This window comes from Mercenaria mercenaria, chromosome 8 (genome assembly GCF_021730395.1).
Source record: "Mercenaria mercenaria strain notata chromosome 8, MADL_Memer_1, whole genome shotgun sequence".
NCBI classification, from domain to species: Eukaryota; Metazoa; Mollusca; class Bivalvia; order Venerida; family Veneridae; genus Mercenaria; species Mercenaria mercenaria.
Window position 1 is genome coordinate 6,626,550 of NC_069368.1, and position 134,868 is coordinate 6,761,417.

At 35.2% G+C, this 134,868-nt stretch overlaps 3 protein-coding genes across 8 annotated transcripts; 1 reads left to right on the forward strand and 2 right to left on the reverse strand.

Annotated features, from left to right (window-relative positions):
* Window positions 1–2,730: 2,730 nt before the first annotated feature.
* LOC123565531 (zinc finger protein 862-like) lies at window positions 2,731–7,389 on the reverse strand. The gene is made up of 3 exons (XM_045359398.2): window positions 7,293–7,389; window positions 5,843–5,925; window positions 2,731–4,317 (listed from the first exon to the last, which is right to left on the reverse strand). Exons 1-3 carry the CDS (start codon window positions 7,387–7,389, stop codon window positions 2,731–2,733), a joined length of 1,767 nt encoding a protein of 588 aa, XP_045215333.2.
* A 3,511-nt stretch (window positions 7,390–10,900) lies between these two features.
* Window positions 10,901–36,117, forward strand: LOC123523130 (galactose-1-phosphate uridylyltransferase-like). 2 transcript variants are annotated; one of them, XM_045300781.2, is made up of 9 exons: window positions 10,902–11,007; window positions 19,639–19,808; window positions 20,213–20,288; window positions 25,715–25,893; window positions 28,770–28,949; window positions 29,695–29,827; window positions 30,666–30,749; window positions 31,623–31,777; window positions 33,174–36,117. In XM_045300781.2, the coding sequence occupies exons 1-9, from the start codon at window positions 10,989–10,991 to the stop codon at window positions 33,240–33,242; spliced, it is 1,065 nt and encodes a 354-aa protein (XP_045156716.2). In that variant the 5' UTR covers window positions 10,902–10,988; the 3' UTR covers window positions 33,243–36,117. The 2 variants fall into 2 exon arrangements, with proteins under 2 accessions (XP_045156717.2, XP_045156716.2); XM_045300782.2 differs by lacking the exon at window positions 28,770–28,949 and having other exon boundaries at window positions 10,901–11,007.
* Window positions 36,118–39,178: 3,061 nt separating this feature from the next.
* On the reverse strand, window positions 39,179–120,641 carry LOC123565530 (centlein-like). 5 transcript variants are annotated; one of them, XM_053549304.1, is made up of 37 exons: window positions 120,595–120,641; window positions 117,905–117,964; window positions 112,079–112,149; window positions 111,208–111,296; window positions 104,795–104,923; window positions 104,272–104,356; window positions 102,565–102,681; window positions 85,816–85,897; window positions 84,416–84,519; window positions 83,036–83,092; window positions 81,270–81,477; window positions 79,207–79,259; window positions 77,938–78,021; window positions 72,033–72,137; window positions 71,367–71,455; window positions 70,857–71,127; window positions 70,460–70,581; window positions 69,862–69,987; window positions 69,253–69,353; window positions 68,504–68,589; window positions 66,068–66,156; window positions 56,765–56,851; window positions 52,955–53,111; window positions 52,708–52,766; window positions 49,699–49,813; window positions 49,452–49,563; window positions 48,659–48,810; window positions 48,038–48,169; window positions 46,623–46,754; window positions 45,743–45,840; window positions 44,973–45,081; window positions 44,010–44,069; window positions 43,039–43,134; window positions 42,118–42,303; window positions 41,543–41,737; window positions 41,097–41,171; window positions 39,179–40,922 (listed from the first exon to the last, which is right to left on the reverse strand). In XM_053549304.1, exons 2-37 carry the CDS (start codon window positions 117,921–117,923, stop codon window positions 40,803–40,805), a joined length of 3,972 nt encoding a protein of 1,323 aa, XP_053405279.1. In that variant the 5' UTR covers window positions 117,924–117,964; window positions 120,595–120,641; the 3' UTR covers window positions 39,179–40,802. The 5 variants fall into 5 exon arrangements, with proteins under 5 accessions (XP_053405279.1, XP_053405280.1, XP_053405281.1 ...); XM_053549305.1 differs by having other exon boundaries at window positions 120,537–120,601; XM_053549306.1 differs by lacking the exon at window positions 120,595–120,641 and adding an exon at window positions 120,324–120,342.
* Between the last annotated feature and the right edge of the window lie 14,227 nt (window positions 120,642–134,868).

The window sequence follows — 134,868 nt, forward strand, 5'->3', positions numbered from 1 at the left end:
GGATACAATAGTAGAAAGTAACTATTAGTCACTTTACATTGTTCACAGTTCTTAACATATGAAGCAATCTTTTCAGTTCAGCAACAATATTTCAACAGCAGGTCAGGTTAATCTTTTATTTTATGTTAATATGTTTTAATTTCAGATTGACCAGTCTGCAGTGCCACAAAGTTTCTACCGAAAGGAAGTGGTTACTGATGAGGGACGTCGACACCTCATATTCGCCAGCAATGAACAGCTTACCCTTCTGAAGCAAGCAGCTAAATGGTATCTGGACGGAACCTTTTAGGTACATTATTTTCACTTATTAATCATACAAGCATTTTATGTCATTTTATAACAGAAACTTAAATTACACCAATGTGCATACAAAATGATGTGCAGTTAAAAGGTACCTTTAAGTTAAGTACATTATTTTCACTTATAAATCATAAAAGCATTTTATGTCATTTCATGACAGAAATTTAAATTAGACAAATATACATACAAAATGCTGCATAGCCATTTCATTCATATTTAAATGTACTCCGTTTTAACCTATTTCTACAGGTAGTGAGACCTCAATTTGTGTTGCTGTTCTCAAAAAAAAACAAGGAAGAATATCCAACAGGGAAAGCCACGTTCAAAAAACGCAGCCTCCCCAAAGACACACACGAACAACTCTCGCACACCACACACAAAAATGAACACAAAAGGACACAAATCCATGCGTTTGTGCGGAAGGGTGAGTGCAGCAAGCAGATTCCATTGCTGTATGTCTTCATGTCTGGTAAACGAGACAACGACTACTACAGTCTTTGAGGTATAGTTGCATGATAAATATACACTGATTTTAGGTACAGACAATTAAAACATTGTAATGTTCATTTTCATACATTTGTTTGTGTGGTACCTGTAAACTGATAATAGATGTAAACTCGATCAAGAAAATGTGTGTCATCTATTAATGTAAATCACCGTAATATGAATATGTATTGTATGTATTTTCTTTTAGGCCATCCAGCGGGGAGTAAAGCTCTGCGCAAGTCCATCTTCCCCATCCGGGGCTGCTTCTTCCACTGGGCTCAGCCAATTTGGCGCCATGTCAGCGTACGTTACAATAGTGTCCATTTCTGTCCTTAAAGGAATTTGATTGATTTATGTCAAAACATTAAACGGGAAAAACGGATAAAATCATTCCTGTTCTAGTCATTGTTAAAAGGTAACTGTTCTTTACATATAGGGAACTTGTGAATAAAAATGATTTAGACGTAATTTAATCATGTACTTTACAGGATCTGGGACTCGCTACAGAATATACAGAACACGCTGAAACGTACTGTTACATACGGAAGTTGATGTGCTTACCGTTTCTTCCACCTGAGCACAATGTGCCGACATTCAATATGATGGTTGACTTGAACTCTGCTGATCATGTAACGCCGCTACTAGACTACATCGAAGCTACTTGGATACAGTCCACTACCTAGGTTTGGACAGAGTGTTAGGACAAACAACGATGTCGAGGGTAAGTTATACTATATTGAATAATATTTTATGAAATCTGTATCAGCAATTAATGGTGATCAGTGCATAGGTTCCATAACTCAGCTTTTTTGCAAATTTATGTCCCTCTTTTCAAAAAAAGAAAGAAAAAGAATCTCTCATTAACAACTAATTGGAATGAATTGAAACTTCACACACTTGTTCACTCTGATGATCTGACTTACATTGTACAGGCTCTTGTTTTGCATTTTTACAAAATTATGCCCATTGTTTGACTTATGCTCATTCAATTGACAAGGCTGTTGAATAGCCGGGCGATGCTGTCCATTGCTTGAAGACTGGAAATTTGTTTTGGACTAAAATGAATATTTAGCAGCCATTCTTATAGACTTACCTAAAGCGTTTGAATTTCCCCATGATATTTTGCTACATAAGTTGTCATGTTATTGGGTAACTGATAAAATAGAAAAAATGGAAACTCCACAGCTCAACACGACAAAAACGAAAATGTTGCAGGCTCGGTTTGATTGAGCCTGTTCATGGACGGCAGTGGAAATGCATGCTACCGTCAACGCCCTCTAGCCCCGGATTGAGCAGAACTCAACATTCACACATGCTAAATGAACAAAAAAAAAAAACAATTTAGAGACACCCGCTGATGTGTTCATACGGCGGTGCACATGGAACCTTCAATGATACACAAGCGTGTAATTCCATGAAAAGCGGCGTATGGTCCCCAAATAAAATAATGGGTTTGCCCTAAACCAGGGGTCACACTGGCCTTAAATTTCTCTGAGCCACTGCTTTTTTGCCAAGCGCCTAAAATCGTACGCGGCGCGACAAGCTTTTTAACAGCAACTGTTATCTTCCATGCCATGGACTATGCAGTTAATACACTGTGTGTATGTATACAAGGATGCAAGTGTTTATACCTTTAAGAGAATATTATTAACTTTAAAATATAATTCCATGACAGAATCAGAGAGAAACATCTGTCATGAAATTATATTTCAAATTAATACTATGCTGAAAAAGGCATACAAACTTAACATGTTAAAAATATATGAAGCAAAAACAAACATTTATTAAGTTATATCTTTTAATGAGACATGTATTCATGTATTGATTCATGATCATAATATAAAGATGATTCCATCAACTTATTCATTTTCATAGTCTTTAATCTTTACTGTTTTGTAAACACTGTTTAAAACGTATGTATTTGTCTTTGATTCTTACACAATGTCACTTTAAAATCCTTCTTTGTTTCTTAGATCCCCACAAGTTGAATGCTCTTTTGTAGTCAAATTTACTGATTTCTGGTCCATCTACACTTAAAATCATTAGATTTTCCAGATTGTCTTCACAAATCTTACTTCTCAGGGAAGTTTTAATTAAGTTTTGCTTACTAAATCCTCTTTCACAGTCTGCTGTGGATACAGGTAGTGCCAAAAACCTCTCCGCTACTTCAGCTGAAGCAGGGAACACTGATTTGTTTTTGATTGCTAAATTTGCACAAGAGTGTGTGTCAGTCACAGATCTGTTCCCACTGTCATGGGTAGCCCTTGCGAATTGAACAAAAGCTGATAATTCAGACTTGGAACCCTCAATACCTACAGAGCCTAAGTAGTCACTGATTGTTTCTAAATCATTGGAAAGACCTGTGGCCTTGAGCAAGGGATTGAACATGTTGCTCATTGATGTGAGAATAGCCCCATCAGCATTATCAGAAAACCTATCATTTAAGCTTTTGACCATTCTGTCAACAAACTGATCACACACATTGACAGATTCTGTTCTTTGTTTTTCACTGTCCCTAATTGTATGACCTTCAAACTCAAAGGTAAAGAGACCATCAGAGTCAAGGGTTGGCTCTGCAGGGGCGACCTTAAGAAAACCTTGTAACCTTTCCCCAGACTTAGAGTCACGAAGATCCTCAAGCATGCTAATGGGAGAGGTAAGTAAGGGTGAAACCTCAGAATACTGCAAGTCCTTTTTCTGGTACATTTTGGAGAGGATGGCCAGAGGCTTGAGGACATCACAAAGGAAGTGGGCAACATACAAGAACTTGTATGTAGTGATAGGCTTGTAGAGACTCAAGGCCTTCCCAGAGTTCTCTTCAAGGAACACAGAAATGAGACTTGGGTAATTTGTGACCAGGGCATCTACAGACCCTTCAAAACTTAACCAACGGGTATGAAACACTTCCTGAAACCTTTTGGCTTGACCTTGAAGGATAGACTGAATAGCAGAAAGACTTGACATGTTTTTGGGGGAGTATTTGAAGTATTTGTAAATAGAATTCAAAATCTCCTGGAACTTGACCAAATAGGGAATGGTGTCTGCACCAGTACTGCAACTAAGAGCCAAGCGATGGGCAATGCAGTGGGTGGCTAGAACCCCAGGAACATGATTTTTTAACCTTGTGACAACCCCAGATTTATTCCCAACCATAACAGCTGCCCCATCAGTACTGACTCCACACAAATTTGAAATGTCAATCCCCTTTTTGCCCAACATTTCCAAAACCTTACCAAAAATACTCTCAGAATTTGCCCTATTTAATTGGTTAATGCCTAAAAAGTAGGTATGTGGCTCTACTGTCCCAAAATCATTGGTTTCTAACACTCTAATATAGCTTATCAAATTTTGATGCACAGAAACATCCATGCTTTCATCAAACATCAAACTGAATATCCCCGATTGTTTCACCTTAACAAGTAAATCTTCCCTCAGTACATCAGCTAGACAGTCTTGGAACTCGCCAATGCTGGTGTTGTGCTCGTAGGTGGTATGACTATCAACTTTCAAGTCACTCAATTGTGATACACCCTGAAAATAAGTAATAATAATAATTATAAAAGGCTAAACGAGAAAACAATGGGCAGAACTAAACAAACTGGAATTTAGAAACTGTTAAAATCGTATTTATCAAACTGAAAGCAACAAATTAAAATAGGTCTAACTGTAAGTACTTGGGCAGATTTACATAAGGGTGTTCCTCAAGGCTCTATCTTAGGACACCTGTTGTTTATAATGTATTTATAAATGATATATTCTGTTTTATTTAGAGAGGCACATTTTTACAACTATGCAGACTATAACGCGCTGTCTGTCCACTCATCTGAGTTTGATGAACTAGTAAAAGTTCTCCTCAAGATGAAAGCAAAATTCTCATTGACTGGTTTCATTTTAATTGCATGCAAGTCAACCCTGACGAATTTCAGGCCATTGATGTTTGCAAGAAAATTATCAGCAATTCTCCTGTTCATTAATTTAGGAAACACGCACATTTCTTGTGATGAAGTTGTCAATTATTGACTGCAAGCTGGAGTTTGACTTTCATATAGTAATATATGTAAAAAGGCTGCACAGCAAGTAACGGTTTTAAAAATAATTGGATGTAATCTAAGTAAACTAAATAGGCTTACCATATTCTACACTTTTGTATTGTCAAATTTTTACTTTTATTCACTAGCTTGGTATTTTTGCTCCGAAACTAATACCAAGAAAATGGAAAAGCTTCAAGAGCGAGCTCTAAGATTTGTGTACAATGATTATTCTTCCTCATCTGCAGTTTTACTTGAAAAAGCAAACTTACTTACATTATATGTACGCAGAATGCGAACCATGGCCTTATAAACTTTTTGGATAGTTCATAATACTGCACCACCCGTCTTGTCTGATCTTGTTGTTAAAAATCTACAGGTATTAATTTTAGGTATTCAAATTTATTACAGGTGCCAGCTGTTAGTACAACTTCTTATGGTTAGAACTAATTCACGTATGCTGCGCCAGTACTGTGGAATTAGCTTCCAGAACACTCCAGGGCAGGGCTGACAAAATGCCGGCAGTATTTGACACGACGGTGGCATTTGTTTGTATTTACCGGCATTTACTTGTATTTACCGGCATTTACTGACATATACAGAGGGCCTAAATACTATTCCCTTACCCACTCATCAATATTAGATATCATTGTATTTTTAGGTTATGGTGTAAGTAGGTGATACCAACAGGTGTATTTAATCGTTTGGTTGTTGTGTAGTAAGTGACACTTTGATCATCAATACATGTATGGACACCAACAAAAGACTTGACACAAGCACTGCAATGAAAACTATTGAACAAGCCGAAACAGAATGTAACTGCAAAGTAATTGCTGTAGTGACTGATAATGAAAAAATGGATATCATGAGGAACAATATCAGAGAATCAAGACCAGATATTTTCACCAATGGTTGTTTAGCTCATTGGCTTGATTTATTAGGCCAGGATGTGACTTCTTCCCAAGTTATCATTCAAATTGTTGAAATAAACATATATTTAAGACATCACCATCTTCCTGGTGCCCTACTTGTGCAAATTGACGGATCTGTTTAACTACAACTGCCAGGAGACTCTCGTTGGAATAGACATTTGCAGTGCGTGGAAACATTTCTGAAGAACAGACCTTTTATGCATTTATCTACTAGTATTGCACAGATGTCATGATGAACGTATCCGAACTCATTCATAACATGGACTTATTAAATGAGGCAAAATACCTTGTGCAATAGTTGAGCCCAATATCATAAATATCACAAACACTGGACAGCTCACAGGGAGAATTAACTTCTATAGCTGATGCCTGCGAACAGCGGCTGAACCTTACTCAGTCGGCTGACCTGGAGCCACATAAAAACTCTGTTGCAAAGAGATTTTCACAAGTATTGACAATCGCCCATTTCCTGGCAAACATCTTCCATCCTAAATACTGAGAGAAAAAACTGAGTCCAGATCATGTTATCAAAGCCCAGGACTAGTTGCTGAATATCACCCCAGAATGAATGCCAGAGTTGTTAAAATTCATGACAGACAGTGTTGAACTTCCTAGAGCTTTACTGCATGAAGCTACGATTAACAATACCAAGTCAGCAGTGTGGTGGATGTCTGTTGAAACGTGTCAGACAATGAAATTAGAACTATGTGAATTTGCCTGAAAACTTCTTGCAATGCCAGCAAGTTCAGGTGGCATAGAATGTGTATTCTCAAACTTTGGAATGATTCAAACTAAAGTGAGAAATAGACTTGGTGTAGACAATGCAGCAAAACTTGTGTTTTACTACAGAATGCTTAAAGACCCACCACAACCTAGTGACCTACTTTTTCCTCCCACATGAACTTCGTGCAAATCATTCTGATAATACTGGAATAATATAGCTATTCTAGAAGATGACAGGTGGACAATTTAGGCCCTCTCTGAATTAATGTGTTTTCACAATTTCATCTGCAAACTTATTCAGTCATTTTGTTTTCAGTATAGTTTTGTAAACATCTTACACTGTAGAAACAAAGTGCGATCTAAACTCACCTTAATGCATCAAGTACTGTGCATACTACTACATTAATTTACTAATATATTTAGACATTAAACACATTGTCTTGGCCTTATATATGTCACTGATAATTTGTAACTAGATACTTGTTATTTCTCATTTTCTTCATGCAAAGCATGTATAATTACCATCATGGAAATACAAAAGAATACAGTTATTATGTGGTGCATCTTTAAGACAAAGGGAAAGTAGTGGTGACTTATTGAATGTGATTATTAATTGTATGACTTTGAGTAATCACCATGTCTAGTATTGTTTAAATATTTGTAAATATGTTCTACTTTCTCATGATTTTCTGTGAAATAAACTTAGTTTCCATTATATTTGATTGCTTTTTAAGTAGATGCCGGTATTTGTCGCTTATGCTAATTTTAGTGGTATTTGTCATGCTGGTATTTAGCGGTATACATAAATGCCACCGGTAAATACCTGCCGGCAAATACTTAGCGAACCATGCTTCAGGACCTGTTTCAGCTTCAACCAATTCAGAAGCCTGATACCTACTTGGAGTGATGGCAGAGTGCATTGCTTGTAAACCAGACTGAGTGAGCTCCTACAGCACTGGTGGGGCCTACATAAAGTTCAGCTATGTATGTATTTGTATTCGCTGTTCATTTTGTTTCTTCTTGCATGTTGCTTTTTCCTACCTATGTTACTTTTTTGTGTTTTCAAGCCTGCTGCTATGAAGCTCAGTAGTATTGTAAATTATTTCCATGTTGTGATGCTTGTGTCTACCATTCTATGTTTGTATTAACTATAGACTGCCCTAGTTTTGCTTTGCTTTCTACTCAGTTACTTGTGATTCTTTATGCATTTGTGCTATGTGCTTGTGTTTCTATAAATTGTGACACTTAAAAAATTGTGCTGTTTATGATGACATAGTAAAATTCCTTTATTTTCACTTGCAGTCAATGAATTTTCTTCTTGTTTTTGCTTTTATTGCACCTGCTTATGTATTTTGTTTGCTTTTGTATTTTTGTGTTGCAAACTATGATATCGGCCAATATATTGCAAACATGACCCCATGCGTCTTCCTGTTCAACAAATACAACCAGTTACACTAACTGTAATACTTTTATGTAACAATCTTTTTATTACAGTTTTCTGTGATTTATCCCCATCCCCACTTTAAGTGACATCTTAGATAGGCACTTGTCATAGTTTTTAAATACGTTTTTAAATGTTTTAATTGCTATTTTACTTCAATAGTCCCTTTCTTAACATTGATAACATTATTATTTCAGTTTTTAATACACTTGATTTAGTAAATACTATATGGCTGTTAGTAACACTTTTTAATAGGATTATGCCCCTTGGTATGTAGTTTCAAAAAATGTATAATTCATAAAAGGGCGTAACTAACATTTACGACCTTCTTATTCTTATTCTGGGGCGTCGATATCTCTTCCCATTTTGCTAAATATAATATTCTTTATGATTTACAGCATGGCTTCAGGGAACGTCGCTCCTATGGGAACATGCTACTATAGCTTGTTGATGACATTGGAAAAAAACCTCACGGAAGGCCGTCAAACTGATCTAGAAATTATATTTTAGGATGAATATTCAATAATCTAAATCCAAAATTACTATATGAACTGCAAGAACATGGCATCAGCAACACTACTTTATTATGGAGTAAATCCTTTCTTATAGGTCGCACACAGTCAGTTATTCTTGAAGGTGAAAAATCAGCTGAAGTAGCTGTTACATCTGGAGTGCTACAGGGGTCTGTACTAAGCCCATTAATATCTTTATTATATATAAATGACCTCCTCGAAGCCCTCAAATCCCATATTCGTTTATTTGCAGATAACTCTGTTGTTTACCTTACTATTCATAGCCCTCAAGATTCCCAAGAAGACCTAATAAAGCTTTAAGAAATGGAAAGAAAAGTGGGAAATGAAGCTCAACCCAAGTAAATGCACTTAAATGTCTTAAACTCTTCTAGAGATAAGGAAAAAAGTTCAATTTATACTTCATGGACAAAAAAGAAACAGTTCAGGATGCAAACTACCTAGGCCTTGACATCCCTGATAATCTCTCTTGGAACAAACACATAAATGAAACTCTAACAAAACTCTTGGTTTTCTTCGCGGATACATCATCACAAAAATCAAGACCAAGCAACTTGCCTATAAGACTCTTATAAGACCGCAATTGGAATATTCTTCATCTGTCTGGTCCACTTGCACCCAGTATAATATTGATAAAGTTGAAAAAGTCCAATGCAGAGCCGTCTGCTGGCTTAAAAAATAATTATTCATATCACGACAGTGTACCCTGTATGAGAAACGAACTTGGGTGTACAGGAACCAGGCTAGGAGATAGACAAACTGAGACAAGATTAATTACTTTTTTGCAGAGTTGATGTCCAATTGCCTTCATACCTTGGGCGCCCCATACCGTGGGCGCCCGATGAAAACGGCTCGCCATATGCATTCCCCATCATATAGACAGGTCCAGGGAAAGCAATAGGTAGGCTAGCCACCACCCAGATTTTTCCTGAAAATTTTCGTACAACCGAAAAAACAAGAACGTTTTTTTTTCTGAGAAAAACATGTTTTTTTGTTATTTTTTTGGGGGGGGGGGGGGCAAACAATATGCTGTCCCTACACCCCACCTCCCCCGCTGCTACGCCTATGTGAAAAGACACTCGTGCAATTATCCACTGCGCAAGTTTGTGTATTCACGAATGTTTTGTAATTTAATGCAATGTAGACTACCGGTAAAAACATGCATCTCCGATTGATTAAATATTCTTGATGAAATTCTCAGATGATTACTTAATTCGTCTTATCAGCGTCAAAAACCAAGGTTTTCAAAGGTGCACGTGCGTGTTGGCATACAGACACTAAATAAATAGAAAAAGGGCGCGAAAAATGGTCGCATAATCGCTGATTCAAATAGTCCTCAGATTTTTGCTCTGTAGAGCTATTTTCCTTATTTATTTATTTATTTATTTATTTTTGCTAAAATCACTTGACAGATCTATGCTTGACATGTAGGTAGCATTTTCATAATGAAATAATAACAGGACAGAATATGTCATGGAACCTTAGATCATACACCACCTCTACAATTTGGGAGTCTTATTATTTACCTGATTTTGCAGTTTGTGTGTTTGACATAAAATATTCTTCTTGCATCAAACATGACCCCAACTTTTCTTTTGATTTTTATTCAGCACTGACAATATTCTTCAAGAAAATGTAAGTTACAGACATTTAAAATGGGTCCGGATGTGTGCTGCGGCCATTGGAAATATGTCAACAATTTTATATAGAATAAAGAACAGCTATTTAGTGTGTTGATGAAATAGAAAAGGTACAAAGAGCTGCAGCCAGATATGTTATGAATGACTACTCATACCAAAGCAGCGTAACATCAATGCTTGAAACTCTTAAATGGCAGACATTAGAACAAAGAAGAATATATGCATCTTTAATTATGTTGTATAAAATATCACACAACCTCGTCTCTGTAGATCATAACAACCTAACAACATATAGAAATTTAAACTTTATCATTCCATCTTCAAGAACACAATATCATATGAACTCCTTCTTTCCCCGCACAATCAGATACTGGAACACCTTACCTTATAACATCAAGGACAGTGTGAACCTTCAGTGCTTCACATCTGACCTAGATTAATTCGTATATGTACTAATGTCATCATCCTGTTTTTTTTTGTTTTTTTTTATTTTTTTAACAAGCTGTATATATTACTGCTCTCTCTTTTAACAACATGAATATCATGTATCATGTAACATAGCAACATGCTTTTTAACTACTGCCCCGACCTCCCAGTTATGATCAGATATTGATTGTTGGGAGTATCTCTGTAGATGTAGATGTAACCCACAGGTGCCCGTCCAGTCTTGGTGCCCATATGGGTGCCGCCCCCTAAAATACGTAAAAAAAAACACTGTTTTGATCCGAAAACTAATTTTTTTTTCCTTTATACTGTTATATTGTTTTTTTTCTTAACTTTTTATTAGGGGGGCGGCACCCATATTGACACCAAGACTGGACAAGCACCTGTGTTGTAACCCGGACACAACAACAACAACAATAAAAAATCATGATCAGTCGGACGCCTGACAACAACAACAAATCAACATGTCATTTGACCCTCAAGGTAGATATTAATGTATTTTCATCTAAACTTAGATTGAATTAATTTTGCCATGATCTAGTTAGAATTGAGCAAAAGGGATCTTTCACATGATCTCTTGAAAACGGATGTTTACTGTGAGGAATTTGTAAAACTGCACGAAGACATTGTGTCATAGTGGTCGGATAATGAAGACATCTACATCTATCTACATCTACATCTTTCACCCAACCGTCGATTTCCGACTATCACTGGGCGGCGCTGTCAGAGAAACAGTTGTTAAAGAACTGATATGTTACAATGTTAAAAGAATAAAAGCTAAAAAAGACAGTATGCTACAGTTAAAATGGGACAGAGGCAACAGAATTACATACTGACCACCGCCAGCCTGTCTCTAAAGATACTGAGACTGGGGCTAGATTTAACATGAGTTGGTAGGGAGTTCCAGAGTCGGATGGTCCTAGGGAAGTAGGAGTTAGAAAAGTACTGAGTGTGAGACATGGGGATTAAGTAATTTAGGTTTCTAGTTGGAATAAGATGAGATTGGTCGACTGCAACTGTCTGGGTCCTTATTTTATAAAACATTACTAATGAATTGTGTAACCTTCTATATTGGAGTGTATTCCATTCTAAGGTTTTCAGCATTTGTGTAACACTACTGGTGTAACTGTAGTCATACATGACGTACCTAGCAGCTGACCTTTGGACATTTTCGACTTTGCTAGTGAGGGTTTTTTGCCAAGGATGCCAGACGCTTGAACAGTATTCAAGTTGAGGGCGGACATAGGTGTTATAGGCAGCAATTTTGACCTTTTTATTATCAGTTTTGACATTTCGTTGTATGAAGCGAAGAGTGGAAGTTGCTTTGGAAGTGATACTGTCAATGTGTTTGGACCAGTTTAGATCTTTGGAAATGGTTATGCCTAAGTATTTAGCTGCCTCACAAGTTTTTAACTCTATGTTGTGAAGTTTGTAGGGGTAGACTACAGGATTTTTCTTTCTAAAAATTCTAAGGACTTCACACTTGTCCGGGTTGAACTCCATGGACCATGTCTTCTCCCAGGTTTCTAAGCTAATCAGGTCTTGTTGCAGAGATATACTATCTGAAATGGAGTTGATGGTAAGGTATATTATGGTGTCATCTGCAAACATTCTTGCGTTACATTTGACGGAATCTGGTAAGTCATTGATATATACCAGGAAGAGACATGGCCCAAGAACAGACCCCTGGGGAACTCCAGACAGTACAGGAAGTTCACTGGAAAAATGACCATCAACAGCGACTTTCTGGGAGCGGTTGGACAGGAAAGATTTGACCCATTTGGTAATTTGTGGGTTGACACCAAGGCTTTGTAGTTTATAAATTAGTCTAATGTGATCGACCTTGTCAAACGCCTTGGAGAAGTCCATGACAATAACATCTGTTTGTTGACCCTGTTCAGTGTTATTGTAAAGTTCCTGAGTGAAATTAATGAGCTGAGTCTCACAACTGTGACCTGATCTAAAGCCGTGCTGGAACTGGCTAAGTAGCTTATGCTTGTCAAAATAGGTCATAAGATTGGAAACAACAATGTGTTCAAGGAGTTTGGAAGCAATGCAAGTTAGGGAAATTGGGCGATAGTTACTAGGTTTAGACTTGGGACCTTTTTTAAATACGGGGGCTACGGTGGCTTTTTTCCAATCACTGGGTACTAGGCCAGATTCGAGAGATAACCTGTATATATGGGCAAGTACAGGAGCAATTTCATGGTGGAGTTCTTTTAGGATGCGTGGGGATAATTCATCAGGTCCTGAGGCTTTATGTGGGGATAGGCCATAGAGCAGTTTTTCCACACCTTCAGTGGTGACCTGGATCTTATTCATCATGGAGACTGGGGATGAGAGGACGTTGGAACATATATGCTTCAGACTAAGGGGCTGGGGAGGGGAAAAGACAGATTCAAATTGTTTGTTTAAGATAGTAGCCTTTTGGATGGGGTCTGTGTAGGTAAGACCATCTGATTTAAGGGGGGCAATGCCGACATTTTCTTTTTTGTTGTGCTTGATGAAGCTGTAAAACTTTTTGTTTTTACCAGGTTGTGAGTCATGGTCAAATATGACACTTTCCATATATGACCAGTATTGGGCTCTTATTTGCTTCTGGATAGAAGACTTAAGGGATTTGAATCTTTGTTGGCGGGCTGAGGAGGGAGATTTGTGTAGTTTCTGGTACAGTTTATCACGCTTATGTATAAGCCTGATAATTCTCGGGGTTAACCATGGCAAGTCGGCACGGGGTTTAGACATTTTAGATGGAATGTGTTTGACTGGGATTCATTAAGGCAGTCCTTGAATGAATTCCACGCTACTTCAGGGTCTGAATGGTTTTCGGTGAGAAAGCTAGCACCAAAAGCCTTCATGTCAGATTTTAGCCCTTCCCAATTAGCCTTCGTGTAGAGTTTTATAGGGCGTCTAGGTTGGGTTGGGCGGCCCCTATTAAGATTCAATTCATGAAATATAATATCATGATCCGAGGTGGCTAGACTCGGTAGGGATTTAACCAAGTGAACATGGGATGGATGGTTTGTAAAGAAGAGATCAAGGGTGTTGGATAACCTAGTTGGGATCTTAACTATTTGTTCAAGATTATAATGGGAATATCTTTCAATAAATTCTTCATAAAAGGATCTGTTTTTACAAGTTTGTTTAGGGGACTCTTTTGACCAGTCAATGTCGGGGAGATTGAAGTCTCCAAGTAGCCATACTATACTGCCCTTGGGTATTTTACTAAGGGATAACCAGAGTTGGGATAGGGAGTCGGCATCTAATTCTTGGGGTTTATAGTAGGCTCCGACAAAGATATCTTTAAGGCCAGTGATGGTAATTTTGGCCCAGGTTATGTTACATGAAGTCTTGAGGTCTGGTTGTTCTTGGCTGATCAGTGAGTTAGATATAGCTATCATCACTCCTCCACCTTGACCTTCACTCCTGTCATCCCTATATACCTTATAATTAAGATTATCAGGAAATATTTCGGAAGAACTGATGTCTGGCTTAAGCCATGTTTCTGTAAGGCAAATAACATCTGGTTTAATTTGGTCAATAACTAGGTGTAATTCAGGGATTTTGTTTTTGACAGAACGACAATTAATGTTAAGGACTGTGAGACGTTCAGATGTTTTTAGTTTAGGTTTGGGAGTAACCTTTTTCTTTTTAGGGATTGGGGTAGATGAGGCCTTTGGGGTTTCTGGAGGCTCATGGAGGAAAGAAGAGCTATTTAAGCTGAAACTTACTTTACTGTGGTCGTGACTTAGAGGGGAATAGTAAGAAGTGTCACTGAGAGTATCTAGGGATTCAGTCAGTGAACTTGAGTGGTTTAGAGAGCCGCACTGTTGACAGTACCAGCTGAACTTTGAGTCTGAGAGTTTGTCGTAAGTATGACTGCCAATGCCTTCGCAGTCTGTGTGAAACCAAGTTTCGCAGTTGTCACACAGGATGCCTTTTTGTGACCAGGACACATTTTGGGAACATATCCCGCACGGGTACTGGGTAGGACAGGAAGCGCCTGGCGGGCCTGGGTTTGGTTCAATGTCTGGGGTCTGACATGCCAGAAGACAAAAAAGAAATAATAAGGATGTCTTACTAGCACTGGGTTTCTCTTTGTGCTTTCTAGATGGTATTACTGTTTTGAGGACGTTGGCAACTGAGATACCAACAATACTGGATTTTGGAGGGAAATGGTCGCACAGTAAATTACTCTGATTTGCTGAGCAGGGAAAAATATGATGTGCAACTATAAAGATGAAAAGGCATAACAATGTCAGCCTTAGTTCCATCCTTGCTGGATTAGTATGATTCTAGACCAACCAGTAACTCTTTGTCCGAATTGTGTAATTATCCGAAAATTGTATAGTTGCAGTACGAGTCAAAAACATCCAATAAGCTGGGAAGATAATAAGAATTATCTACACAGCTGGTTAGCTAATAAGTATCTTACCACCACCAGTTATACAAATTAAGGGTATTGTAAGAAAGTTTTAAGTAAATTATTATTTTGTGTATAGTTTACGAAAAAGTTGTGAACTGTTCTCGACGCATGCGCAGAATCCCATTGCAATGAATTGTATAGTGACGTGTCAAATATTACCTTTTTGTTGCTTGTTTGTCTTTGAAAACATGTTAATAATATTATACAATGAATATCTTTGAAATTTTTTGAAATTTAACAAGAGTTCTGTCACTACAGTCTTCTAGTCCAAATAATAGGATGTTTCGGGACAGTGTGATAACTTTTGACTGTCGCTGTCCCGTCACGTCCAATTCATGATTTTAACATGTCCAAAACATTGTGGAATGATACTAATTTCACTTGGGTATTGATTATATTTTACTCGGACTTTATCATAGACTCCCTGTGTAAAATCTCAAACTTTTAACTAAAATAAAGGTATTAAATCAATATGATATTTTGATGAAACCTCAAAGTTTTGATTGTTTGTAGCATCATCTGGAGCATGTGCAGTGAAAAATCTTAATTTGATTTCTACAATAGTATGATATTAATTGCTAAAGTCACTATATGTTCATTGTAAACATACTTCGTCATACCCAAGTGGAAACTGGCAGGTACTCGAAAATGCAGCTCTCTGATTGGTCAATTAGAACCCCTAATGTACTGTGATGTCATGATAAAGTTATGAATCTTATTATGCATATTTCTGTTAGGCAATCCATTGGGAACATTTTCTGGTACATGTATAAAGTATTTGTAATGATTACGTCTTTGGTAATGAATTTATTTATGTTGGCATTAAAGCATAAACTTTAAACTTGCTTCACTGACATTTTAAGAATGTATCATCATCATCATCTTCTTCAGTAATTGCCTCCCTCCAAATGGAGTATATTCACAATTGGATAAAACTATATTACACATATATTTTGTGTTTTGTTTCTGCAGTTTAGTGTCACCGGCAGTCTGCTGTGTATTGAAACCAGTAGCAGGGTAGACATCTCCTGGCACCCGTCACATCATATTTTTGAAGATTTAAGTCTCTTATCTGAAATTATGAGTTATATTCAACCTATTTGAAGTTTCTACATGAATATTAATGTCTAATGAATTAGAGCAAGTACTGTAAGTCTGACCAGTATATTATGACTTTTTTGGATTTTTTAATGTCTTTGCAGGGATATGAGCTAGCTATTTTTATTTAGGGGCCAAGATTGTCAAAAATAAATGTTTAACATTGGGTATATGGGCATTTTCTCCAGCAATTTAGGGGCCCAACCTAGCCCAAAATCTAGGGGTCTTGGGCTACTGGGCCCCTGCTAATTTATATCCCTACTTTGTTTTCCTAAAATTAAAATGCATACAGGTAAGGCTTAGAGGGATGACAACGATAAAATATCAGATCATAAAGTACGGTAAGTCATCCCGATAAGCAAAGTAAGTAAGGCTAGTAGTTATAGTGTTGATCGGAGAGATTTAGAAGGGTGTGGTGCCCCGCCCTGTTTTTCTTGCACCCTCCTGCCCTGAAGCCCGCCTTATTCCACTGATCACGCCCCAAAACTGTGATTGATCGACAAGCAATTTAACATTTCAATCCGCCATTTATTGCTACTGCTAGTGAATAAACACACAGTTGTGTTATGTAATCAAGGCTGTGTGTGTCTGTGTGTATTGATCCACTGTGTACTACATTAAACAGGTGGGAGGTTCATGAGTCAATTATGTATGTGCGGTGAGCGGTGTGTTATGTGTTTTCAAAATTGATTGGGATAATTGTTGTTTTTTTCACAGAAAAAAAGCGACCAATTGTAAAAAAAAAAGTCGGGAAAAATTTTAATTACAGATTGTTTTTGTCATGTTGGCAAGCACCTGGCTATACAGTTTCAATATACAAATTGTCATGTACACATCTTATCACATGTAAAAATAAACAACTGATAATTAACTGTTTTGATCATGCCCGGAGGCAAAATCGATAATATTATAGTCTGGAATGTAATCACAGACAGTGTTACAAAGTATCAGCTAACTTTACTGCCAATTGTCAAATTGTACTTTCGTTTTCATGCACAGCATATTTTTTTTGCAAACCACATTTCATTTTCATCAGAAATACATTGGGGTTCAAATACTTGTGTATACAAACAAATTTTTTTATTGCATGTAATAAAATTTGGCATTAATAAAAACGAATTTCAAATCGGCTGGCAGAAAATTATTGACGAATCTGTTCAGTTGAAACTAAGTAAAACGGACGCTGGTAGAACATGTTGAACCATTACTATTGTCTTTTGCCATATGTAGCAAGTAGCAGCTTGGCTATTTCATTCAAAGCACTTGCAAAAAATACGAAATTACAACCGCTATGCACGAAAATCGGCAAAAATCGGCAAAAATCGTACCCGAAACTGTAGGGTATTCCGGATGACACATTCAGATAAGTCAATTCACAGTGTCAGAGAAGGTAGAAAGCTGCAGTTATTTGATTAAATAAATTTTAACTCGAATATTCTTTCATGTGCATATTCAACTAAAACATGAAACACAATATTATTGATGGGTTTAAAAGATATATAGAATGTGTAAGGACATTGTGTCAAAATCAAATTGATTGTTATTGTTTCCTCACAAAACGGCTATGTTTCAATAAAACCTAATTAATGCAAAAAAAATTCACAATACATGTTTTCTTATATCCCCAATTTCAGAAAATATTATGTAATGATTCTTCATTGATTTCTTATTGAGGTATTAACTTAAGCTCCTTAGATAGATAAATATTTTTTACATTTTCACAAGCTGTTTCATATCATTCCTATAATTTACCATCTCATTTGACTTAAATGCTTACTGCGATATACCGCTAAAAAGTGTACCCGGCTATAATTCTGCAGAGCGCGGCTAGGGATAACCCTGATAATAAATAAATAAATAAAAATGTATTGTCACTATTGTGTTATATATTGTTTTATATATTTTATCCACTGTGTTTAAAAACAGAGACTAGGTAAAGAGTTACAAGATATCACAAGAATACTCAACTTGAGGGATGCTATTATGTAATTACTGAAGATGGTGCTGATACGTTAGCATGTAAGAACCATTAATCGTACAGAGATTCAGAGATCTCATTCAATTGCCTTTGTTAAGAAAGACGCAATCAGATATTTTCAATAATGTGTTTTAATATAAAAGATTATAAATAAGCATTATTAGAGTGAAATACAATAAAATACAATGGTACATCATCACACAAATACACACAGAATGCCTCTAAATTGCGCGAAATGGCACTCATGATTTCAACATTTCCCTAGCCTCCTGCCCTTTCTCCATCTTGGATACAACACTAAGTTAAGGACTACAATGTAGGAAGGTCAATGACATTAGAAAGAACAGGGGACAAAGTTATTAATATTTTCTACTAGATTAAATTTAAAAAAGGGATTTTTCTGTTAACAAAATATGCATTAAAAGGGGTCAACAGGTCAAATTTATGCTGTAATGTTTCAACAGAAATTTATTATCAGAGATGTAATCTGAACAAATACATTGTAAATGTACCAGAAAACATTCCTGATGAATTTCGTTGGTGATTTCCTAACAGAAATATGCAAAATAAGTTTATACGTGACAGGACAGCGAAAGTCAAAAAGTTATGATGCTGTCCCGAAACGTCCTATTGTTTGGACTAGTTAATAAGCCATCTGAGTCGCTGTTGTGGGAACATCCGGAACCATTTTAAGTTCGGCATTGCAATTTTGTGCAGATGTGCAGTTTGAGGCTGGCAGTTACTGGCTTTTTCTCCAGGTTATTTAGTTTTCTTGGCACAATGACCTTTTCAGTTTTATGATACATGTAGTTCGTAAATTTTTGCTACATTTTTGTCACTGTCACTAATATTTTGGGATTCCAAAGTTCGTAAGGTTCTGTGACAATTTAGTCATTGACACTGATGTTTTTTGGATTCCAGTTGTCCAATTATAGTTACTAATTTCAATTTTAAGGACCAGTCAGAGCCCTTGGCACCCAAATAACATCATTTACCATTCAACGTATATGTCAGAGAATTCCGAAATGATTTACTTTGGAAACACTGTCATACAGCTGTTTGAATTTGTTTTTGCAATAGTCACCAAAGATTCAAGTGAAACTGCATTTGTAACTTCGATTATTTTCAGTGAAGTTTTCTTCTGAATTTTGACATTTGCTGTATATTTTATTGACTTGCCAAAGTATGTAAGTACTTTTTAAGGCTACATGCTGTTCTGAATTTGAACTTGCATTTAGTGAGTGTGCCTATCTAAAATTGCTTAAGAAACAGATGTCTATTGGAAAATATTTTGCTCTCATTAGATGGATTAAATTTTTCTTATAATGACTAAACTGCCAATAAAATTCCCAGTGCAAAAGGTATGAGTCATATTCTCAAATTACTGGGAAAAAAAACCCAACATAATTAATATCATTGTATCTACTGGAATTTAAACCGTGCTATAGTGATCTCAGGAAATTGTTTGCTTTTGTTGTTCTTCTTTTGTCATTTTACATCTGTAAAATTTACTTCATATTCTTTATCTGTGCCTTTGATTAGGAGGCAAATTCATGGCCTAGTTTTATGAATGTAGACGGACAGATCCATATATTAATGTTTTTATATACAGATCATCAGCATTTACGTTACAATCCATTGCGTGATGATTGGGTATTGGTATGCCCTCACAGAATGAAGAGACCCTGGGCAGGTCATGTTGAGAAACCTGAGGAGGAAGATATACCGAGACATGACCTCAAAAACCCTCTGTGTCCTGGAAATACTAGACCAAATGGGAAGGTATCTTACATTCTGTACTTTATTTTACCCATCACCAAGTAATAACTGTTCAAGTTTATAATTCTTTCATACTTCAGTACCATAGAAACTTGTGTATATAATTATTGTGTACCCGTTTGATCCAAAGGACTACCCCTGAATCAGAGGTGTGTATCATACAAAATTTGACCATCAGATTGCATTATGTCAGCCAATATTTCTAGCTCAGAAAGTAAAAAGTCAAGGTTGGCAGCCCTTAAACTAGCAGCGCTTATGCCTATGGCTTGCAATGATCAAGTTTCCCCTTTCAATTTAATTCTACTTCCCCATAAAAAAGAAATGCAAGTTAACGAGGTTTACAGTCTGTATTCTGATTACAGTGTATTGTAGATGTTTGTTTAATTTGATTACCATACTTTTTGCAGGTAAATCCAGACTATGAGAGCACATACCTGTTTACCAATGATTTCCCAGCTCTGTTAGAGGAAGGCCCTGTCCCAGGTAGGTAAAAAAATCAACATATGTTGCTTTATTTTGCATTTTAATAGTTTGCAGCCTTGTATTGTACTATTTTATTGAACTGTCAAATGCAAATTGATTACATGGGCGGTGCATAGAATATTTTAATCTTCAGTTGATTTTCGGTACATTCCATATAGTATACGGAAAGTAACCAGGAATTAAAATGGTTTATATTTAAAGCGTGCATACGCATGTACGCAAGTCACCATAGCTCAGTGGTCATCGTCAATAGCTTGAAACCTGGAGACCTTAAGATCGAAACCGTTCAGAGTCTGTTTCTTTTTTTTTCTTTTCTTTTTTTTCACAAATTTCTAATAACACTTTGTACATGTACATTTTTATGCACTGTTCCCTTCATTGTACTTTCACAAGTATCTTTTTATGTTTTTATCTCATTTTTATGCCCCCGAAGGGAGGCATATAGTTTTTGAACCGTCTGTCGGTCTGTTGGTCTGTCTGCAATTTTCGTGTCCGGTCCATATCTTTGTCATCAATGGATGGATTTTCAAATAACTTGGCATGAATGTGTACCACAGTAAGACGACGTGCAGTGCGCAAGACCCAGGTCGTTGCTCAAAGGTCAAGGTCACACTTAGACGTTAAAGGATAGTGCATTGATGGGCGTGTCGGTCCATATCTTTGTCATCGATGGATGGATTTAATCATTTTCAAATAACTTGGCATGAATGTGTACCACAGTAAGACGACGTGCAGTGCGCAAGACCCAGGTCCGTAGCTCAAAGGTCAAGGTCACACTTAGACGTTAAAGGATAGTGCATTGATGGGCGTGTCCAGTCCATATCTTTGTCATCGATGGATGGATTTTCAAATAACTTGGCATGAATGTGTACCACAATAAGACGACGTGTCACACACAAGACCCCGGTCCGTAGCTCAGAGGTCAAGGTCACACTTAGACGTTAAAGATCATTTTTCATGATAGTGCATTGATGGGCATGTCCAGTCCATATCTTTGTCATTCATGCATGGATTTTAAAATAACTATGCATGAATGTGTGACACAGTAAGACGATGTGTCGCACGCAAGACCCAGCTCCGTAGGTCAAAGGTCCTAAACTCTAACATTGGCCATAACTATTCATTCAAAGTGCCATCGGGGGCATGTGTCATCCTACGGAGACAGCTCTTGTTTTTTAATATCTCATTTTAAATATATGTTTATGTTATTTTTATTCACAGTTCATTTCACTACATTATAAATTTCATACATATAAATTACATCTAGCTAAATTCATCATTCAGTTTTGCTCGCGGTGTCGGTACTGCTGTCATCGGAGTCATATAAATCATATAAACAATTAAAAATGAAAAAGAAAGATGTTCTCCCTAATGGGCTCGAACCAGCGATTTCCAGCATTTGAGTCATGTGCTGTAACCACTGAACCACAGATACGAATGACGAGTACGTGTTTCACTTCCAGTACTAATAATGAAATTTGGACACTTAACCAAAATTTCTTTCCATAAAACATACGGATAGCACCGAAGTTGGGCCGAATATTATAATATCAAATGCACAGAGCATGTTATGTATGCACATTTGACAGGTTAAAAAAATAGCACAATATTGGTTATAATCTGGGACTAATTGCAGGTGATATTAGTAGGGCTGGGTATAACGCATCTTTTCAAAGCCAGCTAAACATTTCTTCAATATTTAAGGGGAATATTCAACATCTGGCAACATTTCTTATTTTATGCTAACTAATGAAATACTGTATTCTATCAGTTAAATATTTTTATATCTCATCACTCACACTGTGAAAATATGAAATCTATATTTTCACATTGTGAGAAATATAGCTCCGATCTACTTGTACATTGTGTATGAATTTTAAATTATTTGCTTAAAACAGGATGAAAATTGTAGTCGCACTTTGTTCATTATAGTATATTGCTCGATTCAAATTATTTTACTTAATGAGAATTTCATAACATTATGCAGCAAAAAATCAAATAAAATGGAACTTTATGTTGTGTGCGTCTTTCTAACGTCACAACACATCTGACGTCGTGTCTGTTAACGCGCGCCTGTTTCCCGCGCTGAGATTAAAATTTGTTGCAAAATGCACATCTCAACGTAATTAAGCATAAAATAAAAAGAAAATTTGTTTGTTTTTCGTAAATATGGAATATATCTCACCTCGAAGTGAAAATTTTTTCACATTTTCACCCGCGCTACATGCTCGTGAAAATATTTGAAATTTTCTCACTTCTCAGTGAAATATATTCCATATTCACTCAAAACAAACAAATACCCTCTATTTATTAGAAAGATTTAAGTGAAACATTAACATTAACGAAAAAAGTATCAAATCTGACTACAAACAAGAAAGATATAGCTATTTAACTATGCACTCAAATGGCAGCCATTTTGGGCACAGAGACATCCTTAGATGGGCAATACCATATATAGAAAATTGGTGAATAACAAGTAAGAGAAACGTATTTTGTGGCCCATAATATAATATGAACCTTAATGTGTCTGTAAAAGTATACCTTAAATTTAAGCTCCATGTTTAATTGTATTTAACATAATTTTGCCATAAATATAATATTTGGTAATGTCCATATAAGGAAATGGCAGCCGTTAAATTAATTGATTGATGATATTTGTCTGCACTGTTCGCTATTCAGTCAGTAAATTTTCAGTTAACACCCCTTTGAATTATAAGTGATACTGCCCAAATTGAATGATGGACCAGTCTATTTTTAGCTCATCTGATTTTTTGAAAAAAAAATGATGAGTTATTGTCATCACTTGATCAGCGTCGGCGTTGCCTGGTTAAGTTTTATGTTTAGGTCAGCTTTTCTCCTAAACCATCAAAGGTATTGCTTTGAAACTTGGAACACTTGTTCACCATCATTAGGTGACCCTGTACACCAAGAAACATAACTCCATCTTGCTTTTTGCAAGAATTATGGCCCCTTTTGGACTTAGAAAATATCAGATTTCTTGGTTAAGTTTTATGTTTAGGTCAGGGTTTTTTCCTAAACTATCAAAGATATTGCTTTGAAACTTGCAACTGTTGTTCACCATCATAAGCTGACCCTGTGCAGCAAGGAACATAACTCCATTCTGCTTTTTGCAAGAATTATGGCCCCTTTTGGACTTAGAAAATCTGATTTCTTGGTTAAGTTTTATGTTTAGGTCAGCTTTTTTCCTAAACTATCCAACATATTGCTTTGAAACTTGCAACACTTGTTCACCATCAATAGCTGACCCTGTACAGCAAGAAATATAACTCCATCCTGCTTTTTGCAAGATTTATGGCCCCTTTTGGACTTAGAAAATATCAGATTTCTTGGTTAAGTTTTATGTTTAGGTTAACTTTTTCTCTTAAACTATCAAAGCTATTGCTTTGAAACTTGCAACACTTGTTCACCATCATAAGCTGACCCTGTGAAGCAAGAAACATAACTCCATCCTGTTTTTTTGCAATAATTATTGCCCCTTTTGGACTTAGAAAATCAGTTTTCTTGGTTGAGTATTATGTTTGTCAGCTTTTCTCATAAGCTATCAAAGCTATTGCTTTAAAACTTGCAACAGTTTTTCACCATCATAAGCAGACGCTGTACATCAAGAAACATAACTCTATCCTGCTTTTTGCAAGAATGATGGCCCTTTTTAGACTTAGAAAATCATTGGTAGGACAATATTTCTATTATACCAAAAAAATCAGATGAGTGTCAGCACCCGCAAGGCGGTGCTCTTGTTTAAATTTAGCAGGGTAAAGGTTAACATGAAATCTTATGCTGCTCCACAACTTGACATATTATTTAATTTCTGTAATGCTTTCTTTAAGGAGGAAGGATACCTTCATATTTGTATGTGCGCATGTCCATCCGGAAGCTAACGTGACAGTTTACGACGACGTTTATGACAAACTAAATGTGTTTGTATATTCATTCTTCTGAAAACAAATCATGAACCTGTCTTCGACCTGATGCTTTATGGTTTAATAATGCAGAAATAATGAATAAATTGCCGCAGAAACGCTTCAAAACAATGTTGCCTTAAAATGATGTCATGACGTTACGTGTCAGTTACCGCGCAAAAGTAATAGCTTTTATCTCGAAAGTACGTGATTCTGTACATTTTCTTTATTTTAACTATTTTCAATTAACCATTATTTGCTGAAATATTTTTATGAGTCTTTTGCTCTAAATAATAATCAATATTTTGCTTCTTTTATGTAGTTATATTGAAATGTTATACGGAATGTAAGAAAATGGATGATGGCAACCGGTGTTATTTGGAATATAGTTGGGTGAAAGGTTACTTTTTATGGCCATTTTTAAATAAAAAGTCTAGCAGTTTGTTTTGTAATACCTATTTTGCAGGTTCCGTTGATAATTTGTTACTTAAATACTAAAATTAAGATCTAAAATTGTTCAGATTTCTGTAGAAAATTGTGGTTTCTTGAATTGAATTGATGTTACCATGGAAACGAAGCCCGTAACCTATGTTTCTAAATGTAAAATTCAAAAGCGTTGACACTGGTCTATTTAAGAAACACAGCTTCGGCTTTTTACTTTCATTTCAACAATATCCATGAGAATAATAGCAGCACGCTGAACGATTTTTCCATGAAAATGGCAGACGACGGGTAAAGCTGTACGTATTCTAAGCTGTGAAATTAGTTTGAATAAATGCAAATAACACGAAAATGTAACTTACGTTAGAAATAATATGTTTTAAAGCTACATCAACTAGAAAGATAATCTTATTCAATATGTTTTTGAAGAAATTGCAACAAAAAGCAAGATATAACCTATTTTAAACATCTCTGTTGCCATGGTTACTTTCAAATTTAAGAAAAATAGGGTACCATGTAAAGTGCTTGGTATTTTGCTGATAATATTACCCAAATATTTCATGTTGGTCATTAACAGAATGGCACTGAAGCCGTCGAAAACACCTATTTTTATACATTGTTGTTTAAAACTGAGAGAAAATGCGTTACCATGGAAACATGAGCCCCACGACATCTACATTTTAAGCTTTTATTAGAAAGCTAACGTGCATACTAGTAAAATGATCAATTATGCAGACTTCTACGGATATCAATGGAACTAAAATACAATGAAAAGTGTTAAATATCTGTATTTTCCTTCTTCTTTCAATATGAAGTACCTTTGGAGGGTTATGTTCTTCAAACCTGGATAAAAATTGAACTTGAAGGGACAGAGACAAACAAAATTGAGATTGTAGCAGTTAAAACTTCATATTACACGAAATACAAAAAAATGCTGCAGTTCAACTAATTTGAATTTACCCTTGTAACAAGGTAACCTACCTCCTTAAATGAACACATTATTTAAGTGTTTGGACTGAATAAGTTAAGATAAAAAGTTCATGCACTTTTTCATTATTTAACCAGATGAAAGTGATGACCCATTATTTCGATGCAGCGAGGCTAAGGGGACGTGCCAGGTGATGTGTTTCCATCCTTGGTCTGATATAACGTTACCAAGAATGTCAGTGTCGGATATACGAGAAGTTGTTGACAAATGGGCAGAAATAAATGTTGATCTTGGAAAAAAATATTCTTGGGTACAGGTAAGGACTTTAAAGTGTACCCATCCACAAGTCTGCATGTTTGAACTACTGTAAAAGCTTTATTTCTTAGTATTTGTAGATAAAAAGAGTGAAATTAAAGAGATTTTAAGTAAGTATTTAGTAACAGAATCTTTAAAAATACTGCGAAATCATTTTATTTTGAGGACAAAAAATTTTGTCATTTGGCCAAAACAGCTGGATTTCAGTTTTTGAACATTAGTATTTAGTTACAGAATTTTTAAAATACTGTGAAATTGTTTTATTTCTTGGACACAGAATTTCATGGTTTTGGCCAAAACAACTATTTTATGGGGATATGGATTCCTGCATTTCAGTTTTTCGAACATTCAGGGAATGGGTATTTTTACTGTTTGTTGAGATTTACCGGGTAATTTCAAAGATTGTCTCAACCACAAAAATAAGCCGCCCCAGGATTATTAATGATCTCGTTGTTTTTGTAATATGTGAAAAGCTGTCAAAGCCTCAGCTTTACTACACAGTATATGAGAACCAAAATGATATACGCTTATCGCTTCTTACCATATTTACTTGCCTGTAAGACGAGGTTTTTCTTCTGAAAAAATCTTACTTACCGTATATTCTCGGCCATAAGTCTACTTCGGCCATAAGTCGAGGGTCTACTTTGGATAAAAATCTTAAGATTTTCGAGTTGCCCCGACCATAAGTCGAGGGTTAGATCGATCTAGATCACCTGGCATCATAAATGCTGAAATTGTCAAGTGTAATGCTGGAAACATTTGGGTTTGGTAGCAAAATTATGCAAGCGATTTTTTATTTTGCAGTTTGTCAACGTTGGGCAAAGTTGTTTTCTTCTTCTCACCATCGTTAATGGACAATTTTTGGAAAGTTAGGGAGGAACAACAATGCCTCTTAACGACTACTATGGCACAAAATAATGTAAAAAAACATTGGTTCCAGCAAATTATCTTTTTTGTTTTCTGTTATATTTCCGCGCACCATCTTTGTGACGTTTCCGCGATAAATTATTTGTGCCGTAATAGTGTTAAAATGTATTGTTAGTTTGAGAGTCAAGGCATACATAAACAAACAAAAATAAAAAACAAAAATAAAAGACTTATTTCTTTATTACATGACATAATAATCGATCATGATTTTTTTTTCAAACCACTATTAAGTGACCAAAATAGTTTTTTAAACAGATAAAATAGACAAACATCTGTTAATTAGCGTACATTAATAAGCGTGAAAAATAACTCAGTCTTAATAAACGATCATGATTTTCTTTTATTTCAACCATTATTAAGTCACCAAAAAATGTGTTTATAACATATAAAATAGACAAATATTTTGTTAATTACCGTACATTAGCGTACATTGAATAAGCACGAAAAAATACAGTCATGTAATTTCATCAATAATAATTACGGATATAATCACACAAGATTTGTTTTCAAACAGTTACCGGTATTCTACGTACGTTTTGCTCAGTCATTAAAATCCTTCGAACTCACTATCGGAATCACTGTCATCTGCCAATAATGAAAGTAGATCGGCCTGTGAAATCTGGGGGTCATAGGGATCAAGACCCTCATTGTCATCTCCTTCGGAAATCTGAACATCATTATGAAAGTTAGCACTTTCACCACTAATAAACTCATCAAACAAAGCATCATCTTGACTTCCGTCCAACGAATTGGATATACCACACTTGAGAAATGATCTGATCACCATTTCATCACTTATACCGTCCCATGCATTTAAATCCACGTGCACACAGTCACTAAGTCCGGCCGCTTTCTGTTTCCATGCTTAGTGAACTCATGCGGTCCATCTACCATCCACTGATTCCATTGGTGACGCATATTTACTTTGAATGGCTTATTTAGTGACACATCAAGCGGCTGTAAAACTGACGTTGTTCCAGCAGGAATCACTGCGGTGCGCGTTTTTTTCTCACTTAAATCCTTGTTGAATGAATGTTGTTTACACCTTGTCAAGACAATGACAGTCTTTCGAAGCGGCGGATTTTCAAAGCAAAGGGGAGTTATACATTTGAAAGCTATAAACAGTTACAATTAATTGATTTGAATTAGCTTTGAATAGCGAGATTGAAGTTTGCTATCGGATCAGTTTGAGTAAACGGTTATTAATTGTTGCCGATTGTGACAATAGGTGGTAGCATTATGTATACCCCTGGTATGTATCAATCGATTAACACACAATAATAATATCTCAATTCAAACCAATAATCGCCTTTGTTACGATCTTTTTAACTTTACAGATCAAATGGCCATTAATTATCAGCAATTAGCGAAACGCCTTGTGTAAGTTTTATTGTTCACAATTCCATCTCGGTAAAAAATAACAATCCTTCATTATTTCAATAAGATTTACGATTTTTCATATTTCTTTCTTCAAAATACTATAAAAAATACTATTAAATTTATACAAAATTAGTTTTGTTTAACTAGGGTAACTACGGAGCGTAACGGCAATTGTAATTTTTAGCCTAAACAATAAGCACGGAGAGCAGTTTCCCTTCACCAAAATGGCGAAAATATCGTACACAAACTTCAGAATGCATTGCGTTCGGTCCCAAAATTTGAAAGAGGATAATGACTGCGTTTAGTTATGCAGCCATAAGTCGACCCTTGAATTCAGAACATATATTCTGACCAAAAATTCTCGACGTATGGCCGGGGATATACGGTAATTTTTGCCTCTTTAATAAACGAGTCAATGTCATTGACATAAAGAATTTGTAAAGAAGTTTGCAAAATACTGCCGATTCCAAAGTAATTAATGGAAACCGTCTTAAAGAAGGATTATCTAATAGATTAGTAATTATGGTAATATATGTATGCGTTACTCTTTCTGTATATTCCTTATAACAGATATTTGAGAACCGAGGGGCAATTATGGGATGTTCTAATCCCCACCCACATTGTCAGGTTTGGGCAAGCTCGTTTCTCCCAAATGAACCATCAGTAAAACACCGAACACAGCGAGACTATTTCAGCAAGTATAAGTCTCCAATGTTGATTGACTACGTCAACAAAGAACTGCAGAAAAAGGTGACTAAACGGTAATCTACCTAGATTTGGATACTTGATTTACTTCAGGGTCTCGGTTGCTGTGTGTTTTTGGTAGCTGTTTTTGAATGGCGTGTCCCTCATCTCTGGGTTTGAGCTGTGCTTGGGTTGTTATGAAAAGGAAGCTATAAAGCTAGCTAGAGAAAGACCGATGGTTCTACTTGGGGCACCCACCTGTGCCTGAAATTATGTCCAGAGAGGCATGTAGGGTCTTGCTGGAAAGTTGATGTACAAAGTAAATTGTCAGTGTGACTTATAACCAAACAAAAATTTTACTGGTATTTATTTACTTATGTTCGTTTAGAAATGCACCTTAACCTTTAGCCTGCTGGTGGCAGGTGATTCTGCCCATGCGACTAGTGCAGACCAAGATCAGGCTGATCATAGTCTGCACTGTCAGCTGTTCAGTTAGTAAGTTTTCAGTGAACACCCCTTTAAATAATAAATGGTACTGCCCAAATCTAATGATGGACTAGTCTTATTTTAGAAATATAGCAGGGTAAAGGTTAAGGATTCATATATGATTGTAGACATTTTGTCTTCAGTTAATCAGCTAAGTACACATTGTTTGGGTAACAAAGCTTCAACTTGTTGGTTGGAATTCGTATGTACTATCTTGGAAGCTTAGTTACAGTAGCAGTTCAAAATAGAATTGTGTAACTTATGTTAATCTTTTATGAATACATCAGAAAATGATGTTCTGATTTTAGCATATTCTTGTCTTCAGGAACGTGTGATCCTAGAGAATGAACATTGGGTATGGCTGGTTCCATACTGGGCAGTGTGGCCGTATGAAACAATGCTGCTTCCAAAATCTCATGTTCTACGTTTAGAGGATCTCACCGAATCTCAAAGAAATGGTTTGTTTCACTGAGCATTATAGGCAATACTCATCTGAGCTTTCTTCCAAAGATTATTTGTTTATCTGAAATGAAATTTGATTTTTAGAAGTAAAATGTATAAATATGTGTTACGTGAGATGTATCTTATATTAATATAAAAAAAATTAGCAGAACTGCATTTGGATATATTTAAACATGACATTGAGGATAAAAGTCAGTGGAATAATTCTGTAAGGATAAAGCCTGAATGAATTATTGGGAGTGTCTAAAAACTGTCTCCTTTATTGTATAAACAGTTCATTTTAAATTCTATATTGACCATCTCACTGACTGCCCTACATGAGTAACTGCCTCAGAAGCCTAGTGCCGAATTCGAGTGCAGAAGGTCAAGGGTTCACTCCCTGGTTTTGTCATACCAAATATGTGAAAAATGGTACTATAGTATAGAAGCTGCCTTGCTTTTGGCTCTGCATTAAGATGATAGTTCTAGAACTGGTCAGCTCGATGTCAGTATTATGTGACTGGGCGGGGTGTCATGTTACATGTCTACGGCATAATACTCCAGTGAGGCAGCACTATAAAGTTTGGCATTGTGTTACTGTAGTAGGCAATGTTGCTTCTATGACTGAAAAGAAATGTGGAAAAAGATTAAATCCGAACACATGCACCACCACCTTACATAAATGCCGACCTGAAATCCTGGAAAACATTCATCAGATTTGAATTCACAACAAAAAAAAGAATGTAAGAACTTAACTAAAAAATACAGAGCAAAATCAGTTTAATATTTAAAAGAAATATATTTCCTAAATAATGGTCATTAATATTAAAGTTGACAACTTCTTTCTGATTTCAGACCTGGCGGATATCATGAAACGCCTGTTGATCAAATATGACAATCTGTTTGAAGTGTCCTTCCCTTATTCAATGGGGTGGCATGGTAAGTGATAGTCATAAAGGATATTACATGAATGTCTTTTCATATTGAATTTATTAAACAAGTCTATCAATTTTATTCAACAAGTTTAATTAATTCAATGTGGAAAGACACAAATGTGATATTCTTTTTATCACATGTAAGCTTTTCCTGTTGAAACATCAAAATTTCTTCTTTCTTTATCTATTATAGACCAAGTAAATTCAACCAACGTCTCCTATAAAAAAACAACATTAACATCAAAGCTTTATTACACTAGTGTATTATCAAAATTATGTAACGGCTTTATTTCTCTTCCATGACGTCAAACATATGAATACCTGTAATTAAGACTTATAAACTAGTATGTAAGGTCATTTTTCCCCCAGCTTAATGATAAACAGTGCAAGGGGCCTTTAGACAAAGATCATGCCAGTACTTTTGTTGTTCATTCAAGCCAAGTGTTTTAGATATTAAGTTTTATATTTCTGAATGTATGGCTTCTGTGGCCAAGCTGTTAAGGTCACTTGCTTCAAATCACTTGTTGCTAGCCTCTGTTGGTTCAAACTGAGGACGCCTGCCAGCTAGCTTGTCGGTGGTTCTAACCAGGTGCCTGCCTGTACCTGAAACAGTGCCTGGAGGGGCATGTGGTCTTCCTTTGCTGTCTTCCTCCAACATTAAATGTGGAAGGTTGCCAAGTAACATAATATGTGTTGTTATCAATTTAATTCCAAGGAAACAAGCAGAACTCTGTGTGTGTGCATGATAAAACTGAGAAAAGTCTTGTTTCTGCTAACAGATGTTAAATTTTGGTTTGAAATTTAAGTTTAGAATAAACTTCTTCTGTGTTCATTTTGCACAAAGATGTTAATCTATATCTTTATATTTTTTTTTCAGGTGCTCCGACAGGAAGTTACCATCATGAGGACTGTAGTCATTGGCAACTACATGCAGTGTATTACCCACCGCTACTGAGATCAGCGACTGTCCGGAAATTTATGGTCGGTTACGAAATGTTAGCTACATCACAGCGTGATCTTACACCAGAAATGGTAAGATATGATCGTATTTTGAACATGTTGGTAATTGATATAATTTTACACCCCTACTGAAACGCCAAATTTATAACAGATATTATAATTTACTGCAAAATAATTTAAATTAGTCAAATAAAACCTAATCCCAAAATTTACCTTCACATAGACCACCTCGGTAGCCTAGTGGTAGAGCGTCTGCTTCGAGTGCGGGAGGTGGTGGGTTCGATCCCCGGCCGCATCGTACCAAAGACGTAAAAAAGGGTACTAGTAGCTTCCCCACTTGGCGCTCAGCATTAAGAGGGTAGTGCTAGGACTGGTCAGCCCGGTGTCGGTATAATGTGACTGAGTGGGGTATCATTCCACATGTCTATGGTGTGATATTCCAGTGAGGCAGCACTGTAAAGTTGGGCATTGTGCACACACACACTCACATGTTCCAGCATTATGGATAAACTAGATCTATAGGTTTTGGTGTAAACTCCTAAGAATATTGGCCTCTGAAACTTTTGTTGTTATCAAAATACCTGTGAAGATTTAGGCTGAAACTGTTGTTATTAAAGTACATGTGAAGATTTAGGTTGAAACACAGAAACTTGTTATCATCAAAGTACGTGTGAAGATTTAGACTGACACTTTTGTTGTTATCAAAGTACATGTGAAGGTTTAGGCAGAAACTTTTGTTGTCATCAAAGTACCTGTTAATATTTAGACTGAAACTTTTATAATCATAGTAGTTGTGTGAAGATTTAGACTGAAACTTTTGTTGTTATCAAAGTATGTGTGAAGGTTTAGGCAGAAACTTTTATTGTTATCAAAGTATGTGTGAAGATTTAGGCTGAAACTTCTGTTGTTATCAAAGTACTGTGAAGATTAAGGCTGAAATTTTTGTTGTCAATGAACCAGAGTTTTGCTTGGCAAAATGTTATCGACAAACATCTAAAGACACAAGCGAATCCCACCTAAATGTAGAATTCCGGCACCAACCTTAATTCAACATTGTAGCAAAGTTGCAGAATTCGCAAAAAAAATTGTTGCCTCAAAAAAATATGCTAGAGTTATATAATATATCATAATATTGGTATGAAACCTAAAAGCTTAATTCGGGGGCCTCCGTGGCTGAGTGGTTAAGGTCGCTGACTCAAATCACTTGCCCCTCATCGATATGGGTTCAAGCCTCTCGGGGCGTTGAATTTTTCATGTGAGCAAGCCATCCAGCTGGCTTACGGAAGGTCGGTGGTTCTACCCAGGTGCCCGCACGTGAGGAAAAAATGCACGGAGGGGCACCTGGGGTCCTCCTCTACCATTAAAGCTGAAAAGTCGCCATATGACCTATCATGTGTCGGTGCGACGTTAAATCCAAAAAAAAATAAAATAAAAAATAAAAGCATAATTCCTAATATACTTATTTCAGGCAGCAATAAAGCTGAAGGAGTTACCAGATATGCATTACAAGGACAGAAAAGACCCACCTAGTCAGTGACCCTGAATACACGACTACAACAGTTACTACAGACATACAGCCATGACCCTGTGACATACAATTGTTGAGGAGTCTACTATCTTATTATTGTTTATCACAATTTTAATGGCCCACTTGTTATTGTCTATCACAATATTAATGGCCTGGTTGCTATTTTCTTTCACAATTTTAATAGCCAATTCGTTGTTGTCTATTAATCAGTCAAATTTGACAGTATTATTGAAAAAAATGTATTTCATTTTACCATTTTTTAGCTCCGCTATTTTTTATCTCAGAGCTATTCTACTCACCCAGGCGTTGGCGTCACACCTTAAGCTATTAAAGGCATATAGCCTTGAAACTTTTTTGTGCCCGCCCCACCCACAAAAAAAATTCACATTATAAGTGTTGCCAATGTTCGTCCGAGCTTACATTTGCATACTTAAGTGGCTATAGGAACAATAGGTAACTGTACTTTTTTCTTTGATGTCTATGTGCCTAGTTTTCTTTACATGGCTAAAAGGAACAATAGAGAGAACAAAAGAGTAGCCACATCAATACCCATATGTAGGAACTTCCATCCTTCTGTCCGTCCGAATTTGTATCATTCATATCTCAAAAAGTATTTGACCCAGTATTATGAAACATTACACAAGTATTTAGTATGTGAAATTGTGCAGCTGGGGTTTTGTTGGAGATATCACCCACTCAGACCGGACTAATGGCCCTTGACTTAGTAAAAAAATATGCATGAAAAGGCATAAAAGTTGTCGCACATATCTAGAAAAGTATATTACATTCATAATTTTAACATGTCCAAAACATTGCGAAATAATATTAATTTCACTTGGGTATTGATTACATTTTACTCGGACTTTAACATAGACTCCCTGTGTAAAATTTCAAACTTATTGTATTGTGATGTCATGATAAAGTTAATAGGGTCATGAGATGTCAAAGGAATATTATTCAGTATGTAAAGTTGTGCACATGGGACAATTTTCTGGAATTTTTGATCAGTCAGATCAGAGATATGGCCCATGATTAAAAATATGCATAAATGGGATACAAGTTTGTGTCTGTTGTATCTCAAAAAGTATTTGACTTTAGAGTCATAAAACATTAGGGGATTGTTATATAGCATGTGAAGTTGTGCACCTGGTGTACTGTTTGGGATTTCACTTGGCCAGATTGGAGTTATGGTCCTTGACTGTATGAAAACTACACAAAGTGCTTGTGTTGCATAGATCTTAAAAAAATTCTCCTAGTCATGAAATCATGTAGGAATATTATCCAGCTTGTGAATATGTGCACCTATTTTTTTTTCAATTTGCTTGACCCTTGACTTAGTCAAAATATAAAAGTTTGTGCTGCATGAATGTCAAAATGCACTTGACCTAGTCGGGGCCTCCGTGGCCGAGTAGTTAAGGTTGCTGACTTCAAATCACTTGCCCCTCATCGATGTCGGTTCGAGCCTCACTTGGGGCGTTGAATTCTTCATGCGAGGAAGCTATCCAGCTGGCTTACGGAAGGTCGGTGGTTCTACCCAGGTGCCCGCTTGTGATGAAATAATGCACGTAGGGGCACCTGGGGTCTTCCTCCACCATCAAAGCTGGAAAGTCGCCATATGACCCGAATTGTGTCGGTGCGATGTTAAACCCAACAAATCAAGTCATACTTGACCTAGTCATTAAACATTAATGAGTTGTTTTATAGCCTATGGAGTTTTGTATCAGGTGCTGTCTTTGGGACTTTACATGGCTAGGCCAGAGTTTTGGCCCTTTACTAAGTGAAAATTAAGTTTGTGTTGCAAACATCTTAAAAAATATTAAACCTCGAGTCATAAAACCATGTACAGTGACAGGAGTGGGGGCGCCTGTGTCTTATGTACACACATCTAGTTTTTTTCTAGATCAATTACCAATCTCACTGGATCAAGTCCCATAACTCTGACATGTGTTTTGGCCAAACTATGCCCACTTTTGGACTGAGAAAATCCTGGTTAAAGTTTTGCATGCAAGTTTCTATCTCAAAAACTAATGTAAATATTGAACTGAAACTTCACACATTTCTTGATAAAACTAGGTCAAAGCATTTAGTCCCATCACTCTGACATGTATTTTGCAAAATTATGTCCCCTTTTGAAACATTTCTGGTTAAAGTTTTGCATGCAAGTTACTATCTCCAAAGCTAATGCAGATACAGTTGACATCGTACTTGCGACCACCTCCATTAAGCGATTTTTGTATTGAACGACCGGTCAGAATCCCTCCCGAATGTTTTCAGTACATAAATTTATTCCATTAAACGACTTTTTTATTAAACGACCAGCGACCACTTAAATGGAGTCCCAACAGGTAAAATATTTAACAAAAGTATCTATTAAGCAACCTGGTACCAAATTCCTGCTGGGTATTTCTTCACCTGTGTAATTAGCAAGTACATTTTGCACCTGCCTGGATGCAATTAACCTTTGTAACAGTCGAACTGACAAACAATCAAGTTATAATTTTCAGTTTGTGAAATTTATATACATATATATATGCTCATGATATATACAGTTACATTAACAGTTAAAAATATCTTTTCTCTTCACATGACTGAATTTCATTAAGAGACCACATTTTAGCAGTCCCTTGGGCGGTCTCTTAATACAATGTCACCTGTACTTGATTGAAACTCTAAAGATATTTTGACATTTAGGATAATATTCCCGCTTCTGGGACAACAGTTCGAATAGTCGAGCATTGGCTGACTTATAGACAGCTGTTGTTTTATTTATTTATAGAGGGTGGACTCATAGGAGTATGGAACAACAGCAGTATTTTTTTAACCATTTTTCACAAGAGGAAATCGCTTTCACTTGTACACAGGAGAATAAAATGTTGAATCTCAATTTTGTTTCTCCTTGTTATATACTCTTGTCCATATTCCGGCAGTCTGTTCATTTTGTCTTTAAATCACAATTTAGGTCCTGTGGTGTATGAAGGAGGAGGAACAAGATGCCCCTGTGGATTATTTAAGGCACTAGTGGGCATCTGGGTAGGACCAACAACAGGCCTTCCGGCATGGCCTTGCAAAAAAGTAGAAGAAAAGTAGGAGATCCCTACACAAAAAAGTAGGAAAAAACAGGTTCGAGGACAAAAAAGTAGGAAAAGTAGGTTATTAACATAAAATTTGCAATGCTTACCTTAATAGCTGTTAATACACCTACAACAGGCCTGGATCCAGAAATTTTTGACTGGGGGGAGGGGTAGGGGACACCAGTCTAGAATGAAGAGGGCACAGCAAGCGCTGAGAGTGGGTAGATATTGGAGGGGGTGCCTTTGCCCATGTTAGGGGGGGTCAGGGGGTTCTCCCTCTTGAATTGTTTTGAAATACAGGTATGATATGGTGGCTTCTGGTGCATTTACTGGTGGCTGTACACCCCTCATTTTAGTGGGGTCAGGGGGCTCTCCATCAGGCAATTTTTGAAATACAGACATTAAATGGTGGCCTCTGGTGCATTTTTAGGTCTAAATTTTGAGGTAATGGAGGGGTTACTCGCCTCTTGATGGGGAGGGGTGTCATGGATTTACTGGTGGCTGTACACCTCTCATTTTAGGGGGGTCAGGGGGCTCTCCACCGGAAAATTCTGAAATACCAGGTAGCCTCTGGTGCGTTTCTGGGTCTAAATTTTGAGAAAAAATTCCTTTGCCAAAATATTAGGGTGCATCTTTGATGAGTATAGGTCATTCAGGCCTCCTAGCAGGCCTGAACAAAAATAAAGGTTTTTATAAAGGCTCCAATCTATGAAAATAAAGGCCTTTTAGTGTAAAATATTAATAAATAAAGAGTAAATAAAGGCTATTTTTGTCAGAATTCTCGTTGAAAACACATAATATATATATAGGTATTTACTAAAAACATCTACATGTATGTGGTCTGGTGAACACAACAGCATTCTGAAAAACTCAAGATGAAAGATACACAAGCAGTATCCTAATAACAACACTTGAAAGGGAGGAAGAAATACAGTAGTATAACCATTACTTGCTTTAAACTGGCACGGCAAGCAGTCTGAACAAAAAATATATGTTTTACAGTGAAAATTACAGGCTATTTTAAAGGTTTTTTTCAGAAGATTTCAAGGTTTTAAAGGTTTGCTCTGAAATTAAAGGTTTTTAAAGGTTTCACTAAGAGGCCTGGGTCATTTCTCAGCCAACTGGGCTGGGCCTGTACACTGGCAACCAAATGATGACCCCAGATGTCTTGACTGGCAGTTTCTGTGCTTGAGTCAGTGTGCCCATATGGTTTGGTAGGATTATAGGTACCTTGATATGAGGCAATGTATTGCAGGAGGCACCAAATGGCTCCAGAAACTGCCAGCAACACCAGAGTCCATCATCTGCAAACTACTGAAAATGGTGTTTATTTTTTTCCTTTCTATGTCAAGCAAAAAAGTAGAAGTAGGTGTTCATCAAAAAGTAGGAAAAAGGAGGCATTTAAAAAAGTAGGAACGCTTGAAGGCCTGCAACAACCAGCTGCAAGACACTTGTATTTTCCTTTTACGAATGAAATCTCAGTTTAAAGCGGAGTTTTGAATTCACACTGGTAATGGTCAACCATAACCACTCAGTCATGAAAGACTCAATTCAGTCTGACAGGCCCTAATGCAACAGTATGAAGTCTCGGCATACAGTGAAACAATCAGTCTGAGGCAAAGAAAGTGATATTTTAATTTCCATGTAAAATGAATTTGCAAAAACTGGATTGCATGGCTGGAACAAATGGGAACAAAAGCAATCTTCATTTGAAATTTTTAATTGTGTATTAATACAAAATATAAATAAAGCTGCTTTCAGTGAAGACTTAATACAATTCCAGAAATACATGGTTAAGTTTAGACAGAGATTCAATTGGTATATTTCCGTACTGCATGTTGTATTTTTTTTTACTAAAATTTAATGTTGGCATAACACAGTGAAATAAAATTTTTTACAGCCGATGGAATTTCTAATGCAAAAACATGCAATTTAAAATGAGAAATTTCTTAGTAGAATCAAGAATATATCGCCCCCTTAATGCAAAAAGGTACTAAGTGCCTTCTTTATTCATACGCTCATGGTACCTTTTTGCATTAAGGGGCGATATGGATGGTTTTCAAAGCTCAGTAAAGTCTTCTTAGGCGTAATTTTTCTTTGGTATCACTGCTGAATGAACTAATGAACTACATTTCTGTTTAATATGCTGATAAAACTGAAACGATCTGTTATTTACTGAAAAATGTCTAACTACATAAACTGTTGTAATTCATTTTTTACTGAAAAACAGTCCAATTTTTTTAATAATCAAATTTCTAAATGAAAGAAACATAAAAAAAAGTACATGTACTGAACTAGAGATTCAAAAAATATTTAAGCCACTTTATTCAGCATAACTGCTGAAAAATAATAAAATCTTATAAAAAGATTTCTGATAAAATAAAACTGGAGAGTTTATGCACAATTACTTATCATTATATTGGCCCCTATAATGATAGGTCATTATATTGGCTCCTGCAATGGTAGGTCATTATATTGGCCTCTACAATGATAGATCATAATCAGCGCCGTAGCCACACTGAGGCAAACCGAGGCAGCTGCCTCGGTTAAAATTTGAGGAGCCAAAAAAATTTTTTTTAAAAAGTAGGCCTATCACACTGATGAAAAATTCAGTTACAAAAATTCAAAAAAGTATATTAATATGAATAGAATATATCAGAATATCATTTGCCTCATGACATCCTTGAGGCAAGGTGAGATAGAAATCCTAGCAGTCATATTGATAGCCTTGCCAGGCTCTTGCCCCACCCCCAGTTTGCTTATAAGTGACCTATACTCGTGAAAGTTAAACCCAGTTGTTTATTATCATTATCCAATTTAAAACCCAAAACGCACTAGAGGCAACTATTTCATACCGATATTTCAAATTTTTCCAGGGGAGGAGTCCCGACCCCACTAAAATGAGGGTACCCCCATACCTCAAACTTAAGACCATAAAATGCACAAGAGGCCACCACTTTATATCTGTATTTCATTTTTTTTCCAGTGAGAGAGCCCATTAACCCCACTATCACGAGAGGGTTTCCCATCCACTACCGAACAATGCACCCTAGGCCACCATTTCGTATCTGTATTTCAAAATTTTCCAGGAAGAGAGCCCCCTGACCCCAATACAATGATGGGGGAACACCCTCCCATACCTAAAAATTTAGACCATACCCGTATTTCAATTCTATTCAGCGGGAGAGGCCTCTAAAATGGATCCTTTACAGTACCTCATAATCAAGACAAAAAATGCACCATAGGCCACCATTTCGAATCTGTATTTCAAAATTATCCAGGATGAAAGCTCACTGGCCCCACTAAAATGAGGGGGAAATCCCCACCATGCCTTAAAATTAGACCGAAAAAGGCACCAGAGGCCACCATTTCCTACCTATATTTCAAAAAATTCTATGGGGAGATCCCCTCCACGTCCCCCACAACACGGATAGAGCTCCCTCCCGTACCTACCCCATCTCGGCCTATATAAACTAATAAGATGAATATAGCATGTTCTTGTATGTCTTTATTGGTGGTTTTCTGATTTTATTGCCTTTTAGTTACAAAAATGATTGAATCCGACCATATAATTCCCCAAATATCCTTGTTACCAATATAATTTTTTCTTAAAATATGTAAGTAGAATTGTGATAAACAGGGCTAAAAGGACGATTTTTACTGTTATATAACACAGTCTGAGAGGGCTCCAGAACACACCAGAGCCTTCCTGTGGACAAATATTCCAGGAGGAGGATATGCCCCCGGATCCCCTAGATTGCCTCGGTTAAAATTTGTGTCTGGCTACGGCACTGATAATATTGGCCCCTACAAAGATAGGTCATTATATTGGCCCCTACAATGAAAGCTAATTATATTGGCCCTTCAATGATAGATCATTATTATGGTCCCTTTAATGTGATAATTTTACATGGCTATGCGTAAGACTGAACCAATGCAAATCTGTATACATTTTCCCTAACAAGGCAGAAACCTTTTTAACACGAATATATCTACACTAAACATAAATATAATCATACATCTAGTGTACAAATATATATCACAGACATTTTGTGTAAATTATAAATTTTTGCAATAACATGGGTCTGACTCGAGGCAAAGATTCATTTAATGCTTATGAACACTGAATATAAACTGATTTATTAAACACCTTTGCCAGTTTGTCATTTTGAAGAATATTTTCAGACAGAAAATCAAATACTTTTATATCCGCGATCCTTTGAATTAACTTAAATGCGTGGATCAAGATTCTCTCTCAGATAGTTCAGTTTCAAAGCTGTCCATTCTAAATACATCCCTGATTAAATACTGTGAAAGATCTGTCATAATTATAACTAATCAATCAACATACCCCAAACAAAAATTCTCTTTGAAAATACAATAAATAAATATAACATGGACGGACATCTGCTTATGAGACAAAATGACAAAAAAGAAGGAATGCACATATGGAATAATATCATTTTTCTTTCAAATGTGTCACAGATTATGCTATTGGTCAGCTGACTTGTAAACTCGGCTCTGTTTGGCTGTGTTTAGCTTGCAGTCTGGTAGTAAGCTCCACCCTCTCCTCCATCTTCTGTAGGAACAAGTCCATTAATGCCATAGCAAAGTCATCCTGTAGAGAACAAATGAAAAAATACAATCGCCTAACAGTAAGGAAAAATTACACTGTGAACCTGCTGTAGACCTATGTGAAAATACTGGGACAGAAGGAAAGTTAGGTAATACAGGTGATAGCTTGTATTTATATAGTGGTAATTTTGAGCCCCTATGAAATCTATATCCCTACCTTGCTATTTTGCGTCCTCTCTACTCTCTTGGTCCACTTCCTGTCCTTTCTCTTCTCTGCTTCAAGCTCAGATTCCTATCAAGAAAAACAGTGATGCTATTTATAAGTGGACAATTTTCGTAATGATATATGTACTTATCAAGGCTTTTGTGTGGTTTATTGTCTCAAATCATTTTGATGTGCAAAAATTACAGGCATTTGCGAGAGTGGATTTGGCGGTTACATTTATCCATGAAAATAAAATCACAACGAAAAAACTCGCATTCATTTAATCTTCAATGGTTGAAATGCACAAATTCAAGTCCTCCGCTAAAAACCTGTTTTGGCTAGAGCCATGAGATTCCATGCTTACATGATTAATGTGATTTAACAGTGAGCAGGTTTTATACAAACTGATTAATTTGTACCTTAAAAATAGTTCTCAATATACAAAAGTCCTGTATTACCATTTTAGTGTGTTCTCCGTCAGCACTCATAATTTCGTCGAGGTCAGACTGACTGAGGTTCAATATATCCTTGGCAAGGTTCTGGGCGCGCTGCATGGAAGCGTTTGATTTATCTGTACCTGACTTCCTCTGATCCTGCTCCTTCACTGTGAGTCGCGTCTGCTGAGTGCGCCGCACTATCTCCTGGGCCAGGTTCTACAGAGAAAATATCTCAAAATTCAATTTAGTACATAGGGCAATATTTCATATGCAATAAGTAACACCTGTCACAATTTTTTTTACCTTATTCTCAATATTACTTTAAATATTACAGAGCACATCTCTGGCTAAACAAAATAACAGTCACTTTTTTCAATCATGATCAATTTTACAGCTTTGATTCTTCAATATGCGTTACTTCATAGTTGTAAAGTTGTTTTTCGAAATTCATCATTCTGAATGCCGAAAACATTCAATATCCTTTACCTACAAGCAGAATTGCTTTTTTTTCCAACTGGACCTTTCTGTGTCCAGTGAACAGTACCAATCTGAAGTTACATGTAGGTTTTCAAAACTAAGACAAAAGGTTTTCCTACCCGTACAAATCTCTGGTATGCCTGCAATATTTCATGTATCTCTCGGAGTTTATCCTTGGCAGTTTCTAGCGCCTCTTCGCTTTCTCTTGCCAGGCTTTTCATCTGTTGTGTGGCTAGTTTCTCCATGTCTGACAGTGACGTCTCCAGCTCCTGTTTCTTCATCTGGCTGTCTACTAATACCTTGTTCTGTAATAATAAACAATTTTCTCTCAATTTCAACAAAAACAAGAGGCTTCTTGTGAGCTCCTGCCAGAATTCTCATATGTTGTGTTGCGAGTTTCTCTGTGTCCAACAGCAACATCCCTAGCTCCAGGTTCTTTGATTGGTTGTCTATCAAAAACTTCCGTAACACTTCCTACTGTCACTAAATAATTCAGATTCAGTAACATGACCAAAGAAGTTTTTTTCAAACTAAACCCTGACTTTTTTTATCTAAGCAAAAACATGCTATATTTCCATCTCCACCATTACAGTAATTAAGAACATTCACAGTCCTAACTATTCAGCAAGACAAAAAAATAGAAATTACTACTAATAAAATACTTATATGTTAAAGCATGTGTGAGTTGTTTGGAAATGAAAACAAATTTCAACTGTTTATCTGTTTTGTTTGTTTAGTGTTTTTTTGGTGGTTTAATGTCACATCAAGACAATTATGGGTCAGCTTTGATTGTGGAGGAACCCTCTGTGCATTATTTCATCACGGGCGGACACCTGGGTAGAACCATCAACCTTCCGTAAGCCAGTTGGATGGCTTCCTCACATAAAAAATTCTATGTCCCGAGTGATACTTGATCCCACATCAGTGGAGACAAGTGATTCGGAGTCAGTCTAATCCACGAAAGCCCTCTGTTTTGTTTGTAAAGTATTCTATTACCTTTTTGTCAAGTTCTGCTGTAAGTTTCAAAAGTATTCTATTACCTTTTTGTCAAGTTCTGCTGTAAGTTTCAGGAATCTTTCCTCATACTCTCTCTTCTCCCTGGTAACAGCTCCAAGCCTCTTCTTGTAGGAGTCAATCTGTAACACATCAAATAACATCTTCAGTACAATCAGAAAAACAGACCTTTATTCATTAAGACTTTAAATTACAAGATCAGGCTAAATTTCACAAATATCACACAGCAGACTTCTTTAACTGGAAATGACTAAGAATAAAAGGTCATAAGTTGTTCTTTGAACCATTGCATTTTTTTTAACATTTCCATTTTTAAAGCATTTTCAATCTTTCTAATACAGTTGAAACTCAATATCTCAAACTCGCTTATCTCAAAATTTTGGCTGTCTTGAAGACATTTTCAAGTCCTGTCCCAAAAACACATGCACAAAATATACTTTAAAGTAAAGTTTCAATTATCTTGAAGTAAAATACTTGATCCCTTGGAATTTGAGACACTGAATTTCAACTGTATTTCCAACTTGTGTATTCTTTAAACATTTACAATTAGACATCTGCAGTTTATATCAAGGACTGTAAACTACACCATTTGTGTATTCTTTGAACATTTACAATTAGACATCTGCAGTTTATATCAAGGACTGTAAACTACACCAAGAATTTTATTTTTTCCACAAGCTACGAGTTAAATAACAAAAAAAAATGAAGTTCTCTTTATTCAGGTAACATTATTGAGCTTACATACTGTATCTAAGTTTATTCACAGGTGCCTCTGGCTGCCCTTGTAGGTAAATCCTCGTGAAAATACTGGTCATTTGGAGGATACAGAACATGCTCTAATTCTCCATGGTTCTTTACACCTTAAACCGCAGCTAGATTTAGAGTCCTATCCTAAAGTCTGTTAGTAATTTTAATCAGAAGTCCAGCCAGTAGCAGGAACAATCATTTAAAATGCTTTTTTAAGTGATGCTCTGCGAAACTATAACTTAAATCTTACCTGTATTTTTTGTTTCTCATTTGTGTCCTGAAGCAATTTCATTCTAGTTTCAAGTTGTTCCTGAAATAAGAAAACATATGTCAACAACTTAATACATAGTAAGTGAAATCTTGTAACAGACAGTTGAGGCAAAAAAGAAAAAGTGGAAAACCACAGGTCATCCAAAAAGAAAATAAATTAAAATGTTGCAGGCTCAGTTGGAGCCTGTTCATGGACAATAGTAAAATACAAGCTACTGCCCATGCCCTATAGCCCAGGGTTCAACCTTAATTTATATTCTGTAAACAATGACATACAAATACGTTCTTATAACCATGAATCCTTGCACGAGTATCAGCAAGTTATGACATACAGATACTGAATTTAAAGATGAAAATTCCATCACTTAAATATTACTTTAACATAACCTAACTTGTTTTCTTATTGAATACAGGTAGAAGACACCATGAGGTTATTATGCAACATAATTGCTATTTGAGCCGTGCCACGAGAAAACCAACATAGTGGGTTTGCGACCAGCATGGATCCAGACCAGCCTGCGCATCCGCACAGTCTGGTCATGATCCATTCTGTTTGCTTTTAAAGCCTATTGGAATTGGAGAAACTGTTAGCGAACAGCATGGATCCCGACCAGACTGCGCGGATGCGCAGGCTGGTCTGGATCCATGCTGGTCGCAAACCCACTATGTTGGTTTTCTCATGGCACGGCTCATTTGTATGTCACATAAAATTATTCCTTAGCAGCAAATGTCATAGCAGTATGCCAAATATAAACATGACACAAAACTGGCACATTTATTGTGGATAATGCGAATAATGTGAACAGTTACCCATGATGTTTTGTTAGAATCTACATATATCTCCAATAGCGATTATGTCAATGAATAAAATCACTGTCTTTCTGTTGCGTATCATTAAATCATTCGGAAAGCACTCTTGTGATATAATAACAAAACAACTTACTAGAGATTCTGCATCAGCTTTAGCACTTTCCAGTGCCTGCTTGACCCTTGACCTCTGATCTTCTAACAATGTTCTCTTCTGGCTACTGTCCCTTTCCGCTCTGTTTACTCTGTAAAATGTCCAAATGTAAAATTAAACATAATGAAATAGTAGAAGATATTACATTTGCTGCTATGATTTGTAAAACCGTAAAATCATCAATATTCATGGAAGGCTCATTACCGTGGATTTCATGATTGCTTAAAGCTGCTAAATTATATACCAAAGAATAAACAAAATTTCTATTCATTTAAAATTTACAAATTCAACTTGCCCTGTAAAAAGTCATTTTGGCCAAAACCATGAAACTTCATGCTGTGAAATTATATGATATCACAGTATTAGTTACACAGTTTGCTGCTGACTGGATATGCAATATATGCTGTCAGAGATATCCGTATCAGGCAAGGGCAAGAACCAACTACCATCTGCTAGTATTTGCTGCAATGACCAGACTTTTGATGTGGCAGCTCTTCTGTCTAAATCAGATTTTTTAACAAATATGGAAATATATCAAGTCTCACATGACAGTCCTTCACCAATACAAATGCTGGAAACATCTGTGCAGTCTGATCAAGATCTGCACTGTTCACCATTCGGTCAGTATCTTTTTGAAAAACACACCTTTTAACAGTCGATGGTACTGTCCAAATTGAAAGATGGACAAGTTAATTATAGAAATTTAGCATGGTAAAGGTTTAATACAGGAAATACATATAGAATTGTCATACTTGTCCTGAAGTGTTTTAACTTGATCAGTGAGTTGCTCATTTTCCTGTTTCAGCTGTCGTACGACGGTGTTCTGTCTTGATAACTCATTGCTGCAACTCTGTAAACATACAATACAATCATAGATTACAAACACTGGAAACAAAACACTTTGTAAACTGACACAAGGTAAACATACACCTTCAAAACTTATATCAAATGTTTAACAATCAAATGCCCAAATATATCGCAAAAGATAAATAAATTACACAGTAAACAATGAGTTATGTAAACATACAACTCACAGTAAACAATGAGTTATGTAAACATACAACTCACAGTAAACAATGAGTTATGTAAACATACAACTCACAGTAAACAGTCAAGGAGCAACATAATCTGACTGCTTAAAGCAGGTGGTTGCTTAAGACTCATGATCTAGTCTTCTCCAAAGTGACTGTTTAATTTGTTACTTTTCTTGCTACAGAAAAATCACATATTTTCGCTGGGTCAAAATTTCGTGAATTTGAAATTTTGAGAATGTTTGCGAGGTTTAATATTTGCGAAATTGTAAAAATAGTATCCTACTAATTTTCGCAATATGTAGGGTCTTGCGAATATAGCGGAATTTTAACCCTCGTGAAAATTTCTGCTTTTACAGTACTCTGAAGTATATATGACAGTCATTGAACCTCCTGTTCCTGGATTGCTAGCCAATAATAGATTGTTCCTGTACCTGACAACTTCCCCACAATCAGAGGTGGAACACAAATGACCTTAGACATGTCAGCCTCAAGTCAAAGATCACAGAGAGCATACACCATGCCCTGATGTGAATATGACCACCTGACAGGTTGAAGGTTCTATATGCTATACACAATCTAACTGTTTGTTTTTAATCACCTTCAGCCTGGAGTCCAGTATTTTCCAGTCATGTTCAGAGTGTGCTGTCTCCATGGTGTCCATTTTCTGGGTAACTTTCACCTCGATTTCCTTCTTTTCCTGATGAAGTTTGTCAAGGTCATTGTTCAATTTCTGTAAAAAAAAAAATACATGTAAGTTGTAAATTCAAATTGTACGCTTAAAAGTTTAATTTACAGTTGTTTAAAAGTTAGGAATACTGATCAAGAAGAATGCCAAGTGTGCAAGGTCACATCATGATAAAGACTCATGCAAGGTTTCATCAATTATATGAAATACTTCTTGATCTAGGCTTGTCACAAGGTGAAAATGTACATTTTTTACTATTTCAGGGGCCATAACTCTGGAAATAAGGGGTGAAGCCAGACGGAAAAATAGGAGGTGCCCAAGTTCATATTATGATAAAGACTCATGCAAGGTTTCATCAATTTATATGAAATACTTTTTCAGCGAGGCGCATCACAAGGTGAAAATGTGCATATTTTACTATTTCAGGGGCCATAACTCTGGAAATAGGGAGCCAGACGAAAAATATGAGGTGCGCAAGTTCATATCATGATAAAGACTCATGCAAGGTTTCATCAATTGATATGAAATATTTTTGAGTTAGGCGTGTCACAAGGTGAAAATGTGCATTTTTTACTATTTCAGGGGCCGTAACTCTGGAAATACAGGGTGAAGCCAGACGGAAAAATAGGAGGTGCCCAAGTTCATATCATGATAAAGACTCATGCAAGGTTTCATCAATTTATTTGAAATACTTTTTGACCTAGGTGCGTCACAAACTTCGGACAGACAGAGGCAGGCACAGACAAGACCAAATCTATATGCCCCCTCCACTCTGTTGTGGGGGGCACAACAATCACTGAAAATAGGATTTAACAAGAAATATACATATTTTATGTTCATAAAAAACATGTGGCAGCCACATTATAAATAAAGGCATTATGGCCTTTAACTGTTTAGAGAGAACTGAATAATTAAAGGAACAACTGTAACATTAAGTAGCAAAATTATGAACAGTTTTAAGAAGTGCAAGGCTGTGCAATTGTCAGTCTTGTCTAATGGGAAATCTAATGGGAAATCTTAATGGGAAATCTAATGGGAAATCTTAATGGGAAATCTAATGGGAAATAGACATTAAACCATTCTACACATTATAGTTTTTTAAAATATTTATTTTTGATTTGGGTGATTTTTTCAGGGATGGGCACGCCCAGGTAGATCCATTTAGCATTCTCAGGCCACCTGGATGGCTTCCTCGCATGACAGACTTCTACATCATAGGTTAAGTTTCAAACTCCCAGCAGTGATGGGCAAGTGACTCAGTCGGTGACCGTAGTCACGGAGACGTGGAGGCCGTTTTAGCTTTTAAACTAAAACAAACCCCTACTGACCTGTATACTCTGTTTGGAAACCCTTTGTCTTTGGTTGGCAAGGTTAAGGTCAGCCTGCAGTTGTGTGTTTGACTCCTTCAGCTCATCTACCTGCTTCAAAGCTGCAGCTCTGGACTCACGTAATGTAATCACCTATGACATTAAAACATATCTGACATAATCATAAATGGAATCAGAAAATCTCTCAACATTCACAGTCTTTCAACTTCATCATGTTACATCTATTTCAGGTTTTTCCCTCTAAAAGCACAAAACTTACCACACCTACTTAGATGAATTTAAGAGAAATTCAGTATTAAAATTTTACTAACTTATTTAGATAGAAACATTATACAATGATCATAAAAAAGACCATTTAGTAATACTTTCAACTTCCTAAAAAGGGCATGACTGGAGGTGAAAATGGAAAGATTTCAAATTGGGGGAAAATGCATTGTTTTCAAATTAAGGAAAGGGTATCATTTATAAGTTAATGAAAAGGGCATGCTTTTCAAACAAAGGAAAAATGTACATTTGTATTTTATTCTGGAAAAAGCCATGCTATTCAAATTACGGGAGGTAAAGCAACCTCCTACTCTGAGAGGAGCTGTTCTGACAATACCTTCAATTGGGGGACCCTACCTGTTGTTGAAGATAACCGACTCTTTGTTTCATGGGTTGTAACTGTCGAACCACAGCTTTATATGCTGGGGATTTCCTCTGACCTGGTGACTCTCTTATTGGTGTTGGTGCTATAGGTGAGGTAGCTATATCTCTGTACATAGCAGCATGAGCTAAAACAGTAACAATAATTATACAGTAAAATTTGAAAGATTTTTTTTCACTGATTTTTCCTCCTGAAAAATGTACATGGGATTTACATTAACAAAATGGCCTACACTTTTTGGAGATTTCAAAAGTTAATAACAACAGGTAAAATTACCTGCTTTTATAACACTGTTGTCTAACATAAAATATCACATAAAGCTTAAAATCTTGGTTAAAAAAAGAGCCTAAATCAGATGATCATTTAAAGGGAGCTCTCCGTCACAAAATATTTGAATGTAAGTTGAGAACTTATAATTCTTGAAAAGCAAAGCAGTTTGAGGAGAGTCCAATTTTCGGGTTTAAATGAAAGTGGCAAAAACATAAACTTTTGGTAATTCGGAAATGGTACATGTAATAGTAATGAAGATTTTATGTTTTACATGTCAATTTTATTAAGATAAGGCACAAATGTAATCAACGTGTTTTGTATACTGTCTATAACTTTTTATTCTTTATTAAAATTAGAGGTCTTTTTCTTACATAAATCCTACGCTGTCCTTTATCAGATTTTACCATAAATTCTTTGAAAACGTACATCAACTGATCAGATTAGTTTGATGTTACTAATAACAGGTTAAATCTTGTCATTTTTAGAAAAAGGTATAACCTTTCTGGGCACGTGCTTCTGTGTGTCGAGCAGGGGGAGGCAACTCCTGGAATCTCTCTACATGCTTTGTTGCAGCATGCTTCGCTCGAAGCGTCTGCTTCATAGGGACACTCTGTGAATAACATAAATCATAACATACTACTTTTAAATCTCCATTAATTGACAATGGAACCTGAAATTTTCAATATTACCAATGTGTAAATTTTAAATCATTTATATAAATAATTTTAACAAGTACAATACATACACGTCTCATTCTGTAGCCAGGAGGTTCCATGCTTGAGTCTGGGGTTGTGCTGTCACCCTGACCATGCTGTGCACCCTGAACAATCTTTCTCCCTAGTGTGTCTGTCTCAGTCTCCCTGGAAACAAACATTATCAAGCTTTGTTTCAACAGTAATATAAGGAATAATTTCTTTACATGTTGTAAATACTGCCTTTTATATTACTGCATATATCAATAGTCTGAAGTTGAATGACATCTTCTCATCTGTTCAAAAACAATAACATAAAAAATCCTAAATTATAATAAAACTTTCTTTTCAGCAATTTTACACTTTTAATTACCTTTTTTTAAAACTCTCCAAAATTTGCTCAAATTTAATCATCTTGCAAAAGATAATGCCCTGCTCCAACATACAAAACCTGACTTTAGTTGAAGTTGCCTTAATGGACAGCTGTATTAAGCAGCCACTTGCATTAAGCAGTCAATCATCTTACTTCCCAAATCAACTTTTGGTTCTTATTCTAATTGTCTATAGCAGCCACCTGCCTTAAGTAGCCAGATTATGATGCTACTTTTGCTGACTGCATAATAAAGGTTTGAATATATAGATTAGAACTTATTATCGGAGACAGAAATAATTATACAAGAGCTACAACCCAAAGAAAAGAACTACTGCAGAAATATTTGCTTGAGCCTCAGTGAAAGCACAGAAATAAGTTCATACTACAATGTAACATGTATAAATATCAAGAAAGAAAATAACATACTAAATAAATAACTGTAGAGCAGATTTATTTGAGGGTGTTTTTTTTTTCTTCATTTTTCACATTTATTTCTTTTTTTCATTCATCTGCAAAATGTTTGCATTTGTTAAAATTACAAGTAGAATTACCATGGATCCTGAATCAAAATGAATAGGTAACTCCCGATCTACCTACTGTAAAAATCTCAACTACTCTCGAGAGAAATCACGATTTTTACAACAGAAAGTCAAAGCCCTAGAACTTGACTTGATTATTGTCGATAAACTAAATTGTCCATGGCAAATGTAACAATTTTACCATTAATTGTCTAAAGTAGCATTGCAGCTTATAAATGGGAATTTAGAATATATCTATTGGTAGATTAGTAGTTGCAAACCCATTCTTGTCCTTGGTATGAAATTTATTAAATATTACAAACAAGAGTGCCAGATTGTCACAAAATACGCCCGTCTAAATATTCAGTTACGCATCATAAAGGTAATAATGTTGATAACTGTTTGACTTCGATGGCGGACAAGGCTAAATTTGCAGTTTTTCGAGTAATTCAAGGGCCATAATCCAAGAGTGCCTGGGGTGATTTGGCTGCTTATCGAGATATTATGCCCACAAACATTATCAGCAAGTTTGGTGAAGATTGGATGAAAATGTTTGACTTGAGAGAGCAGACAAGGCTAAATTAGCAGTTTTTAGAGTAATTCAAGGGCCATAACCCAAAAGTGCCTGGGGCAATTTGGCTGATTATCGAATTTGGCCGAGATATTATGCCCACAAACACTGTCAGCAAGTTTGGTGAAGATCAGATGAAAACTGTTCGACTTGGAGAGCCGACATGCTTTTGGACGCCATAATGCCGCCCGCCAGCCACAAGTGTTCACATAATATGCTCTGCTCTTTCAGAGACGGGCGTATAAAAATAAACTATACAAGTATATTGACAGACGTTAGAAAAATTTAAACATCGTACTTTATTTTTACTTAGTGCACCAGTGAAAGAAACACACACCAACATTTTTCTGCTTTACAGTAACTAACAACAGCTAAATTTTCCATATAATAAGATGACAATAATATCACTACAGAGTAACCATTTGTTTTAGGCATTACCATAGCCAGCTGAAATAATATCAGAGAAAATTTAATAAACTGAATCACTTTGAACGGAAATATCAAAATAAAGTAAAAAGAACTTTTTAAATATTTAAAGAGCTGATATTCAAGAAGTACTAGCAAAATTAACAATAGTCATAATTAAAATGACATACATCCAGATCTATGCAAAATATTTTGAAATTATAGAGTAATATAGAAAACAAGTGCTCTGCATATGTAAAAAATATTGGCATAAAATTCAATATATACACCTTCCATCTTAAAAGGCTGACAAAGTGTGATATTTATCTGGAAACATTGCTAACAAACTAACACTAGATGCCCATGGGCAACATGTCGAGCCCGCCCTTTGACCCCTTACTGTGACCTTGTTCTTTGAGATAGGAACCTAGGGTTTGCATACGGCACTCCGTCTCATTAAGTTAAACATTCACGCCAAATACAAAACAAGATTCCTCAATGCATGTCAAAGTTATGGGCCGGACAAGATCTGACATGACCTTTGACCTCCAACTGTGACCTTGACCTTTGTGATAGGAACTTGGGGTTTGCATATGACACTCAGTCTCACTGAGGTTAACATTCATGTCAATTATAAATAAGATTGCTCAATGCATGTCAAAGTTATGGTCTGGACAAACAAATCTGAAGAGACAGATGCACGGACGCACATACACCAAACAGCCACAGAATTGTGTCCATAGGACACGGATGCCCCCACATACTGTGCCATCCTCTATATAGCAAAAACTATCAAAGGGCCATAACTGCAGGAATAATATTCACAGAAAAATTTCTTCCTTTATGGTCATCTGCACATCTAGCTTGTTCATCTGTGAAAGTTTGAAGCAAACCAGACTAATAGTGTGGGAGGAGTTGGACACACAAGACGTACGGACGGACGTCCGACAGAAATGAGAGGGCCATTTCTTTAGTTATTTTCTTTTGTTTGATTAGGGGGCCCTGACCCTTTAATCTATTGTAAACGGATTGAAGCTATTGTTCTCTTTTGTTCTCTTTACTGTTAGATGGCCCTCTCTTCCTTTTCAGTTGCCCGGATGTACATGTACAGACATATATACGGACAGCAGCAACGCTATATGCCCCAACATAAACGTGTGGGGACATAATAAAGCAGTAATAAACAAATACTAACTCTTCAATGTCGGAGTCCCCAGACATCTCTTCCCAGCCTTCTTCAATCAACTCTTCAAACTGAAAAATATACATACTGGTATATTACACACTGTACAAAACCAAGATTCTCTGGTTGAATACTTCCCATTTCTCCAATTAAACTTACTAAAAACTGCCACTTAAAAAATCAGGAAATAAAATTAACATGAGAGATCTCCAATCTAGAGTACTTAAAGTCGTACGAATGACATATCCAACTTTCTTACCTTTTTACTAGCACTAACATTAAAGTTATTATTTTTAGATTTGTGAGCTTTTCTGCGAGGTTTTGCCGATGGTTTTATGATAACAGTTTTCTGCTGTGTAGCCTTGTTGGTTTTCAGTCTATTTATAGCTCTCTCCTCCTCCAACTCTCTCTTTAACCTGAAATGCAAGTGCTAGGTAAGAAATAACTCTAATCATTGGTAAGTTTTTAGGGCATATCCAAAGAAGTTTAAGTAATTTAGAAATTTCCAGTTTAGACCAAAGGTGTCATTCTAGACACTTTTTCTGTGAGCAGTAATCTGCCTCTTGTTTACCCTTACAGTCTCAAAGAATTCTTTTATCATTATCATAATTAAAGTCAAGGTCAAACTAAAAAAAACTAGAACTGTCACAGGAGTGACTCATACCCCCACCATACGGTCTTGTCACAGAAGAATGGCAACCATAAGGAATCTTAAAAATACTTTGGAGTACTTCATCCTGGGCTTCCACATATAAGTAATACTAGTATAATACTAGTATAGTAATACTAGTAAATATAATAAATCTCTAATATTAGAGATACACTAAAAGTGAATACAAAAAAGTGTCTTACTGACCCATGTTACCACGGAAAAATGTTTTTACTTTTTACATAGGACTTATAATAAAAAAAGTTAGAAAAATACCTAAAATATTGAAAATCTAAAAATAGGATTTCTAAAAATAGACTTATTCCTGGAATTTAAGGGGAAGAAACTCAGTACAAAGGTTAAAAAAGGTTACTTCCCTTTGGCTCTAAGCCAATCAGAATGAGATATAGTGAAAATACATCAAAATTAACCTTAAATTCTAGGTAAAAGGGGACACAATTCAAGAAAAATAGTGTCAGAATTATGCACCTTGTGTCATATGATGTGGGTGATGAGGTGGAACATCTGTTTTAAGTCTGAATCAAATCCATTCAGTAGTAATTGAGATATAGTGAAAATACATCAAAATTAACCTTAAATTCTAAGTAAAAAGGGGCATAATTCATGAAAAATTGGTGTCAGAGTAATGCACCTTGTGTCACATGATGTGGGTGATGAGGTGGAACATCTATTTTAAGTTTGAATCAAATCCATTTTGTAATAATTGAGATATAGTGAAAATACATCAAAATCAACCTTAAATTTAAAGTAAAAGGGGACATAATTCATAAACAATTTATGTCAGAGTTAAGCACCTTATGTCACATCATCTGGGTGATGAGGTGGAACAACTATTTTAAGTTTGAATCAAATCCATTTAGTAATAACTGAGATATAGTGAAAATACAACAAAATTAACCTTAAATTCTAAGTAAAAGGGGACATAATTCATGAAAACTTGGTGTCAGAGTTATGCACCTTGTGTCACACGATGTGGGCACATGATGTGGGTGATGAGGTGGAACATCTATTATAAGTTTGAATCAAATCCATTCAGTAGTAACTGAGATAAAGTGAAAATACATCAAAATCAACCTTAAATTCTAAGTAAAAAGGGGCATAATTCATAAAAAAAATTGGTGTCAGAGTTATGCACCTTATGTCACATGATGTGGGTGATGAGGTGGAACATCTATTTTAAGTTTGAATCAAATCCATTTAGTAATAACTGAGATATAGTGAAAATACAACAAAATTAACCTTAAATTCTAAGTAAAAGGGGACATAATTCATGAAAACTTGGTGTCAAGAGTTATGCACCTTGTGTCACATGATGTGGGTGATAAGGTGGAACATGTATTTTAAGTTTGAATCAAATCCATTTGGTAATAACTGAGATAATAGATTTCGGGACGCGACGGGACGGGACGCGACGGGACGCGACAAAACTGACTCCTATATACCCCCCTCAAACATGTTTGGTGGGGGTATAAATACATGTTCAGATTTACTTAACCTCATAAAATAGTGTAGATATGTAAGCAATTTTTTTTTAATTTTTATTTTTCATGGAAATTGTGTCATAATAAAGTAAACTGTCTCTAAAATTCTTTTCTGACAGAAAATAAATCTCTTTTTTCCAGATGAAAAAAAAAATTAATAGGAAGAGGGCTTCATTTTAGGGTTGGTTGGGTGAACCTAAACACATATTTTTTGACTGGCCTAATCATTTTTTTCATCAAAAAGGGTCAACAGCTCTTTTGAATCATTACTGTAGTAACTGTCTTTTCCATGCTTTCTCCTAAATCAGAACGGCTGGATCTGATACCATCTTTTTTTTTCAAATATCAAATGTATGTGTGTTACACTTTAAGTACTGACAGTCAGTTGACCAGTGTTCCTGGATAGTGTACCAGTACAAGTTGATATCATCTGTAATCCACATGTAACTGACAATGTCTCCACATTACACCAACCCTGAATATCAAACATGTGACCTCTGAACTTACAGTGTCATTTGCTCTACCTACTGAGCTACTCTGGCAAGATGAGACAGTAAAACAGAAGTAAACAAGAGCACCGCCTTGCGGGTGCTGACGCTCATCTGATTTTTTTGTGTAATAGAAATATTGTCCTACCCATGATTTTCTCAGTCTAAAAAGGGCCATCATTCTTGCAAAAAGCAGGATAGAGTTATGTTTCTTGATGTACAGTGTCCACTTATGATGGTGAAAAACTGTTGCAAGTTTTAAAGCAATAGCTTTGATAGTTTATGAGAAAAGTTGACTTAAACATAATACTCAACCAAGAAAATGATTTTCTAAGTCCAAAAGGGGCAATAATTATTGCAAAAAGCAGGATGGAGTTATGTTGCTTGTTGTACAGGGTCAGCTTATGATGGTGAACAAGTGTTGCAAGTTTCAAAGCAATAGCTTTGATAGTTTAAGAGAAAAACTTGACCTAAACATAAAACTTAACCAAGAAATCTGTTATTTTCTAAGTCCAAAAGGGGCCATAAATCTTGCAAAAAGCAGGACAGAGTTATGTTTCTTGCTATACAGGGTCAACTTATGATGGTGAACAAGTGTTGCAAGTTTTAAAGCAATAGCTTTGATAGTTTAGGATAAAAGCTGACCTAAACATAAAACTTAACCAAGAAAACTGATTTTCTAAGTCCAAAAGGGGCCATAAATCTTGCAAAAAGCAGGACAGAGTTATGTTTCTTGCTATACAGGGTCAACTTATGATGGTGAACAAGTGTTGCAAGTTTTAAAGCAATAGCTTTGATAGTTTAGGATAAAAGCTGACTTAAACATAAAACTTAACCAAGAAAACTGATTTTCTAAGTCCAAAAGGGGCAATAAATCTTGCAAAAAGCAAGATGGAGTTATGTTTCTTGATGTACAGGGTCTGCTTATGATGGTGAACAAGTATTCCAAGTTTCAAAGCAATAGCTTTGATAGTTTAGGAGAAAAGTTGACCTAAACATAAAACTTAACCAAGAAATCTGATATTTTCTAAGTACATAAGGGGCCATAAATCTTGCAAAAAGCAAGATGGAGTTATGTTTCTTGCTATACAGGGTCAGCTTATGATGGTGAACAAGTATTCCAAGTTTCAAAGCAATAGCTTTGATAGTTTAGGAGAAAAGCTGACCTAAACATAAAACTTAACCAGGCAACGCCGACGCCGACGCCGACGCCGACGCCGACAACCGCTCAAGTGATGACAATAACTCATCATTTTTTTTCAAAAAATCAGATGAGCTAAAAACATGTACTGTAAAATCATCTATATTCATGGGGGACTCATTTTTGTGTATTCCATAGTTGCATCAGTCCATGAAAATTAATCAAGGAAATAGCTGTAGCAAAACCATGAAATTTCATGCCCATGAAATTATTTCATGGGATATATTACCTTTGTATATCCCGTCTGAGATCAGCTTGGTCCATTCTGTGCTGTGATGCTTCCTGTTTCAATTCCATTATTTCTTGCTTTAATAACCTAGGTGAGAAAAAATAACAAGACGACCATGATGGTCCTGAATCGCTCACCTCTTCCCACATGACCCAGTTTTGAGTATGACGTCGTTTTTTTCTATTATTTGACATAGTGACCTAGTTTTCGAGCTCATGTGACCCAGTTTTGAACTTGACCTAGATATTATCAAGATAAAAATTCTGACCAATTTTCATGAAGATCCATTGAAAAATATGGTCTTTAGAGAGGTCACAAGGTTTTTCTATTATTTGACCTATTGACCTAGTTTTCAAAGGTACATGACCCTGTTTTGAACTTTACCTAGATATCATCAAGGTGAACATTCTCACTAATTTTCATGAAGATCTTATGAAAAATATGGCCTCTAGAGAGGTCACAAGGTTTTTCTATTTTTATACCTACTGGCCTAGTTTTTGACCGCACGTGACCCAGTTTCGAAACTGACCTAGATATCATCAAGGTGAACATTCAGATCAATTTCCATGAAGATCCATTGAAAAATATGGCTTCTAGAGAGGTCAAAAGATTTTTCTAATTTTAGACCTACTGACCTAGTTTTTGTCGCAGTTGACCCAGTTTCAAACTTGACCTAGATATCATCAAGATGAACATTCAGACTAACTTTCATACAGGTCCCATGAAAAGTATGGCCTCTAGAGAGGTCACAAGGTTGTTTTCTTATTTGACCTACTGACCTAGTTTTTTAAGGCACGTGACCCAGTTTCAAACTTCACCTAGATATCATCAAGGTTTACATTCTGACCAATTTTCATGAAGATCCATTCAAGGGTATGGCCTCTAGAGAGGTCACAAGGTTTTTCTATTTCAAAACCTACTGACCTAGTTTTTGATCACAGTTGACCCAGTTTCAAACTTGACCTATATATCATCAAGATAAACATTCAGACCAACTTTCATACAGATCCCATGAAAAATATGGCCTCTAGAGAGGTCACATGTTTTTTCATTATCTGACCTACTGACCTAGTTTTTGACGGCACGTGACCCGCTTTCGAACTTGACCTAGATATCATCAAGATGAACATTCTGACCAATTTTTATGGAGATCCATTCAAAAGTATGGCCTCTAGAGAGGTCACAAGGTTTTTCTATTTTTAGACCTACTGACCTAGTTTTTAACTGCACATGACCCTGTTTCGAACTTGACCTAGATATCATCAAGATGAACATTCAGACCAACTTTCATACAGATCCCATGAAAAATATGGCCTTTAGAGGTTACAAGGGTTTTATATTATTTGACCTACTGACCTAGTTTTTGAAGGCACGTGACCCACTTTCGAACTTGACCTAGATATCATCAAGATGATCATTCAGACCAACTTTCATACAGATCCCATGAAAAATATGGCCTCTAGAGAGGTCACAAGGTTTTTCTATTATTTGACCTACTGACCTAGTTTTTGATGGCACGCGACCCACTTTCGAACTTGACCTAGATATCATCAAAGTCAACATTCTGATCAATTTTCATGAAGATCTCATGAAATATATGGCCTCTAGAGAGGTCACAAAGTTTTTCTATTTTTAGACCTACTGTCCTAGTTTTTGACCGCACGTGACCCAGTTTCGAACTTGACCTAGATATCATCAAGATGAACATTCAGACCAACTTTCATACAGATCCCATGAAAAATATAGCCTTTAGAGAGGTCACAAGGTTTTTCTATTATTTGACCTACTGACCTAGTTTTTGACGGCACGTGACCCAGTTTCGAACTTGACCTAGATATCATCAAGGTGAACGTTCTGATTAATTTTCATGAAGATCTTGTGAAATATATGGCCTCTAGAGAGGTCACAATGTTTTTCTATTTTTAGACCTACTGACCCAGATTTTGAAGGCACGTGACCCAGTTTCGAACTTGACCTAGATATCATCAAGGTGAACATTCTGACCAATTTTCATGAAGATCTTGTGAAATATATGGCCTCTAGAGAGGTCACAAGGTTTTTCTATTTCAAAACCTACTGACCTAGTTTTTATCAGCACGTGACCCAGTTTTGAACTTGACCTAGATATCATCAAGGTGAACATTCTGACCAACTTTCATAAAGATCCCATGAAAAATGTGACCTCTAGAGTGGTCACAAGCAAAAGTTTATGGACTGACCCATGCACGGATGGAGGACAGACACCGCGCGATCACAAAAACTCACCTTGTCAATTTGTGACAGGTGAGCTAAAAAAATTTACATCTTAATTTTGTTAATGTATCCACCTGCTAATGGAAATGTTTCAAAATAATGCATTAACTCAATGCAAACAGTAGCTGTACCTGTCTTTAACTTACATAGTGTGTACTTAAGAGACAGACCAAGTTCAGAAAGAGAGACGCAGAGAATAGTCCTGATTTGCTGGTCGTACGTCGCACGCTATTTTACACATAGGCGATTTCGAGATACATGTTGATGTGTATGCAGCTATTTAAATTATGAGTAACTGACGTCCATGTATGTTTTTACTACAGTGATTATAAGATTTAAATTACATTTTTCCCCGTTTCATTTTTAGAGAATTTATAATCATAAAATACATAAAAAATCGAATTATCATCAACAAAAATGACGAAAAATGTAACGTTACGCGTAACAAGATGTTAGTACGGCAGTCGGTTTTTGGACGATAAATCTGTCAATTTTAAAGATATCTGGACAAAATAACCAGCACACGACATTGAATTTTGCCGCGCATCATTCCATGAGTTTATTTAACGTCATTTCCGTATTTACTCGCTTTAACAAAACCTTGACGGCTTTTCCTACAAGCGTTACGCTCGTCATCCTGGTGCGTATTTATTCAATTATACTGTAATAATTTATGGGAAAAAATACCAAAACTTATACTATCATAAAATGCATACATTAACAATTATGTACATTTTTAAATCAATAATCATTAACAAGTATTAAACGACTACGGTATATTTTAAAAAATTATACTGAAAATGTTACGTCAAAAAGTCCATTTCAAAAGTGAGTTTCCCCATTTTATGCGAGTTATTATTGAAAGTTGGCATTGATCTTTATAGATGGCTAAAAGTGCATTGTATGAACTTTCTAAAGATATCTGACTTATCTTGTTAGTATAAAACTTTCATGAACCATCATTCTGTGAAAATATTACATCGTTTACAGTAAAGCTGCAAATATTAGATTGCATAACGTTACGTCGTATAATTTCACTTTGCTGTACATAAAAACGCAACGTTTTTGATGATTTTATTAGCTCGATTTCCATTTAATAACTTTAAAGTATTTGGTTCATTTTACAAATTTGTGACGCATATTATAGATCTTTATTATCTTTCTTCTATATTTTCAGTATCTTCGAAATAATTTATTCTGAACATTGTGTCTAGAAGTAAACTTAAAGTATGAACGTCTCATCTATGATCATTTGAACAAATCACTTTTACATTTAAATCTAAGGTCCAGTCCAAAAAAATAATGTTCTGTAAGAAAATTGTACTGGACCTATAAAGAAAAAGAAAATTGCATGGCAAGCATCATTTTATTTGATGTGCCACGAAAATGGAAGTATTTTTAAATTACTTTCTCAACGAATTTATATTACATATTCCTACAGACCTACCATCTATGAACTAATCAAATGTTCTGTTTCTTGTTTAGTTTTTCATAAAAACCAGTGTTTTAAGTGGTAATTTACATGAATGCATTACATTCCAGGCATTGTAATACCGTGATAAAATTAAGGCGATCAGTTAGCCTACGAAGTTTAAATAAATAAAAGTAATACTTTTTATCTACACTTAAGTTAGGACAATTTCATTTTGCATTTTCGCTCGGAGTCGATTTTACATGATTTTATCATATCATATCATATCATATCATATACGCATATGTATTTATGTATCATAATTATACAGCTTTCAAAAGTAGAACAGTCACTCTTGGATACTTTTCTAATATAATAAATCAAAGAGGGGAAAATATACTTTTATGTTCTAATGAGCACACAAAAAGAATAAAAATCATTAGGCACAGTCATGGTGTCTTAATTGATAAATTTCAAATGAAAAGAAGTCTGCTTCTTCCACAGTCCTTCACTCACATGGTCACACAATAACTGCTCCCTCGCTCCCTTACGTAGGTCATTTTGCTGTTTTTTGATGTTATACAGCAGTAATTCGGTCAAAAATATGCTTCCGCAGTGTAGCGAGGTCGTAAAGATCCCTAATAAATGGAGTTTTTTTTTTCATTTTAGCACATTTGCGCGTAATCCCGGGAAAAAAAGATACCTTTCATTATTGTTTTTTTTTTTTCTTTTTGATTTTTTATTACTCTAAAAACGAAAGTACGGTGTTTATTCTGCGGATCGCTTTCTGAAATGCGGCAATATGAGGGTACTTATCTTCAGTTGACTTGTATTCCACTGCAAACTTATCAACACCCTTTTTTCTTTTTCGTTTTCTTAAAGCATATTCATGAATGTCTTTTTGGAAATAGGTCTATAACGGAGTGAAAAACTAGAAACTGTATCAAAAAAGGACCTGAAGCAGCTAAATTGTATATTAAATTTCATTCGTAAGTATATAACCTAGATTAAAGTATGTTTTGACATACTTATCTTTATATATATCATTCCATTGTTGTATATTTCGTTTGCTAATATAAAATTCGAAAAAGTTCGTACACAGCTTAGTGTCCGAATTTTAACTATAGCCGTCCAATTTTTAGTGTTTCGTTTTTTTTCGCTCTATTTTTTCCGAATAAATGTGCAAATTGTGTATTATTTACTGTGGTAATAATAATCGGTATAAATGAATATACATAACAAATAATGAAACGCAACATTCAGTCGACCATTCAATCCATCCGCGTGTCTTTTTGCAGTCGAATAGCCGATGAGTATCATGAATTCATGACCAGTTGGTAATTATTTACTCGATCATTCATTTAGTTAGCCTGAAAGATTTGTTTCTTCAGTATGTCCGTTTATCTGTCTGTATTACTAGAGATTATGTCAGTCAGTATCTATACATAGTTGATATACAAATGTTATAAATTTTGTCAATGATTAGTTACTCTATCTTATTGATATTTACACAAATGAAGTGTGATACCCCCTCCCCACATCCCCCACCCCACCCTTGTCTGAGCATTGCGGAGAGGTGAGAGTGGTACCGCCAAAAGAAAAAACAAGAGGACCATGATGGTCCTGAATCGCTCACCTCTTCCCACATGATCCAGTTTTGAGTATGACGTCGTTTTTTCTATTATTTGACATAGTGACCTAGTTTTTGAGCTCATGTGACCCAGTTTTGAACTTGACCTAGATATTATCAAGATAAAAATTCTGACCAATTTTCATGAAGATCCATTGAAAAATATGGTCTCTAGAGAGGTCACAAGGTTTTTCTATTATTTGACCTATTGACCTAGTTTTTTAAGGCACGTGACCCAGTTTCAAACTTGACCTAGATATCATCAAGGTGAACATTCTGACCAATTTTCATGAAGATCCATTCAAGGGTATGGCCTCTAGAGAGGTCACAAGGTTTTTCTATTTCAAGACCTACTGACCTAGTTTTTGATCGCAGTTGACCCAGTTTCAAACTTGACCTAGATATCATCAAGATAAACATTCAGACCAACTTTCATAAAGATCCCATGAAAAATATGGCCTCTAGAGAGGTCACAACGTTTTTTCATTACTTGACCTACTGACCTACTTTTTGATGGCACGTGACCCACTTTCGAACTTGACCTAGATATCATCAAGATGAACATTCTGACCAATTTTTATGGAGATCCATTCACAAGTATGGCCTCATTACTTGACCTACTGACCTAGTTTTTGACGGTCCGTGACCCACTTTCGAATTTGACCTAGATATCATCAAGATGATCATTCAGACCAACTTTCATACAGATCCCATGGAAAATATGGCCTCTAGAGAGGTCACAAGGTTTTTCTATTATTTGACCTACTGACCTAGCTTTTGATGGCACGTGACCCACTTTCGAACTTGATTTAGATATCATCAAGGTAAACGTTCTGATTAATTTTCATGAAGATCTTGTGAAATATATGGCCTCTAGAAAGGTCACAAGGTTTTTCTATTTTTAGACCTACTGACCTAGTTTTTGAAGGCACGTGACCCACTTTCGAACCTGACCTAGATATCATCAAGGTGAACATTCTGACCCATTTTCATGAAGATCTCTTGAAATATATGGCCTCTAGAGAGGTCACAAGGTTTTTCTATTTTTAGACCTACTGACCTAGTTTTTGACCGCACGTGACCCAGTTTCGATCTTGACCTAGATATCATCAAGATGAACATTCAGACCAACTTTCATAAAGATCCCATGAAAAATATGGCCTCTAGAGAGGTCACAAGGTTTTTCTATTATTTGACCTACTGACCTAGTTTTTGAAGGCACGTTACCCAGTTTCGAACTTGACCTAGATATCATCAAGGTGAACGCTCTGACCAATTTTCATGAAGCTCTTGTGAAATATATGGCCTCTAGAGAGGTCACAAGGTTTTTCTATTTTTAGACCTACTGACCTAGTTTTTGACGGCACGTGACCCAGTTTCGAACTTGACCTAGATATCATCAAGGTGAACATTCTGACCAACTTTAATAAAGATCCCATGAAAAATGTGACCTCTAGAGTGGTCACAAGGAAAAGTTTACGGACGCACGGACGCACGCACGGACGACGGACGCCGCGCGATCACAAAAGCTCACCTTGTCACTTTGTGACAGGTGAGCTAAAAAGCACAGAAACAAACGGCCACTTGAACAGAAACGTGAACTGTGACTAGTATCAGATGTGAAGGTTCAAGGTTTTCCGCACAAATATAAAATATAAAAAGCTGATGTGACATTTTGATGCTTTACATGTATTTTGAATAGATATAAAGAAATCATCAAACTTTGATACTGAACTATGTTTTTTTCCTGCTTATAATACGCGGTCTTTAGTAAAGACAATAAACAAAATTTAATCGATAACGCCGTTATTTATTAAATTATTATGATAGTGCACACAATGTCTATAGATCTAGGTAAGTTTGTCCAAAGCGCTGAGATTATTAAACTTTTTTTTTTTTAACATTTTATTTCATTTTGAGCACGAAACATTTTTCATTTGTAGTGTCGCACATGATGTGAATAAAAAAGGTGTTATTTAAACGGTACTTAAGCTGGTTGAGAACTGGTTATAGGGCCTAAATAATTTCTTTATGAAATAATAACTTCCCAATCGTTGTTTAACGTAGGATAACACGTCTTTTGATTTCGTATGCATAAGAATATATGAGCCGCGCCACGTGAAAAAGAAACATAGTGCGGTTGCAACCAGCATGGATCCAGACCAGCCTGCGCATCAGGATCCATTCTGTTCGCTAACAGTTTCTCTAATTTCAATAGGCCTTGAAAGCGAAGAGTATGGATCCCGACCAGACTGAGCGGAGGTGCAGGCTGGTCTGGATCCATGCTGGTCACAAACGCACTATGCTGGTTTTCTCATGGCACAGTTCATACTGAGTGATATATTGTTTCGCATAAGAAGGAAAAATTAGAGTTATTCTATGATAAATCACACTTGCGAATTTGTTATTTCGATTCTAACGAGACATGCTATTATCAACAGTGTTAGAAAAAAATGGTAACTACGTTTTACGACCGTGCTACGCACCAGGATCGGATGACGTCACTGCACGCGCAGGATTATCGCAAAATAACCGTTGTCTGATTTTCTTCTATTTGTAGGGTTATTTGTTGGTCGTGTTAGAATTAAATTTTTGGTGTTGTTTTAGACAAAAGTCAGAGTACAAAACTGAATTTAGCATGAAAAAAGTTTTAAATCCACAGGACCTGTTATATTCTTAAATGCATAATTTTTTTCTAAAATTAACTGCTTTACGGTTTAATAAAATTTTTTTTTTTTTTTCAAATATTTTCGTGCGACAGCACTGCCTCTTTGTGGGTTATAATCATCCTGATCGCTGTTGATGCTAGGTTTGTTAACGTCCGGAGGTTGATATAAATGTTTGCGATCAACACGGTACAACATGATAAAATTAATTGCAGATTAAAATGCATATATAGTTAATTTGAAGAAACGGGCGGTAATAATTAATGATAAAAAACAATACTGATAATAACAATAACAATGTGTTCAAAGCAATAACTGTAAATTACGATACCATTAAAGAATATGCAGATTTATCTCAACGCATTTTTGCTATTTATTTTCTCAATTAGTAATTTGTACCTCAAACTGACGTTACGCATTTGTGCAAAATAGCGTGCGACGTACATGGTATGTTTATTCACTTGTTAAAAACCAGTGCAAATACATGAATTGGAAACGTAACTATTTGTGTTTTAAGCCAGGTAGTCTCTATTCACAGTTGGTCTGTGAGTGGATGTGTGACAGTACTATATTGTTCTGCCGGCACTCCTGCCTAGGACCGGGAACAGTTGTTGAGTTGGGTTCGGACAAAGAGTGATGACATTGTACCTATATCTCTAGTAAAGAGGCAAAATCAGTGTTCAGTCACACATCTTTTATTCAGATATAAAGTTCTAGCAGTTCCAAGTATAAAATATTCAGTAGTTTACAGAGTATTCATAAATTCCACATATCTCCAGAAGTTACTGTTCTATGACTATTATACAGTATGCTTATGTCAGGATAAATTGACATTTGTGGAGCCGATTTTTATGCATTTAACATAGGGGTTACTGTCTTCAGGGTGGAGGAAAGATTGACAAATGAGGAGCCGAAAAACGGGCCTTTTATAGTTTTAGCACAGCTCCGCATATGACAACGGTACGTGAACGGTACGTGACGTACGTGGAGATAGCTACTGTCCAATCGAAAACGACGTTACATAAAACGTACGGTGACACTGGAGCAACCGGAAGTAAACAATGTCGCGGAGCGAAAGACCGATATAAGCGAAGTATTTCTCGCATATCTTTCTAAATAACAGTATTCCGAGCGGATCACCGATATAGATTGATCAAGAACAGGTAGGGCTATCGATTAATACCGTGGTTTAGGTCTGACATAAAATACGCGCGCCGAAAACGTTGATGTAACTTCTGGTTCTATGCGATCAAAAATATACATGTACAAGTTTCAGGTTACTAATCGTGTTTAGATCAGCTGGACGGCCTAACAATATACATGTCAGATACTGAATAACTCACCTTTTTTCCTCAACAGCAGCATCTCTATCACCGCGGAGATCATTTATATCTCTCTCTAAACGTGCTACAATAACATCTTTATTCTGCACCTAAAAAACATAATCATATAACTGGCTTCAAATACACTTCAAGATCAAAGGCCTGAAGGGCCTGAGTTGGCTAATGATTGATGTACTGACAGTATAGTCTACCAGTTTCAGTTTGTTTTTAGTTTTTTTCTTAAAATTTCATAACACAGCTCGATATTTACTCAAAATATTATATCCGGATACGATTACACTTTTCTCCAGTTTCAACAATATATCTTACATATTGTGATGATACGAAGACATTTTGCAGCAATTGGCAGTATCTGACATTGAAGTTTACGGTTAAATTACCTCTTATTTAAATCTTTTCATAAAAAAGTTGTTTCGTTTCGTGAAAGCAGCCAAACATAGACGATCTACTTTCGATTTCAAAATCTTCAAGAAAATACAATTTAATGTTTCGCCTATTTGTTTATTTCTCGAAAAATAAGAATTAAAATCGTTTTTAATATCAGTATTAACTAAACAAACCAGTAAGAGCTTCTTCTTCCGATAATTTATCCGTTTACTGACTGCAAAATTCAACCCACGCAAAGTTTATAGAAATCATACGATGCGAGTTTACGTTCAATGTGGGAGAATTAAGGCTGATCGGCTATGTTACCTAACGCATCCAGACGATTCAGATTTTGTTTTTAAAAAACATTGTGTTCGTTTCTGTAATTTTATATACGTTTTTATACGCTTAGAAATTATTTTTGTTTGTTTGTTTTGGGTTTAACGCCGTTTTTTAACAGTATTTCAGTCATGTAACGGCGGGCAGTTAACCTAACCAGTCTTCCTGGATTCTGTACCAGTACAAACCTGTTCTCCGCAAGTAACTGCCAACTTCCCCACATGAATCAGAGGTGGAGGACTAATGATTTCAGACACAATGTCGTTTATCAAATAGTCACGGAGAACACACACCCCGCCCGAGGATCGAACTCACGACCCCGCGATCCGTAGACCAACGCTCTTACCTACTGAGCTAAGCGGGCGGGTTTAGAAATTATTAGACATGCGTATTTGTATTATTTTTATACGTAATTTACGCTAATACGCATCTTATCTGGAGCCCTGTACTATTTTTTGTCTTTCGCTGAATGTTACCCAAGCTTTGTAAGCCTGCGCAATTCTTTAAATGCACATTTATGCTTAATGAGTTACATTCGAGTATTGCACAATTACAAGTCATAAATATGACAGATTACATCGTATATTGGTCATAGCAAAGGGAATTGACACAACTTAACTTCATTCATGCAGTGAACTGTTTGAAGTTTGAGAAATCTAATGGAACTACATCCCTTCATGTGTTATTCGGTCCATTTAGAGAATCGCTGAACAGCAAGGACTCGTCAAATGGCTTTCAGCCTTTAGCCGACTCAAAAAGCTCTTATTTATAGTTTCCACCTTTAACCCATATGGGCGACTCCTCAACTAGACTTAGAAATTCTATGGGGATGATAGTGCAATTTACAGAATATGCTCCAATTCCAGAAGCTTCTCTGGTTCTTAAGTGTGTAGAGCAATCATATACGGGACTCTTATCTGAATGTTTGAAAATTCTACATGGAGAAGCGGGGACTCAAACTTGTATCCCCTAGTTTAGTAGTCCAACAGTGTTACCACTTGACCAATGCACCTGCTCTAAGGTGCTAGCTTCAAATATAACACCCTTCACCAAAGTTTCCATTTCAAAACAGTAATTATATATGTAAAATGCAGGGATATCTTGTAATTATATAGTATAATTACAGTATAGCTGTACTACAACATTTGCCTGTAATCATGGGAACTTCTAAACCAATTCACTCCATTTCCAGTGTGTCGCTCTTGCAAGAATATGTCTATTGGACTATACAATTATTTATTTAACACAAATTTTGCTCTCCTTTTTTTTGCCACCAGAAAAGATGCCTATGTTTCAATACATAAACATACTGTTTCCAAAGTAAGTATGATATTTAATGTTGAGAGATTATATTTCTGAACATATCCCTATGTGGAAGACCTAAAATCACTTCCCCTTACTTCTGTGGGTATGGGTTTGAAGAATATCAAAACGTCATCTCAAGAATACACCTAGCTAGATATCACCTAGTTTTATAACTCCCAAAACACAATGTGAAATTTCAATTCAATATCTGCATTAGTTTTGGAGAGAGTAACTTGCATGCAAAACTTTAACCAGGATTTTATAAGTCCAAAAGGGGGCATAATTTTGCTAAATACATGTTAGAGTTATGGGACTTGACCTAGTGAGGTTGGTAACTGACCTAAAAAAGGAAAAAATAAGTTTCAAAGCTATAAGCCTTTAAATGATAGCTGTATGTACTTGCATGCTAACAAAAACAGACACTACCTCTGACTTGAGAAGAACTATCTCTGACTTCTGTGTGGCCACACCCTCTAGATTTCTCTCAGTCTTCTTCTTTTCATAAATTCTCTCTATAACAACACAATCACTAGCTTTAGAATACAAATAAATCTTGACAACTTATCATTCTGAAGGCAGATCATGATTCTTAGATCAATATATTGATTCAGAAGTTGTAAGTCAAGGGGACTGAAACTTTAAATTTCAACATAAGTAGCAATTTCAGTTTTTGAAAACCTGTATACTGTAAAATCATAATTATTTATGGGGGACTTAATTTTACTAATATTCAGGCTGCAACGAACTATAAAATCAAATCAAAAATAACAAATAAAATTCACAATATAATCTTTAAAATGGAAACTGGGAAAACAAAAAAAGCAGATTTGGCTGCAACACAAATATTGTTCCAATGAAATTAAATAATTCAACAGTATATAATAAAGCATGTACTTCCTTTTTAAACACTATTAAATCATTAATATTCGTGGGTGACTAACTTTTGTGAACTTTGGGCTTATGTCAATCCACAGAATTAAATCGTAACAAAGAGGTAAACATTTACTTATTTCATCTTTAATATATGAAATCTATGAACTCAAGTCCCCATGACACAGCTGTTGTGGCTGGAAAATTTAAATGAAATCAGTACTCCCTTTTCAACTATTTACATTTTCACAAGAAATTAGCAAAACTTTGCTTCTGAGAGAGTAAATACTTAAAGTACATCACACCTTCTCTCTCTTGTTCTATGGTAACCTTGAGTTCATGAACAGTTGCTGCATCTTCACTCGCCTTCACACGTAGACTGTCTAACTCTTCCTCTAATGCCATCCTACAAATATAAAGGTGAGATAACTCCTGTCAATTTCAAAACAACCTCTATTAGAGAATATCTTGAACAGTGAAACCTGTGTTAAAGACTACCTGTGAAGAGACGACCAGGCTCCAAGAAATCACTTGTGTTGATTTTTTTTACATTTACAGTAGATATTTTAACCTGTAAAAAAGAGCACTTGCACAAGACCACTTACTGGTTGTCCTCAGGTGGCCTTCATAGACTGGTTTGACTTTATTTGACTGTATTTTTTTTTCAATTTTCTATCAGTAACCTAAGTCATACCTATGGTAAGTGCATTATGTTGCTGATTCAGAAAACGGAAGGTGATTGGATAGTGTGTTCATTTTTCTTTTTCTTGCTACAAAAGGTATGGCAAAATCTATTAAGTTTGCAATATAAAAGGAACAACAAACACCAATTTCTTAAGTTTTATAACAAACACCAATTTCTTAAGTTTTAACGCAACAACAAATGCCATTTAAACTGTATAGAAATCAAATACCTTTCTACAACAAGATTTCTATTTTCGTTCTTAAAGTAAGCCAATTCATTCCATACTGCCCCACTGTCTTCATGTCGTAGCTCTTTTGGATCAGCACGCTTCACTTTCTTTGGTTTCTTTTTAGACCTGAAATTAGGATTATTTTAATCAATGTGAAACATTTTTTCGATTATCTGTTCAAACAGGAGCCTGGGTAATATTTGAGAATCCATTATCCTGTTTTCCGGTATACCAACATTCCCAAACAAAGCAACTCATAAATTCAAAACAGTTCTACATATTAAGGATAGTAGCCTTAAAGATAGCAAATATATAGGATACAACATGCATGCATATTTTTTTACTGTCAAGGAACATAACTCTTGTATGGCTGTGTGAAATCCCAATTAAAAACACCAGGTGCATAACTTCATATGCTCAATAAAAATCCTGTGACTTCTGATGACTCTGGTTGAAATACTTTTTGAGATATGCATGACACAAATTCGGACAAATGGACAGATTGAAAAATGAAGGGACAAAGGCAAATTTAACCAAGTTTTAGGAGGCACAAAAAGTAGCAACAAAACTATAAACTTAATAAGCATCTAAACCATACCCATAATATTCTGCCTCTAGTGTTTTCAGTTGTTCTTTCACATTTTTGTAATTTTCCTGCACGTTTTTAAGCCGCTCCAGCCTCTTTTGATGGGCTTTCTTTAATTCTGCTAATTCGCGAAGCTGAAAAAAAAAGTTTTTCATTTAAGAAATATAATCGTTTACTAATTCTCTTTGAAAAAAATTCTTACTACTTGTGGCATATGAATACATTTGATCTGAAAGCGTAGGTTCTTTTCTTGACTACTGAATAGACACAAAATCAAACCTTTGACTTACTGAATATTAAATGAATATGAAAGCTTTTTTTCCAAAGGATTTAATTTCATGGAATGACGCCACAAGATACAATACATGAAAATTAGTCCCCCATGAATATTAACCATTTTACAATATACCTTCAATTTTAAGATGGCTCTACAATCTTCTAAGTCTTTCTGTATATGTAATCTTTGTCTAGGTTGTTGTTGTCTTGTCGGTGACATTGACCTTGACCTGTGACCTTTATTTGACCTTTCTGGTTTCTCATCTTGAGCTTTCAATGGACTGAGACCAATACTGCGGAATTGTCTGGATGGCGTGGAATGTGTCCTCTCATGTCTGTTCAGACGTGCAACATCAAACTCAATTGTCTGGTTAATAGCATCTTCCTCAAGTTGTTCTATATGTCTGCAATCAAGTATTTACATCAATTATTATATAAAATACACAAGTTATTCACTTGATGAAATAATTTTATACAAGAAATTTGAAAGCAGCATTTCCTTTAAGCAAAAGCATAATCATCACTTTCTATTTCATAAATGGGTAAAATTAACTAAGACCTAGAATAAAGCTCAAATTCCTAAAACCAAACAATATCAAAATTCACAACTTCTTCACTATGAGCAAATGGAAGCTCCACTTACCCCTCTTTCTCCACAAGTTGTCTCCGCAGGTTATCAATCTCTTTCTGCATTGACTTCACCTTGAATTCTAGATCCAACACTGGTTCAACCTGCAAAATCAGAAATATTTCGTTGATTTTCTTGCTTTTTTTTTCAGTCACACTAACCCAGTAATTGTAAAGGAAAGAATACAAGTGAAATCATATACAGTTGAAACTTAGTATCTCCAATTCAAAGGGATCAAGCGTTTTATTTGGAGATAACCGAAGTTCAACTTAAAATATTTTGTGCTGGGACTTGAAAATGTCTTCGAGATTGCTGGAATTTTGAGATAAGGGAGCTTGAGAGATCAACTTTCAACTGTATATAAAAGAAGTATGTCCAAACTTTTCCTAAGCCCTTCATTATTATGTGTCACATAATACAAATAAGCAAACCCTTGCAATTTACAAGCTACAGCCCTATTCATCTGCATCCAAGTTTCATTCAGGTATTCTTGTAAGAAAATTTCAATTTACTGAAACACCAAAACAGAAACCCCTCTTAACTGAATAATCATCTTTGTTAGGAGTATGTTCTTTCTATTGAAAAGAACCACTTTAATCTGACAACACTTTTAAAACTTATTCTTCTCTTGGTCCCCAGGGCTGTTAAGTTTTGAAGTTCCCCTGTATAACTAAACCATACCTTTTCCGGATCAAGGAAGCTTCCACTGTGGTCCTGTGCACGCTTCCTCTGTTTGTCCAGTCTATACTGCAGATCTGCTATGATATCATCTTTGTCTAGTAATTCCTATAATATACATGAACAAAAATATCAATTTTTAATATCATTTCTTGCAATCTAGATGGAAGTTTCAGTATTTTATGCCAGTGCTGGCAAACTTGTCTTACACCCTAGGGCGTACTGTAAATGTTATCATAAGGCACTACTTTATGAATGAATGAATAAATTCATATGCAGCTGAGAGAAAATTGTGATGAAAATCATATTTTCATTTCCAGATGATGGAGGTTGTTTGTTTCTACTCATATGGCTACCCGTTTGTATACTCTATTGTTCTTTTAGCCATGTAAGGGAATGTTACCACCTAAGAGCAAAGGATTTAACAGATTTACAGAAGTATTCATTTGATAGCAGGAACGGATGGACGGATGGATGGATGGACAGATGGATGGATGGATGGGCAGAGAGACTAACAGACAAATGCTTCAACCACTACAGAAAAATTCCATAGCTTTAAAAACATCTCAAGCACGCAAAACTTTTATTCATTTTCTAATTACTAAAATTTCATGCCAGAATCTGCAACATTTCAAAATTTCTTCTAATATTCGCTAGTCATTTATATAAATTTCCATATTTAGGAACATATAAAACTTATTGTTATAAATGCCTAAGAAATGCAACTTAATCATCCAGAACACCATCTTCAGTAACGTGCCTTCTCCTGGGTCACAATTTTAATACTATTCATTAATAACACTTTTTTTTCTGAAGCTATCTCAATTTTCACAAGACCCCAACTTTAAAATGACGCATTTTCTTCCCGATATTTATCATCGATGTCAAACGGCAAGCAAATAATTACTATGCAGTTTGATTAAGCGCAGTTTTAATATGACAAGTTTTGCTCCGACTATTTACTATTGCCGTCAAAAATATGACGTAAATATATTTTAGTGTCGTTTGGACTGAGCAATTTCCGTAATAATCAGGTTCAGATCTGTCCCATAGGAGGCGCTGTAAATTACGATCGCACTGAATGGTAATTACGTTGTAAAAATCATACATTGTTTGTAATATGAAATTTAGAAACTGTAATTCAATTTCACGGAGACAAAAAATCAGTAATTAGCTTTATGTCCTAATAACTCCAAAGGGGGAAATAAAATACAGAACTTGTATGATGAATCTGTTGTACAAAAGACAAAACAACAAAAACTAAATTTTCCAATCATGTTGTTTCAATTTATCATAAAACTTTCAGGCCTCATAAAATGTTTGGTTTTTTTGTTAAATCGTCACTATTCGGTATTCCGTAGGTAAATGGAAGATCAGTGTAACAGAGGATCAATGTAGGATGATATCAATGTAAGGGTAGATAAATGTAAGGGGAATACAGTATAAGGGAAGATAAATATAAAGGAAGATGAGAGTAAGAAAATATCAATGTAAGGGAAGAGTGGGTTCCAATAAAAAGGGAATCAATGCAGAGTGATATCAATGTGAGGTAAATTGATACCAATGTAAAGTAAGTCCAATGTACAGAGATATGAATGTAAGGAAATATTGATGTAAGGGGAGTTCATTGTATGGGGAAAATAATGTTAAGGAAAGTTCAGTGTAAGAGAAAATCAATATATGGGGAAGATCAATGTAAGGAAAGGTGTAAGAGGAAATCAATATATGGGAAAGATAAATGTAAGGGAAGATCAATGTAAGAGGAAATCAATATATATGGGGAAGATAAATGTAAGGGAAGATCAATGTAAGAGGAAATCAATATATGGGGAAGATAAATGTAAGGGAATATCAATGTAAGAGGAAATCAATATATGGGAAAGATAAATGTAAGGGAAGGTCAATGTAAGAGGAAATCAATATATGGGGAAGATAAATGTAAGGGAAGATCAATGTAAGAGGAAATCAATATATGGGAAAGATAAATGTAAGGGAAGATCAATGTAAGAGGAAATCAATATATGGGGAAGATAAATGTAAGGAAGATCAATGTAAGAGGAAATCATATATGGGAAAGATAAATGTAAAGGAAGATCAATGTAAGAGGAAATCAATATATGGGAAAGATAAATGTAAGGGAAGATCAATGTAAGAGGAAATCAATATATGGGGAAGATAAATGTAAGGGAAGATCAATGTAAGAGGAAATCAATATATGGGGAAGATAAATGTAAGGGAAGATCAATGTAAGAGGAAATCAATATTATGGGGAAGATAAATGTAAGGGAAGGTCAATGTAAGAGGAAATCAATATATGGGGAAGATAAATGTAAGGGAAGATCAATGTAAGAGGAAATCAATATATGGGGAAGATAAATGTAAGGGAAGATCAATGTAAGAGGAAATCAATATATGGGAAAGATAAATGTAAGGGAAGATAAATGTAAGATCAATGTAAGGAAAGAAAAAAGTAAGAAAAAAAATAATGTAAGGGGTAATAAAATTCAAAGGCAGGTCAACATTAACCAAAATCATTGTATGGGGGAGGATAAAGGTACTGGAAAGGCAGGTACTGAAAGGCAGGTACTGGAAAGGCAACGTATAGAGAAGATAAATGCAAGGGCAAATCAATGTCAAAGATTAAATTTATACTAAGATATGTTTAGATATCTATTTCCAGCCTTTCATAATTCTTTCATCAAACCAAGGACCTACTTATACTGTAAAATATTTGTGGGGGACTTACTTTCATGGCTTTCACAGTTATGTCAATCCACACAAAATTAAATCCCAACAAACTTCTCATTCATTTCAAAGGTTTAAATACATGAATTCACGTCCTCGGGAAATAGTCATTTTGGCCCAAACCAATGAAACTGAATGATTTCACAGTAATCTATCCCTTTTTCAGCCTATGTATTAAACTCCAAAACAGTAACTCTTAATTGCTGTAGAAAAAAGACCTTTCAAAGTATATTTTCACATGAAAATTATCTTATTAGCAAACATTATTATGATTTAAGAAATGTCACACTCTGAAATCATTTAATTTCCTGGGCATGAAATTTCGGTTGGAATTCTTTAAAGGGGCATGCCTCTGCTGCCTGAACTGCAATACTTCAGTTTAAAAAAATGAATATCAAACATAAGATATCAACAAGGCGGTCTTTGACTTTGATCTTAAGCTGGCAGGGGTGAATTTTAAATTCTGCACATTGTCTTGAAAAGGGGAATATTACAGCCAATTCATATTAAAATCCTTTAAGGGGTTAAGGAGATACAGAGCAGACATAAAATGGAAGGCTCAAACCTTTGACTTGAGTTGTGACCTTGACCTTGAGCCAACATGGCTGACTCATAAGTTCTGCACATCGTCTCGTTGAGATGATCAAATGACCCAAGTTTCATGAAAATCCTTCATGGGGTTTAGGAAATGGAAGGCTCAAACATCTGACCCTGAGTTGTGACCTTGATCTTAAGCTGACACGGCTGACTCATGAGTTCTGCACATCATCTTAATGAGGTGATCATTTAACCCAAGTTTCTTGAAATTCCTTCAAGGGGTTTAGAAGATACAGAGTGGACACAAAATGGAAGGCTCAAACATTTGACCTCAAGTTGTAAGTTTCATGAAATCCTCCAAAGAGTTTAGGCAATATAGAGTGGACACAAAATTGAAAGCTCAAACCTTTAACCTCGGGTTGTGACATTGACCTTGAGCCGACATAGCTGACTCATGAGTTCTGTACATGGTCTTGATGAGGTGATCATTTGACCCAAGTTTCATGAATATCCTTCAAGGGATTTTGGAGATACAGAGCACACATGTAATGGAAGGCTCAAACCTTTGACCTTGAGTTGTGACCTTGACCCTAAGCCGAGATGGCTGACTCATGAATTCTGCACATCGTCTTGATGAGATGATCATATGACCCAAATTTCATGATTATCCCTCAAGGGGTTTAGGAAATACAGAGCAGACACAAAATGGAAGGCTCAAATATTTGACCCCAAGTTGTAGCCTTGACTTTGAGCCGACATGGCTGACTCATAAGTTCTGCACATCGTCTTGATGAGGTGATCATTTGACCCCAGTTTCATAAAAATCCTTCAAGACCTCAGATGCTCCTATGTACATTACTTCAGACACCAGTAGAGCCACCAACCTTTCATAAACCAGATAGATAGCTGCCACACATGGAAGAATTCTACATCCCAAGTGATTTTTTTTTTGGGGGGGGTTTAACGCCGTTTTTCAACAGTATTTCAGTCATATAACGGTGGGCAGTTAACCTAACCAATGTTCCTGGATTCTGTACCAGACTACCAGTACAAACCTGTTCTTCTCAAGTAACTGCCAACTTCCCCACATGAATCAGAGGTGGAGGACTAATGATTTCAGACACAATGTCGTTTATCAAATAGTCACGGAGAACATACGCCCCGCTCGGGGATCAAACTCATGACCCTGCGATCAGTAGACCAATGCTCTACCTACTGAGCTAAGCGGGCAGACTACATCACAAGTGAGGTTCTGAATCCACTGTGATACGGGGTAACTGATTCAAAGACAGCAACCTTAACCACTTAACTACAGAGACCCTCTCATTTCATTTCTATGTTAAATTCAAAAATACTACCTAATGAAAATGCTTTCTAAATTTATTGAAAATTGACATAATTCTAGATGTGTGTCCCTTTAAACTAATTGAAGTTCTGGTTATCACTTAATTTTAAGACCATAAATTATCTCAACATAATTCCACACTGACTAATTAATCTCAAGGGAAATTTTCTGGCATTTTAACTAATTCAATACATTTAAATAAATAGAATGCTGTGTATAACAATGAATTTAAAACACACAGAATCTGCTGGCTGGCTGTAATTTATTCACTCTAGAATAAAATCAAGACGCAGAGGGTGGGGGTCATGAATTTTAACTACAAACTGTGCAAATTCTAATTAACAATAACATACAATGAATGAACAGTTTTGACATGATGCAAGCTACAAAAAATATTTAAACTAGATGCATGTCCACAGGATACAGGTACCCCCCATTCCTGTCACTGTACATGGTTTCATGACTATGTGAAATATTTTTAAAGATATATGCAACAAAAACTTTAAAGCCTTTTGTGTATTTTTCACTAAGCAAATGACCATAACTTTGGCCTAGCTGAATGAAATAAAAAAGAGAACATCAGATGCACAAATTCACATGCTATATAACAATCATCTAATGTTTTATGACTCTTGGTAAAGTACATTTTGAGACACGTGGGACATAAACTTTTACCTTTTGACTAAGTCAAGGGCCATAACTCTGGTCTTGCAGTGAAATGAAACTAAAAGACTCAGATGCACAAATTCACATGCTGGATAATATTCCTACACTGACCAATGGTAAGGTTGCATTCAAATACTCAGCATGTGATTGGCTAAGAACAAACTGCACACTGACCAATGGTAAGGTTGCATTCAAATATTCAGAATATGATTGGCTAAGCACAAACTGCACACCAACCAATGGTAAGATTACATTCAAATACTCAGCATGTGATTGGCTAAGCAGAAACTGCACACTGACCAATGGTATGGTTGCATTCAAATACTCAGCATGTGATTGGCTAAGCACAAACTGCACATTGACCAATGGTAATATTGCATTCAAATACTCAACATGTGATTGGCTGTTTTTAGGCACAAACTGGACATTGACCAATGGTAAGCTTGCATTCAAATATTCAACATGCGGTTTTTCTGAACATAAATCAGAAATTGACCAATGGTAAGGCAGGATTCAATATTTTCAAGGAAATGGTCATCAAGTGTAGTTAACATCAGCATCAAGACCTTTTTCTGCAATCAATGTCAAATGAACTTGTTTAAACCAAAAACAAACCTTTTTCAGAGCAAGTACAGTTGACCTCAGTTCCGATTCAGCTTTCTTTGCTGTGTCGTATCTAGATGTGAGTTCTGTGTACATCTGAAAGTTTGAAATGTATCTGTTAAAAAACACTTTAAATTTTGTTATGGCCTGTTATGTATGTTCTTAAAAACTCATGATTCTATGTTAAATATGTTATGAAAGAAATTATTACATATTCTAACATGACCAGCTAATAACCTATATACTTGTAGAGCAAAATCTATCTCAGTTTATTCTGCAATAAACCGACCTTGAACTATGCTGCGAGTGCACCTAGTTTAGGCTATTCCAGGTAAATAATGCTGCGGCATAACACGCAGTTGTAATTTACATTTGATTTACGTTTTTTACTCTTCTGATTCTCGTCTTACATTATTTGAAGTAAGTCGTGTTAGAATTGAAATAATAAGTATCTAAATTAGGTTTATCGTAGAATCACCCTCGTTTGTTGTTCTTATGCGTAGAAATATTACTCAGGCCTTTGGCCTTCATAATATAAACCAAATTTTGATGCTTATTATTTCTTAATTCATTTTTCAACTCTGTTAAAGTAGTAAGCCCATAATAGTGTACCTCCTACCATAAACCTACTTTGAATTTTTCAGGTGGGCATAGATTCAAGTCCCAACGGGACCTAATATTTCCTAATATTCCTTTTTTTCTAGTAAGTTTTTACTTCTTTTTAAGACTTGCTATTAATTTATTGTACAAAAGTGGAAATTTTTCATTTAATAAGTGATTTCTTGTTGCTGTTCAGTGAATTTACCTCTGAAATAGAAGGGGGCAGAGTTAGACATCTTTAAAATACTGACTTACATGCAGTAAAAGTTCTCTATTTTGCCTTTTCTCTTTAGATTACAAATTATGGAAGAAATGTAGGTAGGTTTTACTTCAGCCCCAAGGCTATTTTTGAATGAAGTGAGCAAAATTTAAAACAGTCCCACAGGACTTGGTTCAGGTCAGATGATAAAAAGATTATTACATATGTTTGTGGGAAAATAGTGCAAGATACAGTAGAGGCTTCAATTCTAGAAGATTCCCTGGTTCTTTAGCATGCCAGGTGTAAAGCACCCATACACAGGAATCTTATCCCAATGCTAGTAATTCTTAGTTGGAGGAACAGTGGCTCACTCATGACCTCCAGTTTCATAGACAGGCGATATTACTACTGGACCGCTGCGTCTTCCCTAGCCTCGCGACTGTTTTCTAATCTACAATATAACTAAGGGGGACAACTCTTACCTGCTGTATGGAATTGCTCTCTAGAGAATATGCTTCTTCTTGATTCTTCATCACTGAAATACAACAAAGATTTGTTTAATCATTCATTCTTCAACTGATGACTTTTTACTCTATATCAGTCTGTCTCTCTTCACACATCTGTTCTGGAGGATAGAGGTGGGGAGCAAACTTGAGTCACTCCACATCAGTGTATATACTCTCTTTTCCCTCCAATCCTCATTAATGCTGTTAAAAATCCCTGTTGAAAGCTCAAAATAAAAATTCTGACTTCAATGCTTGGTTAAAGGATTACATTTTTTCGTGCAAAACAACTTAGGGACAAAAATGAAAAAATATTTATTAGTCTTATCAACAACTATTTTATGACCATTTCAATTTTTTACAGAAATTCCTATGAACATTCCCTCTTCAAAAAGCCCTGGCCATTTTTTTCCTAAAGATACAGCAGGGCACTGTCCTTTATCTGTAACAAATTACCAAAAAAAAAATAACAACTTCTGGTAATATCAGCCACCCTCCTTAAATGAAATACACAAACTTTTAGTTTAGTGATGTAAAACAAATTCTACTATATTGTCCTTTGCTAGTATTTTTCTCAATTTCAAGTTAAAACAAATTAACTTTATATTACAGAAGACAATTTTGTACTAATACCCTATACTTGATATGCCAGTCAACATTTCAGAAAGGAAGTTTTGATTTTTTTCTAATACTTGAATAAGTTGTCCATTTGGGTATTATTTATGGACGAAATATTCACATTTATAGAAATTATTAAGCAGTATTTTAAAACTGAATTCTAGAAAATATTCCACTGAATTTATTAACTGAATAATCTTTGCATTTGCAATGGGAGTAAATAGATTGTTTCTTTTTTCAATGTGTTTTTACTTTCTTTTTTTTTTAACCTTTACCCTGCTAAATTTCTAAAATGGACTGGTCTGTCATTTAATTTGGGCAGTACCACTTGTTTATCAAAGGGGTGTTCACTGAAAATTTACTGACTGAATAGCGAACAGTGGAGCGAACAGATGTGCAGGCTGATCTTGGTCTGCACTGGTCACAATACCAGAATCCCGCCAGAAGGCTAAAAAACCTACTTTGATCAAAGAGTGAAATTCAGTCATCTTTTTATCAAATATTTTCTTAAATTTGTTTTACATGCAAAGAATAAAGGATAAAGTAGAAACTATGTACCAGAATTTTCTTAACTTTCCCGGAACTAGCGTCAGATGCAAAATACTTTTCTAAGCAACAAAACTGTTATACCGTGAAATCATTCAGTTTTATGGCCCTGACATTTCATGGATTTGGTAAAAACATCTCTTTCATGGGGATAGCAATTCATGGATTTCAACTTCTGAAGATAAAATGAGCGGAAATTTAACTTGTCCACTGGGATTTAATTTCAACAATTTATGCTACCATCAAATGCATGAAAAGTAGCATGCCACAAATATTCATGATTTTACAGTATCATAAATGAAGGCTGCAATTGCATACTTGTATTATGTCTACATAAGTGTAATGGTAGTAAATATCTATATCGAATACTGAGTCTGCAAAAATGTGTCCAAAAGACATAATAGTGTTGCTCACTACACAAAACTCAACTTGTTTAAGACTTCAGATTAAGGTGCAACTAGTACATTATGAATGTGTAAAAACTGAAATGTTAGGAATTATTACACCTCAAATCATTGTAACATGCAAACCTAAACAAGTCTGAAATCTCCGTCTATCTAAAAACATATTTTCCCTGCTTTTACCAGAAGTAGTAAAGCAGCCCATACCGTGAAATCATAAATATTGCTGGGGAACTAATTTTCGTGAATTTAGTAGCGGACTCAATCCATCAAATTTAACCCTAATGAACAAGTAAGATGCCCATTCAAATTATGTCGAAAAAATAGAAATCTACAAATCCAACAAAATGGCTACTCTGGCCAAATCCACAAAATTTTGTTGCAACAAATTAAAATGACTGTGCAGTATTGTATAGCAACACTTTCAAATACATAAGTAAATAAAAATTTCGCGATGATTATAAATCTAAATCCTACTTTTTTGTGTGTCTGTTTGCAGCGACTGTATCTGTCGGATAAGGTCTGCCTGCTGACTCGAGTGTTCTGTTAACTGGTTATGTGTAGACCAGAGTTCTGCCAGCTCCTTGCGCACAGTCTCAAGCTCATGGTTCTTGTATTCCAGATCTTGCTGTTGTTGACGTGCCTGGGATTCAAACCGGCGCAAAAGTGATCGAGCCTCCTCCAACTGTGAATAAAAAACAATCAACTTCAACAATCTAAAGAATTCAAATGCTTAAGAGCAAGCTTTTATTTCCATATTTGACATCTCTCAACTTATGTAGTAAATAATTTTGATTGTTTTAAACTGCTACACACTTAAATTTCATGACTTACAGGCATTAGTATTTGAACTGAAGACAGCACAACTAACTTAAAGGGGATACTATTTCAGTAACTTTTGATGTAAAAAAATATTTGTGTAATAGAAAATAAAATTCCTCCCCTCTCCATTTTTGACAAAAAATTCCATCATTTTATTTTACCTTTTTGTTACCTATTCCAAACTCTTCTTAGAAGATCGACCTAATTATGCAAACCATACCTTATCAGTCATTTTTATTTTGAATGTAACAAACATACGAAAAATAATGGGATTTTCACAGCATGATTTTCCTCCTATTTCAGTAATTTTGGTACAATATTCCCCCAATACTGAAATAAACCACTGTGACAAACTTAGATTTATAGCACAATCCTCTCAGACTTAAACTAATGAGATTTATTTGAGTAAAGTGAGTGTAGTATATGAAGTACCCTCAGTGTTTCATCAGGATAAATTTTGTCATCATTGAGGATTTATTTCTTAAACACTGGAAATTACTTTTGATAAGTAACAAATACAGTCAAACCTGTATTATGCAGCCAGCCAAGGTAACAATACAATCTGACTGCTTAAAGCAAGCGGTTTAACACATGTTGAAATTAGAACAAAAGCCATTTTTGCGAAAGTAAGAAGACTGGTTGCTTAACCCTTAGCCTGCTGCAGGCGAATTTAACAGCCTTTGCAAACAGCTTGGAACCAGATCAGACGCCGATTAAATCGGCGTCTGATCAGGTTCCAAGCTGTTTGCTACTCTGACAATATTTCTTCCAATTTTGGAGCAAATTGAATGAACTTTACAATTTTAGCAGACGACATTTCCAGCAGACGACAATTTATCTAGCATGCTAAAGGTTAATGTAAGTGATTGCTTAATACAGGTGACTGTTAAGACAGGTTCAACTGTACTTATATATTCTTTTTCTTAGATCCCTCTATACTAATAACTGAAAACAAAAACATGTAGATAACATATTGCTTGCTTTAAAATTATTTTATGAAATTAGGAATGTAAAACTGCTCATAGAAAACAAGAGGGTCATGATGGCCTTGAATTGCCCACCTAATTACTTGTACAAGTTTTTTTTTCAAATTTATCAGATATGAACTCTTGAGCAACTCTGAGTGAAATACAGAATTTTTTACTAAATCAAGGGCCATAACTCTGGTATACCATGTTATTCAATAAGTAATGCCCAAACTTGTCTGTGATCTTAAGACCATAAATATACTTTGTGTACTAGTCTCATGAAGCTTACTTAAGAAATGAGGTCTTCAATGTGTTAACAGCAAAACTGCTGACCAGTGGACAATGATGGATGAAGTGTGCTCTTTTGTGCACTTTGGACCAATGGGAGCTAAAAATGGATGGATGGATGGATGGATGGATGGGAGAGAAATCTTGTCCAGACGCTAAAATTACCTCTTTGACTAGTTCCTCAAACTTTCCTATCTTCTGTTCCACCTCTCTGTCCATCACCTAGCGACAAGAACAAACACAAATATTGTTACTTTGCAAATTAATGTGACGAAATTACTTCAGCTAAATATATCATCATGTCTATTAATGTAGTCATTAGTTTTTCAAGTTCCATTTTTCAAAATACTGTAAAATCATTTAATTACATGGTCATGAAATTTTGTGGTTTTGACCAAAATTAAAATTTCAAGGGGATATGAAACTTTATAAGGTAAAAGGATAGGGACTTTTATCTGTCACTTGGTATTTCATTTTGTTGATTAACAAAACCATAAAATCCATGAAAATTAGCCCCCGACAAATATTAATGGTTTCACAGTAACATCTGGTTAAATAATTCAGATGTTTTCTACAGGCCAGACCAGGTCAGTAAGACAATGACCACTAGTTATGATATCATATCCTTCACACATAGCCAGACAAAGGGCACTTACAATGCCCAATCCAAGATATTTCACAGGCTAAATGAACTGTGCAACTCCTTATACATTTTTTTGACCCCAAATACTTGCCAATTGAGGACATACAAGGAACTTAACAGTCTGACACAAGCAACATTGTCTTTATTCCTATAGAAAGAAAATCAGTGCACTACTTTTTCAGTTATAGCACAAGACTATGAACTGACTTGTCGCAAGTTTGATCCATGTTAACAGTACATCTTCTTGCCAAAATCTGACCTTAGACAATGTTTCTTAAGTCACTTTTTCTTCACCTCATATTCATGTGGAGAAGTTATCAATTATTTGAGAACAAATCAGTACCAGTACCAAATCCAGTAACACTTGTCAGGTTAAATGAACAACACTGCATAAATGAAATACTGTTTGCAAAACAGCAAAAAACCCAGATTTCAAAACTTCAAACTTACCCTAGTTTACTTTCTCTGGTTTAACTTACTCGTTTTTAACATATCTTAGCTTTACTTATCCTATCTTAACTTATCTTAGCTTTACATACCCTAACTTAACTTAACCTAGCTTTACTTACCCTAACTTAACTTAACCTAGCTTTATTTACTTACCCTAACTTATCTTAACATAGCTTTAATCACCCTAACTTACCCTAGCTTTACTTACTCTAACTTAACCTAACTTTATTTACTTACCCTAGCTTTTATCACCCTAACTTACTCTAGCTTTACTTGCCCTAATTTAACTTACTCTAAGTTTAGTTACCCTAGCTTTTCCTATACACTACCTTATACACTACCTGGGCTTTTCCTAACTTTATTTGCCCTAACTTTACTTATCCTACTTTTACTTACCTTAACTTTACTGAACCCAACAACCTTCATTTATCCTTTAATCCAGCTTTACTTACCCTAACTTTACTTTCCATCTGCACCCGTTGAGCCATCTCATCTGCTTTCTCTGACCGTGACTTCTCCAGTTCTGTCGTAAGTTTATGTATTTTCTGTGACATCTCTACAAAAATATAGCACAACATTCAATAATAATTACAGTGTTCTCACCAGATATTTCTGGAAATAATTTCTCATTAACATTTAAAGATAAACTACAATGTCAAACTTTGGTTTAGTTGTAATAAATTTGACAAAATGTTCCTAACTACTTATTTATTTCTTATCTGTTACTGTGTACAATACCATTCTCAGGTTGAGTTCAATTATGCAAGGAAACCATGCATCAAGGTTATAAAAGTAAGTCTGAAGACCAGTCCAAAACATCAACATCTGATTGGTTGATTCTGACCTTGATTTTAAAATCAACCAATGGCATAGCTGCAGTCTGAGACTGGACTCAAGAAGGTTTTATAACCTAAAAACCTGTCATTTTACATCCTAGTTCTAACCTGCAATAAGCAGTTCCTGCTGCTCGTAATTTCTTTGCAAATGACAGTAGAATAATAAATGGAAAAGAGAAACATCTTATAAATGAAGAACAATAAGTAACAACCAATTTACAAAGAGCAAAATTGATCGAAGAGCAAAAGTAACAAAAGGAAACGGTCAAAGGAGACCACCAAATAGCACTGAGCAAACTAAGAAGAAATATCAAATTAACAAAGGGGAACAGCTGTTCAAAGGGAAATATCAAATTGACAAAGACAAAAAGAGTTCTATGACAAATCAACAAAGGGTAAAGGGAAATGTCAAATCAACAAAGAGCAATCTATACCAAATCAACAAAGAGCAAAGGGAAATGTCAAATCAACAAAGAGCAATCTATACCAAATCAACAAAGAGCAAAGGGAAATGTCAAATCAACAAAGAGCAATCTATACCAAATCAACAAAGAGCAAAGGGAAATGTCAAATCAACAAAGAGCAATCTATACTAAATCAACAAAGAGCAAAGGGAAATGTCAAATCAACCAAGAGTGAAGAGAAATGTCAAATCAACAAGGAGTAAAAGGAAAATCTCAAATTCACAAGGAGCAAAGGAAAATGTCAAATCAACAAAGAGCAAAGGAAAATGTCAAATCAACAAAGAGCAAAGGGAAATGTCAAATAAAGAGTGAAGAGAAATGTCAAATTAGCAAAGAGCAATTAGGGAGTCAAATCAACAAAGTGTAAAGGGAAATCTCAAATTCACGAAGAGCCTAAGGGAAGTCAAACATCAAAAAGTGAAGAGAAATGTCAAATTAACAAAGAGAACTGCAACTGCTAACAGTTTATGATGTGTTGAGGTTAGTTTTGAAAGCAATTATCAAAACACTTTAAACAACATTTTACAACATTGGCAAAATCTGTTGACATACCTCTTTTCTCTCGTTCATAGTCCTGTATTGTACCGCTGTGCACATTCTCAAGATTCTTTTCACGTCCCTCAATATTCCGCAACTGAAAGATATAAAGAACAAATATTTCAGACATCTTTGATTACTGTTTGTCTCAAGTGGTACTGTTTTTTTCATGTTATTTAAAATATTTGCATCATTGTAAAATCACAACTGCAGTCAATTCTACAACAAATACTGTCTATAAACTGGAAAAAAACAAATCATATTTCTCGCTGAAACAAAGTTCACATGTAAGTTCAATTAGTGGTCACCTTATTAACTAGCAACTTTCAATTAAGCAGCCAATCAAGTAACTTATCAAACTGTATTAATGTTCTACTTTAAGCTTGTCTTAAGCAGCCGCCTAACTTCGGCAACATGATTGTGTTACTCCCTTGACTTTAGAGATCATTTCTGCTTTTGCAAAGAAGACAGTATCACAGCTGGGAGAGCAAAACATTTCTCTATAAAGACCTCTACAAAGACAGATGTTTTCTTTCGTATTCAATGAAATTTCTAATTTCATTAATCTCTCCAGAGCAACAACCTTTGAACATGTGTAAAACAACAACCTGTGTATAACAACATCTCCTCAAGAACAACAACTTGTATATAACAACAACCTTTGTATAACAACACTGTGTACAACAACAGCCTGTACAAAACAACAACCTGTGTATAACAACAACCTTTGTATTACAACACCCTGTGTACAACAAGCAATTTGTATATAACAACAACCTGTGCATAACAACAACCTATCTAGATCAACAACCTTTTTATAACAATACTCTGTGTATAACAACAATCTGTCTATAACAACAAAACAAGATCTCAAGAGCAACAACATCTGTAAACAAACCAATTTCGGTCTTCCAAGACTGTACTTGAAAATAAATCTTTCTCTTCTTAATTTTTTCAAGTTAATTAACGTAAGTATAGTTTCTTATATTCTAACTTTTGGGGGAAAAAATATCTTCAATACTTGAACACAGTTTGTCTGTTCAGGTCTAAAGCTATTTTGAACAGTATTTAAGTATGGTATTGCTGTGAGTTAACCTAACCAGTGTTCCTGGATTTAGTATTGAGCTATTCTCCTCAAGTAACTGATAACCACCCCGCATTAGTAAGAGGTGGAAAACAAATTATTAAGAGACATAGTCAACAGAGAACATACACTATGCCTGGGAATCAAATCACATTACAAGTATCTTGATTCACTGAGATAACTGTACCAAATATTAAACCGAATGTATAAAGCTTAGAACAGAATTGTATTCTACAAGTTTCTGTACAATTTCTTCACTAATATCAATAGATTACTTTGACATCGTATACATAGCTTTCTAGACAAATACAGGAATCCGCACGGCAGTTACTCTGTCAACTATATCCTTCTGGCTTCAGTGAGAGCCTCCTGCGACAATCATTATTGATATTTAATGAAAATAAATTACCGCATTATTTCAAGACTATCAACGAGGGAGAAATTCAATTATGTTTTAACAATAATACTAGTCTTTATCGTCCCCGCGGCTCCGCAATGTGGACTGTTTCTTCTTGACAAGAGGCTGCAGAAGTGTCGTTATAACTTCGGAGACAATATTATCGGCTGTCAAAAATTATAAGGACTTGTAGTGAAAAGTGTATACACGAGGGACACATTGTACTGTTTGTTGCGATGATACATGGAAATGTGGAATCAATTACACTTAGATAAATACTGCGGATAAGTTGTACGAAAGCATGCAACATATCTTTTCATCTTTATTACGCGCCATTAATTACAAAACAATGACGTTACATTGACAATTAGTTTTACGAGCCAGCGTTTGTTTTTGAAAAGTATTTCTCCTAGTTTGGAACATTAAATTTTCTGAAACAAAAACAACATCAACAATAAAAAAAAATCTTGAGAGACTTACATAAAAGCATGTAGTGTCAAACCCCTCCGGACTTATGTTATAATAAAGAAAGTATTTTCTTTAATTCAACACTTGCAAACAAAAAAAGAAAAAAAAAATCAAATGAATTTCAGGCAATATTTAAAATTCAACCTGCTTTAGCAGCAACAAGTTGCCTTAAACAGTCACCTGTATACAGCAACCACTAGTCTTCTTGCTTCTTAAACTGATTTTTGTTCTAATTTCTGTTTGTCTCAATCTGACTAAAGTACTTGATCTTCTAAACGAAGATCTGAGAACGACCCATTCACATTCGTCTTCTGTATATTTTGGATTTCCATTATTGCTATTTTTATGTTATCCAATCAGACGACTTGTTATCCAATCAGACGACTTGTTCGATTGTCAAAGGATAAGAAAAATATGCGGTTATTCCAGGACTCGAACCCGGGACCCCTCGTTTACAAAGCAAGTGGCCTACCGACTGAGCTAATCGGCTATCTGATACATTACGACATAAGAATTGTAAATATCAAAAGTCAATGCTACATGTAGATTTGCAAGATGTTGTAAGCTAGGCTCTGAATGGCTAGCGAAAGAGCCGTCAGAACGAGGCAATGAATAGGTCGTTTTCAGATCCTATGCGTAGCGTAATATAGGAGATGTACTTTAGTCAGATTGTGTTTGTCTAAAACAGCTATCTACCATAAGCAGCCAGACTGTGTGTCACTACCTTGGCAAGCTGCTTAATACAGGGGTGACTGTCCGTATAAAATCACTGATGTTGTAACATATAGAGGAGCATGGTTGAAACCGAATTAGTTTCGATACAGAGTGGTAACTAGCTTTGTCTGTTTGAAAGTTGTTTTTTCAACAGTATTTCAGTAATCTATCGGAGGGATGGGGGAAGGTCAATATATCTAACTTATTCACAGATTCTGTATCAGTGTTGCCTTGTTCTCCGCAAGTAACTCACAGCTTCAACACATGAATGCTGTTAGCCTTTAGCCTGCTGGCGGCAAGTGATTCTGCCTTTGCGACCAGTGCAGACCAAGATCAGCCTGCACATCTGTGCTGGCTGATCATGGTCTGCACTGTTCATTATTCAGTTAGTAAATTTTCAGTGAAGACCCCTCTGAATAATAAGTGGTGCTGCCCAAATTGAATGATGGAACAGTCCATTTTAGAAATATAGCAGGGTAAAAGTTAAATTAATATTATGAGGACTTATTTTCTATTAATCCACGAAATTTCAACAAACAATTAAACTTCCAATTCATCTTATATTCAAACTTTGAAATCTATAAATTCATATCCCCACAAAAAAAGTCATTTTGGCCTAAACATTGAAATTTCATGCCCATGCAAAAGAATGAATGCACAAAATGGTGGAGGAAAAAACAACTTTCAACACAATGTTTCCTCTCACCCAGCGATTAAACTTGCAACCATTGATTTTTACCTAAATGGGCTCAGTTTCTCTCACTGGGTAAACTACTGCTTTGAGTAAGCGGTACTGACAGAATGACATACTGTTAAACCTGTGTGAAACAGCCAGTCAATGAACTAACACAATCTGGCTGCTTATGACAGGTGGCTGCATAAGAAAAGTTGAAATCTGAACAAAAAGTCAATTAGAGTTCTGGCTGGCTGCATAAGGCAAGTGGCTGCTCAATACAGATGACTGCTAAAGCGAGTTCAACTGTATCTTAGAAATAAAACACTGAAAAAAGAATTCTTCCTATATATATTCAAAGATTTACCACAAACATCTAGCGACATCTAGAGATTCTAAAAAATTTCATGGCTTCAATCAAATTCCTTTAATATCTCACAAAGATGAAAAAAACTGTTAAAATTACTTCCTATATTAAACAACATTAATGCAAATATTGTATTCTACTTCAACTGCTTTTAAATTAACTGGTGTACTGGAAATACTCAAATGCACATTTATCGTCTTAACGAGACTTAAATAACATAAAACAATCCTTAAGAATAAACAAACAAAACTTAAGCTCATTTTATTTCTCGACAGAGAGAGCAGAATTGTCCAAGATTTGTTGAAATAGAATAAAAAATGCCTCTCTGATAGCTGTTTGTTCTGCTGTCGCCGCCAGATCAATACCCAGTTTCCCCACAATGGGCAGTAACACAAGTGAGCAGTAACGCGTCACAAACGACAATTACACTGTGTGCAGAACTGTCCAACGAAATTAATCTAATCATAACATGCTTAGCTACTAACCTAATCAACCGTGCGACCCAATCTTTGATGACCTCTTTCAATGGCTTGTACCAATACCCTAGACACAAAATGACCAATAAAAATAAAAGACTTGGTAGCTGTTTTCTATCTTTTAACGTCATTTTGGAATATGTCTTGCTAAAACTGTCGCCAGATAAGACAATAAGCCTCAAATAAACAATTGTCTTTCATATCGGAGACAATATTAGGCCATTACTGGTAAAGTTATTTGTTGTCTCCCAAGCATATTGTGAATACAAATAATTCTTCAAGGGGCATGCACCATAAAAACAAGAGCTGTCCGTAAGACAGCCAAGCTCGACTATTCGAAATATTGTCACAGAAGCAGGAAATTATTACCCAAAATGTTAAATATCAAAAGAGTTTTAAGTTTGAAAGGGGACATAATTTGACCAAAATGCATATCAGAGTTATGGGACTTGATGCTATCAACTAGTTTTATAACCCCGAAGAAACATGTTAAGTTTCAATTCCATATCTGCATTAGTTTTGGAGATAGTAACTTGAATGTAAAACTTTAACCAGAATTTTCTAAGTCCAAAAGGGGGCATAATTTGCCCAAAATACATGTCAGAGTTATGGGACCTGATTCTGTCAACTAGTTTTATAACCCCGAAGACACATGTGAAATTTCAATTTAATATCTGCATTAGTTTTGGAGACAGTAACTTGCATGTAAAACTTTAACCAGAATTTTCTAAGTCCAAAAGGGGGCATAATTTGCCCAAAATACATGTCAGAGTTATGAGACTTGACCCAGTGAGGTAGGTAATTGATCTAGAAAAAGAAAAAATAAGTTTTAAATCCATATGCCTTTTAGTAATAGCTGTATGTACTTGCACGCAAAACTTTAACCAGAATTTTCTAAGTCCAAAAGGGGGCATAATTTGGCCAAAATACATGTCAGAGTTATTGGACTTGACCTAGTGATGTAGGTAATTGATCTAAAAAAGAAAAAATAAGTTTCAAATCTATATGCCTTTTGGTAATAGCTGTATGTACTTGCACGCAAAACTTTAACCAAAATTTTCTAAGTCCAAAAGGGGCATAATTTGGCCAAATGAAGGTCAGAGTTATGGACTTGCTGCTATGAACTAGTTTTATAACCCCGAAGACACATGTGAAGTTTCAATTCAATATCTACATTAGTTTTGGAGATAGTAACTTGCATGTAAAACTTTAACCAGAATTTTCTAAGTCCAAAAGGGGGCATAATTTGCCCAAAATACATGTCAGAGTTATGGACTTGACCCAGTGAGGTAGGTAATTGATCTAGAAAAAGAAAAAATAAGTTTTAAATCCATATGCCTTTTAGTAATAGCTGTATGTACTTGCATGCAAAACTTTAACCAGAATTTTCTAAGTCCAAAAGGGGCATAATTTGGCCAAAATTCATGTCAGAGTTATTGGACTTGACCTAGTGATGTAGGTATTGATCTAGAAAAAGAAAAATAAGTTTCAAATCTATATGCCTTTTGTAATAGCTGTATGACTTGCACGCAAACTTTAACCAAAATTTTCTAAGTCCAAAAGGGGCATAATTTGGCCAAAAACAAGGTCAGAGTTATGGGACTTGCTGCTATGAACTAGTTTTATAACCCCGAAGACACATGTGAAGTTTCAATTCAATATCTACATTAGTTTTGGAGATAGTAACTTGCATGTAAAACTTTAACCAGAATTTTCTAAGTCCAAAAGGGGGCATAATTTGCTCAAAATACATGTTAGAGTTATGTAACTTGACCCAGTGAGGTTGGTAATTGACCTAGAAAAAGAATAAATAAGTTTCAAAGCTATATGCCTTTAAATGATAGCTGTATGTACTTGCATGCAAAAACTTAACCAAGGTGTGACGCCGACGCCGACGCCGACGCCAGGGTGAGTAGAATAGCTAGACTATTCTTCGAATAGTCGAGCTAACAATTTTTTAAGATAGTGGACATGCAATTACATTCAGCAAATTACATATTTTCAATTACGTTATTTCTGCATTTTCTGGCTTTAATGGAAATCCATGTGTTCGTTTGACTATATTTACATTAAAGGGGCATGTCTAATTTTTTTTTTTTTCAAAGTATTGGACCCTATATGATAACCAGCAAATTACATTTACGACTGGAGGGACATGCCTCATCAAAACTCTATTTAAAGAAGTGGACACGTAACGAACAATGGCAAATTACGTATATTCTGTATACGATTTTGGCGTTTTCTTGCTTTCCATGGATTTCATGTGTATTTTACAATATTTTTGACTGAAGTGGCATGCCTAATAATTTTTTTTTTAAGGTGTGGACCTTTAATGTCAATTGGCACATTATAAATTGTATGTATGCGATTTTCTGGCTTTTAAGGGAAACCATGCAAGCATTTCACTACATTTACGACCAAAGAATGTTGAATTGCCAAACAAGAATACATAACCACAATAGAAGTGCCCACAGTCATTATAGGTGCACATACTTAAATAGATCACAATGAAATATAAAATATTAAAAATTAGCACAACTTAAGGTGACATTTTATATGAATGATATGAGGTACCACTTAACTTTTTCTATTTTTCGTATGATAACAGAAATTTTTTACCATGCGACTGTTGCAAAAAATAGCTTTTCTATACATATTAACTGTCAACAAAAGTGATTTTTATATAAATACAGTCAACAAAAGTGGTTTATTACATAAATACAGTGTAACTTTTATATTTACAATTACTAGAAAATTAAAGTATTATGTAAATTTTGAAAAATTTTATTTAAATTTGGAGCCTAGCCCCTTCATAGATGGTCAGCTGGATAATGTACAATGAGCACTTACAGATCAAAGTACTTTAAAAATATGATAGTCTTCCATCCCTGGTTGCTCAACTAAAGTGCCCAACCAAAAGCATTTTAATACAAATTTACCCCTGCATGTAGTATCACACTGAAATTTCATTACATTTGTCGAAGATTTACGTTGAAAATAACATCTTTAGCATTGAATACAAAACTACTGTTTTCCTTTATCTAATAGGGAGTTGTGATAGTTTTGCGTTCAATTCTCAAATACTAATTTATTCTGCTTCAGCAAGTCCTTCAAATTATGTTAACACACAGAGCATGTTACTTTTATTATATAGTCAAACTGTCAGTCCTATTTAAATAATTTACCAAAACCAGATATACTGGTATAGTTTTTGTCTGTGTGTTGTATATAATGCTACAACAAATACCCCAGGACCCATTATATTTTCCTATTTACATTAAGTGACATATAGAACATTTCCTCTACTTCAACATTCTGCTGCAATTCCAATCCCGTGAGGTTCTATTTTGATAAAATGCCATATCATCTATACGACTAAGTATCAACTAGGGGTAACCGACTCTTATATAATGTCCTCTGTATCGGCAACTTTAAACAAATGATGGACACGTTTTTGCATTATATGGCGAGCGTCATGCAAAACTTGTTGCCCGCTAATGTTTTTTACACGACATTGTCTATCTCTCTGTCCCCACGGGAAAGTGTCTTTACTTAGTTCGGGATTAGTTGGACATTTAAATTATCGGGAAACAAGTTAACGTCTCGTGTCACTGACAAACTAATAGCTAAGCTAACTATGATTTACTTTGGCAGTTTTATGGAATTTGCTTAAGTCACTTTATCATAAAACTTGAAATCTAGAAATTACAAGTTCTTGAATTATTCACTGAAAAAGATTTATTCCTCTTAAAATTGAAGCTCAACACTTCCACAAATATGATCATCATTCTCCTTAGTTATGACAGAGTGAAATTAATTTGTAAAAGTGGCTGACTTTTAAAAAAATGTTATTCAAGTAATTTCGTTTTTAAGTTAAATGGGTGGGTCAGGTTAGTTATCATGTCTTCAAAAACAAAACAACAAAACATTAACACCAAAAAAAAAACAACTTAATCCTAATAATTACTTGAAAACTTGTTTCTGTACTGAGTTTTTGTTTTTTGATGATTTTACTCTACGTACTAAAAATTTGGAAAATAACTTTTTACTAAATTTTAATTCGAAACCATGATCATCGAATAGGAAATGATCTAACTAAGAAAATGAATGCTCACACTGATAAATTTTAGCGCAGAAATAAGCAAGTTATTGCCATATGATAAGCAAAGTGGTCCATCTATGTGTAAATGTCTTGACTAAACCAATAAAATCGTTTGAATAAATAGATACTGGAATTATTTTAAACTGCACCCTTAATATTTTGCTCAAAAGCCATGTAGTAACATAACTTACAGAAATCAGACTACCGTATTTAAATAGTCGTTTAATAATACACCATTATGATAATTATTCTTTAAAAAATACATATTAGCTTAACAAAACTATTTTAATCTAAACAATTTCTTTTTAAGGTGAGTCTACACACCTGATAATTGGAATGAAGGACATTACATCATCAATTTTGAAAACATACTAGAATTAAGCTTGGAATGAATGAATAGCAAAGCATTAATTTTTGTTCATTTATAAAAAATACAACTTTACTAACTTTTAGGACTGCGAGAAGTGTCACTAAATAAAAATATTCAACTAACAAATATGTTTTTTCCGAGTGAGCAAACTTGCTTGAGATCCAAATTTTCAAAGCATTCTGGCAAGAAATCTAGCACACAACATACCCTATTTTTTTCCAAGATTCAATTAAATTCTACTTTGTACAAAATAAATTCATTCAAAAATGCTAAACTACCTTAATGAAATAAGACAAGTGACTAAACTTTCTCTATAAAGTGCAATATCTGACGGACAGTTACATCATATTTCTGAAAAATCCAATTTCCGCCCCAATATATTTTTCAGTAATAGTTGTACGGTTTTTGAAATTTCATGTCATACTTGGTACATACATCAAATAGAAGCATCTCAATGTAAAAACCCATATAAATCACTTGTGACTATTAACATTGTTTTCCTGATGTCCAATTTCCAAAAGAAATGTAATCGGACCAATATATGAGATTTGCCGAATCCGTAGGGGATTTATAAAACTGGTGACCTTTCCCGGGAATCAGTGTGCTTGACAAATTTGAGTATTTGTCAAAACATTAATTGGTTATCCCACGTCATTGGCACAAATCAATCATGTTTTCGATTGCGAGTACTAGTTTATCGATATTCGGCAATGCAACATGACGAGTGATCTTAAATAGGAGACAGGCCAATAAAGACTGTCATATATAGCATAACTTAAGAAACAAGACTGCCTTTAATCTATACTGGCGCTGTCGCATCAACATGTTAACTTCAGACAATCTCTAAAAACAATTAGTAAATTTAGAATTTCCTGAACTCTTCATTCAAATAAAAACAGATGAACCATTCTTAGCCATCACTGTACAAAGCAGCCACTTGTCAACTGACTTAGTTCCCAAACTGATATTCAATTCTGATTCCAACCTGAATTATACAGCCACCTGCCTTAAGTAGCCACATTTTGTCACTCCTGTGATTGCTTCATACAGGTTTGACTGTACATATATAAGGCATTTAAGTGCTTTACATAACCATACAATAACACAATGTACAATATGCACAATCTAAACCATATTACTCATACTTCTGAAAAGTACATACTTCCCTTCAAATGCAGACAATAAAAACTCGTATCTTAGTATACTAAGCTCTTGACAACAACACTTTCAAAGACTATCTCAACAACAAACATATTTCAGAGTTGGTTTTCCATGTGGTGTTGCTCTTGAGATGTTACTGTATTCAATTGTAAATGAAAAAACAAATTTCCATGTAGTGTTACACTTGAGATGCTGCACTGCATTCAAGTGTAAATGGATTAACAAATTTCCTTGTGGTGTTACTCTTGAGATGTTGTGCTGTATTCGAGAGTAAATGGAAAAACAATGTATTAAAGTTTAAATAGAAAAAACAAATTTCCATGATTGTGGTGTTACTCTTAAGATGTTGCACTGTATTCAAGTGTAAATGGAAAAACAAAATTCCATGTGGTGTTACTCTTGAGGTGTTGTGCTGTATTCGAGAGTAAATGAAAAAACAATATATTCAAATGTAAATGGAAAAAAAAATTCCATATGGTGTTTCTCTTGAAATGTTGTGCTTATTAGAGAGTAAATGGAAAAACAATGTATTCAAGTGTAAATGGAAAAACAAATTTCCATGTGGTGTTACTCTTGAGATGTTGCACTGTATTCAAGTGTAAATGGAAAAACAAATTTCCATGTGGTGTTTCTCTTGAGATGTTGTGCTGTATCCGAGAGTAAATGGAAAAACAAATTTCCACGAAGCTCTGCTCTGGAGATGCTGCAGTGTATCCAAGTGTCAATGGAAAAACAAATTACGATGTGGTTTTGCTCTGGAAATGTTGCACTGTTTTCAAGTATAAATGGAAAAAACAAATTTCCATAATATTGCTCTAGAGATGTTGCACTGTATTCAAGTGTAAATGGAAAAAAAACATGTTTCCATGTGGTGTGGCTCTGGAGAAGTAACACTATATTCAAATGTAAAGGGAAAAACAAATTTCCAAGTGGTGCTGCTGTGGAGAAGTTACACTTCATTCAAATGTAGACAGAAAAACAAATTTCCATGTGGTGTTGCTCTGGAGGAGTTGCACTGTATTCACAAGTGTAAATGGACAAATAGATAATCTGATTTATTAACTCTCTTGTAATACAGATCACAAACATCTGTCTGGCCCTTATTCCAATGCAGACTGCATAAACTGAAAGTATGAAATGCTCAGTAGCTTTGCCAATACATGACATTGCTAGTTTAGACAATACATGCTAACTTGTGAAAATGGTCACCTTTTTAAGCAGTCACCTGCTATTAATGGTCTCCTGTAATTCTCCCAACAAATTTCCTTCTTTAAACTACTGTATTAATAGGTCGCTTGCTTTATGCAGTCAGTGGCCATTTTTTCATTATGGAAAGCATCTTCTTACCCCATTTAGGGTCAAGCTACTACTATTTTCTACTCTAGAACAATCTTTTTTTTCTCAACCCTAAAACACCAAACATATCTTTCATTCAGTAATAACTGATAACATTATTCAAACTTTGGCACATTTTATGGTTGTGTATTACACTTTCAAGAGGAAATATTTGTACTCCTAAAAATTGTTGCTCTTAGTGGTAACCTGTCTTAAGAAACCAATTTGGCATTTTACCTTGACTGGTTGCTTAACAAAGGTTTGAATGTATAGAACTCCGTTACTGCCATCACGTTTTCCTATCCCAGAAGGACTCTATATTCAAAACCTGATGTCGCTTACAGAATTCTGTAGGTCAAAGATATCCACTCATCTTAAAATCTATAGCTTTCCTTACTGAGAATTTCACATTAAAAAATTACATAACCTTCAAAATGCCTATTGAACAGACTATTAAAGGCAATTTAAGCCTTAAAATTTTCTCATATTTAGATTTATTTATTTGAAAGTAAAGTTATTGATCAAAGACAATTTAAGAAATTGCAGAAAGATGTTTGAGGTCTATAGTTGTGAGAATAGCAGAATTGAAACACAGATGACATTGCTACTAAGTGAATAATGCTCAAGAGGTTAAGTATTCTTGACTGTGACCTTGACCTTCATGCTCAACATGAAGTTTCATGGAAATCCCTTGAATCGTTTATAAGCTGAAAAATGAAAATGTACCATATTTACTCACCTACAAGACTATGTTTTTCTCCTTAAAAATCAAACCTAATATGTGCTGTCTTGTCTAATTAGTGAGTCAATGCCACACTTACCAAAGGTATTTATAAGAGTCTGCAAGCTATTGCCAAGTCAGTATATTTTTAGTAAGCACACCTACTAACAGTGAATGGTACTGTCCAGATGTTCATTATAGAAATGTATCAGGGTAAGGGTTAAAGGATCTGTCTAATGGAAGTTTCACCTTATAGATGGGTCAATACACTAACGGATAGGGTGATTATTATAATCATGTCTCTCTTAAGGGCAGGGTAGGAGGTGGGGATAAAATATCCTTCAATTATTTTTGGGTGCACTCAGGTGTTATATGTTAAGATAGATTTCTGTACAAAAAGAAGGTCTAGCTGAACAAAAATATTAAAGTTATGAGATTTATTTAACTTCTTTGTTTCAGAAATAGAAAACTTGAAACAAGAGCTGTCCGTAAGACAGCGCGCTCCACTATTCGGGGATTTGACAGTAAAATGAATATATGTCTGAATAAGAGACCTCTACTTTAAAAGGAAGATACACCAAGGGGCATAATTCCATCAAATACACAAATTTGAGTTATTAGGATTGTTACAACACATGCAGATGATGATGATAAAGATATATTCTGAGTTTCAAGTCATTATCTTATATAGTACCAAAGTTATGTCCAGAAAACAAAGTTTGTAAAAAATTTAAGTATAAGAGGGGCATAATTTGGTCAAAAATACAAATCAGAGTTATGGGGATTGTTACCACACATGCAGATGATGATGATAAAGATACATTTTAAATTTCAAGTCTTTATCTTATATTGCATTAAAGTAGTATCCAGAAAGCGAAGATTGCAAAAAAGTTTAAGTACAAAAGGGGCACAATTCTGTCAAAAACACAATTAGAGTTCTGGGGTATGTGGCCACACATGCAGATGATTATAAACAAATCCTTTTAATTTCAAGTCATTATCTTTTAAAGTACCAAAGATATGTCTATAAACTAAGCTTTCGAAAAAATTTAACATGAAAATAATTCAAAGTATAACTCCTTGGTGACCCTGACCTTGGGTATAATGTGCCTAGCCCCTGCACATACTTTGTTCACATGCTGGACAATGTTTATGTGAACTTACAGTATGATATAAGCAATAGTAACAAAGATATGACAGAAAAACAAAGGTTGCCGAAAAACTTTAATCTTAAAAATAACCTAAGTATAAGACCTTGGTGATCTTAACCTTGGGTATAATGGGCCCAGTCCCTATACAGACTTTGTTTGTATGCTGGACAATGTTTATGTAAAGTTACAGTAAGATATAAGCAACAGTAACAAAGATATGACAGAAAAACAAAGGTTGCCGAAAAACTATAACCTTAAAAATAACCTAAGTATAAGACCTTGGTGACCTTGACCTAGGGTATAATGGGCTCAGCCCCAACACATACTTTGTTTGTATACTGGACAATGTTTATGTGAAGTTACAGTAAGATATAAGCAATAGTAACAAAGATATGACAGAAAAACAAAGGTTGTCGAAAAACTTTAACCAAGAAGGGTCACGCCGACGCCGACGCCGGGGCGAGTAGTATAGCCCCCCTATTCTCCAAATAGTGGAGCTAATAAATATGTCAAACAAAACTATAACAATAGTTAAATGTTACATATCCAGTTTATACAACATTTTTATCATAGAAACCTTAAAACTAATACACCAGAAATAGGGAAAGACCCTATCCCAGGAAACTACCATTTTACCAAAGTATAACAGCACTACGAGTCTACCTGTTAAAATCATTAGTAAGTCTAGTGTCTTCTTTCAAACTAAAATGGGCAAAGAAGAACGGATATAATTTAAGGCATCAACATGCAAATGGATAAAGCATTTGACCTTCTTAAATCCAGCTTGGCAGCTTCCTCACTACAGAATTTTTTGTTTTTTTTCCTGTTTTTATTGAGTTATACATCACAAGGTCATGTGGTGACTGCCCTGCTTTTCTGATGTTGCAGGATCCCTTGTGCCCCTCTGAGCATTATTTCAGGCATGGCTGGGCACCTGGGTACAACCAACCTTTCTTATGCCAGCAGGATTCAACATCCCGATTGAGGTTTTGAGCAAACAGTGGTAAGGGGCAAGTGATTATAAGTAACAGAGGCCCTTCTTCACACTAGATAATTTACATTCCAAAAGCATAGGCAATGATCAACAGCAGTAAGGTATAAAGAGACTGGAAGCCATCAACCTTAATCATTTGGCTAAGATCCCCTTCCTGTAAGCTTGGATTTACTCACACTTAAGTCTATAAATACCACAGAAAAGACCCCTTATTTGAATTTTCTTCAATTAACTGTATGTGTAAGCTTATCTGACTAAATGAGGCATAACTGACTTTCACTGAAAATTTCTACCTGATCTTGTTCCAGCAGCTATGTGTTCAACTCATCAAGGTAATTTTATTCAACAAAACTAAATTTCCAACACCAAGAAGATAGCTATTATGTACAACACTGTTAATCTGTTAATTTTTTCCATAACCATTTACCGATAAAAGCACAGTACCAGTGCATATGTTACCATTTTCCAGTACAAACACAGTGTGTTCTGATCCAATGTGTTTACATTAACCAAAGTGTGTATGCGTAATCATTTCAAATACAACCTAAATGTGTTGAAATCTCATGTGTTACTATAAACATGAGTGTGTAAACCATTTTCTGATACAAACTCAATGTGTGAAAATTCCGTCTGTTCACAAAAATAAGTGTATAGGTAACCATTTTCTGATACAAACACAATGTATTCAAGTTCCATGTGTTCACACAAACAAGTGTGTAAGTAACAATTTCCCATACAAACACAATGTGTTCAAATCCCATGTCATCCCATAAACCAGTGTGTATGTATCCAATTTCCCATACTAATACAATGTGTTCAAATCCCATGTCATCCCATAAACCAGTGTGTATGTATCCAATTTCCCATACTAATACAATGTGTTCAAATCCCATGTCATCCCATAAACCAGTGTGTATGTATCCAATTTCCCATACTAATACAATGTGTTCAAATCCCATGTCATCCCATAAACCAGTGTGTATGTATCCAATTTCCCATACAAACACAATGTGTTCAAATCCCATGTCATCCCATAAACCAGTGTGTATGTATCCAATTTCCCATACAAACACAATGTGTTCAAATCCCATGTCATCCATAAACCAGTGTGTATGTATCCAATTTCCCATACAAACACAATGTGTTCAAATCCCATGTCATCCCATAAACCAGTGTGTATGTATCCAATTTCCCATACAAACACAATGTGTTCAAATCCCATGTCATCCCATAAACCAGTGTGTATGTATCCAATTTCCCATACAAACACAATGTGTTCAAATCCCATGTCATCCCATAAACCAGTGTGTATGTATCCAATTTCCCATACTAATACAATGTGTTCAAATCCCATGTCATCCCATAAACCAGTGTGTATGTATCCAATTTCCCATACAAACACAATGTGCTCAAATCCCATGTCATCCCATAAACCAGTGTGTATGTATCCAATTTCCCATACTAATACAATGTGTTCAAATCCCATGTCATCCCATAAACCAGTGTGTATGTATCCAATTTCCCATACAAACACAATGTGCTCAAATCCCATGTCATCCCATAAACCAGTGTGTATGTATCCAATTTCCCATACTAATACAATGTGTTCAAATCCCATGTCATCCCATAAACCAGTGTGTATGTATCCAATTTCCCATACAAACACAATGTGCTCAAATCCCATGTCATCCCATAAACAAGTGTGTATGTATCCAATTTCCCATACTAATACAATGTGCTCAAATCCCATGTCATCCCATAAACCAGTGTGTATGTATCCAATTTCCCATACTAATACAATGTGCTCAAATCCCATGTCATCCCATAAACCAGTGTGTATGTATCCAATTTCCCATACTAATACAATGTGCTCAAATCCCATGTCATCCCATAAACCAGTGTGTATGTATCCAATTTCCCATACTAATACAATGTGCTCAAATCCCATGTCATCCCATAAACCAGTGTGTATGTATCCAATTTCCCATACAAACACAATGTGCTCAAATCCCATGTCATCCCATAAACCAGTGTGTATGTATCCAATTTCCCATACAAACACAATGTGCTCAAATCCCATGTCATCCATAAACCAGTGTGTATGTATCCAATTTCCCATACTAATACAATGTGTTCAAATCCCATGTCATCCATAAACCAGTGTGTATGTATCCAATTTCCCATACAAACACAATGTGCTCAAATCCCATGTCATCCCATAAACCAGTGTGTATGTATCCAATTTCCCATACAAACACAATGTGCTCAAATCCCATGTCATCCCATAAACCAGTGTGTATGTATCCAATTTCCCATACTAATACAACGTGTTCAAATCCCATGTCATCCCATAAACCAGTGTGTATGTATCCAATTTCCCATACAAACACAATGTGCTCAAATCCCATGTCATCCCATAAACCAGTGTGTATGTATCCAATTTCCCATACTAATACAATGTGTTCAAATCCCATGTCATCCCATAAACCAGTGTGTATGTATCCAATTTCCCATACAAACACAATGTGTTCAAATCCCATGTCATCCCATAAACCAGTGTGTATGTATCCAATTTCCCATACTAATACAATGTGTTCAAATCCCATGTCATCCCATAAACCAGTGTGTATGTATCCAATTTCCCATACTAATACAATGTGCTCAAATCCCATGTGTTCATTTAAACCTGTCATTTTCCCATAGAAACACAATGTGTTTACATGTGCCAGAGTGTATGTGTAAGAGAATTACCTTGTTTTGGTTAGTGGTTCTAGTGTTGTCTTGTTTGTAAGAGGCACTCTTAACAGGTGAATTACCTCCTCTTTGAGGAGACCTTGCTTTATTCGCATTCTGAGATTTAGATTTTAACTACAAAATAGGGAAAACTCAGTATATTATACCAGATTTATATAGCACCCTTCTCATGATAAACACATTCAAAGGGGCTTTACATAGCACAACGCTGCCACTCGGAGCGCGAAATTCATCCTCTACTAATACAGACACGGAGCGATCTGACCAGATGGACAGAGTGAGATAAAGCCCCCTCCCCCCAGAACAGAGAGAGAGAAATCCTTTTTAGATATAGGCCTGTCCGGCTAACTTAGCCTAGCTTTTTGCAAATAGACAGTCTGGTTCTTTAACATGCCCGGTGTATAGCACCGATACATGCAAAGCCGTCTTTCCTGAGAAGAACCGGTACAGGCCTCTTAGTTTAGTGGGAGACACTCAAGTGCGTTACCACTAGACTACATGGCCATTAGTAACTGATAGTTGAATATTTGTAAATTACACAAAAAATCCCTCTGTTTCACTTTAAGCCTTCTTCAATGGAATAATAAAATAAATCTTGGATATTGTGAGTTTTTCGCTGTTTAATTTGATATCATGTGTGTAACTATTTTTTGCATAATATAAATCTATTGTAAGCACATAATTCTATTTTTAGAACAAGACATTATGTGACAATAAGTATCCTTGATGTGTTTCCTCCATTTTTATTACAATTAACATTGTTTAAAAGGAAATAATGCCAACCCATCAAACAAAATAGAGCTGAACGTTAACATTGCCTGATGTCACTTCCCTTCAAACATTTTTAAGCGATCAAATTAAACAGCATAGTTATGACATCCATGATTTTCTTTCCATTACTGCCCCTGAAAAAACTTAAAGCCAAAGTTTTGTGTAAAAGACTGATTTTTTGTAAATGTATTTTATAAAAATTCCTTTTATAATCATCAATAAGAATACAAAGACTATGTGTAAAGTACTTCTGTATGGAATGAACATTTCTCCAATTGACTACAGTCATTAAGAGTTTCACTTTGAGACAGAGTCACAGCTAACAGAAACTATAGAATATATTGGCTTTCCAATCATTACAGAAAGATATCAGCCCAGCTCATCAAAGTAAGATATAATATTGTTACTGCCCTATCCACACTATTTTCTACATACTGTTTTAGTAAATAATATATACATGTATATAACTTAAAAGAGATATAGAAGGACATAATTGTCTTACAATATTAAATACTTACAAGCCAAGCAAGCTAAAACAATAATATAACAAGTATGATATTTTGCTCTTTTTCAAACACCCTTACTTTTCACCTCATTTTTTCAACATGGATAACTGTATTCTTAAAATATTTCATTACTTATAAGGCCTAGCAATGAAGTTTGGACTACAGCAGATATTGATAATTCAAAAACTTAACAACAGCATATGAAAGAAGACTACTGCCTAGTATTAAATGTCCTGCTCCAGGTCTCATGAAAAAATAACATAATACTTTCAAAGTTTTAGCAGGATCCACATTTTTGCTACAAAAAGATAACAGGCCAACCATAAGTCCTTTCCAGTGACACATCCTTGTGAACTAATCTGCATTTTTTTCAGGATTTTTTTAGCCAAGAAAAAAGCATCTACTAAAAAATTTCTCAACCATTTACCTGAAGTTCTAGAGTAGAATTACGGTCCTGTAAGGTATCTACCAGCCTCTGTAACCGTACTATCTCATCACTCACATCAGCTTGTCTGTAAAATACAAAATAATTTTCACACAAGATTTCAAATATATGATGGTGTTCAGTTAACTTTTATTTACTCCAGTTTTCTAAGGTTATAAAATCGAGTTTGAAGTCCAGTCTCAAAACTTAAATCATCTGATTGGATGTTTCTGAGCTAAATTTTGAAATTGACCAATGGCAGGTACTGTTCAAGACTGGTCAAAACTGGATAATCTGATTGGCTATTTCTAATGTACTTTTTGAAATAAATCAATAATAAGGCAGCATTTTTCGAGGTCAAGCAAAACTTTTGGATATCATCTTGATATAATGTAAATACTTAAGGACAGGTAATTACCCCTCATGCAAAAGTAGGATATGGCATTAAACAAAAGCAGTGCTATCTATCACTTGGGAGGACGTAATTTTCAGACATACATGTATAAACTATGAAATGTTAACTTACTTGACAGTTGACTCTCCAAGTTCCCTCGCCTTGTAAGCCAGGTTGGCTTGGAGCTCACTGATACGTTCATCTTTCCTCTGAAGTATCTCAAGAACTTTACGGTCCCGAATTTCAGCCTTCTCTCGTTCTCTATAAAACAGAGCAAAACAAATGTTTGAAACATTCACAACATAAGCCTAACACAGCAAATTACTTTTGACTGTAAAAATACTCCACTTACTAAGCAGACTAGTACTCAATTTTCACAAATTCAAGGGCCATAACTATTACATGACCTAGACTATTTGACTTGCAAAATAATATGCCCAAGTGCATTCTGACTATGTTTGGAAAACACTGAATAAGAACAGTTTAAGTAGAGAGCGGACAAATTCAGAGGCTTCCAACAGCTGCTACAGGACTGGTGTTCCCTTAATATGTCCCATTTCACAGCTGTATGAGAACAGGGCAAAATGATGTCACAAAGCTATCAGTTGCGGAACTTGACACTGGCCAAACTTTAATGAGCATACCTCAAGACAAATATCAATTTTTCAAAACTTGTTTTTTTACACAAAAATCATAAATCAATACATTTTAAATCGATATTCTTTTAAAAAGGATCGCTAAACTACTTTAAGATTATATCCCCTTTCCATTGCATGATTAAAGCTTTACAATGCTTTTTTAAAAACTGTACGGAAATCATGGAATCATTTTATTTTCCCTTTTTTTATTATATAACAATTAATAATAATAATAATAATAAAGTCTTTATTTAATGAGGCAACATATTTGGACAAGCCCAATCTTTCATAATGAGCCTCACAACACAATTTACATACAATATTTACAACAAATTATCAAAAAACAATACAAATATTAAAATCACAGTACAAAGATAATTTTACAGAAACAATTGAGCTACTGAGTTACTAAAACAATAACATTTTTATTAAGCAGTGTTAATTTCAACCAGAGAACTTCCAGTGTATATACCATCTTTTAAATTGTTCTAATGTATTTACAGAACGGATATCAGTAGGGATGTCATTCCAAGTAAGCAAGAGATTTACGAAAGTTTTAAAACCTAATGAAAGCGCTTCTAAAATTTTAAAATGACAGTCAAAATTTTGTAAAAACTCTAAAACAAGAGGGTCATGATGACCCTGGATCGCTCACCTGAGTAATATGAGCTACATGTTTCAAATGTCAAACTGATGATTTTTAGAATTTTTTTCGAAGATTTTCCTATGTACAATCAAGTAACCCCTGGGGCGGAGCCACTTTTACCCCGGGGTCATGATTTGAACAAAGTTTGTAGAAGTCTACTAGGCAATGTAACATATCAAATATCTAAGATTTAGGCCTTCTGGTTTATTTTTAGCAAATTTATGAAGATTGCTCTATGTACAATCAAGTAACCCCTGGGGCTGGGTCAATTTGAATATGGGGGGGGGGGGGGGTCAAGATTTGAACAAATTTTGTAGAGGCCCACTAGGCAATGCTACATGTCAAATATCTAAGCCCTAGGCCTTCTGGTTTATTTTTAGAAAATTTTGAAGATTTTTCTATGTACAATCAAGTAACCCCCATGGGGCGGGGCCAATTTGACCCTGGGGGTCATGATTTGAACAAATTTTGTAGAAGTCTACTAGGCAATGCTACATGTCAAATATCTAAGATCTAGGCCTTCTGGTTTATTTTTAGAATTTTTTTAAAGATTTTCCTATGTAAAATCAAGTGACCCATGGGGCGGGGTCAATTTTGACCCCAGGGGACATGATTTGAAAAAATTTTATTTAGGTCCACTAGGCAATGCTACAAGTAAAATATCTAAGCTCTAGGCCTTCTGGTTTATTTTTAGAAAATTTTTGAAGACTTTCCTATGTAAAATCAAATGACCCCTGGGGTGGACCCAGGGGGTCATGATTTGAACAATTTTAGTAGAGGTCCATTAGGCAATGCTACATGTCAAATATCTAAGCTCTAGGGTTTCTGGTTTTTGAGAAGAAGATTTTTTAATATTTTCCCTATGTAAAATCAAGTGACCCCTGGGGCGGGGTCAATTTTGACCCCGGGGGGTCATAATTGGAACAAATTTTGTAGAGGTCCACTAGGCAATGCTACATGTGAAATATCTAAGCTCTAGGCCTTCTGGTTTATTTTTAGAAAATTTTTGAAGATTTTCCTATGTAAAATCCAGTGACCCCGGGGTCATGATTTGAACAACTTTAGTAGCGGTCCACTAGGCAATGCTACATGTGAAACACCTAAGCTCTAGGGCTTCTAGTTTTTGAGAAGAAAATTTTAAAGATTTTCCTATGTAAAATCAAGTGACCCCTGGGGTGGGGTCAATTTTGACCCCGGGGTCATGATTTGAATAAAATTGGTAGAGCTCTACTAGGCAATGCTTCACACCAAATATCTAAGCTCTAGGGCTTCTGGCTTTTGAGATGAAGATTTTTAAAGTTTTTCCTTTCGGTTGCTATGGCAACCAGAGTTCTGCATGGAATTCAATTGTTTGAAAAATTTTGAAAGGGGGCCACCCAAGGATCATTCCCGTGAAGTTTGGTGTAATTCTGCCCAGAGGTTTTCAAGAAGAAGATTTTTTTACAACTTGTTGACAGACGACGCACGACGGACACCGGACATCAAGCGGTCACAATAGCTCACCTTGTCACTTTGTGACAGGTGAGCTAAAAAATGAGTCTAAATTTTGTATAAATGACATACATGTACAATGAAGTGCCTTGATATAGCAAAGCTTTTATTGTTTAAATTTACTGATTTTCTGGCGTCAAAAAGACTAAAACATTTTACCTCAGACATGACAAAGTTCAATTACGTAAATTGTTATTCCGAGAAAGGAACAAAAACCATATGTGTCCAAAGCACAGTCAGGCAATTTCTTAAAATTATTTGCATATGCATAATGAATAACCCCTTGTCAAGATTAAAGTCAAACTGTCACAAACTTGTGAACGCCACTATACAACCGTCCTCGGCGCTCCATTCTCAGACTTTTGCTTGTAACGAAAGCGACCAAATATGACAAATTATCACAATTACATATTTAAACATGCAAAAACGAAATGAACAAAAATGTTAGAACATATGCTCCGTCCATCACCTTTGCATTTTAACCGTAAGAAATTGACAATTAGTGTCTCCGCATAAGAGAAAGTGCCATCATGAATTTATGTAGTTTAACAGGGCACACCGTCGGTTGAATGTAATTTTCTCTTTCTTTTTTTTTTAAACAGAAAAGTAATCTTTATTTAATACCATAAATCATTATTACTTATGGGTTTGGTACAAAAGCTACTAAATTCCTTCTACTGTAAAATCATTTAATTATGTGGGCATAAAATTTCGTGATTCATGGGGACATGAATTCATGGATCTCAATTTCTGAAGATACAATAATTTGGAATTTTGTTTGTTCATTAGGATAGTAAGTGGAAGGCCCTTGTCTGTTGGCATTTGAGGTACAAATCTGAATCTTTCGTGTAACACACCTTTTTTTTCAAGTTTAACATTTGTGTAAAGTTTAATTGGAAACCCTTAAACTGCTTAAAGGTTCCACCCCAGGTGTGATGTGTTTCCCAAGAGTAGACGGACAAACTATTGCAACATTTCAATTATTATGCCTTTGTTTTACGAGCATCAAACCATAATTTCTAACAAATATTTGCCAAGATTATATGAGCCACGCCATGAGAAAACCAACATAGTGACTTTGCGACCAGCATGGATCCAGACCAGCCTGCGCATCCGCAGAGTCTATTGCAATTAGAAAAACTGTTAGCGAACAGCATGGATCCTGACCAGACTGCGCGGATGCGCAGGCTGGTCTGGATCCATGCTGGTCGCAAAGCCATTATGTTGGTTTTCTCATGGCGCGGCTCAATTATTATAAGATCACTGACATCGTGGCATTTTTGAGATTTTCTGTGCATAATCTTATTCGTGGCTACATAGTGTAACTAAAAACCATCAAGTTTGTCATTCTGAATTTATCAAAATTGCAAAAAACACTACCTAAGTTAAATGTAAATTGAAGTTTACTATGAAAATACTGGAAGCACTATAAATAATGAATGTCCCATAAAACTTGTATACTGGTAACATAGTTACATAAACAAGAGCTATTTGTGTAACAGACTGCTTCTCTATTCCAATAATATCTAGACATGGGTCCAAAACCATAAGATTGAGATTGGAAACCAGTCAAAAAACTCTATCATCTGATTGGCTGTTTGTGAATATATTTTTGAAAGTGACCAATGGCAAAGCAGCATAATCAGACTGGTTCTGAATCCAAGTTTTTATAACCTTTGACCAAGGATCAATTACTATCAATTAATTTAATTGATGTACAAACATAACTATTACACTCAATTTGAAAATTCTCCAAAAAGGGTTAGTGGTAGTTTTAAGCAGAATACTGAATGAATCTATCTTAACCCTTACCCTGCTAAATTTCTATAATGAAATTGTCTTGTCTTTCAATTTGGACAGTACCATTAACTGTTAAAAGGGGTGTTTAAAAAATAGAAACATGTACTGACTGAATAGCGAACAGTGCAGATCATGATCAGACTGCATAGATGTGCAGGCTGATCATGATCTACACTGGTTGCAAAGGCAGAATCAATTGTGTCCAGCATGATAAGTGTTAAATGATTTTCTTGACACAGCTTTCATGAAATTTTTAACTATTTCTAATTTAGGCTTCATGAAATAAGCCTCATGTCATCAAACATAGGATATCAAAACAACATTTATCTCTAAACTTTTATCCCCCCAAAAAATTGACAATTTATGAAATGTGGAAGTTAGAGTCCCTCATCATTAACAATCCCAAATTTAGAAAAATGCTGTCTTCACTTAGGTATTGCAATAGCAAGTTTATGTGCACTTTCGAACCTTTTTATTTAAAAAAAAAACAAACAAAAAACTACTACCAGTATTTCAATCAATAAAATAAAAGTCTCACAAGGCTGATGAAATCTGATAAGAAATAAAAAGAACTGAGCAGTACTTTATATGACATATGTTAAAATATCTACTTCAGCAACGCTGGTTTATGGTTTTTTGATATGTAATACCAATTGCTATATGTTTAAAAAATAATGAAATTTTGATGTTAATCTGGAGGCATATACCTTTAACTGTCAATTACACTCCTCAAACCTACTCCAATCCTTTATTTCATTAATACTTTTAGGTGTTGACAAACTTTCTTTAAGCATGACAAAGTGACATCTTCACCGATACCGAACGACCCTGTGTTTCAATTCTTAATGAAGTTGAACAATTTATTGCCAATGCAAGATGTCACGGGTTAACATTAATTCGATTATTTACTTGACAATGTATACAGAATAATGCTGATTGGGTAACATTTGATTGTTTAACTATACAATGTCAGGAAACATAGAACCTAGCGGGTATAAATAATAAATATCTAACGGCAAGTTTTGATATCGGAGTTAAAACGACTAAGCTATTTATAAGACAGTGTAAGGTCATTTCTAATGATTTGTACTTTGGTCTTCAATTAATAGAGAATACTTGCTGACAGACAGATTTTATGTTAATCTCAGGCTTCCTCTTTGATCCACTTAGACTAAGAAAAGGTTAACCTTTAGCCTGCTTAATTTCTATAATGGACTGGTCCATCATTCAATTTGGGCAGTACCATTTATCATTTGAAGGGGTGTTTACTGAAAATTTACTGACTGAATAGCGAACAGTGCAGACCATGATCAGACTGCACGGATGTGCAGGCTGATCTTGGTCTGCACTGGTCGCAAAGGCAGAACCAATTGCCGCCAGCAGGCTAAAGGTTAATTATAAATTTCTTTTTAAACAATTTCAGAAAACATTGATACTGTACATAATTCTAAACACTTCCAGGTTGCTAATTGGAAATTTTTCATTTTTTTTCTGCAAAAAAAAATTTAGTTTTGAATTAATCACTGAAAAAAGTCCACTCTGATTTGGTATTTGCCGTAGTAAAGGATTTCTGTCATTTTGGATACAATTTAGACCAAAACACGACCTCAACATAAAATTGTTAACAAAGTGACACTATGAAATTGTTTACAACACTATAAAATGACATTATTTACAGGACAACATAAAATTGTTTCCAAGATGAAAACACGAAATTGATTATATAACAGCAATATAAAACTTTTCGTAAACATTAAATTGTTCGCAAGAAAGCAACATGAAATTGATAATACAACAATAATAAGAACTTCTTTACATAACCACAACATGAAATTGTTTATAAGACAGCAAAATAAAATTGTTAACAAGACCACAACATGATTTCAAGATAGCAACAAGATGACAACATAAAATTGCTTACATGATAGCAATATAAAATTGTTTATGTTTTATTTCAAAAATCAGCTTACCTCTGTACAACAAGACCCACTGACTGTGTTACATCTGGGTTAGACACCTGAAGTTTTTTCCACAGAGACCATACAAAATCTTTGTCAGCCTGAAAAAAACAGAAACTAGTATAACTTTTATATGACTTTTTAAGCCCTAGAAGCCCCTCAAAATCAGCTCAGAAGTATGCACTAAGGAATCCTAAAAATCATTTCAGTCACTAAAGCTCCATAATCCTGAGCAATTATAAGGCTTATAAGTAATGTCCTAAGGAATATATAGTCAAACTTATGACTCTAAAAGACCACCAGTTTTATTTTCCGGCTGAATCACTTGTAGTGTATTTTAACATAATAATTATACTGTGGAATCAATTAATTTGGAGGGCACTGAATTTCATGGTTTAGACCAAATCGGCTATTTCACTAGACACAGTCATGGATTTCATCTTTCCAACTTAAAATGAATGGGAATTTAACTCATTTGTTGAAATTTAACTCCATCAACGGACCTTACCACAAATTCCACCAAAACTAGCCCCCTGTATTTATAAAATGTAGCAAACATTTGTTTGCTTTGGGTTTAGCACATTTTTCATTTCAGTCATATAACGGACTGCAATTAATCTAACCAGTGTTACTTGATTCTGTATCTCACTTATTTTTTCTCCATAAGAAACTGCCAACTTCTGCATATGAATCAGAGGTGGAGCACAAAATGACTTCAGGCAAAACTTTATGGAGAACATACACACCTTCCGGGTGATGAACTCACTACCCTGTAGATCTGTGTTCTTCCTAATGCGCAAAATGGGTGAACAGAATCAAGTTGAAACAGGCTGAGAAAAAGATAAAGAAAATTTTTAATCCGAAGATAATTTCCAGTGCTTACCTGACTCTGTTTCAGCTCCTGTGAAAGCTGGCGGTTTTCCTCCAACAATCTGCTAATCTCACGATCGGAAGCTAGCAAAAATAAATAAATAAATATCAGGTAAATAAAACTGAAAAGACTGTTGAAGTTGTTATATAACTTTATTTGTTCTTATGTAGAACTGTAAAATCATTAATTTTCATTTGGGGCTATTTTTTGTGGGTTTCATGGTTAAGTCTATCTGTGAAATTAAATCTCAGATGAACAATTAAACTTCCATTTCATTTTATCTTCAGAGGCTGAAACCCAGACGCATTGGAAGAGGTCATTTAAAGGTATGTTTATCTATAGCGTGAGTGGCCCAAGAGCCCCCCATTTGAAAACATTTGGGAGAGGACCTTATAATGATACTTCAGACCAAGTCTAATGAAGATCCATCAAGCAATTCATGAGAAGACTTCATTTGAAGGCATTTTCATTTTAGCTCTTGCGGCTTCTGAATGGGGCCAAGCACCATTTGGACAAATTTGGGAGAGGACCTTCCCATGATGCTACAGATCAAGTCTGATGAAGATCCATCAAGCGGTTCACAAGAAATTGTATATATGTTTTTTTTTAAAGCTCTGGCGGCACCTAATGCCCAGGTGAACCATTTAAATAAATTTGATTTATATAGGCACATGCCAGAATGTTACTGATCAAGTTTGATGTAGTTCTGACCGGTACTTTCGGAGTAGAAAATGTTTAAGTAAAAATGCAGATACAGGACCATCCAACTATAACTAATAGCTCATCCTGTACAAAGTCTAAGTGAGCTTAAAATTAATTTCATCAAGAGTTTGATTATACAGTTAAACTTATATTAAGCACACAGTCAACAGTGCTCAAGCTAGCTATTTACAGCAGGGCGCATCGCCCGTTCCTAAATTCGTTCCGCCCTGTTGCCCTGCCAGGCACCCTGCCCGTTTTACAACCATTCATTTCTTTTTTTTAGCCAAACTTCCCTTTTTTGCCTCAGTGATTATAATACACTGCTTTATTGCCCCCTTTTTATCGAGTGATACACGCCGGGGGGTAGGGGGGGGGCATTGACATAATTAGCAAACAATTAAACAATTACCTGCCGTAATCGTGCCCGAGGCAGACCGTGATATTTTAGACTGCTCCACTAGCATTAAAATCATTGAACCTTAGTGTTAAAACAGTTTGCAAACCAGTCTGAAATCATTATCATTTCGCGCCACCTGTCAAAGTGTACTTTCGTTTTCGGTAATATAGTCGTAAATACCCCTTTATACACAACTGAAACTTAAGTCTAGACAAAAGACATTTATATGTAATTAATAAAAATCGATCACAATCAAATTTAATTAGGAAAATATTTTGATTTTATCGTTTTACAAGTTTTTGAAATCGAAAGTAAGTTGTCGTCTGCTTTGTGAAATTGCCGATTTTTCATGAAGATTTCTTTGAAATTAGTTTACTAAGATGTAATGACAGGGTACACTTTAATGTCAGATACTGTGAAATGCTGTTAAACTGTCTTTGCATCATAATATTTTTTCAAAAATATTGTTTAAACTGGACATTCGACGACTTTTAGAAAAAAGTGTAACCATATCCGGATATAAAATTTTGGATACCCGGAATATGTCTATTACAAGTGCTAAACTTGCTTTTAGACTGTTGTAAGTTAAAAACTTTGCCTGATTTCATTTATTTAAGTGGAAGTTTAAACTTTATTTTCTGTATATAATATGTTGCAGGTATAAATTTATAAATATCAAGTAGCCTACATGGAGAAGATGTGTACTGAAATTGTAACAAGTAAAATAGGCCTAAACACATAGATATTGTTATTCAGTATGCAATTACAAAGAAATGTTACAAGTTGAAAATCAATGCCAAGTAAAATACAAACAGCAGAATTTTTAGTTAATAAATAGGTGCATTAGAGATGACAGACATAGCCTATTAAAAGACCATACCTAAAGTGTGCCAAAAAACATGCCTAAATTATGCCAAATTCCATGCCTAAAATATATTAAAATGCACTGTATGCATGGACCAGTTATATTTTTTTCCCGGGGGAGCACGGTCCCAGACCGACCACCACCCCAGAAGTGCCCTTTTCAGTGCCAGCACCCTGCCCTTTTTTAATCCTAGCTGGAGCACTTGTCAAGGTAGTTGCATAATCTGGCTGCTAAAGACAGGTGGCTGGTTAAAACAGACATGTCAAAAATTAGAACAAAAAGTCAATTGGGGAATGTTTGCTTACTAGCTGCATAAGACATTTGACTGCCTAAAACAGGAGTCTGCTAATGCAGATTCAACTATATCTCTTCTCTATTTACCAGGAAAAGCAGATAATGAGGATCATAGGACACTTCACTCTTTGAGCAAATACTCCGTATTGTAAAAATGAAACATGAGATTTCACCCCATATAAAGCTCGGCTGAATACAGTTAAGTTATATGAACTCTGTATTTTTCACGAAAACCTATTTTTGAGACACCCCGAAGAATTGCAATAAGTATAGTAAACGGTTTCACTGCTTTAGAGCGAAGAATGGAAAATTGAAACAAGAAACTAAATTAAGTTTTGCCCAATAACAAGTATAGATAATTCAATGGTTAATCTATGAAACATAAAACAAAAGTCGACATGTTCACCCAGACAATTTTCCGACAACCAATTTGGCGACTTCTATCCCTAGACAGTGCCATGTTCAATTTCCCCATTTTGATAGAGAAGTCAACAAACAATCTTTAAAGCCGTTATAATTTTCACATTAGTACATGCATCAAGTGCCATTCAGGGAGACTCTCATTAAATTAGTGTTCGTAACATCATTATTGGTCAACAAAAACAATTAGGGGGCTTTCTTAGTGACGTGAACTTAAATATTCTGCACGGAGGGAAAGGGTGTTTGAAGAAGAAATAAAAATTGTCAATCTGTCGACGAGTATTTGTCTAGAACTTGTCATAGTATACATTGCCTATGATTTTCAACAAGTTCTTGTCTTCAAAGAAGACCCGAAGCCTGACAGGACGTGCGTTAATGAAATGTTCTTGTATTTTTCTCTCGAATTGAAGCTGACCGTAAGTAATAAAATGATAGGTCAGTTTGTTTTAGCATCTACATAAACACTTTAATCAACACCTTAAGTATAGTATGTTACTGTTATTTACCGTACATGTACTTTGTTATAAGTAAAAACACTAATTTTGCATAGAATTTTTCCCCCTGTTTTAACAATTTGTGTAAGTTACAGAAATATTCTTTAAAGATATATTTTGCTGATCTTTCACTAAAATATTTCATCATTAAATACTGATCTAAATCTAGAAAATCCTCATCAAATATATCTATCTACTTTATAAACTAAAGTACTTCGCGTATACATGCATCTGAGCATTCACAATAAAATCATATCAAATAACAGTCATTCATTAATGAAAAAAAACATTCCCACTGAGTTTGCCCTATTGTGCAATATTTTATCCCTAGCCCATGTGTCTGTTTATTCACAAACAGTTAACATGTTTATTTGATGTTTTAAAGACACCATGCAGCAAGTGTTCCTAAAATTTAAATATGAAGTTTGGGCATAATGTCTCTTTAATTTTCGTATGATTTTCCAAAGGTTGGTGATTTTTCCCAACTAAAGGGAGGTAAAAAATACAGGAAAGCATATAAATCAAACGAGGATATCTTTCAAGCAATGGGATGCCATGCCCATTGTTAAGGGGACTCAGTAATGGACAAATTAGTTGAATAACTAATAGGAAACTGGGGCGTAGGAATGCTGATCTATGGCCGACAGTGGACTGTACATCTCTAAACTGCTTGAGAAAATAGTCCCCGTAATTAAACCCTAACACTGCCTACGAGCTAAATAGAACAAAAATTCTTAGCTACAGTGACAATCCGTGCCCTAGACTGACCGGGACTTGTCAACGTTCACACCTCCGTGTGACAATCAGTAATCACAGCAGCAGACATAATCACCAATGATATTTTCTATGTGATAACTTACTTATTTCAGGGTAATGTTAGATTTATAATGGACACAGAAAATTACAAAAGGTGTTACATTTTAATACTTGCTAACTTCTGGCATTTTTTTTCTAAAAAATAGACACGAAAGACAGGAAAGATAATAAATTGTATTGTCCTTTAACAGGAATTACCCCTCCAGTCCAAAAGTCAAGTCCCCTTGAACCAATACATAATCATTTTTAACGGTACTGATGTTATGCAACTGTGGACAGTTAACCTAATCAGTGTTCCTCTATTCTGTACTAGTACTAGCCTGTTCTCTGCAAATTGCTGTCAACTTCTCTGCATGACTCTGAGGTGGAGACAAAATGATTTCAGATAAAACATCTTTTATCATGTCTTCGTGGTGAATGTACTCCTTGACCTGGGATCAAACTCAAAACCCCAGTGATCCACTGAAATGTTCTTCCCCTACTGAGCTCAGAGTGGGTGGACTATTCAATAACTGATCATTTTTATTACTATTCAAATAATGCAGCGGGCTGTTTTTACATATTTACAGACTACAGAAGTGTGTTTCATGAGTAAATACTGTCTAGAAACTGCTGAATCATTTAGCATAAATTACTATAATGAAAATACTTTTTAAATTTAGAAAAAAAGACATAAATCTAGTAGTGTGTTCCTTTAAAATCAAAGCAAATTAGATATAAGGTACTCGAGTGTTGCCAACACTACTTGATTATTAAATATCACTTTCAAGGCAATAACTCGGATTTAAATTTCATTAATGGCTCAAAATGACTTTGTTTATATTAAATTTGGCTGCCACATTTTGTTATGAACATAAAAAAAAACAATATTTTTTTTGTAAAAGTCATATTTTCGATAATAGTTTTCTCAATATTTGTCAAAGGTCTGAATATCTGGTTCCGTTAGTAGGAAGTATTATTCAATATTGTACCTACCTCCCTTTATGATGCTGATCATGTAAGATCATGAATTTACGCAATATTGGAAGCAGTGATTTCTAACCATGTCATAATGCATACTCTTTATGTATCTGTTTTTAACATAGAACTAAAAGCCTTATGGGACTTTAAAATTTCTTCAAATACAGAAAAAAAAACCTTGAATCTTCAGGTTTTAACTCTTACCATGCTGGACACGACTGATTATGTCTTTGCGACCAGTGTAGATCATGATCAGCCTGCACATCCATGCAGACTGATCAAGATCTGCACTGTTTGCCATTCAGTCAGTATCTTTTTGGTAAGCACCCCTTTTAAGTTTACGGTACTGTCCAAATTGAAAGATGGACAAGTTCGTTGTAGAAATTTAGCAGGATAAATGTTAAATCAAACTACAGACAGACAGATAAGGAAATAAGTAAATAAGTACCGGTAAGTAAAATAAAATGTTTCACTAAGTGCATAACCTCCTGGCTCAAGTTCTTAGACAGTTTAGCTCAATAGGGAGAGCGCAGATCTATCGATCACAGCGTTGTGAGTTTGATCCTCAGGCAAGGTGTATGTTCTTCATGACCATTTGATAATAAACATTGTGTCATGAGTCATTTCCTCCTCCACCTCTGAATCATGTGGAGAAGTCGGCAGTTACTTAGGGAGGAAAGGTTAGTACTGGTACAGAATCTAGAAACAACTGCCCACGTTACATAACCATTTTTTCAAGATTCCATAATATAATATAACATAAAAAATTTGCTAATTTGTCTTTATATACACTTTTAGTCAAAGATGAGTCTGATTCAAAATTACATATCCCGGGCATGATTTTGAGATTTCCACAAAAACATATCCACACAATACAATAAATTACTTACCTGAAGATAATGTAACCATGGTGAAAACTTGACTGTTTTCAACATTCACATGATTTTATCCTGAAATTACAAAAACAAAATACATTTTACTTTTAACTAATAATTGAACATTCAATCTTTATACGAGACAGCCTTTACTAGCTTATACCCAATTACCATGGGGTTTGCTCGAGTGTGCAGAAATCATCTTAACATTTGTATTTCCTTTTACTTGTACACGACTTATTTATTTTCATCAAACATTAATATTTCCTTTATTCAGTGCTCTCAGTATATTTTTTCTGCAATTAGTTCTGGTTTTCAAATAGTCCTGAGGCTTTTTTTAAATCAAGACAAGGAGTACTCGAGACTTCCAGAAATTTCCAGTTAATAGTCACTGTCAATCTTATTCTACGTAAAACCGAACTTACAACCATGATAATCAATTGTCCCAGCCAACCCCTCCCCCCATGCCCGAAACTGAAAGAAGACACTGAGCTTTTGAATTTCTAGTTACTCATGTTAATTATTTATGCAATTTCTTTGGTATGTAACTGCATGGAACTTTTAAATCATAGAAGTACAAATCATGCTATCAGGTGCATGTCTAAACTCTTATTCATCTGTATGTTTTCTGTGTACTCGTATCTATATAGGTTTTGTAGAATCCTTTTTGGTCCTGTGTAGCACACAGAGCTCGACAAATTGTTTGACTGTAAATAGTTCTGCAGAATGAGCTGCTAAGAATTTCACTTATATGTCCTTCTGCAATTTTTACCTGTCCTGCAAATCATAAAGAAGTATCTACGGGAGCTATTTGAAGTCTGTCGAAAACAGTACCGATACTAGATGGAATAGTGTTCTGGACTATCCATACTGTGGCTAATAAATCATAATGAAGATACATAACTGAACTGGTTGTATTTTATAATTAAAAACCATAAACTTCTGTTGCCAACTGCTTTGATTTTCTTACTGATCTGTGTTCAAGGAACTGAAATATATTTTTGGTCAAATTCACACTCATCTTGTAGGTTGACCGTTGAGTACTACAGAAAGTTCCACTTGTCTGGAGTCGACTTCTACTTGTATTTGCAAGTGGGCAAGTGGATGTGTCAAGCCCTGACTCATCTTCCACATCAAACTAGGAAAAGTGGAACACACTACACGTTTAAACAAGCCTGTGTCGCGTTTGACTGGTAAACATTTACAAAATTTATACCCGTTTAAATTAGACGATCACCCTTCCAACCATCAAAGTCTTTCTCTGTTCATAAAACTGAATGAAACAAATGTTTACTGCCTGTTAACAATATATAGTAGCAGTAGTTGCATTTCTATATGTCTATAGTGGAAGGCCTAATATTTATAAGCTTAAGCTTGAATCCAAAGACCATGTTGAAAACAACATAACGAAAAGGTCTGTTTCAGGTCACATTGTAAACTAATAATTATCAAAAGTCATGTTGTATTGATCAAGCCTTTCATCAATATTTCATTAACAGAAGTGCTATAACAGCCTGTAAAAACATATATATCCAAAATATACTATCCGGAGACTGGTACACTTTTGGAATGTTGTCTGAAAGTAGTTTTTATGTTTTTTACTCAGTTTCCTTGACCCACTACCTAGGGTAAACCAGAGATAGTTCCTCAAATTTTGATGTTTCTTATCATAAAAAATACACTGACAGTCAGCTTTTTGAAGGAATTATGGAAAAATTGCATACGACATCGAGTGTAATAAGACTCGTGAACAGACTTTCTACACTTACTTTTGCTTTTGATATTCATTAAAATTTGTGCATTTTCTAGTTGAAATTACAACAGAATCAAATTGCATTGATATTAAACTTATTATTATACTAAACAACGGTCTAATTTAAATTTTGCACGGAGGGAAAATGGCGGGATTTAGCAGAAGATCAAAGGCAGGAGGGTGTATTTTAGAGGCAGCGTGGCGGCAGTAAAAAGGGGCAGGGCGGGGTGCCCCGATGCGTCGCTCTAGAAAAAACACTACGATTATGGGCCCCCGTTATAGAATAGAAAAAGCTAGCCCGAGTCATGACTGGTGACAATATTCTGCAATAATTGATTGATGTTTAAACGGTATTGTTTCGTGTTTGAAAGATCATGTAAATGTTTACAAAAATCTGAAACCTGGGAGCCTTACTATCTTAGTAAGTTAGTAAAAGTTTAACTTTCAATAATGATGGTTAATTAATACATGTCAGTAGTGTCAAGTCTACTGTGTTTTATATTGTAGTATATTTTTCCCATTAACAATATTATCCAGTGAAGAGTACTTCATTTCTGCCATAAATTATGGCATAATTTGAAAGTGTAGATAATGCCTATAATATAATTTTGCTGTAAATGACCAAAACTAGGTAGGATTATTTAATCTAAAACTAAAATTAACTTATTAATGTTTATTTACATCATGCAGCTGCTGCCCTTGATCAACTGATACCTGACAATTCCGTCGATAACTGTGAACTTCGATTCTTACAAACTGTCTTACCCCACCCATCGAAATTTTTGCAAGACTGAACATGACTCCAGAAATCCTCTGGCTATTTTTTGTAGCATTGCGAATGAATGACAACTTTTTTAATGCGCAGAATATAAGAAAAATATTGGAATTTCATACACAGTATATGTTAACTTCTATTTTGGAGGATAAACTGCAAAATTTAACGAAAATATACCGATATATTTCAACATCCCGGGTATGTCGTAAAGCGCCATTAATATGTCGTAAAACGTAAACAAACAATAACTAAACATTAAATTACAATGTACGAACAAATTACTTTTAAAATAAAGTTAAAATATTATCATTTTGTCTTATTTTCTTACAACTATCGTAAAAATAATATTTTAACAAATTAACGACATTAACGATAAAGTTGACATTTGGCGGGAAAGTTTGACAGGAACACGTGTCAAGTTCATTATGCAAGCGGTAAACAGTCTACACATTAATGATGTACTAACCTTTGGTAGTATAATTGTCAGTATTACCTAGGAGTAGAAGAATCTGCAGTGTGGCGGAGAGGTGACAGATGTTGAGCACACATTAGTTACACAGTTATTACAGTCTCAAACTGGATTTAGTAGCTGATAGATTCACAAGCAATAGTATAAAAACATCTTTGTCGTCTCTGCTGTATAAGTTATTTCTAATACATACTGTATAACAAACTATATGTGCGCATGCAACTGTATTAAAAACATCAATTTCGTTGCTGTGTCTCCATAATATGTAACTAAGGAGTACATTTACAGAAAGCTGCATGCGGTTATCCAAACTTTTTTAAAATATTTCAACCTCCCTCAAATGACTAAGTGTATAGATAGCATTAATTAATTTAAAGAGAGCTTTAAATTCTAAATTAATACAAGGTATGCTGTCTAAATATCTTAACTTCTATGAAACTGACAAAGATCTAAAATAATGCAAAAGATGTTAAAAAGTTTGAGAGAGGTGTTTACCTTAATATGTTCATTTTGTGTTCCATATACTTAAAGACAAAATTTTACGGTATTTCGTTTGGCCCATCAAGATTTTTATTTCTGAACCAATACCTTGAAAGTTGAAATCACAAACTACAATGACAAAAGTCGGAATCATGATGGCACAGAAAGGGAAACTATGATGGTTAAAGTCAAAATCATGAAACAATGATGATGAAAACACGATACTGTGAAATAATTTAATTTCGTGGTTTTGACCAAAACGGCTGTTTTGTGGGGACGTAAATTCGCAGATTTTCAATTTTTGAGAAAAAAAAATCAAAAAGAAATCGTAATTTCCACAGGAATAGATCTACTTGTACTTCTGTCCTTACATGTGAAACCTACACGTGTCAAACAGCGCTACCATGGTTACTGAATTTGCAATCAACGCCGAGGGAGATTAGCGAGTGATCATGTGCCAATTAACAACTGCGTTATCTATAATTATACGAACCCTAATTTGAAAAACATTTTAGAACTGTGAAATATTCAATGAGAAAAGTTGGCGCCAATTAAAAAGTGTCAAAACCGTAGCACCTTGCACAAGTAGCATTCATAACCGAAACAAATATAAAGTTGATCATTTGATCGTGTTTTAAACAAGAACTACTTATTTTACCGGAAATTAAAACATACTATTAAAGATTTAAACAATGTAGTGCTAGTATAACCATAATAATTCTTACATAAACTATTATAAACTGGTCCGACTTTTTTCTGGCAAAAGGAATGCGCGTCTGCATCGAAAATTACAAGCTGCTGAACTTGTGCACATGCGTTATTTCCTGCCGAGAAACGTGTAATCTGAATTAGGTATAAATGCATCGGATACAAATCTTACAATTAATATGTAATATTTAATAGTTCCAATGTCGTAGTATTTTACTACATGTCATTAAAATAAAGGCTAGTGTATATACATTGCATAGCGGGGCCGTAAAAAATCATATAACAGCCGTATTATAGTGTAGTTGGCACGTGACGCTTCGTCAAACTTCTTTATTTAGTATCTACTTTCACATCGACAAACATGTCATAAACAAACCACGGGTACATTTCTAAATGAAATAGTCGGTTTTGTTTCCACGCATACTTATGTTTATCGTTGATGGAGATTCCATAAACTACACGAAAGCTGCAGGTTAGTACCGCCACATGCATACAACTACGGATCAGATCGAACGGCTATGGTGTCAATTTTGGCGACTTTGCGTACAATTAAAAATTATTGTGGGCATAATTTGTTCGTTGGGACTTAAATTCGTGATTGAGCACAACCACGAAATCCACGAAAATTAATCCCCCACGAATAATAATGATTTCACAGTATCAGTTCACATTTTCACCATTGTGGTTTCATGTTTTCATCTTTCACCATGAAACTTTCGACTTAAATCATCGTGGTTTCCACTTTCATCATCGTTGCAGTTTTGTGATTTCGAAAGGTATGTGGTTCAGGAATAAAAATGTTGATGGTCCAATTTATGGCACACCTAAAATTTTACTATTGGACTAAATTTTATACTTGATTCCAACTTTTCTTCTTTTTTTTCACCTTTCTAAAAAGTATTTAAAATATATGTCAAGTAGTACTAGATATGTACAACACATCAATTGGTTTAGAGCAATTTCAAAGTTTGGGGTTTGGCATCTCCACAGACATTGTGTGTTTTTACCCAGAAATGAGAAAAAAACAGTCTTCTTTTCTTCCATGCTTTTTCCCCTTTTTTTAACAGACCTTTTTTTCTGCAAAAATTAAGGTTTAGGCAGTGTGTTTGGGGTGGGGAGGTGGGGTGCAAAACATATGTTGGCAACCCCACTGTTGAAATTTGGTCCTTCCCAAACCCCTGCTCCTACATGTATGACTGTGTTCATATATAATGAAATTTCTGTGTTCCTCAATGGAGGTATTCCACTTTAACACTGATAGCTTAAAAGAAATCATTATCCTGGTCATCATTGTTATTACCATCACCATAATCATCATCATCATTGTCCATGTTATTTCTGACTGTTTTCTTTCTGAAAGAAATGAGCGAAGAGAAATAACACTCCCAAGTTTTGCATAGAATTCATGAAAAATAACTTTAAAAAAGTTCCAAATATAAACAGAAAGGAAATATTCATAGAATCAGTGGAATGTGACACCAAAATTCATAACTTGGTTCGAAGTTTGACATACAAGGAAATTATGATTTTTGTTTCGGGCTGTCCTCATGGAGCCAAAGACGGCAAGAAAATGAAATTGATACAGCGTTACTATGGTAACAGTTTCATTTGTCACAGAACGTCTTGAGTTTGTGTTGCAGCTATCAACCATTTCCAATTCATTTCAATAACATTTTGTCATTTATTAGAGAGATAATGAATTTCATTTCCTGCCCTTTGACAATATGTGGAAGACGTGTTGATTATAAACCCAGTCATAAATATATCAATAATTCCGATGGTTGTATATTTTGCGAAAAAAATGAATAAGTTAAGACAGCGTTTTCTGAGAATGGGATCTGTCAACGTTGTGTAAGACATTATTGGCTATAGACAGAATTTTGTGTTCCAAAAAAAAATCATATGATATTCATATGACTTGCGCATTCTGACAAAAACTAATTACATGACTTAATGGACTTGCACATCCTTGTTTGAAGAATGCACATGAATTAATTTAACCCCATATTTGTTATACTTGCATGAGTACTCGTGGATCATTGTATTATTCAAAGAACTACTTCTGGATTAAAGGGGCATTCCACCAGATGTAAAAAAAAAATCCTTTTTTCTTTAAAAAAAGTACACAGCAATGTATATCATTTATAATAAACATTCTAACAGGTCACAATTATGTCAGAGTGTTAAAACATCACAAAGGTGCGTTGAAAAAGAAAACCACATAAAACAGCCAAGTGTTTGGTGATATCTTCACAGATGTAGATAGTGGTCCTACATAATGTGTTGGAATCAAAAAAATATCTGAGACTTTGATAAAATCACTGTTTGTAGTTCATGATTTTTTATTATGGGAAGTATAATATCACTAAGGCTGCACCCTCATGATATAATTCTTTCACATCTGCACTCAAAACAATGATTTGATTTGAGGACAAATCATTGTTTGAAATACATTATTCATTGACCAATATTATTTAAGCTGATATTTGACAAGTACAATTTAAGTACATCTGTATTACCTTTATAGGTTATTTAAGAGTTATATCGAGAAATATGTTCTGTAGCGGAAATATTGAGCGACTTTAAAAGCGCGTTATTATTCCACGAAAGAACAAGTGCAGATCTAACAACTTCTTTATTACATACTCATCTACACTTAAAATTATTATATGAAAGATTCAAACTTATTATTAATCCTGAGTGAAATTGAAAATATGGTTGTTAAAGAACTTTAAAATGCCACAGCATACATGAAACTGATGTCACAAATGACATCACACACTCCATATGAAATTTGAACATCAATATGGAAAAATAATTATTGACACTTCAGGTTCCATTGAAAGTTAACTGAGTTTTTAAATGAATACATATCTATTACATGATTATTAGGGTGTTATTTCACATATTTGACACAGTGTACAAGTGCTTTTATAAATAAGTAGTTGCCCTGAACTCGGAGAAATCACTTTAGTTTCATACTTTATTCACATTTTCCAAACTAATTTTAAAAAGCTTTAAATATAAATTTTAAAACATTTTTTGAAAATTTTTACTTAAATCTGGAATTACGCCCCTTTAATTTGTCAGCATATTGTATAAAGTGTGTGTTGTATATTTAATCAGTTTAGAATATCCAATGTTAAAATGTTGAAAAAAAAAGGTTACATATAGTTTTAATTTGGTCAAAAATATGCTTTCTTGGTGTAGTCAAAAAAAAGCCCCGAATAAATAGATCCCAATTTTTCCATTTTTAGCGCACTTGCGTGTAAACCAGTGCAGCCAAATAGGCCTATGTCACTTGTTGAATATATTTTACAGCAAATAAGACTCTTCATGCTTATATTCTAATGTTTTTGAGCTGTTTACCAGTCAAACAAAAAAAGTTAAGGGTGTTTATTTTATCAACCGCTTTCTGAAATGTAGTAATATGAGTGTACCCTGACTTGCACACTGCATTCTATTAACACCCCTTTTCCTTTTCCTTTTCAAGATGTTTTGTGCAAAATAGGTCCATGACGGAGTGAAAATCTAGGAACAGTATAAATGGCTGAAATTTATATGAAACAATGAACAATTTCTTCTATTGGTATATAACCAAAATTGACTTTAATCAAGAGTTGTGCCCCTTTAATTCACCCTACTTTTTGTATAATGAAGTGTGCATTGTGCATTTTATATCTTTATTTCTTATCTTTAATTATACTGGTATCTTATAGAAGACCCTTGAGAATGGAAGACTTTGTGATATCCTGACAATGCTGTCCTTTTGACAATATTCAGTTGGTGTGACTTGCACTTATCTTTGTTATCTACATCAAATATTCATGCTAATTAGTTTAGCCATTCTCTATTCTGGGTTGACTTTCTTTTCTTTAATTATTCAAGATGGCATGAAATGTCCCTTCTACTGTCTTTGTACAAAAGGTTTTATCATCTCCCAAGTGGGTTGTGCCTAATATACTAATTAACTGGCACTTCATACAACCTGTCTGCTTTTCCATGTTGTTTACACCAGGTAAAATAGACAGTAAGGACTTAGGCCAGAAATTATGTTTCCTGTAGCCCTGAAATCTAGGAATAATTCTGTCTATTTCTTGAAAAACAAACAAACAATAAGCTATATAAAGAAAAAAGAAAAGAATTTACGTCAATAGGCCAGGATGGTTAGGCCAGGTGAAAGTCCTGAACAAATATTTAATTATATTCATCAACATTTAAAGTTTCAAATTTAGACTTTGGTTAAAGAACACCAGATATACGATAGGGGAAAACAAAAATTATTTTATGCTGCAAGCTATTTTTAGCAACAGAAGGTACATTTGTGCAAAGTTTAGTTATAACCTATGCATAATTCTAACACCACCAGCTAATAACCTACATACTTGTAGAGCAAAAAATCTATCTCGGGTTATTCTGCAATAAACTGACCTTGAACTATGCTGAACGTGCACCGTGTTTTGGCTAAATGCTGCGGCGTAGCATGCAGTTGTAATTTATGTTTGATGAAAACACTCCTCTGATTCTCATCTAACGTTATTTGAAGTAAGTCATGTTAGAATCGAAATAATAAGTATTTTGTGATATATTCATATGCATAAGAACTCCAAACTGGGGTTATTTAAGAAATAATATATCTCATCCAGTGATTTGTCGTTGAATAAATCATTGTTTGGAGTTCAGATGCGAAGGAATTATATCACGAGGGCGCAGCCCGAGTGATATAATAATACGCATCTGAACTCCAAACAATGATTTATTCAAGAGCAAATCACTAAATGAGATATATTATTTCGATTCTAACATGTTACCAAGGATTTTTAAGTACATCCTTGACGACATTCATTAAATATTTGACCGTTTTCAATCGGTTTCTTTTACAGCGCGCCGCTATGCCGTTTGACGCTATGATGTAATAATTGTGACGTCAGAACACTGATTTGTTGTATAATAATTCACTGTTTTCAGCCTTCTTTGTTTAATAGGAAAATGAATCGGATCGTGTTAGAATCTACGATAAACCTAATTTTGACACTTATTATTTCTTAAATAACTATGTCAGAAAAAAAGACTTTGTATCATTTCTAGTGAGCTGTGATCAAACAATAGTTTTGCAGTTCAGTCAAAGTTTCTCTGAAGATCTGTGACCTCTGAATAAAGTTATATCTATAATCTCCCTTGGAAGAACATCACTTTCTTCCCCATTCCCTGTCACCAATAATCTTACCTGCGAGTCCACTGGTTAGAAAATGCACAATTTTTCATTTGCATCATAGATATTCTATATAGAAGGTTTGCCTGTTATGCAATATTTAAGGTTTCGATGAATATTTGACATTCTAAAACTTGAACATCACTTGCAAATCACTCTTCCAGAAAGGAAGAGTTGTTTTATATGAAAATTGAACAGCATAGGAAATAGGTATCTTTAATTATTAAAATAGAATATTTTGCCTTGAAACAAATCCATATGTATTCAGAATTTATATCTATGTCAAGTTTATTAGCCAGCCAGATAGAATTAGTATCTCCACACTTATGGCCCTTGTATTTATCAAAAATGAGAAAAATTGGCATTTTCTGTTTGCTTAATAACTAGAGTATTTTCTCTTTGATCCTTACCATACTTTTACAGACTATGAAGCTGTATAAAATCTAGATCAGTTCTGATTCTCAGTCATTTTAGGTATTAATATTCACAGAGTTATGGCCCTTAAATTAGTGATTATTGATAGAGTGGCATATTTTGTGACAGTTCGGCACTCTGTGGCACAAAATATAAACTATTCACTGTCAAAGAGATATGGGACAAAGAACTGAAGTAATTTTCAAACATCTGACAGCTGGGTGCTCTCAATTTTGTATGCATATATTAATTACCTATTGAAACAAACTGAATTTTGTATCATGCTGTCAGTTTATAGATGCAAGTGATGAATTTTAACAGTTAATTAATTATAAAGTTATGAAAATAATTAAAGAATTATTTTGTTATCAGACTGCCAAGTTCTTGAAAGTCATATATTAGGGCGTTTTTGAAGTCAGATTAGAAATTAAAGTGACTTGTAAAGTTGTTCACATACTTTTCAAACATTTTTTTCTGTCAAAAATCAGTAAAAGGTGGATGCTGTGAAACTTTCCAGTGGCAATGGTATTTATAAAGTTACAGACATATGAATTTTGCAATATATCGAAATAACTTGTCAAATATACTGTGCAGAAGGGAGTAAACCACTTTAACGCTTTCAAAAAAGTGGAGAAAATCAACATTTTTCTTGCTTTCTTACATACAGCTAACACTTACTTCAATCAGTTTATCATACAGCTAACACTGATTTCAATCAGTTTATCAAATAGCTTACACTGATTTCAATCAGTTTATCAAACAGCTAACACTGATTTCAATCAGTTTACAGCTAACACTAAATTCAATCAGTTTAACATATAGCTAACACTAATTTCAACCAGTTTAACATACAGCTAACACTAATTTCAATCAGTTTATCATACAGCTAACACTTATTTCAATCAGTTTATCATACAGCTAACACTTATTTCAATCAGTTTATCATACAGCTAACACTTATTTCAATCCGTTTATCATTTTTCACTGTTATATATACATTCTATGCCAAACTTGATTGAAAATTTTCAGCCAACCTGTGGGCAAGTAGCTTTAAGATCAGTTGTGAATATTGTACAGGTGTACTTTGCTTTTGTCAAAAATGTCTCAGATATAATATGGTGTAAAGGTTGATCTTCAAATTTCATGAAATTCACCTTTTTCAGGTACAAGATCGATGAAAATTTACAGGTATTTACATTATGGTCAGAGATAACCAATGGAAGAAAAAGTTCCAGGGAACAAACTGGGAAGAAGCCAACCTCCGCGCAGGAATATTGTCAAACAATCATCCCTGCCTTCAGGCAAATCACGTGACGATGGTACAACCATGTGATCCTAAAACGGCGACACTCTTGGCAACGCCTGGTAAATCAAATGCTTGCCGTAATCTACAGGCAAATTGACATTTATGTCATACCTTTAAAAACATAATAATAGTATTTAAAGCATATATATTTTGCAGTGTGCCATTCGTCAAATTCTCTTACTGTACTCAGAATACCGTCAAGTAATTGCATTGTTTACATTTTAAGCAGGTGCAAGTCACAACATCAGAAAAAGAAGTTATTTTAGTATAACTGCATTATTTTTTAGTCTTTTGCTCGTTTTACAAGCAAATTTAACTACTGAGATAAAAACTTTGTACAACAAAATTAAAATAATGAAAAATATAACTCATCTGAAATTCAGCCCAATTTGTAAGTGGTGGCAGTGTCTACTGTACCGATAAGGGGAAGTAACACTGTGTTGGAGTTGGGAAGAAGGAACATACTATTAACAAGGTAAAGCAGTTTAATATACCCAAAGAGTGAAAATTAAATAAGCAAGGAAGCTTGCAATATTGTATCTTTTTAAAAATTACCCGGTTATAAATGATACTTTTGTGCTTTTAAAGAGATTTAAAAGCAAAAGGGAACTTCTTAAATATCAATGAAATCTTGCTGTCTGCAAACTGTTCACAGTAACCGAGGTAGAAATGAAGCATGTTTTAATGTCTGCAACTGTTCACAGTTGTTGAGGCAGAAATGAAGCATGTTTTGTCAACTGTTCACAGTTGTTGAGGCAGAAATGAAGCTTGTTTTGCTGTCTTCAACTGTTGACAGTTGTTGAGGCAGAAATGAAGCATGTTCTGCTGTCTTCCACTGTTGACAGTTGTTGAGGCAGAAATGAAGCTTGTCTTGCTGTGTTCAACTGTTCACAGTTGTTGAGGCAGAAATGAAGCATGTTTTGTCAACTGTTCACAGTTGTTCAGGCAGATATAAAGCATGTTTTGCTGTCTTGACTGTTCACAGTTGTTGAGGCAGAAATGAAGCATGTTCTGCTGTCTTCAACTGTTGACAGTTGTTGAGGCAGAAATGAAGCATGTCTTGCTGTGTTCAACTGTTGACAGTTGTTGAGGCAGAAATGAAGCATGTCTTGCTGTGTTCAACTGTTCACAGTTGTTCAGGCAGAAATGAAGCATGTTTTGCTGTCTGTAACTGTTTACAGTTACCAAGTCAGAAATAAGCATGTTTTGCTGTCTGCAACTGTTCACAGTTGTTGAAGCAGAAATGAAGCATGTTTTGCTGTCTGCAACTGTTCACAGTTGTTGAGGCAGAAATGCACATTTTGTCAACTGTTCACAGTTGTTCAGGCAGAAATGAAGCATGTTTTGTCAACTTTCACAATTGTTCAGGCAGATATAAAGCATGTTTTGCTGTCTTTGACTTTCACAGTTGTTGAGGCAGAAATGCACATTTTGTCAACTGTTCACAGTTGTTCAGGCAGAAATGAAGCATGTTTTGTCAACTTTCACAATTGTTCAGGCAGATATAAAGCATGTTTTGCTGTCTTTGACTGTTCACAGTTGTTGAGGCAGAAATGAAGCACGTTTTGTTGTCTGCAACTGTTCACAGTTATTAAGGCAGAAATGAAGCATGTTTTGTTGTCTGCAACTGTTCACAGTTGTTGGGGCAGAAATGAAGCATGTTTTGTAGTTTGCAGCTGTTCACAGTAACCAAGGCAGAAATAAAGCATGTTTTGTCAACTGTTCACAGTTACCAAGGCAGAAATGAAGCATGTTTTGTTGTCTGCAACTGTTCACAGTTGTTGAGGCAGAAATGAAGCATGTTCTGTTGTCTGCAACTGTTCACAGTTACCAAGGCAGAAATGAAGCATGTTCTGCTGTCTTCAACTGTTGACAGTTGTTGAGGCAGAAATGAAGCATGTCTTGCTGTGTTCAGCTGTTGACAGTTGTTGAGGCAGAAATGAAGCATGTCTTGCTGTGTTCAACTGTTCACAGTTGTTGAGGCAGAAATGGAGCATGTTTTGCTGTCTTCAACTGTTTACAGTTACCAAGTCAGAAATAAAGCATGTTTTGCTGTCTGCAACTGTTCACAGTTGTTGAGGCAGAAATGAAGCATGTTTTGCTGTCTGCAACTGTTCACAGTTGTTGAGGCAGAAATGCACATTTTGTCAACTGTTCACAGTTGTTCAGGCAGAAATGAAGCATGTTTTGTCAACTTTCACAATTGTTCCGGCAGATATAAAGCATGTTTTGCTGTCTTTGACTTTCACAGTTGTTGAGGCAGAAATGCACATTTTGTCAACTGTTCACAGTTGTTCAGGCAGAAATGAAGCATGTTTTATCAACTTTCACAATTGTTCAGGCAGATATAAAGCATGTTTTGCTGTCTTTGACTGTTCACAGTTGTTGAGGCAGAAATGAAGCACGTTTTGTTGTCTGCAACTGTTCACAGTTATTAAGGCAGAAATGAAGCATGCTTTGTTGTCTGCAACTGTTCACAGTTGTTGGGGCAGAAATGAAGCATGTTTTGTAGTTTGCAGCTGTTCACAGTTACCAAGGCAGAAATAAAGCATGTTTTGTCAGCTGTTCACAGTTACCAAGGCAGAAATGAAGCATGTTTTGTTGTCTGCAACTGTTCACAGTTGTTGAGGCAGAAATGAAGCATGTTCTGTTGTCTGCAACTGTTCACAGTTACCAAGGCAGAAATGAAGCATGTTTTGTTGTCAGTAACTGTTCACAGTTACCAAGGCAGAAATTAAGCAAGTTTTGTTGTCAGCAACTGTTCACAGTTACCAAGGCAGAAATGAAGCATGTTTTGTAGTTTGCAGCTGTTCACTGTTGTTAAGGGCATAATGAAGCACGTTTTATTGTCTGCAACTGTTCACAGTTTCCAAGTCAGAAATGAAGCATGTTTTGTTGTCAGCAACTGTTCAAATTTGTTAAGGCAGAAATTAAGCATGTTCTGCTGTCTGCAACTGTTCACAGTTGTTGGGACAGAAAAGAATCATGTTTTGTTGTCAGCAACTGTTCGAAGTTGTTGGGACAGAAAGGAACATTGTTTTGTTGCCAGTAACTGTTCACATTTACCAAGGCAGAAATGAAGCATGTTTTGTTGTCAGCAACTGTTCACAGTTGTTGAGGCAGAAATGAAGCATGTCTTGCTGTCTGTAACTGTTCACAGTTACTGAGGCAGAAATTAAGCATGTTTTGTTGTCAGCAACTGTTCACAGTTGTTGGGGCAGAAATGAAGCATGTTTTGTTATCAGCTGCTGTTTACAGTTGTTGAGGCAGAAACGAAGCATGTTTTGCTGTCTGGAACTGTTCACAGTTGTTGAGGCAGAAACGAAGCATGTCTTGTTGTCAGCAACTGTTCACAGTTGTTGGTGCAGAAACGAAGCATTTTTGCTGTCTGCAACTGTTAACAGTTGTTGAGGCAGAAATGAAGCATGTCTTGTTGTCAGCAACTGTTCACAGTTGTTGAGGCAGAAATGAAGCATGTCTTGCTGTCTGTAACTGTTTACAGTTACTGAGGCAGAAATTAAGCATGTTTTGTTGTCAGCAACTGTTCACAGTTGTTGGGGCAGAAATGAAGCATGTTTTGTTATCAGCTGCTGTTTACAGTTGTTGAGGCAGAAACGAAGCATGTTTTGCTGTCTGCAACTGTTCACAGTTGTTGAGGCAGAAACGAGGCATGTCTTGTTGTCAGCAACTGTTCACAGTTGTTGAGGCAGAAATGAAGCATGTCTTGTTGTCAGCAACTGTTCACAGTTGTTGGTGCAGAAACGAAGCATGTTTTGCTGTCTGCAACTGTTCACAGTTGTTGAGGCAGAAACGAAGCATGTGTTGCTGTCTGCAACTGTTCACAGTTGTTGAGGCAGAAACGAAACATGTTTTGCTGTCTGCAACTGTTCACAGTTGTTGAGGCAGAAACGAAGCATGTTTTGTTGTCAGCAACTGTTCACAGTTGTTGAGGCAGAAATGAAGCATGTTTTGCTGTCAGCAACTGTTGTATTAGAAGTAAAGCATCTTTCATTACAACTCAACTGTTCCCTTTTGTTGTGGTAGAAACAACATAGTTGTTGCAGTAGAAATGAAGTTCACAGCAGTAGAAAGAAGCTTGTTCTGCTACTATTCAACATTGGGTTAGACTCTTTTTCTTTATCGAACCTGTGCAAAAACTGCACCTGGTAACTTTTTTTCAGCATTATTTTAATGTAGCAGGAAGACATCTGGCTTTGAATTATAAACATACATGTATCTCTAGATTAATTTAGATAAATATAATGGCTCCTGTTAAAAATAATGGAGTTTATTATATATATTATTAAACATGTCAAGATGATGACTTTTCATATTAAGGGCAAATGTCAAAAGTAAACAGAATGTTATTTTCTTACAAAGAAAACTGACTTCTGAAAATTAAGTGAAGGGGAAGTTGTTTGTACAAATGGTATAAATTGCAGGTCATTTCATTCATTTAAAACTTTGATACTGAAAGTAATTTCTTACAAAATTTCAGTCATTTTAAATATTTACATGTCATTTTACATGTATATGTTGGACAAATTCTAATTATAAATCTGAAAATTTGGCATGAATTATACTTATGATTATTATATTTTTTTTTTTTTTTTTTGGAATTAAAAAATAATTGCATTTTTCCCATTTGAGCCTCAGTTTAGTGATGCAGGTTCTCTGGCTATCTGTCCAATTTATTTTTGTTGCCATTTAATGAGTTCTCCCAGTAAACATGTGGATGCAGTCAGGCACATGGGACATAGGCTGGTACCCTTTGATTCTTTCTCTGTTTACTTCATCAAGCACAGCTGAAAGACACCAGTCTGGTGATAAATCTTAACTAAACTGCCTCCAGTAGCCAGATCAAATGACAACAGTTAACTGTTCTTTACCTTACATTCCAGCAATCATACAACACTGATATTCCCACCCAGCCATGTGGCTTATCAGCTGGTATGTTTTTATACATGTTTCAGGCATTTTCGAGCTTCACAAGTCACCAGTATGGCAGCCAACAGAAACCTGTTCTGCAAAACACAAAATCTGGAAGGGAAAACATCTTGTCTAGCAGGTACTGAAGCAATACATGTTTATCCTTTATACTCTCTATAGTCTAACCCTTCTTAAGGCTACCTGTGAATAGTAACCACCTGTAAATAGTGACCACCTCTGAACAGAGACACCTGTCTCTACAGACTACTGTTTTCATTTTAGATTTCATATTTCTGCATAAAGTTTGCTTGTAAATGAAACCTTTTGGGTCTTCACGAACTGGGTTGACTTGAACTTGTGGTAAAGCTTTACTTAATGTGTGAGCTTTTGGTTTTTCATCTTGTACATAAAATACAGTAAAAGTAGAGACGTTGGAAAAAACGACTGACAACTGTTGTTCATAAAATAACAAGGACACAATGCATGTAATCATGAACACAGACTTCCTTTGTTGATATATTTTACAGTGTATTGTGTAAAAGTCTTTAAAATCTGTATTTCAGCTACTGTACCATTGAATGATGTTGGAACAATCTGAAATGGAAACATGTTAGTCAAAATGGAACTACATCTACTAAAGGTAGGCTTCTCCGCAAGGGTGAACCATGCTACAAAATAAATTTACACCTTCCAAACGTGGAACACTACATTTACACTTTCTGAATGTATTAGTCTTGAAGTTATTAAAACAAAAACAAAAACTGCTGAGTAAAACTTAATGAACCAATTTGATAATAAGTGTAAAAACGGGCATTTTAAATGCTTTCTATTTGGTTTTTGTAATGAGAATGTTCTGTTGATAAATCCTATATCAAATAGTAACTGAAATGCAAGGAAACAATCGAATTTACATAGTAAAGCTTGGTAAACAGT

Bases quoted from the DNA above. Each gene is read 5' to 3' on its own strand.
- LOC123565531 (XM_045359398.2), bottom strand. From the start codon at position 7,389: ATGCACTCTGCCATCACTCCAAGTAGGTATCAGGCTTCTGAATTGGTT. The intron at 5,926-7,292 runs GTATTTACCGGT...TCTGTTCTTCAG, and splicing joins CGCTAAGTATTTGCCGGCAG to AAATGTTTCCACGCACTGCA. The intron at 4,318-5,842 runs GTAGGGCACCAG...ACTTATTTTCAG, and splicing joins AGATCCGTCAATTTGCACAA to GGTGTATCACAATTGAGTGA.
- LOC123523130 (XM_045300781.2), top strand. The intron at 29,828-30,665 runs GTTTGTTTCACT...TTCTGATTTCAG, and splicing joins CACCGAATCTCAAAGAAATG to ACCTGGCGGATATCATGAAA. The intron at 30,750-31,622 runs GTAAGTGATAGT...TTTTTTTTTCAG, and splicing joins TTATTCAATGGGGTGGCATG to GTGCTCCGACAGGAAGTTAC.
- LOC123565530 (XM_053549304.1), bottom strand. The intron at 104,924-111,207 runs GTAAGCTGATTT...TCTGTTTTATAG, and splicing joins GTGGGTCTTGTTGTACAGAG to AGAACGAGAGAAGGCTGAAA. The intron at 56,852-66,067 runs GTGAGTTATTCA...TTTCTCACCTAG, and splicing joins GCTGCTGTTGAGGAAAAAAG to GTTATTAAAGCAAGAAATAA.